General features: G+C 35.2%; 23 protein-coding genes and 1 non-coding gene across 35 annotated transcripts in view; 12 read left to right on the forward strand and 12 right to left on the reverse strand.

The window, feature by feature from the left end:
* The first annotated feature begins 2,488 nt into the window (after positions 1–2,488).
* On the forward strand, positions 2,489–4,005 carry LOC105972994 (mitogen-activated protein kinase kinase kinase 20). Its single transcript, XR_016033062.1, has one exon. It is a non-coding gene; the product is annotated as a mitogen-activated protein kinase kinase kinase 20 (transcript).
* Positions 4,006–7,261: 3,256 nt separating this feature from the next.
* On the forward strand, positions 7,262–10,366 carry LOC105975608 (PI-PLC X domain-containing protein At5g67130). 2 transcript variants are annotated; one of them, XM_013000809.2, is made up of 9 exons: positions 7,262–7,433; positions 7,560–7,631; positions 7,762–7,881; positions 7,969–8,106; positions 8,798–8,896; positions 9,003–9,306; positions 9,550–9,773; positions 9,874–9,960; positions 10,047–10,366. In XM_013000809.2, the coding sequence occupies exons 1-9, from the start codon at positions 7,428–7,430 to the stop codon at positions 10,209–10,211; spliced, it is 1,215 nt and encodes a 404-aa protein (XP_012856263.2). In that variant the 5' UTR covers positions 7,262–7,427; the 3' UTR covers positions 10,212–10,366. The 2 variants fall into 2 exon arrangements, with proteins under 2 accessions (XP_012856263.2, XP_088677752.1); XM_088821626.1 differs by having other exon boundaries at positions 7,294–7,433; positions 7,762–8,106.
* A 2,333-nt stretch (positions 10,367–12,699) lies between these two features.
* On the forward strand, positions 12,700–24,511 carry ICU2 (DNA-directed DNA polymerase). The gene is made up of 31 exons (XM_088821627.1): positions 12,700–14,364; positions 15,017–15,313; positions 15,391–15,474; positions 15,629–15,703; positions 15,891–15,955; positions 16,288–16,378; positions 16,464–16,652; positions 17,025–17,188; positions 17,321–17,435; positions 17,914–18,093; positions 18,172–18,285; positions 18,772–18,891; positions 18,992–19,306; positions 19,423–19,515; positions 20,219–20,337; positions 20,424–20,496; positions 20,583–20,639; positions 20,739–20,831; positions 21,174–21,296; positions 21,377–21,474; positions 21,591–21,636; positions 22,146–22,259; positions 22,350–22,433; positions 22,573–22,686; positions 22,786–22,875; positions 22,965–23,041; positions 23,241–23,451; positions 23,611–23,664; positions 23,758–23,877; positions 23,977–24,051; positions 24,169–24,511. The coding sequence occupies exons 1-31, from the start codon at positions 13,198–13,200 to the stop codon at positions 24,313–24,315; spliced, it is 4,764 nt and encodes a 1,587-aa protein (XP_088677753.1). The 5' UTR covers positions 12,700–13,197; the 3' UTR covers positions 24,316–24,511.
* Positions 24,512–24,632: 121 nt separating this feature from the next.
* Positions 24,633–30,119, reverse strand: LOC105973005 (nicotinate phosphoribosyltransferase 1). The gene is made up of 15 exons (XM_012997999.2): positions 29,503–30,119; positions 28,385–28,532; positions 27,994–28,113; positions 27,738–27,872; positions 27,591–27,652; positions 27,417–27,492; positions 27,154–27,255; positions 26,932–27,048; positions 26,471–26,529; positions 26,195–26,369; positions 25,962–26,096; positions 25,785–25,883; positions 25,593–25,701; positions 25,123–25,235; positions 24,633–25,040 (listed from the first exon to the last, which is right to left on the reverse strand). The coding sequence occupies exons 1-15, from the start codon at positions 29,688–29,690 to the stop codon at positions 24,963–24,965; spliced, it is 1,716 nt and encodes a 571-aa protein (XP_012853453.2). The 5' UTR covers positions 29,691–30,119; the 3' UTR covers positions 24,633–24,962.
* A 596-nt stretch (positions 30,120–30,715) lies between these two features.
* Positions 30,716–32,774, reverse strand: ALC (basic helix-loop-helix (bHLH) DNA-binding superfamily protein). Its single transcript, XM_013000816.2, has 7 exons — positions 32,211–32,774; positions 32,033–32,140; positions 31,852–31,917; positions 31,688–31,753; positions 31,291–31,560; positions 31,158–31,215; positions 30,716–31,072 (listed from the first exon to the last, which is right to left on the reverse strand). Exons 1-7 carry the CDS (start codon positions 32,592–32,594, stop codon positions 30,927–30,929), a joined length of 1,098 nt encoding a protein of 365 aa, XP_012856270.2. The 5' UTR covers positions 32,595–32,774; the 3' UTR covers positions 30,716–30,926.
* A 1,915-nt stretch (positions 32,775–34,689) lies between these two features.
* Positions 34,690–40,545, reverse strand: ABO1 (IKI3 family protein). 2 transcript variants are annotated; one of them, XM_012998010.2, is made up of 5 exons: positions 40,229–40,545; positions 39,541–39,874; positions 35,847–38,844; positions 35,286–35,378; positions 34,690–35,183 (listed from the first exon to the last, which is right to left on the reverse strand). In XM_012998010.2, the coding sequence occupies exons 1-5, from the start codon at positions 40,391–40,393 to the stop codon at positions 34,874–34,876; spliced, it is 3,900 nt and encodes a 1,299-aa protein (XP_012853464.2). In that variant the 5' UTR covers positions 40,394–40,545; the 3' UTR covers positions 34,690–34,873. The 2 variants fall into 2 exon arrangements, with proteins under 2 accessions (XP_012853464.2, XP_012853471.2); XM_012998017.2 differs by lacking the exon at positions 40,229–40,545 and having other exon boundaries at positions 39,545–39,686.
* Positions 40,546–40,681: 136 nt separating this feature from the next.
* LOC148768306 (uncharacterized) lies at positions 40,682–41,845 on the forward strand. Its single transcript, XM_088822628.1, has 2 exons — positions 40,682–40,746; positions 41,117–41,845. The coding sequence occupies exons 1-2, from the start codon at positions 40,720–40,722 to the stop codon at positions 41,843–41,845; spliced, it is 756 nt and encodes a 251-aa protein (XP_088678754.1). The 5' UTR covers positions 40,682–40,719.
* Positions 41,846–49,659: 7,814 nt separating this feature from the next.
* On the forward strand, positions 49,660–51,734 carry LOC105973050 (F-box/RNI-like superfamily protein). Its single transcript, XM_012998053.2, has 5 exons — positions 49,660–50,063; positions 50,157–50,303; positions 50,725–50,860; positions 50,968–51,066; positions 51,148–51,734. The coding sequence occupies exons 1-5, from the start codon at positions 49,966–49,968 to the stop codon at positions 51,358–51,360; spliced, it is 693 nt and encodes a 230-aa protein (XP_012853507.1). The 5' UTR covers positions 49,660–49,965; the 3' UTR covers positions 51,361–51,734.
* Positions 51,735–52,472: 738 nt separating this feature from the next.
* LOC105973032 (PLC-like phosphodiesterases superfamily protein) lies at positions 52,473–55,344 on the reverse strand. The gene is made up of 9 exons (XM_012998029.2): positions 55,263–55,344; positions 54,979–55,128; positions 54,771–54,896; positions 54,477–54,614; positions 54,302–54,400; positions 53,890–54,193; positions 53,559–53,782; positions 53,380–53,466; positions 52,473–52,842 (listed from the first exon to the last, which is right to left on the reverse strand). The coding sequence occupies exons 1-9, from the start codon at positions 55,332–55,334 to the stop codon at positions 52,648–52,650; spliced, it is 1,395 nt and encodes a 464-aa protein (XP_012853483.2). The 5' UTR covers positions 55,335–55,344; the 3' UTR covers positions 52,473–52,647.
* Positions 55,345–56,023: 679 nt separating this feature from the next.
* CLF (SET domain-containing protein) lies at positions 56,024–64,682 on the reverse strand. 2 transcript variants are annotated; one of them, XM_088821628.1, is made up of 17 exons: positions 63,988–64,682; positions 63,345–63,446; positions 62,924–63,249; positions 61,766–61,927; positions 61,097–61,181; positions 60,770–60,916; positions 60,593–60,640; positions 60,433–60,504; positions 59,646–60,313; positions 59,208–59,358; positions 58,899–59,119; positions 58,532–58,663; positions 57,705–57,795; positions 57,148–57,195; positions 56,939–57,067; positions 56,743–56,820; positions 56,024–56,563 (listed from the first exon to the last, which is right to left on the reverse strand). In XM_088821628.1, exons 1-17 carry the CDS (start codon positions 64,036–64,038, stop codon positions 56,372–56,374), a joined length of 2,703 nt encoding a protein of 900 aa, XP_088677754.1. In that variant the 5' UTR covers positions 64,039–64,682; the 3' UTR covers positions 56,024–56,371. The 2 variants fall into 2 exon arrangements, with proteins under 2 accessions (XP_088677754.1, XP_012853519.2); XM_012998065.2 differs by having other exon boundaries at positions 59,205–59,358; positions 63,988–64,634.
* A 427-nt stretch (positions 64,683–65,109) lies between these two features.
* On the forward strand, positions 65,110–67,337 carry LOC105973068 (protein IN CHLOROPLAST ATPASE BIOGENESIS, chloroplastic). The gene is made up of 11 exons (XM_012998076.2): positions 65,110–65,284; positions 65,420–65,503; positions 65,609–65,683; positions 65,789–65,831; positions 65,933–65,990; positions 66,085–66,252; positions 66,337–66,399; positions 66,502–66,596; positions 66,683–66,764; positions 66,869–66,979; positions 67,061–67,337. Exons 1-11 carry the CDS (start codon positions 65,173–65,175, stop codon positions 67,199–67,201), a joined length of 1,032 nt encoding a protein of 343 aa, XP_012853530.2. The 5' UTR covers positions 65,110–65,172; the 3' UTR covers positions 67,202–67,337.
* A 1,375-nt stretch (positions 67,338–68,712) lies between these two features.
* On the forward strand, positions 68,713–74,158 carry LOC105973079 (SEC-C motif-containing protein / OTU-like cysteine protease family protein). Of its 4 annotated transcripts, none has more exons than XM_012998096.2 (12): positions 68,713–68,910; positions 69,031–69,140; positions 69,276–69,351; positions 69,738–69,887; positions 69,976–70,037; positions 71,777–71,861; positions 71,954–72,103; positions 72,374–72,494; positions 72,722–72,849; positions 72,952–73,049; positions 73,517–73,672; positions 73,775–74,158. In XM_012998096.2, exons 1-11 carry the CDS (start codon positions 68,854–68,856, stop codon positions 73,641–73,643), a joined length of 1,164 nt encoding a protein of 387 aa, XP_012853550.2. In that variant the 5' UTR covers positions 68,713–68,853; the 3' UTR covers positions 73,644–73,672; positions 73,775–74,158. The 4 variants fall into 4 exon arrangements, with proteins under 4 accessions (XP_012853550.2, XP_012853542.2, XP_088677755.1 ...); XM_012998088.2 differs by having other exon boundaries at positions 73,780–74,158; XM_088821629.1 differs by having other exon boundaries at positions 72,952–73,040.
* A 5,356-nt stretch (positions 74,159–79,514) lies between these two features.
* LOC105973101 (AP2-like ethylene-responsive transcription factor TOE3) lies at positions 79,515–82,816 on the reverse strand. 6 transcript variants are annotated; one of them, XM_088821631.1, is made up of 11 exons: positions 82,517–82,816; positions 81,821–82,398; positions 81,626–81,651; positions 81,484–81,514; positions 81,275–81,362; positions 81,008–81,153; positions 80,845–80,889; positions 80,616–80,707; positions 80,354–80,520; positions 80,075–80,203; positions 79,515–79,988 (listed from the first exon to the last, which is right to left on the reverse strand). In XM_088821631.1, the coding sequence occupies exons 2-11, from the start codon at positions 82,351–82,353 to the stop codon at positions 79,713–79,715; spliced, it is 1,533 nt and encodes a 510-aa protein (XP_088677757.1). In that variant the 5' UTR covers positions 82,354–82,398; positions 82,517–82,816; the 3' UTR covers positions 79,515–79,712. The 6 variants fall into 6 exon arrangements, with proteins under 6 accessions (XP_088677757.1, XP_012853596.2, XP_012853594.2 ...); XM_012998142.2 differs by having other exon boundaries at positions 79,515–79,991; XM_012998140.2 differs by having other exon boundaries at positions 80,075–80,230.
* Positions 82,817–87,533: 4,717 nt separating this feature from the next.
* Positions 87,534–90,638, forward strand: LOC105975632 (CBS domain-containing protein CBSX1, chloroplastic). Its single transcript, XM_013000827.2, has 8 exons — positions 87,534–87,895; positions 87,977–88,064; positions 88,179–88,243; positions 88,670–88,718; positions 88,843–88,895; positions 90,011–90,126; positions 90,239–90,296; positions 90,380–90,638. The coding sequence occupies exons 1-8, from the start codon at positions 87,695–87,697 to the stop codon at positions 90,449–90,451; spliced, it is 702 nt and encodes a 233-aa protein (XP_012856281.1). The 5' UTR covers positions 87,534–87,694; the 3' UTR covers positions 90,452–90,638.
* Positions 90,639–91,818: 1,180 nt separating this feature from the next.
* Positions 91,819–92,826, reverse strand: LOC105975641 (ethylene-responsive transcription factor ERF011). The gene has a single exon (XM_013000837.2). It carries the CDS (start codon positions 92,465–92,467, stop codon positions 91,979–91,981), a length of 489 nt encoding a protein of 162 aa, XP_012856291.2. The 5' UTR covers positions 92,468–92,826; the 3' UTR covers positions 91,819–91,978.
* Positions 92,827–99,629: 6,803 nt separating this feature from the next.
* LOC105973126 (SUMO-conjugating enzyme SCE1) lies at positions 99,630–102,531 on the reverse strand. The gene is made up of 5 exons (XM_012998149.2): positions 102,142–102,531; positions 101,938–102,021; positions 100,253–100,405; positions 100,054–100,167; positions 99,630–99,927 (listed from the first exon to the last, which is right to left on the reverse strand). Exons 1-5 carry the CDS (start codon positions 102,208–102,210, stop codon positions 99,865–99,867), a joined length of 483 nt encoding a protein of 160 aa, XP_012853603.1. The 5' UTR covers positions 102,211–102,531; the 3' UTR covers positions 99,630–99,864.
* Positions 102,532–103,899: 1,368 nt separating this feature from the next.
* On the reverse strand, positions 103,900–107,138 carry LOC105974873 (Leucine-rich repeat protein kinase family protein). Its single transcript, XM_013000034.2, has 2 exons — positions 105,256–107,138; positions 103,900–104,586 (listed from the first exon to the last, which is right to left on the reverse strand). Exons 1-2 carry the CDS (start codon positions 106,757–106,759, stop codon positions 104,036–104,038), a joined length of 2,055 nt encoding a protein of 684 aa, XP_012855488.2. The 5' UTR covers positions 106,760–107,138; the 3' UTR covers positions 103,900–104,035.
* Positions 107,139–109,368: 2,230 nt separating this feature from the next.
* LOC105973137 (2-oxoglutarate (2OG) and Fe(II)-dependent oxygenase superfamily protein) lies at positions 109,369–112,070 on the forward strand. Its single transcript, XM_012998159.2, has 12 exons — positions 109,369–109,476; positions 109,648–109,763; positions 109,855–109,973; positions 110,068–110,131; positions 110,309–110,376; positions 110,690–110,748; positions 110,838–110,997; positions 111,126–111,145; positions 111,223–111,269; positions 111,403–111,483; positions 111,582–111,671; positions 111,793–112,070. Exons 1-12 carry the CDS (start codon positions 109,443–109,445, stop codon positions 111,919–111,921), a joined length of 987 nt encoding a protein of 328 aa, XP_012853613.2. The 5' UTR covers positions 109,369–109,442; the 3' UTR covers positions 111,922–112,070.
* Positions 112,071–113,149: 1,079 nt separating this feature from the next.
* On the reverse strand, positions 113,150–115,011 carry LOC105973147 (uncharacterized protein At4g06744). The gene has a single exon (XM_012998169.2). The coding sequence runs from the start codon at positions 114,866–114,868 to the stop codon at positions 113,369–113,371; it is 1,500 nt and encodes a 499-aa protein (XP_012853623.2). The 5' UTR covers positions 114,869–115,011; the 3' UTR covers positions 113,150–113,368.
* A 4,467-nt stretch (positions 115,012–119,478) lies between these two features.
* On the reverse strand, positions 119,479–120,818 carry LOC105973153 (putative WRKY transcription factor 15). The gene is made up of 3 exons (XM_012998177.2): positions 119,977–120,818; positions 119,738–119,863; positions 119,479–119,650 (listed from the first exon to the last, which is right to left on the reverse strand). The coding sequence occupies exons 1-3, from the start codon at positions 120,714–120,716 to the stop codon at positions 119,485–119,487; spliced, it is 1,032 nt and encodes a 343-aa protein (XP_012853631.2). The 5' UTR covers positions 120,717–120,818; the 3' UTR covers positions 119,479–119,484.
* A 4,152-nt stretch (positions 120,819–124,970) lies between these two features.
* On the forward strand, positions 124,971–127,694 carry LOC105973162 (putative beta-1,4-xylosyltransferase IRX14H). The gene is made up of 3 exons (XM_012998186.2): positions 124,971–126,037; positions 126,120–126,689; positions 127,234–127,694. The coding sequence occupies exons 1-3, from the start codon at positions 125,313–125,315 to the stop codon at positions 127,466–127,468; spliced, it is 1,530 nt and encodes a 509-aa protein (XP_012853640.2). The 5' UTR covers positions 124,971–125,312; the 3' UTR covers positions 127,469–127,694.
* Positions 127,695–128,586: 892 nt separating this feature from the next.
* On the forward strand, positions 128,587–130,439 carry LOC105973180 (transmembrane protein, putative (DUF247)). Its single transcript, XM_012998203.2, has one exon. The coding sequence runs from the start codon at positions 128,587–128,589 to the stop codon at positions 130,222–130,224; it is 1,638 nt and encodes a 545-aa protein (XP_012853657.1). The 3' UTR covers positions 130,225–130,439.
* Positions 130,440–130,456: 17 nt separating this feature from the next.
* Positions 130,457–132,019, reverse strand: LOC105973201 (protein RER1A). The gene is made up of 3 exons (XM_012998223.2): positions 131,469–132,019; positions 130,909–131,089; positions 130,457–130,805 (listed from the first exon to the last, which is right to left on the reverse strand). Exons 1-3 carry the CDS (start codon positions 131,885–131,887, stop codon positions 130,749–130,751), a joined length of 657 nt encoding a protein of 218 aa, XP_012853677.1. The 5' UTR covers positions 131,888–132,019; the 3' UTR covers positions 130,457–130,748.
* Positions 132,020–132,177: 158 nt separating this feature from the next.
* The window catches only part of LOC105973171 (phosphatidylinositol 3,4,5-trisphosphate 3-phosphatase and protein-tyrosine-phosphatase PTEN2A), a 6,042-nt gene continuing 2,721 nt past the window's right edge, over positions 132,178–135,498 (forward strand). Inside the window, exons 1-5 of the mRNA XM_012998195.2 lie at positions 132,178–132,454; positions 133,370–133,784; positions 134,475–134,576; positions 134,660–134,716; positions 135,480–135,498. The exon at positions 135,480–135,498 is cut by the window's right edge and continues 47 nt beyond it. Coding sequence (XP_012853649.2) covers positions 133,371–133,784; positions 134,475–134,576; positions 134,660–134,716; positions 135,480–135,498 — 592 coding nt within the window. The 5' untranslated portion in view covers positions 132,178–132,454; position 133,370. The remainder of the gene's footprint in view (positions 132,455–133,369; positions 133,785–134,474; positions 134,577–134,659; positions 134,717–135,479) is intronic.

Consider the following 135,498-nt stretch of genomic DNA (forward strand, 5'->3'; position numbering starts at 1 on the left):
AAAATGCTTGTCTACGGATACATCTACGTCTTCTAGGGCATCTGCTATCTTCTCGTAGTTGAATTGGTTTAGGGAGTTGATACGGGACTCCACTCGTCCAACCGGACGTTCCTGCAATCATTTATTTAGAAAACATATTAATTAATCAACTATAAAAATATTTTAATAGAAGATACAAAAATTATAATATTAAAATTAAAACAAGTAATTAACTTACTTCTCCCCTCCAAATATATGCCGCTACGTGCGACTTGAAACTCGGTATCAAAGACGGATCCCGCGGGCCACCGGGAAATGGACCATCTAGCACATCCGGATCCACTCGAGTATAAGGTCGACCTCCACGGGCCCGTCCTCGGCCTCCACGACCTCTACGACCTCCACGAGCTACAACCTCAGTCTCGTGAACGGGGGCCACATCTTCCTCCTCCTCCATAGCACGAGAAGACCCAACATCGGGATGTGGAACTGATGATCTGGCTGCACCAGCTCTCTCAGCCTCTCGCCTACGTCGTGTAGACATAGTCATGCGCTCGCGCTCGCGCTCTTGATGTTCAGCCTCTTCACGAACTGCTCGCATAATTGCACTTGATTTCCCTTTGCCTGCCATCTGTTAAATAAAACACTATTAACATCAGTCTAAATAATAATAATAAATAAAATAAATCTTGAAAAAAAAAAATATGAACTGTGCTGTTTCACTGTCATTTCGTGGACAAACACACGAAATTAGTGCCTCTATTTCGTGTAAGAACACACGAAATACAAGCACTGGTTTCGTGTGTTTGTCCACGAAATGACAGTGAAACAGACAAAGTACGTACGTTTCGTGTACAATTACACGAAATAGAAGCTTACATTTCGTGAGATTTCTTACGAAATGTAAGCTTTCATTTCGTGTAATTGTACACGAAACGTAATAAAAACTAACAAATACGTCTATTTCGTGTACAAACTCACGAAATTAACCCCTTCATTTCGTGCGTTTCTACACGAAATGTAAGTTTATTTCCGAAAACTTTCGAAAATAATCAAAATACTCAAAACGTATAGATTTTCGACGAAATTTGTTAATATACTACTATAAAAACATTGGGTCAATGATTTCGAGTTCGAATTTTACCTTAATCGTTGTTGAATTGCTCGTTTAATCCGCAAGAACTCGAAGAACCTTGGATAGGGTTTGAGAGAATTTTGAATTTTCTTAAGAAAAGTTACAAATGAAATAAAGTCGCACTGCAAGCCGGTAAAAGTTGTTCTATGAATAGCATTTCAGTTGACATATATATGTATTTATGGTACACCACTTTGAAGTGGCAAGTTGGCAAGTAGTGGTAGCTAGTGCAGCCAATTAATATCCCAAAACACCCTCTCAAATTTTAGTCTCTCAAATACACCCAAAGGGTTCCTACAAACAAACAACACGACCAAAACGGTCAATTTCTCCAATATATTTATACATATATAGTTGACTAATCAAATCAAAACTTTATGAAATTATCAAAAATAAAATAAATAATAATAAAATCAAACTTTACGCGGCACCACGCCTTTTCAGTTACAACTCGAGTCATGTTTCCACATGACAATTCATTCCTTAAACCACGACGTAATTAACACTAAACACACTGCTAACTAATTACATAATCAACCACAACCACAATTATTAATTAATTAATCCATCAGTATCGTTTTTGTCATCCTAATCAAGGACTAATCCACAAGTTCATCCATTAACGAATAAGTCATTCATTTTGACATCCAAATTTACTTCTATTTTTTTTTATTTTTGCCTATTTTAATTCCAAGACCCATGAAATTATTTCAACACTAATTAATTAGTAAAATTGTTGTTTTCCTTTAAATTATAATTTACTGATGTATTAATTGATTTTTCTTAATTTTCTATGTAATTATCACTCTTAATTTATAGATAATTACTTGAGAAAACAATTAAAGATTATTATTGCAGTCACTTTTTTCATTTATTAATTTTATTAAAATATGTATAGAGTCAATTGGATGAGACTTTATTTATATCCAACAAACTAAACCCACAAAAAGTATACTTTGAATCGGGTAATTAATATAAATTAGGTGGGATGAATGGTGGCTTAAGCATGAATTAATTAAGGATAATAACCCTTGCATAAAGTTGAAAAGCATGTATTAATAATTAGTTGATCATTTGGACCTTCAAAAGTCATGCCTAACAAATCACAATCTGGGCGGCGTGGTGTTTCTTAAATATCATAAATGGTCATCTTAATTAAACATTTTTTACTACACAATTAATAATTAATAATTAATAATTAATAATTAATAATTAATAATAATAAACCACGTTTTCATAACTCTACAGCAGATTCCCGCGAAATATCCTTCCAATCACGTGCTTTTTAATTTTAGCCACCAAAAAATCTTTCACACACGTTTGCGTCACCTATACATACACTGAATCCACACACACCAATCCTCCTATAAATACAATTCCCCCAATCTTCACACACTTCATTGTTTTTCTCTCTCTCTCTCTCTCTATTTTTTCTTTAAATTGAAATTAAATTATTCAAACAGAAATCGAAGAAAAGAGAAGAAAAAAAAAACCCAATTTTTGATTTGATAGATATGGATTGGGTGCGCGGTGAAAAATTGGGTCATGGGAGTTTCGCCACCGTGAGTCTGGCGGCGCGGAGGAGCTGCGGCGGCGGCGAGAGTGCTTCTCTGCCTCCATTAATGGCGGTCAAGTCTTGTGGGGTTTCTCACTCTTCGTCTCTTATGAGCGAGAAGCTTATTTTGGAGGAATTTGAAGGCTGCCCGGAAATAATAACTTGCTTCGGCGAGAGATTTTCGAACGAGAACGGCGAGAAATTGTATAACGTGCTGTTGGAGTACGCCGCCGGCGGCTCTCTGGCAGATAAGCTCGAGGGTTCCGACGGTCGGCGGTTGCCGGAATCCGAAGTCCGGCAGTACACCAAGGCTTTGCTTAAAGGGCTTCAATATATCCACAAGTATGGATACGTTCACTGCGATATCAAGCTTCAGAACATCCTCCTCTGCCGCGACGGCGGAGTCAAGATCGCCGATTTCGGACTCGCGAAGAGGGCCGCCGCCGTGGGAGGCGATTCTCGCCGGTGCGAGCTGCGGGGGACGCCGATGTACATGTCGCCGGAGATGGTCTCCGGCGGCGAACAGGGTGCTCCGGCGGATATTTGGGCTCTCGGGTGCGTGGTGTCGGAGATGGTCGCCGGATTTCCGGCGTGGAGATGCTCCGACGTGGCTGGGCTTCTGATGAGAATCGGCGTCGGCGAGGAGGTGCCGGAGATTCCAGGAATCTTATCAAAGGAAGGTAAAGATTTCCTCGGTAAGTGCTTCGCCAAAAACCCCACCGAAAGATGGACGGCTGAGATGCTCCTAAACCACCCGTTTGTCCAAGATCAATATTCCGATTTCGGCGGCGCCGCCGCCGAAGATAAGATTAAGACAACCTCAACTTCTCCGAGATGCCCATTCGATTTCCCGGAATGGGTTTCGTCAGCTGCGTGTTCAATTACGTCTTTGCCCTCGACGGTTGATTTTCCAGAATCTGGCCTATGGTTCACCGAGGAGTCAATTTTGAAGGAAGGGTCGTCGTGGTGGTCCTCCACCGCTTCCACGGCGGAGCGGCTGCTTGAGCTGGTCACCGAACAAGTACCTGATTGGTCTGTTTGCGACGATTGGGTCACCGTCAGGTGACGGTAACGGAGATACAAATATTTAGTCAATTTTTATTACTAGGAAACAGACAAGTCAGCATCAGATTTTTATTTTTTTTAAAGATCTTCTGATTTTCTGATTAGATTTTTCTTTTTTTACTTTATTCACTTTAATTTCAGTTATAAATTTGTGTAGATACATAGAATTTAAGCAGAAAAAGGCTCCAAAATCTGAGCCGCAGAGTGTACAGTGATATACTTTAGTTTTGTAGTAAAAGATTGCGGTATGAGATTAATTTATTTAATATAATTTATTCTATTTAATTTAATTTAATTTAATTTATGGTATAAAAAATTTAAATATGATGGAATTTGTTGTGATAAAAGAAGATTTGAAGTATGGTGGTTTAATTTGGATGTTTTAGGCAACTGACAAAGCAGGCCTGATATAATCCCCAATTCCCCACTGCTTTAGTTTCTGATTTTCTGGGCTTTCTTTTTGCTGCTATCTCTTTTGCAACTTGCTACTTGCAATTTCCATTTATATATATATACTTTAATGAAAATTTTATATTTTATTGTAATTGGCAAAAATATTTAGTTTCTTGCATACCAAAAAAAATAGCACTAAAAATATTAAATTGCATTTATTAACTTTAAAAAATAATTCAAGTTACATTATGCATGATTTGTTGTGTTTCGAGGGTACAAAAATACAATTAATGTTTTTGTGAACGTGCAAAGTGCCGGGACGGTGTATTTCAAGTGTGCAAAGTGGGATTGAGGTCTAGGGGTGGAAATGAGCCGAGGTCGCCTTATTTCGTGAGCTCGAGCTTGACGAGCCTATTAAGCTCGTGTGTTTCTAAGGAGCTCGAGCTCAGCACTACCAATTTTTTTCACACTTATAAGAGAAGTAATATTTTTTTTTATGTATTATTAATAATATCCATTATTATATATTATTATTATGTATTAAAAATTAAATATAGAAAAAAGGTAAAGCTCGCGAGCCGGCCCGTGAGCTGTCGAACAACTGAAATAAAGCTCAAGCTTAATTTTTCGAGCTCAAGTACGAGCTTTTTTCGAGTAAGCTCCGAAAGCTCACGAGCCGGTTCGACTCATTTACACCCCTACCGAGAACAACAAATCATAATATTTTAAAGAAGAGTTTGTGAAATTATTGAGCAGTTAATGAATTGAATTGAATTGCCGACTTGATCTTACTTATGGAGTAGGTAATATCAGATTCTGGTTAAACAATATTATATTATTTCAAAATTAAAATGTTCACCCCTTTGTTTCAGTATTTTTAGCAGATTAATATTGAAGAAATATATTAAAATATACATATATGTGACACTATATATAATAAATGCTGTGAATGCAAGTTGCCCCACTATATGGAATTGGGACAATAACATGTTGCAGTTCAGAAATCAATGACTGAAGCAAGTTCATGTTTTATTAATTGCAATTATTTGAGTAGGAATAATGTTTTCTTATTCATCCAACTTGATACTTATATTGGAAATAACAGATTATTTCCTTCAACTTATGTCTTCAATTCTGAAATATTATCTTATTACTCAATAAATAAATAAAAAATGAAGGCCCTTCACTTAATTAATAAAGCATGGGAAAATCTAGAGAGTACTTTCACCTCACCACAACAGCCGAAGCTACTTACCGTTCCACCCAAAGATCGAGGGAACAAGTATAACGACTGCAAAGTATGTAGCACCATGGCGTAAACGGACAACTCTAAATAAACCCAAACAAACTATAACCGCCACATACTTGCCCAGCATAGAATAAACGAGAACCTCCCTAGTATAAAATACTACTAAAATACACACTTCCGAAATATGTAAAAGCGTTAAAAAAAAACATGGTTCCTATATGGAAGAAACGACGAATTTTCGGGATGCATGGCCCACCTTGAGTGGATCACCAATGTTCCTAGTATACATATGTATATAAAGTTCTTCGTATTTAAACCAATTTTTATTTGATCATAATCTTATAAGCTTGATGAATATCTTCAATTGAAAGGAAACTTTGGTACTATTGCAACTTAAATAATCATGCCTTAACATTTAAGGCTGCGCCTACAAATTTACTTAATTACAAAGAGATAATAATTTTTATTTTATTTTGTCAAAAGGGGCTCTGAAAACAGAATATTTCTATTGGGCACCATTCTGGCCCAGAAAGACGAAAGTCCATTCCAATTTTACAACTTTTAATATTCTATACTAAATCCACATTGTCCATTTCCTGATTTAAATTTTCTTTTTCTTTTTCTTTTTTTTTTTCCTAAATAATATCTCTTATAGTTGGGCTTCATTTACTATACTAGCCCAATACATAACTATTGGCCCAACTATATGCTCTATTTTCAACTGTCATATTATCGGCTTTTAAGTTAATATATTATTTTTTTTTCTCTATTGGAATTAAATTTATTTAAAAGAAGAAAGAAAAAAGAAAAAACAGAATCTTTGTAGTAAGAATTCCTCAAACAAATTCATATTGACTTTGGGAGATTTTTATTTTCTTGAGAATTCGTAATTAAGAATGACTTGAAACATAAGTCAAGGGCCTTCGTTTTGAATGTTATGCAAAATTCAAAACCAAAAAAGATAAATAAATTAATGTCCACACTTGATAAAAATAACGAAATAAAAAATGGGCTTGGATCAAAAACGCCCACGTGCCCCTAGGAAACTTGCAAAAATGAGCGTCGGTGAAGGGTTTTCCAGTGCTGACACTATGACAGTTAAATCAGTAGTATAAGATTACAGTAAAAATAAGTGTGTATTAGAATACAAAAGAGAGTCTTTCCTGGTATCTCAAGATCGTATTTTGTCGTAGAGATGCCCCCATACTTTGTTCGTGGTCGGATCACACGTGGAAGTGATGACTATTTCGAGATGTGCTTGTCTATTGAGGGCGAGTTTGTTTTCGTTTCGTTTGTTGTGTGATTGCTTCCTTTTGAGCCACGAGTAGGCCGTACCTCGATCTATGTCATGTTGCAAGTTGTCCGTCCTTGGACCGAATGTGGTCACATATTAGGCAAAATGGGAGTGAGTCTGAACTTTATTTGTAGAATTCGAATTATTTTAACTTTTAGGTAAAATCACGTTTGAAGTTAAAACGGTATTCTTAAAATTGAAATGACATTTATCACATTCCTAAAATTATATTACTCTCTATGTTCCATAATATATGTCTCTTTTGTTCCATATTATCTGTCACTTCGCAATTCCAATGTTGTATTAATTGCTTATTTTTCAATTTTACCCTTATTAACTTTCTTCCTGCATTAATTAATAAGCAAGGATATTTTGGTCCATCAATATCTATTTTCTTAAAATCAAGACATATTTATCGAGATTTTTTAGATTTGTGACAAAGTGAAAAACGACACCTATTTAGGAACGGAGGGAATACGGTGGTATTTGAAATAAAAATGTTAAATACCTTTCAAACCTTAAAAAAAATAAAAATAACAAATAACAAATCGCCTACATGCATAAAATTCCGCATGTACCTGTGTTCTCATTGTCCGAGAAAAGACATCCTCTGTTATTCTAGAAGCTAATATGTTTCTTAAAATAAATAAATATATAATTATAAATTTGAAAAGAAATAAAGTTATATAAAAAGGCGTACGTCTCTCTCTTTCTCAATAACATCTCCCTGCAAATTAAATCGTTCAACCTTCTCCAAATGCAGGCACGCAAAAAACACCTTTTTTTCCTGGCAGCTTTTTTCGTCATAATTAAATTATTTATTACCTTTTCTGATTCTATTTCAATCATTTTAACGTTTATTTTTTAATTTAATTTAATTTAATTACAGGGTGTCAATTTTCTGCCCATAAAGTTGTTCTTCATCGCAACTTTCCTCTTAACCTATTCTTCTGCTCTCAAGGTAATTTTTTTTTATTTTTTTTATTCTTGCTCATATGTATCATCGGAAACACATTTATTAAATAAATTTTAAATTAATAAACAAATTAATTTTCCGTGATATATATACATATATATATATATATTGGCAGATTGGTGAAACATGTTCAGACAGTAATTGCGACGCCGGATTAAACTGTGGCACTTGCCTTGCAAACGGCAACACCAGACCCAGATGCACCCGCATCCAGCCAATTATTCCCACAACCAAGGCATTTTTCATTTTTTTTTTTCTTTTTTTTTTTTTTTTAATTTATGTTGAATTTTGGGGTGTTTTACGTATTGTATTTTGGGAACAGGTCAAAGGGCTGCCATTTAATAAGTATTCATGGCTGACGACCCACAACTCGTTTGCTCGAACCGGGTCAACATCTGGTACCGGGTCGGGTCTTCTCGCCCCGACCAATCAGGACGATTCAGTTTCCGATCAACTCAAGGTACACACACCGTACATGTACAATTTCATTTATTTTATTTTACGAAAATACCCCCTCTAGGGATGTTAAATTGGTAAAATTGAACCGAAATTTCGGTACGCCAATATTTCATACCGTTTAATATATGATTTTGTTCGGTAAATAACCGAATTACAGAAATTTTATGTGAAAATATTTTTAAAAAATGAGTGACTGTAATTATACAAACAATAGGGGTTTTTTCATAAATTAAAATTGTAATTTAATTTGAATTTATGGTGTTTTGAGTAGTAGTAGTTAATAATTGACTGGAAAAAAAGTGTACCTTGTGCTGCGGTAGTTGAAGTTTCAACTATTTCTACCTAATAAAGTGACATCAATAATTACATATATATATATATATATATATATATATATATATATATATATATATATATATATATATATATATATATATATATATATATATATTATAATACATATATATGTGTCTTTTTTCTGATAGTTATTATTACACATAAATTATAATTGGAAAATTGGACCGGTTGTTTGCTACAACTTTAATACAAAATAATTAGGTCTAGTCTAGTTAGCCACTTGCTACTCATTAAGTTTTTTCTTTGATTAGGAACTAATCAACGTGCTTAACGATATAAAAAAAAAATGCTAAATTAAAAAATTACGATAATTTAGTTTTTTTACATTTTCGTAGAACGGTGTTCGAGGATTAATGCTCGACATGTACGACTTCAACGACGACATTTGGCTGTGTCACTCATTCGGTGGCAAGTGTTTAAACGTGACTGCATTTGTAAGTATAAATTGTAATTGCTCTCGATTTCGCGCCCTAATTCGCTTAATTTTATTGCCATTAATTACTAATTCAATGTTTGGATTTATATTTTATATATTTCCAGCAACCTGCGATTAATGTATTGAGAGAAATCGAATCTTTCCTCAAAGACAATCCTTCGGAAATTGTGACCATATTCATCGAGGATTACGTGACATCGGAACAAGGATTGACAAAAGTGTTCAATTCATCCGGGCTCAATCAATATTTATTCCCAATTTCTCGAATGCCTCAAAATGGTGAAGATTGGCCGACGGTGGATGATATGGTTTCCAAGAATCAACGGTTGGTAGTTTTCACCTCGAAATCATCAAAGGAAGCTTCCGAAAATATCGCCTATGAATGGAAATACGTTGTCGAAAACCAGTGTGAGTAATGCGGGGCCCCACACAATTACTCGAAAAATATATAAAATACTATTATTTTTTAGAAGGGGGCCATGACCCCCCTGTCGGCCATGTGCTGGCTATGCCACTTTACAGTTTCTACATGAGATCAAATCTTGAAAACTTATCATGAGTGGTCATATTATCAAATGTTGAGGCTCGATAATTTTATTTTTTTAACGAATTAATTGTCGAAATGTAATGTTTTATAAATTCAATATGCAGATGGAAACGATGGAATGAAAGCTGGTTCTTGTCCGAATCGAGCGGAATCTTCCCCTATGAATACACTTTCGAGATCTCTTGTTCTCGTGAATTACTTTTCGACGAACCCTAATTTAACGGGAGTTTGTGTGGATAACTCTGCTGCGCTGATTAGTATGACGAAGACATGTTACGAAGCAGGCGGAAAACGCTGGCCCAATTTCATTGCAGTTGATTTTTATAAAGTACAAAATGAAATCTCTATGAATTCATATTTGACTATAAAGAGAAAAAAAAAAAAATTGAACTTAAAATAATTATATTGTTTTTTTTTTCTTTCCGCAGATGAGTGACGGAGGCGGAGCTCCGGAAGCTGTTGATCAAGCAAACGGGCATTTAACTTGCGGATGCGGCAACATTGCCTACTGCAGAGTAACTTTTTTACCTTATTGTATAATTCGAAAAATTTAATTTCCTATATATATATATATATAAAGATTTATATGAAAATATGGCAGGTAAATGCAACATTTGGTACGTGTGATGTACCTGTGCTTTCGCCTCCACCGCCAGCTCAGCTATCGCCTACCGACGAGATTGGAAACAATTCTCCAATAAGCAAACCTCTTTATCACCATTGGTTTATTTTGACAATCTTAGCCATTGTTCTTATCTGGCTCTAATAATATTATTTATGTAAATTAGTTAAACTGTAATTGATAAATAAATTGGTAATATTTATTTATATATTTATAAACCACATGTATACAAATTTCAGAGGGTATATATGAAAGATTTCGGCTGTGAATGTTATATATCGGAAAAAGCCTCGTCTGAATTTTTTGTCCGGTTGATGTATGTTTCTTCAACTTGTACATTTTACAGACGAAATCGAACCAATTTTATTTAATAAACAAAAAAAAAGATGAAAATATTTTAATTGATTCGTAAAATAAGTTTGTTTAAGGGAAAACAAACGTACAACGACACGTAAACAAGTTGTTCAATTCATGCTCTGCACATGAGATTTAAAACATCAATTTTTTTGGCTAAGTCCTTTTTGTCATGCTCTTGACGTGCATTGTTACTTTGGGTGTGTGCGCATGCGCGTGTGTGTATATATACACGTATGTAAGTAATTCAATATACAAACATACGAAGATCGGAGAAATTAAGTACTAGGATGGATCCAGCACGGGAGACGATAAACGAGAATCGGGTTTTGGTTCCGGCTAGGTTTTGCAGGAAAGTGTGGAAGCTTCTGCAGTTGCTGATTGTACGATGGGAGCTTCAAGGAATCGACCCTCAGTTTGTACTTCTTACATCCTCGGATCAGAATGCAGATCTCACTAGCTTAGTTGTATTGTGAGGCCGGCCCCACTTGTTATTAAAAAAATAATAAATAATATAATATATTGGCAAATATAGGAAGAATATTAGAAAAGGAGAAGAGAGAAATAATAATACGTAATAGAAACCCCCATTGTGTTATGGGTTGATTACATGGAATATATATATATAGAGAAATAGTCCAAGGTAATAGAGTTTGACTAGGTAACTAAATCCTAACTAATCTAGGTAACTGAATCATAATAGAATCCTAATATTAGGAGAGTTATTATAATATAATATACTCTAATACGCCCCCGCAGTCGAAACGTGACGAACGTGAAGACTGGACAATCCCTTGCTAACACGCTCCCGCAGTCGGAACGAATAAACTTCAAAACGAATAAACTTCAAACGTGAAGACTGGACAGAAACCGCGAAACACATTGCTAGAGAATTCCTCTGTGGAAATATCTGTCCAATTGATAAAAAAATAATAATAATAATAATAATAATAATAATAATAATAATAATAATAATAATAATAATAATAATAATAATAATAATAATAATAATAATAATAATAATAATAACGGCGGGTGAGAGAAAAATAAGAAAACTTTTTTTTTTTTTTTTTTTTTGATCGAGATAGAGAGAAAAGATGAGAGAGGGGAGAAGAAGATTGGGTGGTATTCGCCGGCCATGGAGAAGAGAAGAGGCGGCGGCTAGGTTGTAGACCATGGAGAAGAAAAGAGGAAGAAGAAGAAGAAAGAGATAGAGAAGATGCACCACCGGGGAAGAGAAGAGGTGGCGGCTAGGTTTTAGACCATGGAGAAGAAAAGAGGAAGAAGATAGAGAACCACCGGGGGGAGGGAGAAATATGGGTGGTCACCGCCATGGAGAAGAAAGGCGGCTAAGAGAAGAGGAAGAAAAAAAAGAAGAAAAAATATATAGAAGATGCACCACCGGGGGAGGGAGAAAATTCGGGTGGTCTTCATGGAAAAGATAGAAGAAAAAAGATATTAAGAGTACCACCACCGGGGAGGGAGAAATATGGGTGGTCGCCGCCATAGAGAAGAAAGGCGGCTAGGTTTTCACCGACATGGAGAAGAGAAGTTCCATGGCGGCTAGGTTAAAAAAAAAAAAACCTAAACCTGGTGCTCTGATACCATATAGGAAGAATATTAGAAAAGGAGAAGAGAGAAATAATAATACGTAATAGAAACCCCCATTGTGTTATGGGTTGATTACATGGAATATATATATATAGAGAAATAGTCCAAGGTAATAGAGTTTGACTAGGTAACTAAATCCTAACTAATCTAGGTAACTGAATCATAATAGAATCCTAATATTAGGAGAGTTATTATAATATAATATACTCTAATATGTATTGGTTGAATTGCTTATAGGATTAAAAATTTATTTTGCAAATACTTTAAGGGTGCATTTGGATGGAGGGATTTGAGGGAGGGATTTCAAATCCATAATAACAAATCCCTCGGACTTGTTTGGATTGAGGGATTTGGAGATGGATTTCAAATCCCCACCCCTCGTTTTTAGTTGATTTTGGAGCAATAGTGATGGATTTCAAATGACTCCAAAATTGGAGTCATTTCAAATCCATTCCCCAAATCAAATCCCTCCCCAAATCCCTCTATCCAAATGGACCCTAAAATAAATCATGAAGAAAAAAGTTCATTAAAAACTTTTCAAACACCATAATGATAATAAAAAAAAGGCAAATTACGGCCATCCCTGTCCCCTGACATATGGATAAATTACGAAAAAATCCTTCTTGTTTGGTTAATTGCAACCACCCCTCATTTTAAATATTTTTACATAAAATTTATGTAATTCGGTTATGTACCGAACCAAATCGTATATTTAGTTCGGTAAACGGTATGAAATGTTGGCGTATCAAAATTTCGGTTCGCTTTTGCTGATTTAACATCTCTAAATTTATCTTGGGATATGTTTCTTCGTAAGATAATACATGATTAAGAGAGCTGACTATAATTACCCAAACAAGAAGGGGGTTTCCGTAATTTAACAATAACTCAGGGGTAGTCGTAAAATTAATTAGTTTTAACATTTAACGAATGCACACGCTCAATGGGCCCAATCCTGGCCCGTTAAGATTGAAGATTTTTTGGCACATGGCCCAAAAGGGTTCCCAAATTGGGGGAAACGACGACAAATTTTGGCGCGAAAATGTAAAGTTCCCGCCATTTGTAACATTCGCACCTCCATTTTCATCCTTTCCATCTCGCAACACCGGATCTTGGGAGTGAAATACACATACAGATAGGAGAAAAAGAGTACAAAAAAAAATAAAAAATGTCCGACGAGCAGCAGGCTGTGGGAGGCAGGAAGCGGGCCCGGGGCGTCACTGCCACGCCGCGTACGGAGGCACTCGAGCGTCTCAGGGCAATCCGACGCGGCGGTCGCCGTGAGATCGACGGCGGAGGCTTCCAGATCAGGATGGAGCAGCCAATTTACGACACCGTGGATGAAGACGAGTACACAGCTTTGGTCGCCAAGCGCCGCGAAGAAAATGAGGGTTTTATCGTCGACGACGATGGCCTAGGGTACGGCGACCAAGGCCAGGAAGAGGATTGGTCTCTCGCCGGAGGCTCCTTATCCTCCGAAGAATCGGAGGGAGAATCTGGAAGGCTGAAGAAAAAGAAAAATAAATCCAATCCGGAAAAGGAGAAGCAAACCGTGAAAAAACCAACCGCTCTGGCGTCGGCAGCCGCCTTAATGGGTAAGCAGAGCATTTCGAATATGTTTACTTCGTCCGTGTTTAAGAAAGACAAGCAAATGAATTTGACGTGTGATAGCATCGTTGATGATGTGATTGCTGAGTTTGCACCTGATGAGAGTGATAGGGAGAGGAGGAGGAGAGCCAATTCGATTAATTTGGGATCGAGTAAATTGAACGGGGTTGCACCGCCTTCTTCGAGACTTTTACCTGTTAAAATCGAGAAGCCTGCTCTTAGTAGTGCTAATTTAGAGGTTAGGGATGAAATTAGTGAGATCAATGGCAGTTTTGATGGTGCGAATAGTGATTCGTCGAAGGATCAGTTGGAACACGGTGAAAGTATAATTGCCGGGGAAAATAGTTTGCCTGTCACTGAGAGAGGAAGTAATTCATCCGACGTAATAAAAAGTGAGGAAATAAAGGAGAACAGTGACACTACAGAATGTGAGGTTAAAGAGTGCTTGCTGGAAAAAAATGAAGTGAAGGAGGTGGAGAAAAAGGTATTTTCTCTCAATGCAAAAATGGAAGAGGCGAAAGATCCATCCTTAAGTGCAACTGTAGGGTGGCAAGCCATACTAAGCGCAGGGCAAAATGGATGTGGGCTGGAGGCGAAGCAAGGCACGAGTGACGAGGAGAAATTGGAATTTGAAGTGGATAGCAATGGATCATTGCCTTTCTACATACTTGATGCTCATGAGGAGATTTATGGTGCAAATGCTGGGAATGTTTATCTCTTTGGAAAGGTATACCGTGTTTTACATTGTTCCCGTTATGGCGTTATGCATATTCTTATGTATTTGTTTTCTCTACCAATTTACAGCTAATCTTTGAGTGCTTTCTGAGTTTCGAAGTGAAGTTGATTATGATCTATAATTCTATATACCCCCCTTTGTCTTGTAGAAAGCACTTTAGGGTGTTTGTAAGTTACGTAAACCTACTAAATACTATTTCTAGTTGCAGAACGGCATTTTGTACTTTCTAATTACAACTCTCGGGGAGGGGTCGGTCACTTGCTGCTTTACTAGGGATGTTTTTATTTTTTACGGGGGGGCTGCATTTTTTTTTTTTTTTTTTTTTTTTCCATCCTTTTGTTCAAGTGCACCATCTGGATAATTCTTGTTTACATGACCATTTTTGTGAACTTCCATTACACCATTATCTAATTTTGTGAAATTTGGTTAATTTCTCAATCGTTCTACATCACTATTATGTTTATACTTGTATTTTAATGAAACTCTTAAAAAAGAATCAAATAGCACTCTATTGCTTGTCCCCTTAAATAACTACATGTATCTTAGAAATCATCATATACGCATATAGGAATTATTCTGGCTCAAAAGGTACTGCAAGTGATAATTCTTTAATTTGACATCTGATTGGGTTATTGTGATTAAGGTCAAATCTGGAGGTACATACCACAGCTGCTGTGCGGTTGTAAAAAACATGGAGAGATGCGTGTATGCATTCCCAACTGTTTCTTTCATTGAAAATGACTCAATTATAGAGCTAGAGAAAAAGGTTGAAGAATCTCAAGCATCCCCCATGGATTCTAAGGACTTAAATATAAAGCAAGAGAGACTTGGTGAAAAGTCCAGAAAGCCATCCACGTCATCCACAGATCTCAAAGACACAAAATCAAAGTTAGAGAAACTTGTTGAAGAGTCTAAAACAGCTTTAAGGACTCAACTTCATGTAAGATTGTGCCATAGCATACTTTTATATTCACTCTATTTTTCTGCTCCTTTTAATGGATTAAATTTCTTTGTTAGGAGGTAGCATCAGAACTGAAGACTGAAATGAGAAAACAGTTAATAGACCGAAATATATCAAGTTTCAGCATGGCACTTGTTAAGGTTTGTAAAGTGGTATATTTTCTTAATTATATATCTGTAAGTTAAATAGTTGAAATCCACAACATTGACTTCTTGATTCGTGTCATTCCAATGAAGTCTTGTTGAGTTATAAGCTTGAAACCCCGACTCCTGTCCTTCTTTTCTTCTCTTGTAGAGAAATTATGCATTTGAGAGAACAGACATACCTCACGGGAAGAATTATGTCCTCAAGATCAGCTATCCTTTCAAGGTATACTGGAATTTCAGTTCATCAAATCCATTATGAATGTTCTCAACCGCTATATGTGGTAATTCAAGCAAGACTTTGATATTCATAGCCTGATTCTGAACACTACATGTTAGGGGAATGGTAACAAATTTGAAGTTTATTTGGCTCAATCACTTTCCATTTACTTCATTGTTCTTTGGCTTTATAGGATCCACCACTACCATCAGACCTCAAGGGAGAGCATTTCTCTGCTTTGCTTGGAACTCATAACAGGTATTAGTTAATGTCGTCTGCTGCTGGTCATGTTATTTGCTGAAGATCCCCTATGAATGGTGCCAAAAGATTGTAGGATTTGTTGGGTTCTTAAGTGATGACAAGCTTCTAATAGTAGTTATAGAGGAAAACATCCATGAATATTTTTTTATCAATGCACCACGTATTATGTGTACATCTGACATCCAGTGTCCGTACTTGTGATTTGCTCCTGGTTTAGGACTTTGATAATTTCTCAGCGAATTTAGATGTAGTTTTATGGTGGCAAATTTATGTACCCCGTGATACCCTATTATTTAAAAAAGGATTCTAATGATTGCTGTTTATTTCAGTGGCTTGGAGCTTTTTCTGATTAAAAGGAAAATAAAAGGACCATCATGGCTATCAATTTCAAAATTCTCCAGCTGTACAGCTTCTCAACGTGTGAGTCCTTTTATAGGTAACCTAGTTATGTATTTATACTGCTGTGTTCGTCATGTAATAGATGCTTCTTTCACATTCTGAACAGGTGAGCTGGTGCAAGTTTGAGGTTACTGTTGATTTCCCAAAGGATATTCAAGTTTCCACTTCCTCGACACATGTTGCAGTGATTCCTCCAGTAGTAGTTACGGCAATTAATTTAAAAACTATCATCAACGAGAAACAGAATGTAAACGAAATTGTCTCGGCATCTGTCATTTGCTGCCATAGGGCTAAGGTATAGCATATGAACTATCCTGATTTTCCTTTATCAAATTTCTTGTTGCTTCTGATTTTATGTTTAGCATGCCCTTCGTTTTTGTTTTAAAGATAGATGAATGATAAGCAACTGTTTGTCCATTTATTTTCTTATCTTGACCTTTTATTTTTCAATGTCCCTTTCCTGTTAAAACCATGATTCAGATATCATAAGTACCTATTTGAAGGGTATCAGTAACTGAGCTATCAATAAATTTCAACTGTTAGGGTAGTCCATGTTTGGTTAGTATTAGTTAATAATTGCACTCCAGGTTATCATGCCGGTCGAGTGGAATCTGCTTAAGTCTTAAGTCATAAATATAAGCCTATTAACTGGGCGATGAATCTTCAGATAGATACTCCCATGGCGGCCTCAGAATGGACTCGCCCAGGCATGCTAAGTCATTTTACTGCAGTGCGTAGACTTGAGGGAGGCATATTTCCGATGGGTTTTACGAAGGAGGCAGCTGAGAAAAATGCGAAGGCCGGGTCAAATGTTGTTTGCTATGAAAGCAGGCATGTTTTGTTACAACTGTGTCAATGCTTTGATTCATGTCCTCCTTTGTTGGCCAATTTTTGTTTTCTTAGACGCACTTCTTCCATTTTTTAACATATCTTCTACGTGTTAAATGCTTTTTGAAATTTCAGTGAAAGGGCTTTGTTAAATCGCTTGATGATCGAGTTGCACAAATTGGATAGTGATTTTCTAGTTGGGCACAATATATCTGGGTTTGACCTAGATGTACTTCTTCACAGAATTCAGGTATTTAACTACAAAACCTTTGTTCAAGACTTGGATATAAAGGCATGTTATTTTTTAGATTACAGTTTTGATTTTATTATTCGTCCATGGCCATCACTTTTGCTGTGTGTGAACAAGTTTATACTTTGGCACCAAATTTGCATTCTGGATGTTGTAAATGATAGTATAGTGCAGCACTTTTGTATCTCATAATGTAATGGTTTTTCTAGGCTTCTCATTTTACTAATATATATCAATTTGCACTAATGAAGCCGCATTGAAATGGCGTAAATCATCCGCTGTTTAGCACTCAACCAGCTAATTTTTTAAAGGATTTGCTGTTCCATGTTATTATTTATGTCAGCTTTTCAATACTCAACCAACTCCTTTTTGCAGTATTTACTATTTTCTTAACTCTTTTATTCAGTTGAATGGCATTTGAACCCTATTATATGCCTTTCGTCACTTGGTCTCTTTGGTCACATATTGCATCTCGTAGGCTTGCAGGGTGCCCAGCAGTATGTGGTCCAAAATAGGCCGACTCAAGCGGTCTACAATGCCCAAACTTAATAAAGGAAGCTCTGTGTTTGGTTCAGGAGCAAGTCCAGGAATCATGTCATGCATTGCCGGCCGTCTCCTATGTGATACTTATATTTGTTCTCGTGATCTACTAAAGGAGGTGGGTTAGTGTTTTAGTGTTGTATCATTTAGGAGTTCTAACTATTCCTTATTATTTGTTGCTTTCCGCTTCTTCCAGGTGAGCTATTCCTTGACAGAACTAGCAAAGAAACAGCTGAAAAAGGACCGTAAGGAGATCACTCCACACGATATTCCTCAAATGTTTCAAAGTTCTCAATCTCTTATGGAGCTTGTAAGTCCCCGCATTCTCTTTAAAATGTTGATTTTTCATTTTCAACTAATAGGATATATCATGAATTATTTATTTCTTTATTGAAATAATATTGACGGGGCAGGATATCTGAAATGAATTTGTCTTTGATCTCAGAGTTCACTGAAAGTCGATCAGTATTTCATGTATTCTGTTGTATGTCAAGTCCACTGTATCTTTATAATCTAAAATGGTGGAACTTAGATTACCTTAAAATTTAATGCATACTTTTTAAATCCAGACTCTAGGTTTCGCTGTTTCTTTTGAAAAGTATGGGTTACCAGTTTGCTTTGCAGATGAAATTTCTCCTTATGCTCCTGTTGCTAGCACCTTGACCACTTAATATTATTTTTTTCTTAGAGTAATGGTCAAGCCTATTTTCTGATTTTGCAGAGATCATCTGATATCTCAGCTTAAACTGTGTTACCTGATGACTTCATAAATGTTTAACAATTCCACTATTTGCAGATTGAATATGGTGAAACAGATGCATGGTTGTCTATGGAGCTCATGTTCCATTTGAGTGTTCTTCCACTCACACATCAACTGACTAATATTAGTGGCAATCTTTGGCATAAAACTCTCCAGGTGAAATTTTGTAAGAGATCTAGGTTGATGTATAATCTCATCAAATCATTGTAACAAAAAATTGCAAGCTCTAAAATTCTTTATTTCTGTCTAATTTCAGGGTGCTAGGGCTCAAAGAGTGGAATATCTTTTGTTACATGCATTCCATGCGAAGAAATTTATCGTCCCAGACAAATTTTTTGCCCAGTCCAAGGAGGCAAGGACAAAAAAGCATAAAATTAGTAGTGGTGTTGAGGGAAAAGAAACTGTCCCAGATGATATAAATTCTGTTGAAGAGCCAGCAGAAAATCACCATGGAAAAAACAAAAAGGGAGGTTCCTATGCTGGTGGATTGGTGTTGGAGCCAAAGAAAGGACTATATGACAAATATATATTACTACTGGATTTTAACAGTCTTTACCCCTCTATTATTCGGGTTATTTACTTATTTTTTCTTTTAACCTCTTCTAGCTCTTCCCTCCTGTCTCTAACTGTTTTCTTTCGAATATATTTTTTTTATGATGTTAATCTATCTACTCATCTTTTTTGCAGGAATATAATATTTGTTTTACTACTGTGGATAGATCTACGGATGAATTAGTTCCTCATTTGCCAACTAGTAAAAGGCCTGGAGTTCTACCAGAGGTAAATCATATCAATATGCATGCTTTTATGAGAATTGGCAATAAAAGCTGTTAACAAAGAATACTTAATAAGAACCTAAACAATATCAATTATTCCAAGCTTCAAAATAGATGAAATGAAGAGTATAATGCATTAATTGTGACATCAATCGCATTTTTACCTAATTAACCATAGTTAATCCATATTCTAACTTAGTGATAGTGGTATAATAGGGATACCGAAAAGGTTAAGAAACATAAAACCTTCGAATAGTGCTAGTTCCATTATGTCTTATTATTCCATAGAGTCATTTTATCGAATGTATAATACACTGAATAGTCCTGACCTGGCTTTTTTAATAATGCATCCACAAATTCATAGATCACTAGGTCCTGTGCATCAAGACACAACTATATCTGAACGCATGTGCTCTGAACCTCTTATCCTCAGCTTGTCAAATTTTCCATCAGTTGATTTGAACAAACAAATGGGGCAATTATCTATCAGCTCAAGGCCAACCTTTTTTAAATAGGCCCATAAAAAATAGAAGTATACCTAGTTTAATTAAGTTAGTGTGTCAGGGACCTCCACGCCATTACCCGCAAATAAAAAGGTGATAAATAACTGAATTAGTAGGTACATAAGCAATTTATTGATTAGACAAGGTTTTTATTCTTAGATATGCTTACACGTGATCTTGTATCATACAACTGCATTTCTGTAGTTGCTTAAGAATTTGGTGGAAAGAAGAAAAAAGGTGAAAGAAATGTTGAAAAATGCGTCCCCACACAATGTTCAGCAGCTTGACATACGACAACAAGCTTTAAAGCTAACGGCAAATAGGTGTGTGCTGTCTCTCCCGTAACCTCTATTGTGCTTCTTCCATTGGTTTCTTGTTGTTTATTAGTTTCAACAAATATCTCCTGCAGCATGTATGGATGCCTGGGATTCTCCAACTCCAGATTCTATGCAAAACCCCTTGCAGAACTTATAACACTACAAGTAAGAAGTCCATATGTTAAAAGGTGAATAATGGCCTTTAATTGGAGATGAAGATGCTATTGGCTAAACTTGCAAATTTTGTGCAGGGAAGAGAGATTTTACAGAGCACGGTTGATCTGGTTCAGAATACTCTAAACCTGGAGGTCAGTATATGCACATAATTGCTTTGTTTATGGTATTGGCATGTATTCCTCTCTTTCTACTGGGGGAACTCTGAAGCTAGTCTTCTCTTTTATGAACAGGTTATTTATGGTGACACAGATTCAATAATGATATATAGTGGACTTGATGATATCAAGGAAGTTAAAGAAATAGCGAGGAAGGTCATTCAAGAGGTCTGTTTTGAATCTATATTTTTCATTGTGGGGAATCATTGCATTTCGGTTTCAAGGGGTGAATTTGTATTTTTATCGTATCCTACTAAAATGCAGCTAAAATCATGGTGTTATAATGATTGGTTCATTGAAAAAACATTCAATTGATTTTGGCAGTTTATTATAATTGAAGTCCACTGAAAATTTAGTTTGGTATGAATGAAGACAAAAAAATTGATGTGCTAAACGCTTGTTCACATTTTTTTGCACTGAGATTAATATTTACGTCCTCTAATTAACATGTCCTATCAGAATGTGATATATCATAGGCTGACCTTTTTTTATAAATATTTTATCTGATAGGTTAACAAGAAATATAAGTGTCTGGAGATTGACCTCGATGGCTTGTACAAGAGAATGCTATTGCTCAAGAAGAAGAAATATGCAGCTGTCAAATTGCATTTTAAGGATCATACATCTTATGAGGTGGAGTCCTATGTTCTTTGCTTATTCTGTTGAACTCGAGTTCTATCTTCTGTGGCATTACCAAATTGAGTTCTCTGCAGGTTATTGAGCGGAAAGGTCTTGATATAGTTCGGCGTGACTGGAGCTTGCTGTCAAAGGAATTGGGAGATTTCTGCCTCAGTCAAATATTATCTGGCGGGTTAGTTTACTTACCTCAAGCATTCTCTAACAGGATTAAGTTAAGTTACTGACTTTGAATTTGCCTCTGTTTAATTGTCTTCTAAAGCTTCTCTGCATTTGCGTCAAATGAATCAGGTCCTGTGAGGATGTTGTTGAAGAAATACATAAGTCTCTCATGAAGGTAGATTTCTGAGCTAGATGTATTTCCTCACATGATGGCAGAATTTAAACTTTTTGTTATCGTTATTTAGTTTTTGGTGTATAATAAATTTAGTATTAGTAGCAGGTAGACATATGGTATTATAAATTGAATTGCTGCCTCTTCTGGTAACACATTTAATTTCTTCCCTAGAACATATATATTTATATTGGTGAATCATAAGATTTTCTGTTAGGAGCCGATACCTGGGTTTGCATTTGATGTCTACAAGAGTTGGCACTTACTTCTTTGGCTCTAGTAGATATGTCCACAGCAAATTTTCACCTTGACTTGTGTTTTTAAGACAAAAATGGTCCGAGGAAGAAGTTTATTGGATCTTCATTGCTTATTATTGATCGAGAAGGAAATTAAGTTTTTCCTTATTTTTATACCAATCAATTAACATACTAAGCTCCATTTCTGGGAGAACAATTTGGTAACGTTTATAACAGAATAGTCATCATCAGTAAATTGCATATATTCAATTGCAGGTTCAAGAAGAAATGAGGAATGGGCAAATACCGCTGGAAAAATATGTGATCACAAAGACGCTCACTAAACCACCTGAAGCATATCCTGATGCGAGATCTCAGCCTCACGTAGAAGTACATGACACAACACAACTCAACACATGATTCAAATATTTAGTATCATCCTTTCTTGTAATAAGTTAATTCTTCTTATGTGGTTCCTAGGTAGCACTTCGATTGAAGAGGAATGGCTACGTGACTGGTTGTTCTGCTGGAGATACAGTTCCTTATATCATTTGCTGTGAGCAGGTTTGGCGCATTTTTGTTTAATCTCTCTTTGCTTGCCTTTCTTGGTGATGTGGATGTAATTCATATCAGTCTCTTGCAACTCACAACTGTCCCGTAAGACTTATAGCACACATGACGATTTGTTGTGCATTATTTGTAGGGAAATGGTTCGTCTACATCAGTTGGAATTGCCCAACGGGCAAGACATCCCGATGAACTAAAAAAGGATAATGAGAACTGGATGATTGACATTGACTATTATCTCGCGCAGCAGGTTCGATTGTTTCTAGCCTTTAGTGTAGAAGCTGCTATATTGATTCTTTTATATTCTACTCTTTCCTCTTGTTCACTTAGCTCACTAAATGTTATGCAGATTCATCCCGTGATATCACGTCTATGTGCGTCAATTCAGGGTACAAGTCCAGCACGTCTGGCTGATTGTTTGGGGCTTGACTCATCAAAGGTAAATGGCTGATTGTTTCAGGGTTCATATGCATGTTTTTAATCCTGGTTATGCCATGCTTTACTGACAGTTGAATCTTAATTTCTCAGTTCCAGAATAAATCTAGTGATCCTGTCAACAATGATCCGTCCAGCTTGCTGGCGTTTACACTAGATGACGAGGAGAGGTATTTATGTCTTTGTTTGAAAATGGTTTGGAGATGCACAGACTATATCAGCAGACCATTTATGCATCATGAAAGTTCAATCCATAAAATACTTCCTTCCTATCCCAGTTAATGCTGCATTGTTTTGTGACTACTAGCATTTATTGTAATGCTTCACCGAATAAATGCATTATTATTTAATGTTATGTCTGAATTGCAGATATCGGGGTTGTGAAGCTTTGGTTTTATCATGCCCTGGTTGCTCTGAAACCTTCGAATGCTCGTCTATATTGAGCTCACTACACGCATTGATCAATACAGAAGATAAACAAGCTGGATCGACTAATAACTTCTGGCACAATTTGTGCTGTCCGAAATGTCCAGAGGAAGGAGATGGCGGGAAAATATCTCCTGCTATTATAGCCAATCAGGTACTTTCGCTTTTGGCATCTTGAAAGGGACTACATGTAAAATCGACGTTATCTTGCTCTTTAAACCTTTTCATCTGTCGGTGTATTAAGTTTTAGTCTGGCCAATATATGCAAACCTTCCAGTTGAGACTGCCTTTTTTTCCCTCCCTTTTTTATCAGGTAAAAAGACAGGCTGAAGGGTTTATGTCAAAATATTACAAGGGCCTGATGACGGTATTTTACTTCAAATACTAATTATATTGCTGCAACTGAATTACAACAAGGATGCAACATATTAATTCCTCACTAAACTTTATTTTCTTACAGTGTGATGACGAAACCTGCAATTACACTACCCGCAGTGTGAATCTTCGAGTACTTGGTGATTCCAAGAGAGGGACCACTTGTCCAAATTATCCCCGCTGTAATGGACATCTCGTAAGAAAGGTTTGTCTCATCCGAACTTTGACTATCCTCTTAACCACCGTGTATCAGTTGATAAATTGAAACAACTGAAAATTTTTGTATTTGATTTACTTCCATCAGTACACGGAAGGAGATCTATACAGGCAGCTTGCATATTTCTGCTACACCTTAGATACCGTGCGCTGCATTCCTAAGGTTATATAATTTTTACTTACCCTCAGCTCGTCTGTGCTATCGGCAGACATTACTGTTTGTAGTGCTTATATGAAAAATAGAGTCGCTGACTTGTATAAATTGCATTCGATTTTTCAGATTGAGGGTGATAAAAAATTGGCCTTGGAGAAAGAACTTGCTAGAATCAGGCCTCGGGTTGAATTGGCAGCATCGACGGTGCAGAAAATCCGCGACAGATGCGCTTATGGATGGGTGCAGCTGAAGGACCTGATTGTTGTAGTTTAGCCTGAAAAGGGGTGTTTTGTATTTTGTACAGAAAATAGATTGTGAGTTCATATTTGGTGTGTCAGCTTTTAAAGAAAAAAGGTTGCTTGTGTAAATATTGAGTGTATAATTTATGCACTGCTTACCCGACCGAACTCAATTAGTTCATTGTATTTGCCCGGACAGTTAATTTAATATAGAAGATATTTTGATGACAGTTATTGATTGGACGACGTCGTTTTGAGATCCAGTATATTATGAAAACTGTAATTTCTCTTTCGTTAATCAAATTTTATTCATCATTTCTCCATTAGTTATGATATTCACAACACAATCGATTACTTAACACTGCATGATTAAAAAAATTAAATAAATCATGTCTAATCCACAATCTCGAATGGACCCATAAGAAGGCCACGAGATTTTCAGTATCTTGGAAATATAAAGAGTTATAAACAAATTTTTGTTCCTGCACACATAAAACAAGAATGCAACAAACACATTCGGATGCGAACATGTTGTGCAAATTATGTCTATTAGACAAGTCGGAGCAAAAAAAGGAAAAAAAAACTAAAATCTAAGCCCTTTTGGCACAATTGTAAACTTGCACTACTAAAATGAACACTTATTTTGAGGATCATAAGTTCCGAAGTCTTGTTGCAATGTGCTCATTCCAACTCTCCAACAGGTGCTTCGTTGAGCCACAGGAAGTGTATGAAATCGTATAATTTTGCACTTACACTTACCTGTCCAGAAAATAAATGTCATAAAACACGTATAAAAGCAAATACAATAAGCTATAACTGCCTTCGATGAGGTTGAGTGTACCTTGTACGGTGTTGGGTTCAACCTCCTCATGTGGTCAGGTCGCATTAGGTCCAACTGGTTAATGCACCGTTCTCTGATCAATTTAATCGGTTGTAATTCTTCTCTAACTTTTCCTACATATTTGCATATATCCCCAAAAGAATTAAAAAGTAGGATTTGTACAACGTATATAAGATATAGATACTACCTTCAAAACCCCAAACTCGGAATTTGAGGCATGAAGTGTTTTGTATATGTAGAAGCAGGCTTTTACGAAATACTCAGATTATATTTCACAATATTGTTGTTTACGGAAATGAAATATTTAGGCGCTTGATTTTGAATTTTGAAAAATTACAAAAGAAGATCATCCCACCAATTTCCAAGTAGTTTCATAATTGTGTAACGAAAGCATCTGATTTAGACATAATGGGATTTGCTACGATTTAACTATCAAAACAGAGCAAAATTAGAGATAACAAAAGTTGTACCTGATTGACCAGGCCAAAAACACTTCATAAGCTCCTCTACACGTTGTGGCACCACATATGCTCTCTTCGATTCATTAAAAGGATGACGACATAATATTCTCTCACCTACCTATCAGAGAAAATATGAAATCAATTAAAGAAACAAATGATACGAGAATATACAACCAAGGGAAGTAGACAAATTAAATGTACCTTTGGTGGGGGTTCATTTTCGCCTGTCATAATGTCCACAAGAGGATAACCTTCCTTTCCATATAATCTGTAGCTTCTCTTTTTGCATGGAATAGAAACCTTAAAAAAGGAAAAAAAAACTCAATCAATCGCTTAATACAATCGTGATATAATATCTACTACAAGGATGAATCAGACCTTTGAAACATCTTCGGAAAGCTTAATACGAGGCTGCTTATTTATTTCGACCAATTTGAAGACGCCACCTAGTGCGGGTTGAGCGTAGCACGTAACCAAATGAGTTCCAATTCCAAATGCATCAACTTCGTGTCCCTAACCATACGAAGTTAACAATGCAAAGTATATATATGAGTCTTGAAAATCATAGCATCATTTACGATCGGTTTTTGACTAACTATAGACTTTTTTACCTGTTTGTTTAGAGCATCCAAAGTTTCTTCATTGAGGTCATTACTTGCTGTAATGCTCGTTTTTCCAAATCCGGCAATCTTAAATTCCTTCTCAATACCCTGGAAGAATTTTCGACTCTCGCACGAGAGATAGGCAAGATCACCTGAGTCAAGTCTAATACCTACTGCTTTATACCTGTAAAAAGAACATTTATAATAATAGGTATCAAAAGAAATATAAATATAAATGATTCAAACGTAAAGCAGTAATAGTTATGTAAAGCCTTTTTGACGCACCCTAAATCATTTAGAGCTAGAGCAACTGCACAAAAATTAGGAATACCGCTTCTCATAACCTGTTCACGTGAATTAAATAACTGATATCAGTGAGAATGGAAAATCAACAAAAATATGGAAATTGAATAATACAGAAGAAATAATTGAAATTTATATGATACATGGAACTCCAGTACTGTATCAAGATTGCAATGCATTAGAAGAGCAACAATTCGATGCTTGTGTTTTCTTTATGAAGCCAAATTATCAAGCATTTCTTGAAACTTTAAGGTTTATAGAAGTAGTTGAGGCGATTTCTCCAATAAAATGAGAAATCCTTGAGAAGCAATGAGTATTCCATACTTCTTGATCAAAATCATTTAGAAGCAATTATGTAGCTCCCGAAAATGAAGGGTTCTACTTAACATGAATATTATAATCAACGACAGAATCCAACAAGCAATTAGCTATTGTTCACTTACATCATATGTGTCGACGAGGGCCAAAAAGTTCTGGGGAAAGGCGAGTGCATATGAAACAAAAGCAGCTATTTCACTTTGATTTGTTTCCCCAAAAATTCCACCTAATAACTGTGACCGCTGAACATGTTAAAATTTTGAGTCAGTGAACATCATACTAATACTGAATCAGAGACAGATAAGATAAATGGTAAGTAAAATGGTAATGACGAAATTCATTCACACCTTTAATTTGCTTAACCATGACTGCACTGAACTAACAAAATCCTTGCAAACACTTGAGCCATCAGAACTCTTCAGCGACTTCTCAACGATCTCATCAGGGCTCTGCAAAATCACTTTATTGAATGAGATAATTGTTGAAATTATGTTCAGTGGGTAATGTTGATATGTAATTGTCATATATAAAGGCTGAAATTTGAGGGGAAATTAAGTAATATTAATTTCAGACAATTTTAACATACATAATGCATATGCATAATACCTACCATGAATGAGCTGACAAAGGCATGAGAATGTGTTCCACGAAGTGGTATTCCAAACAATTGTCCAGCAGCAACATTGCTGTCGGCACCAGATAAAAAAAACATATATGAGACTTATTTACGAAATATTAGGATTAACAATAAGTGAAAATTAAAGTAGAACAAAAAAAAATTCACCTTGTTGCATCAAATCCACCCATATAGCAATACTTTGATGCTCCTATACCCCCATCAGGTCCCTGCACGAATACGAGAGAGAACCATTTAGTATTTAATAAAAAAGAGCAATCCTTCAAATGAAATACAGTCGAGAATTTATATGACCTGCGCCCGTCGCAACCCAAATTCAAGAAGAAGTTTCGACTTCCCAGCAACAAAACGATGTCTCGCAGCATTTGTAGCAACCAATGATGCATAATTTACAAGATTTAGAAGTGGCGTTTCAAGCAATTGAACCACCTTAAAAGACAATGACAATTATTAATGAGTAAAAATAAACACTAAAATGAATAATAAATTAATGAAATCAACATGTGGAATGAATACTAGATTTGAGAAATAGTCATTAAAGAGTACTCACAGCTACCGGCCCTTCAACCCTCATCAATGGTATCTTCGGAAATACAACAAATCCTTCAGAAATGGCGTGTATCTCCACATCAGAGCAATCTATTCCCCGGAGGTAGTTATAGAAGCCAATCTAAGTTCAAGCATTGATAAGTTCCAACTTTTATGGATAGTTATAGTATGAAAATTGTAGCTTGGATTAAATAAAACTAAATATCTCTTCCAGCATTATGATTATCACATATAAAGGAAGTCTAAAAAGAATTTTGTTTGGATATAACTGACACGTAATCTTTACATACAGTTGGAGCCTTATAGGATTTGTTAGAATCTATGGTTCACGTTTTAATGTAGCTGACACGTAATATTTACATATATATATATAGTTAGAGGATTTGATATACCTCACATGAGGGTGGCAAAGAGGCTTGAATAAAAGCAATCTCATCTTCCGTGAATTTAAAGTTCGCTATCAACTTTATACACTCATCTAGACCGGCAAATACCGTATATTCTCCGCCGAAGGGGTTCTTCCGAAAATACAAGTCAAACCTGTAGGAACATAATATTACAAATAAGAAATTGTTCAAACATTGTTAATCTGTAATTGAGCAAACGATTTATCAAGCAATTTCCCTATTTCAAAACTATATCTATCTATCTTATCTAATGACCTATGACATCTCGAGTGAACTGGAAAGTATTTATCAAATCTTTTAAACCTATGAACAAAACAACTATCGACCCAAACAAGAATGAGGAAAGATCACCATCATAACTTCCCAAGATAAAACGACCAATAATTTTTGCAAAGTATGCAATCACAAGATTTATATATATTGAGTATTGATTTCTAAATTTATGGACTGTCCGTTTTTTTTCCATTGTGGCAGTATACTGTTGCATGTGATCCTGCATGTATCATACTACTTTGCTGAAACTCATTCAATCATTTAATCAATGAAGCAATTGAAACACTTAGTTACAAGAGATGTTGAACTTAGTGTGCTGCTTAGAACAAACATAGATTTCAATCGTAGCCGTTTAAATGCAACTGCTGGAAAAAGCAAAGATGCAGGACTCAAGTTGATGATAGTCCACTCAATTAAAGAAGTAATAAAGGGAGAGATACTCCAAATTGACAAAAATCTGTCTCAACCAACTCTCTAAAAAATATCGCATCCAACAAAATTAAAACAATTCGTCAATATGTTTGCTGATGATGAACTAGTCAGTCCAATTGCAAGTGATTTAATTCAAATAACATGCTGTGAAACAATGGACAAAAACCACTTAAAAAATAACAAATATTACATTAAAGCGGACGATTTACAAACAACTAGCCATAAATTAAAGTATCAAACCCCAGCTAGTGCACACCTCATCATATATTATATAAAACCGCAGATTTCAAACCAGTCAATAAAATCAGAGAAATCACTCAAATCTTACAAAACAACATGCAATTAATAAACCGATCAAAAAGGAAATTCAATCAAAGGATGGTAAAAAAGGCAGTTACACTGCGCGTTCGTTGTGCTTGCCGGCTTTCCAATAAGCATAGGCCATGGTGAACTGATAGAGATCCGTCAATAGAGGCGTCACCATTGGATTGGTGGGACGGCCGATGCTCCCGCCGCCGCCGCCGCCGCCGCCGCCGCCGCGATTCTCTTCCTTTCCAGGGCCATTCGCCACCACCGGCGCCGCCATTATTTTCTAATATATAAAATAAATACAATCGAATCCTACTCCAATAAAATCACTCCCTACAATTGTGTGCGCGCATCAAAACGACGAGGCCGGATGTGATTAAATCGTTCAAAAAAACGAAGCAATTAATAATTATATGATGTATAATTAATTGTATGTATATATTATATTAAATTCAAGCGAAACTGAAGAAGAAGAAGAAGAAGAAGAAGAAGAAGAAGAAGAGAGTAATGGAGTCCAATGAAAGCAGAGAGATATGGTGCAGAGGGCAAAAACAAAAACTCAGAAAAGTAAATATAACTTTCTGAAACTGAGGAGCCGCAAATAGAGAGAGAGAGAGAAAGAGGAGAGAGAGAGAGAGAGAGAAGAGAGAGAGAGTCCGTCCTGCTGGGGTCGCCAAATTTGGTGCACACAAAAAAAAAGGGAAATAAAACAAAAAGATTTTTTTTAAATATATTAAAAAATGTAAAAAAAATTATTTAACTAATTAATTCTTGAATTTAACGTTTAAATTTCAATAATTGACCTTAAAAACAAAAATGAAATAATTATCAATAGAGAGTTAGAGACTAATTTATAAACAATGAAAAAAAAATTAGGAATCTAAAAGTAATTTATAATTTGTTATAACATTAAAGAATTTAAAATAAAAGAAAAAAAATTACATATTTATTAAATATTTTGGTATTCGGTACGGCATACCGGACCGAGTTCCAACAAATATTTATCGAACGAATTACAGTTTGATATTTGGCACGTACCAAATTTTCAGTTCGATTTGCTTCGATCAATTTACCAGCCGAGTGAACAACCCTAAATAATCAAGTGTAAGCATATAATTAATTACCTCTCGAAGACTGCCAAGGGAGTCGCTTAATTAACACCGTCTATGAAAAACAACCATTGTTGGCATTTGGCTTAAGGTTTGCTAATGACAACATTAAACACTGCAATTACTAATTTTTTATTTTATTTTGTTAATACATTCTTTCAATAAATTTTGCATAAAACCACAAAGCAAAATATTTCATATAGCCTAGAAATTTTCATATCATCAGATTTGTACTACATACACATAATACACTACAAAATAACAACCATATATTTTATAGGCATATTTGGACAAAAACGGTTAGCTTTTAGCAACATAAATTTCCTAGGTGGTAGTAACAAAACATACGAGAAAATCGAACTTTCTCTTTGATGTCTTTTCATACGAAGAAGCTTCGTTTCGTTTCACATATTAAAATGTGACAAAAACATTGGATTATTGACAAAGTTCGATATAAGATTGTCTCCTCCAGCTAAGCACGCTTCGATAGTACTCTCCTTCAAACGGGATTTTCGTGTTTCGATAGGGATAGAAGATATTGCCTTGTGCCCTAAATAATAATCATAAAAATGCAATTCATTACTATATGAATATAATGAAGTTTGATTATATTATATACATATAATGAATCGTACCAATCAAACTCCTTTCAATATAATCCTGGTTCGGCCAACGACGAGGCATCGCCTTCTCCTGCGGAATTCATACATGTCCAACATTATTCATTTTTGAAAATTAAAAAAAAAAAAAAATAATAATAAAACTTACTATAGAAGATGTGGTGGAGATCAGATCCAAGGGTCCAAAATGATTCTGCTGGGAGGAATATTCCAGTTTAAACGAAGATTTCGGACCAATCGTAGCCGAGAAATCCTGCTTAACGCAATTTTCTTTCGATACATTTGTATTTAAGAATTTATCGCTCGTGTCGAAAATATCCATTCTCATGTGAGAAGTTTGGTTGTGCTGCTGCTGCTGCTGCAGCATCTCAGGCAGGCAAATTGGATATAGGCTTAATCCATTCCTCATAGTTAACATCTACAAATTAGTTTAATCATGATTAAGACATAATTAATATTTATTTAGGTTAATAAACCTTGCATTAAAAGCAAACAAATGTTCATTTAGCAATTGATTAATTAGAGTACAAAATTGTAATTATCACCTGCACTTGTAGCTGGAGTTGCTTGAGGTACTCGATTGCTTCGTCGAGCATCGAAGCCTTATCGGTCTAGCGAAAATTAAAATTAATTTATTATATATCACCCTAAATATAATTAGATATTTAGATACAATAAAAAAAAATCACAATATTTTTTTTTAATTTACCTTGTTTGAATTAGGGATAAGATTTTGCAAAGCCTTCATTTTCTCATTAATCCTGCTCCTCCTCCTCTGTGAAGAAGTATTTAAATTTAATTAAAGAGTAATTATTAAAGATAAAAATGCTTAAACCTAATTAGGACAAAGTGATTAAGGATTAATGAGGAGAGAGAAAAAAACAAAAAACCTTTTCAGAGAGGTTGTGAACTTCAGCTGCTCTGCTACGTTTGGAAGAAGTGCGTGATGAAGATGTTTGTTTTGGAATTGTTTCTTCAACCAATGCTTCTACATTTTCCTACACACACACACACACAATTATTTTAAATTAATAATAAAATAAAATTTAAGAAATTACAATCATGTACCTCGCTTTCATACTCGTACTCGTCTGGTTCGTTATCGAAGTTCCCGACGGAAGAAGAAGACACATTCGCCGCCGCCGCGAAGCTACAGCCTGAAGCCGGGTCGGTTGCATGGATCTGACCCGAATCCGGATCCGGATACGGCACCGGTGCGGGTGCTTGATTCTCCGTCAGAAGATGATCGTTATCCGCCGCGAAAAACTGGCGGCGCATGAGAGAAGAAGACGACGGCGACGAAGAAGAAGAAGAAGAGCGGAGGAGAATTTGCTGGAGGAAAAGAGAGATTTCATCGGGCTCCGGCGGAGGAGGAGGAGATGGAGAGTAGTTGGTGGCGGTGGTGGTGGTGGTGTTGTACAGATTCGCCATTGGGAATACTTTTGGGGGCATAAGAAAAAAGGGGGTTCTACTTTGTACTTTGGCGAAAAGAAAGAAGAGAGAAAACCCAATTCAACACTCTTTTCTGGTTTTTTTCTGGCAGAGCTGTCTGAATAATAAAGCTCGGCTTTTGAGGTACGGAGGCGCGTGTGTTTGGGTTTATTTGTTTTTATGACCACAAAAAAAGACTGCAAAAAGAAAATTGTGGGCGGGGGGAGAAAACGGAGTTTAAAACTGCCGATTATGACGTGGAATTTAATGCTCACCCGTAATATTATTATTATTACATTCTTTTCTTTTTTAATGAATTTTATTATTATTACATGATTTATTATGAAAAAGAAGAAGAAAGGAGAATGAGTAACGAGACATGGTTATGTCTGGGGAGTAATTAATTAGGGTTAGGATAAAGTGTTTGACTGGTCTTCTCTCTGTCAACTCAAAGAATGTACAGTGATGAAGCACTATCTACATTTATGTTGCTCTGCCTTTTTCCCCCTTTTATCATTTATTTCTGTTTTCTCCTTTTTTTCTAAAATAAATAGGGTAAATTACGGTTACCCAATATACAAGGTCAAAGTATGTAAAAATTATCTTAAGTTTATATAATTACAGTATATTTTTCAACTATGAATTTTCTTAAAAAAATATAGTTTATGATGCACCACAATTTGAGAGTTAGTTACTATTCAAGGAGCCATATCTTATGATCATTTTGTTTCAAATGAATAAAACGGGTACAAATTGGAGAATGTTCGATATAATCTAGAAGATTCCACTAAATTTGATCATCACATAAATGAACGTTTAAGAAAATATCATAGTTATGAAGTGATCCCAATTATCCAAATATAACGGTATTTTCGTAATTTCACACTATCTTAGGAGGGCGGCCGTAATATACACGATTCATTTCAAATTATCAACCTTGAGAGAAAAAATAAATCAAACATCTACCACCAAATTAAGAATCGAAGTTAGTTTATTATTATTATAAAAAAATAATAATAATTAATATTATTATTATTATTATTATTGAACATACAGTATGCTGTATACTGTAACAATAAGATAATTAATAGTAAATAGAGTCAGTCAGGCGTGCAAGTATACCACATTCTCATTGTCTTCAAAATCGTGCCATTAATTTTTTTTGATTAATATAATCTGCAGTCAGCAAAAAATAAAAAAGGAAAAAAAGACCACCTTTTCAACTCGGATCCAAACGTAGGATACGTCCACGTTTCGTATTGTGATTGGCTGATATGTAAATAAGCAGGGGACCACTGGATCGCGTCACACATCTACGAACACGGCAAGAAAACTAGGTAGAGTCTACGATTGTAATAATGGACGTGTTAGTAGGGTAACACAGCCTATATTGCGCGCTCGAGATGTGTGGCTTTGGACCACGCTATTATTTTGATCCGACGGCTTGGGATGAATTTGCTTGTCTATTTGATTTGTACTAGCTTGATTTGATTAAGTGGTAGGAAAATGAGGAAAAAACTTTTTTCATTTCCAATGATGGGTTGGGGTCCTTTTTGTGTAATAGAATAATAAATCAAAAAATCAAATATATATATATATATATACTTCTTATATTCCACAATATCTGTCTCTTTTAAGAATTTTTTTTGTTCTACATTATCTGTCACTTTATAATTTTAATGCTTTATTAATTACATATTTTTCAATTATACCCTTATTAATTCTCCAACATTCTTTCTGCATTAATTAGTAAACAAGGGTATTTTGGTCTATTTATATCTATATTCCTAAAATCAAGGCATATTTATTGAAATTCTTAAGACTCGTGCCAAGGTGAAAAACGACACATATTGAGGAACGGAGGGAGTATGTTGCATCAGCCATCAAGTATTAAAATGGTGAATTATTAATGCGGTATTTCTAATTATGTAAAATAAACTTATAAAAATAAAAATAAAATATAAGTTGACGTGTAATACAGTACATAATTGAAGAAGGTAATTATAATTATCCAAACAAAAGGGATGTTCTTCGTAATTTGACACAAAAGGGATATTCTTCGTAATTTGACATTATTTACGGAGGTGACCGTAATTTGCCTATTTAGTTATAAATATTGCAAGAAAAAAAATTTATCACTTGCCGAAAAATAAAATCCAAACTATTCTCTTACATAATGCAATTCCTGATGTGAAACATGATGCTTTATATAATTAGACCAAATAAATAAACCTTAAAAAAAAACAAGAGTGCAATAATACTGCATCTGAATTCTGCAGTTTGTTTTCCTACTGTTTCCATCAGAGCAACACTTTGGACTGCCAAGAGAATGCATCTGAATTCAGCACTTGCTTTCTTGCACTCTGAGTGTAATGATCCAAGGTCAATGCCTGTTCGTCGATGTTATCGGTGGACCCCGCATCCTCTGCCAACTTCACCGCTGCAATTTGGTGCAGTTGGAACTTCTCTGCAGTTCTTTGCAGTTTCCTAGCAGTGTCTTCCTCACCGAGCATCAGCAGAGAAATCAACAGAGATTTAAGCTCGATTTTGCCTCCTTCAGACAGAGACATACCCTTCAAATGATCTACTAGTGCCGCCTCCTCATCAGCACTGTGCTCACAAGAAAACGAATTGGGCGACACATCAGAATATAATAGTAAAGGGATTTTATATACATAATATATATTTAAGGTGACGGAATTAATAATATACCTTCCGGCTCTAATTTTCCCTCTGTTTCTTTGACGACCTCTACCCCTTGTGGACGTGCTTAAGGTGGTAGAAGCACTCGAACCTCTTCTTGTTCTGCTCATGAAAATAAGCAACACGAGACAGTTAATAAACAGTGAAATCAAACTAAACTCTCTGTAGCAGTTTCCTCACTAAAATCAGAGGCTATACACCTCAAAACGAAGGTCCAAGCAAAGGCTTAGAAGAAAAATAAAAACGGACTGAAGATATTATGGAGGCCAATGGTATTTCTTGAGCAATTGTTCAAGATATTGCTGAAAAAAGTAAATTTTAATCACATATTCGTAACATAGAATATGTGATTACAATTTAATCAACGTGGGAAGCAATCACTAACAGAAATTTCAATTAAAAAAGAGAGCCTACGGATGCGAAATATGGTGCCTAAAGATAGGAGGAGCATAGATATAAAAATTGAGGCCGCACAAAAGAAATGACAAACAATTCTACCAAAGGTCAATTACTAGAAGTAAGAGCAAGCATAAGTCAGAAGTTGTGTAACAAGAGCTAAGATAAACTTACCCTGTGGTGTATGCACTCATCCCACTAAAATTACTGCTGGCTTGTGAAGCAGTTTCATCATCAGGATAGCCCAAAGATAGCTCATCCGATTTCATTTTTGCAGCAAGTAATAATCTCCTTTGTCGAACTGCCAGATATCGGGTCAAGTACTTGCCAACTTTCTCCATCCCTTCATTGTACTCTCCAACAAGCAAGGTTGCACACTCTAACGAGGCGTTCTTCACCACTAAAATCAAATCATCTCTCCTGTGCAAGAAACCAACCCTCAGTGCCTCTTCCCAATTCCTTGCATCGACCAAAAGGCTAACTCCACCGTCCACATCACCACAATACTCCAAGAGTATCTTCGAAGCATCTCCTGGTTTACCGAGTGCCTGAAGTTCCTCGGATAGCTCACGCGCCAGCTGTAACACATCGTCCTTCCCAAGCTTCATAAATCCAGCAACTGTCAGAACGCCCATCCAATTACCACATGAACGGTAAGACTTTAATGCCTTGTCCAAACAGAAGCAGCACAGAAAAGTGGTAGCAGCATCTTCGAAGCATTTAGTGGCATCAAGATGATCTCCCCAAGCTTCAAGAACTTGTTGTCTCTTACGCGAATCACCACCGACCAACTGGAGCCCTAACGGATAAAGTTCCGGAACTTTCTTCATCAGGTTCGTAAAATCTTCGTAATAAGAGTCTCCAGCTGAAGCAATGTGCCTCAAAGCACTTTCATACCTTTCTAATTTGAGATCGATATTGTACTGCATTAAAAGTGGTGGCATGCGTTCCAGTTCTTGAAGAAGTGGCAGAAACTCTTTCGGATCACGTTGTGAATTTAATGCAACAATAGCGGCGAGGCTCAAATCATAAAGGCCTAGAGCCGCTTCGAAAACTGCCTCGGTATCAGAAAGCCATAACAGATGCTTCAAAGATTCCTCGGACGAAGGATACGACTTTCGCCGTGGATCTGTAGCTGCCGACAGCTCCATCTCTCGGATAACCTTAATTCTTTTCAAAGCGTCTTCGAGAACTGGTGGGCTACTTTTGGCTAAGGTTGTCAGGATGCAAAGCTCCCTTGCAGGAGTTTCCTCAATTTGCTCCTCGAGAGCCTTTCGTATAGACAAGAGTACAGAGTATACTTTCTTATCACCGTCAATAATAGTCTTTGAACTTTTATCGCCGTTTATGCAAGGCAAAGACACGTAGTTTTTATAAAGTGTCTCCATAATATCTTCGTGTTTAATGGCGCAAATAAACTCGGTTATGTAGCTCAGATTGTTGACCTGTCTGACAAAGTCTGCAGCTGACTCCACAAAGGCTTCCCAACCACGATGATCAATGATGACATTGAAATCAATCCTATGTCTCCGTACCATAAGCAAGGCATCTCTAAATCGCCCTTGAGCCAGAGCATTGAAGATCGAAGCAAGGACTAATTTTCTCGGATAGACACATTCGAGGTTTCCACGAGGTGTTTGTAGTATTACAGCAGACTCGTCTCCATGGAGAACACCAATAATCTGTGCCCCTTTTTCCCACAAATGAACGAAAACATTTTCGTTCTCCCCCGTTTTTTTCCTTACTACAACAGGAAGGAAATTCCCGTACTTCTGTTCCAGTTGTCCATGCACAATGTCACCAACATCAACAATAAACAGGTAATCTTGTTTGGTGGTAATAACCAAATGTGTCATCATCCCTTCACCAGAATTTGAGTAGAACGAAAAAGTACTGCAGTTGTTGCACAATACCCTTCTCTCAAAATGCAGTCTCCCATTATCGTCAAGCCCAAAAAGCAACGGTTTCTCTCCAACTAGGGCAGCATCCATCCATGGGCAAGATGATAGGAAAGCCAAGTCATCACATCTCTGAAGACCACCCAACTTTGACGTGTACTCGAACATTTTTCCACCGTCAAACTGAACAAATGCAGAACGACTTATAAGTTGGTTAGGAGCTATACCAATAACCACTCCTTCAAGAGAAATCTGATGAGAAGTTTCCGCATGCCACCCTGCGCATATCACTGAACCTGGGCTGCGATTGTCAGAACAACTTATTTCAATTTCATGGAGGTAATATCCTGTGCGCACATCCTCGTCAAAATGAGAAACACCAAGAATCACTTGTGAGTCCAACCAAGAAAGATGTAACAAAGGCCCGTACTCTGTACCAGAATATGAAGCCTCGATTTTAAACGTCTGACCTTCGAGATCATCCCATTGGTCAAGAGGAGGAAGCTCCACTATACACAAACTACCGTCTGAAAGAGATGCAGCTAAATGATTTTGGGAGATTTTAGAAGAGAAAGCCATATCCCGAACCGCACTGGGAAATTCTAATTTTAAAAAGTACATTGGAGGTGGCATCAAGGATAAGGAAAAAGGGGTAACGAGCACTTTCGAGGCATCAACGACAAATGCTATTGAGTTGTCGGTGACAGCTGTCACCCAGACAAACTTGTAAGATACAACTCGACCATCAAGAGTCCAACACATCAACTTTAAGGGGTTTGTCAGGTCCCACATAAATTTTATTCCATCCTCTTTTAAATATCTGATCTCTTGCTTTAAGTACCAATGGTTATTACTGAAGTACCATATCTTAAGGGTGTCGAATGTCTCGCCTCTGACAACAGCAGCAAGAAGATCCGAGTTACAATTGAACTTGAGAACTTCTATTGTCACATCTATTGCCTCGTTGATACTGAATGAGCTTCGCTCTAGGCCATTTTTCTCAAATAAAGCTACAGATGGACATTGCTTAACTTCCTTTCGATCATAGACAAGAGCAATTTTAGCTCCGCTTTGAGTCCAGTCCAGAACTGATCCCATGAAGGGCTTCGATTCTGAGACGGAGTGGAGTGCGCCGGAATCACGCTCCCAAACTTTAAGCTTCTTGTGCAAGGGAAAGGAAGCATTCACCATGCTTAATGATGCAAAGAATTTTCCATCACCTCTCCATGAAATGGAGGCATCTGAGGAATGATCACCAGAAAGTGCTGATTCATCTGAAACACGGTGGAATAGAACATTTTTATTGAAGTAAACAAAAAGGACATAATTCATTTTCTATTATAACATCGAAACATATGAACATTGAAATTATATTTCTTCAGGAAAGATTTCAATTATTTTACGGAAAGGAACAATTCGTTATATGTATCCAGTCCCAATTAATGCTAATACTTGTCTACCATACAATGTGGGAAGGCAGAAAATCGTCATATAAGCCAAAAATCATTGCATTTGCTACTGTTGGAAGCCAAGTAAGAAAAGATTGAAGACTGTAATTACAGAAACCTGGTGAACTATAAGTTTTCAGCCCTTTGAAGTACGTGGCCGCTTTCTCATTCAAGTAAATGTGGTGTTACAGCTCACTCTCATCATCTCAAACTTCTTCTACTCTAGTCCATTCCCAGGTCAAATCACCAGTTTTTTTGCCACTACAAACTCATCATATATTGTACTTTTAGTGAGTGAATCATGCAGTATTTACTAAAACCAATTCAAGTCACAATTTCTTATTATCGTTAGACGTAAGCATGCAACACTGAACTTCAAACAAGTGAGTTTAGAATCTACGTATCGATAATTTTCTTTCAGGGTCATGTAAAGAGCAAAAGTAGAACACAAGTCATCAAGTAAAACATCAAAGGCAACCTAAAGAAATTTATAAATGGACGAATATGGCAACAAGTCCTTACGTACGTCTACATCTTCAGGCAAATCATCAAGCGGCATCTCGTATAATAGATCCCAATCAAGATTCATAACTAGTATCTGCCCAAAACCAGTGATCAAAGCAAGCAGGTCTCCATCGGGACTTGGTGCAATGAACCTAACGCCACCTTCAACCCGACCCACAATCTCTGTTGCATTATCGTCCACAGAATAAAGTAAGAGAAGTCCATTCGAAGTTCCAATGATCAAGGCCTCCTTTTCCATAATATATTCCAAACAAGTAATGGAATCTCCATCCTCTAAATCAATCAGCTGAGCTGTAGCAGGCAACAAACCCTTATTCCATGCTCCTTCAATCTGGTAATAAAAGGAGATTTCTCAAACTAAATAAAGCAGTAGATGAAGAACATAAAACGAGCACGTTGTAGAAAAACATATCGACATTTTGCGAGTTCAATCCGATATTTTCATCGTGCAATCAAATTCATCAAGCACCAAATCTTGCATTTTTCAACAGTTGCTTTCTCTATAATCTTCCATCAAGCAAAAACAACGCATTACCACCCATCAGGTAAATGATTAGATACGACATATTTTATTAACGAAATTAATACTGCCAAATTATGATAAAATTAAACAAATAAAATAAAACAAAAAACATGAGATAATTGGACGCGGAAATGGCAAAGGAGAAGAGTAGAAATGTTTTACTTGAGGCGAAGAAAGTTGAGCGGCGTATACAAAGCCGGCGGAGGAAGCAAAGAAGAGGCGGCTGCGCTCAATGTCCACCGCACACAATCGGAGGACTTCTTCTCCCTTGTGCGCTTGCAACTCCAACCTCGACCAAACTTCCGACGACAACTTCAGGTTGTTCATTTTGGACCGCCGAGAATGAAATTGGATGGGTTTTCCGTCGTGGTTTCCTTAAAAAAAGGGCAGCCGAACGGTTGCCGGAAAGAGAGAGAGTGAGGCGGGAGCAGAGTAGGTTTCTTATAATTAGGGTTTGTTTTTCAAAATACTCCCCATATAGAAAAGGGAGTTGATATACGCAGGCCAAATTAAACATTCAGGTATTTTTTTTACCATTATTTTTTACCTTTTTACCATAATTATTTACTTTTTGTACTATTTTTACCAAATCCTATAAAATATAAAATTCAACATTCAAAGTGAAAAATTTCAGATATTCAACAATTTTTGCGATGGATCCAAACAACTTAGACCCGAATGTAAGTTTTTCGTTTTTTTCCCGAAAATTCATCTACTCGTGTGAATTTACGCGAGCACTTGCCAAGTGCTCGTGTAAATTCACACGAGTAGATGAATTTTATTTTTTATTCATGTGCTCGTGTGAATTTACGCGAGCACTTGGCAAGTGCTCGCGTAAATTCACACGAGCTCAAGAACAATTTTTTTTTTTTTTTTAATTAGCTCGTGTGATTTCACACGAGCAGAGGAGGTTTGCTCGTGTGAAATCACACGAGCAGAACTTCTCTGTTCGTGTGAAATCACACGAGCAACACAATTTTGTTTTTTTTTTTTTTTTTGAGTTTTATTCTTTAGTTTTATAATTTGCTAACTACATTAATATAAAAACAGGAAGTATACATAGATGTGGATGAAGATATTGAAACATTCGAGCTACATGATTTCAGTGAATTTTTCACAATTTCGACTGCATTTGATAGTAAAGATGCACTAGTCGAGTGGGCGATGAATATGGCCATAAGTCATGGACATGAGATTAGGCGACAGTCTTACCACGAGGGCCGACAATATTTGACTTGTAAAAGAGCCTATAAGAGTCGAGGAAAAAATGCAGAGGTCAAAACAAGCCGGAAGTCCGGTACAATAAAGTGTAAATGCCCTTTTGCGCTATGGGGTAAAGAGGGTCGTGATGGATTATGGCGCCTTACCATAAAAAATGGCAATCACAATCATAATCCTCATAAATATCCACAAGGACTACGTTCGCTAAGTCGCCTGACTGAAGAGCAACGAGAAGTGACAAAGATACTGAAAAAGAGCCATGTGAAGCCGAAGGAAATTTTGCATCATCTGAGACAGATGAATCCGGATACGGCTGCGTCCTTGAGAGATGTGTACAATGAATCACAGAAAATTAGACGAGAGGAAATGAAAGGAAAAATAGTTATACAACATCTGTGGCACGAACTAAGTGAGAGTGGATACAGCAAATGGCATCGAACAAATCCAGCTGGTGATACAGTGCAAGACGTTATGTTTGCGCACCCTGATTCAATAAAGCTTTTGCAGTTATTTCCATACGTCATCCTGATGGATTGCACGTACAAGACTAACATGTAATAATTATTTAAATGTGAATTACATTTATTATATATATATATATATATATATATATATATATATATATATATATATATATATATATATATATATATATATATATATATATATATATATATATATATATATATATATATATATATATGCAAGAGTTGACTAAATTATAATTACCTTCATGTAGATATGAAATGCCTCTTTTGGAGATCATTGGGGTTACTCCCGTGGGAAGGAACTTCACTATTGCCGTTGCTTTTATGTCACGTGAAGATGGGGACACTTATGCATGGACATTGCGATGTTTGCGAGACATATTACCAATCGGGATAGAACAAGAAGTGATACTGACAGATCGTGAGCTGGGCCTACTGAAAGCATTGCCAAACGTGTTTCCACATTCGCATCACATGTTATGTTTATATCACATAAACAGAAACGTTGAGGCAAACGCGTCAAAATTCTTGGGTAACACCAAGTTGGGTGTACTGTTCCGGAGGACGGTGTGGGCAAAGTTAGTCGAATCTGAGACTGAGGAAGAATACGAATGCAACTATAGAGAGATAGTTAGTTTGTACGGGCAATATCCGAAGCTGATAACTTACATCAATGAAACGTGGTTGATTTATAAGGAGAGATTTGTTAAGTGTTGGACCAACAACATCGTTCATTTCGGTAACACGACGACTAACAGGTATATAAATTGATTTTACTATAAACTCGTTACGTACAATCTTTTATACACATGTTACATTTATTCATTATTTGAGTGTTTTCTCGAAACAGAGTAGAGAGTGCACATCGTGCATCGAAGCGTTGGATCCAAACATCGACTGGAGCTATGGATACAGTTCAAAATGCACTAGATGCGCAAGTTGACCTTCAAATTAATGAATTGAAGGTGGAAAATGAAAGCAGTAGAACAGTCAGGATGTACAGTTCGAGAAGTTATCAAACAAAGATTACATGTCCCAAAAAAATGCGGCCGACTATTTACGGGACCTAAATAATCCTTCTTCAACGCATTTACAAGAGCCGTCATTTGTGAAGGCCAATGGACGACCTAAGAATAACTCGATGAAGAGCAACTTGTCCGGATATGAGCACATGATGAATCGGAAATCCGAAGTTAAATCTTCTTCCGGCTCTAAGGGTCGCAAAATCCCGACCGAAAGGACGCCAGAGTCAAAATTTAAAGCTGGTACGCCAGAGTCAAGACTCTATGAGCACTCTTCTACCGGGCGAATTTCAGACACTGCTGGTCCGTCCAGCCGCAACGCCAGGATGAAAGCGACATCGTGGAGCGTGATCGTCATCTCGCCCCATGGCATGTGGAAACTGCTCGTCTCCGGCTGCCACCTCTCCACGAAAGCTAGCATGAGGTTCTTGTTCATCCTCTTCAGAAAACAGTCTCGTAAGTGGTAAAGACTTGTTGCCTCCAACCTCGCAATCATCGTGTTATCCTGCGGGCCGCGGTAGTCCTCGAGTGCTTTGGTCCTCGACTCGCACCGTGTAGTTTCACGGCGCTCCTGAAAAATATTGCATGTATTGTTAGCTAAAAAAAATGAATAATGTAAGAATTATGTAAAGCACGTGTTGACAGAAAAACTTACATATCCTTCCCAAATGTACATCGATATATGCGACTTGAACCATCGCATAAACTCTAAATTTTGCGGCCCTCCCTCGCACGGACCCTCCAAGTACGCAGGACCAGGCAGCTGCGGAAAGGGTAAGGGACGACCACCTCTACGATCCTGAAATGCATATGCTGGCCCATCATCTTCCTCCATCTCCTCGTCAGTATCCATATTATCGTCGTCGGCATGTGGCAATGTACAGGGTCCGGCTCCAGCTGCAACAGCTTCTCGTCTCAGTCTCTCTTCTTCCCGCTGTAACGCTGCTTCTCGAGCTAACTGCTTTCTTCTACGCGCGGAAGCAAGGACATCTCGGTCTCCAATGCGATCCGGATCTTCCGGATTGTCCCCTTCCCGCTCAAGGCTTTCATTAAGCTCTTGCCTTTACCGGCAACTTGACTCATAAGACTTTTCCCCCGACCTCCTGCCATCTACATTTTAAATAAGCACTTTATTAATATTTCATATAATAAAAAAAAAGAATTTAAATAATGAAAAAAAAAAGAAAAATTTGTTGTGCTCGTGCAAAAACATGCGAGCACTTTTGAAGTGCTCGCATGTTTTTGCACGAGCACACCTTCTAATTAAACTAATTAATTTATTAAAAAAAAATATTATAAAAAAAATAAAAAATAAAAAAATTTAAACACTCGTGTGAATTTACACGAGCGCATTGGATGCGCTCGTGTAAATTCACACGAGTAAAAATCCAACTCCCATTTTTTACGAAATAAATTTAAATATATATATATATATATATATATATATATATATATATATATATATATATATATATATATATATATATATATATATATATTTAAATTCACACTCGTGTGAATTTACACGAGCGAAGTGGTTGCGCTCGTGTAAATTCACACGAGTGTTGCTAAGCTCGATTTTTTTCGTTTTTTTTTTCGGATTCGTAATCTACATAACAAGAGGATCGTAAAAACGTAAAAATTACCTCCGATCTGTTGACGATTTGCACGGGCTTTGCGAAAGAAAATCGAGAGGGTAGAGAGAGTTTTTTGAGTTTTTTACCTTTTGTTTTTTGAGAAATGGTAAAAAATGTGCCCGAATGTTTAATTTATGCCTGCACAAATCATTTCAATATAGAAAATAGGTTAAATTTCACTTTCCATTCGTACTTTAGCTCGGTATCACTTTATCCTCTTCTACTCTCGATTATATCGATTTGCCCCCTTGCACTTAAAAAATAGTCACAATATGACCCTCGTTGTTAGTTATCAATTAGTGAAATGCTTTTTGGGGTCTGAAAATTGCTATTTGCAACTCATACTCCAAAAAGCTTTCTCTCTCTTAAAAAAAAGAAAAAAAAAGCAAAAAATTCAAAAAATTCGAATTGAAGCCAAATCAAGCGAAATTCATCGAAATTTTGAGAAATTTTCAACTCCTAACCGTTTCAATTGTATTGGGTAGGAAATTTAGATTGTAATTGCATGTTAAATAGCCCTAAAAATTGAATTTATGGTTGTTTTTTGGGAAAGTTAGCGCATAGTGAACGCCCAAACCGGGCGTTCACCAGCATTTTTCACGCCCGGTATAGGCGTGCAAAATACTGGTGAACGCCCGGTTTGGGCGTTCGGTTACTGTATGGGCGCCCGGTCTGGGCGTGGGCGTTCAATAGTGGTTTTTTTTGTTTTTTTTTAATAATTTCAATTTTACTTATTTAATATCTTTTTTTTATAATTTCAATTTTACTTATTTCAATATTTTTTTATAATTTCAATTTTACTTATTTCAATATCTTTTTTATATAATTTCAATTTTACTTATTTCAATAATTTTTTATAATTTCAATTTTACTTATTTAAATATCTCTTATATTTGAATTTGTCAATACAATAAAAATACGAAGTTCGACATGATAAAATATTAAGTTCGACATAATAAAGTAATTAGTTGGACATAATAAAGTACTAAGTTGGACATAAGAAAGTACTAAGTTCGACATAATAAAGTACTAAATTTGACATAATAAAATATTATATACATTAAATCCGATAAAACTAAACTAAATCAAATACTATTTAGAATATTCCACGCTTGACGTCTACATCGCATTGTGTTGATTTCCCTGAAAAAGTCGTAAAAAAATTAATAAAAAATAAAAAGCAAAAAAACCGGGGGAGAGGGGCCGAACGCCCAAGCCGGGCGCCTTGGGCGTGCAAAACAGCTTTGGGCGCCCGGGTTGGGCTTTTGCCCTTTATGTCCAGATTTTTCGAACGAAATGACGATTTTTTTACCTCTTTGTGATGTGTATCACGATCTTCATCCGATGAGCTCATTTGTGTTCATATATCACTTCAACATAGATGATTTTAGGCCAAATTAGTGACGAGAGTATTTTTTTCTAGAGGGAGAAACAAAAATAAATATGAGTTGCAAATAGCAATTTTAGGAACCCAAAAAGTAAGTCCCTATCAATTATCATATATTTGACTTGATCTAAACTCTAAAATTACAAAAACGTCACATCTCCCATTTTATTATTAAAAAAATAGAATTTTTTTTAATAATAATAAAAAATTCAAGACAACGAGAAAACATAGTCGACGACGTCAGTCACCATTTTTTTTTAATTATTATTTAAACTGGGAGGGGTGGGCTTTTTTTTATTTTCAGACTTAGATCAAATGGTGTTAAGGTCAAATGTTTGAAAGCTAACATTAAGGCCACATTAAGACATTTTTTTAAGTACATGAGACTAATCGATACAATCGAGAGTAAAATAGTTTAAAGTAATATCGAATCAAATTAAAGGGGGGAAATTGAATTTACCCTTAAAAATTAAAACAGAGAAAGGATTAAAAATATAAATTAGGAAATATGCAAAGAGATGAAAGAAAAAAAAAATATCCTCATAAATTAAATTTAATTCACTTTTTTTTTTTTTTTTGATAATTAAAATTTAATCGTGGACAGGAGCTCACACTTGCCAAATAGCAGCTCCGTGGGACAAGTAAGCAACTGATTGTTAAGATTACAAAACCTATGGGGCATCTTTGGTTGCGGTATTACAAGGGATGGGATGGGATGTATCGACAACGTTCGGTTTGGTTGATTTTACCATCCTTGACAGTTGGGCCCACTGATTTAATCCCTCAATTGAATTATTGTTAGTCAAGCCAAAATTGGCTTGACTAATTATCACATACTCAATCCCATACAGCAACCTATGTAAAATATCAAAAATATCCTTCCAAAATACCACAGTTACGAAATTAATAGGTATAAATAGTGAATAATCTTCATCTTCCCCCTTTCAGCTCTTGTACCCTAGGATTTTACCAGGTAAAAACATACCTTTCAATGGCGTTCCAATCTTCCAATTTTTTCGTATTTCTGGTGCTTAATCCCTTCAATTTTATTATTAAACCCTAAATAAATCTTTTATTTTCACATATTTTCCCTACGTATGTTGTTTATATATATATATATATATATATATATATATATATATATATATATATATATATATATATAAAAGAAGTAACGTTGGTTATTTTTTGGAGAAACCCTAGATTTTTTTGGGAATAAAATATTACACGTTGTAATTTCTCCTAAATTCATTCGCACAGTTTCATTCGTTGTAATTTGCTCAACAGCGGGCAGCCCCTTTTGATCCCTCTCGCTGCTTTTTTTTTTTTTTTTTTTTTTTTTTTTTTTTTTTTTTTTTCCTTTTATTCTTTTTTCTTTGGGTGGGTTTTTTAACTGACGTTATAACTTCTCTCTCCCACCCACTTCTCAACTTTCTAAAGATCGTTTTTGATTTTTATCCATCTCCATTATTTTAAAAATCATTTTTTTGTTCTATTTAAACGATCAGCCTCTTCGGTTTATTTCCCTCTTTTCCTCCGAATATATTGGTTGGATAGATATTTTTTATTTATTCTCTGTTTTTCTGTTTCAGCGTGTTTTTGCTGGATTGGTGCTTATTTTTGTGCGATTAGATTAGTGTTCTATGTGTTAGTTGTGCGATAGTGAGTGTAGCATCCTGCGTGTGTGTTTTAATTTTGTTTTAATTTTTGGATGATGAATAAGATGGGAGATTAATCCGCTTAGACTGGTTCTTGAGTCCGCCATTAATGGTGCTTTTGATTAGCTTTTTTTGATTTTTTGATGGAGTTGCAGTGGGCTTAATGAGTTTAGTTTTGTTCTTGATTGAGAAAGCTTTTTTTTCTATTGAAGAAGAAGAAGAAGTGGGTTTTTTTTTAATAGTGATTGGCTGATTACTTTCACCATCATTTTCTGAATCTAACAACATTCTTAAATTTTTTGTGGCTATTGTTGGTTTTGATTGGCAGAAGAAATGAATATTGAAGTGAAGAAAAGTGGCAAGATTAGATAGAGAAAAAATACCTTATTTGGAGAGGAGTACACAACTACAAGTGGAGCCATTTTTTTTTTATTCTTGAAAATGTGGTAATGAACATATGAAAATCCAATCTATGTCTGTTTGTTTGTATTTTTTGAAGATCTAAGAGATGCCCTTTCTATGAAATTTGTATGGGATTTTTTAGTATCTCCATCGTATATAACATTTTGTGTGAGTCTTTTTAATGTGATTGTAGCTATAATTTTGTATTTGCAAACAAAGTCTATTATTTTTTGTGTTTGCAATATTTATCAACATCAAATATATTTTAAGGGCAATACAGAAATTTTGCCAATAAACACGCATAAAACAGTTTGATCAAGCAAAGAAAACATGATATTGTTAGTGCATAGATTATTAGTTTAAGTCATATAACTCCAACCAAATGAGGTATTAATTATTCTGAATCAACAATTTAGTCCATGTATTACATATCCCATCCATAACTATCTATTCAAACTACCCAACCAAAAAGGCCCATTGAGTCGAGGCAAACGTATATTCATCCAAATTTATTTGAATTTTTCATAAAGTTTTTAAAATTGTTTGAGAGCTTGGTTTATAAACAATTGGACTTTAACAAACTTGGATCGAGCCAAATATGAATCGAGACCGACTAATTTAACTTTTCTACATAATTTATAAATTTTTAATCAAAAAAATAAAATTCGAACTTTCTTCATTATATTAATAAATTAGTGAATAACCTCAAATCGAATATAAAGAAAATTGATTTAATTTCCGATCTTACCCTCGGAATGATAGCCAACAAACCTAGACTACTTACAAAGAAACCAAAAATCATTTATTTATTATTAATTGATCTTAATTAATCAAAATTTTGTGCCAGCTATTATAAATAATGGTTGTTAGAAACTCAAATCAACTTGTATTCATCACGCAATAAATTGATCCAGAATGTGGAAAAATTGCTATTATATATATATATATATATATATATATATATATATATATATATATATATATATATATATATATATATATATATATATATATATCACTAGTTCACTAGCCTTAAAATAAAAAGATTTAGAATTTTTCAATCCTAGTCAACCATGAATGACAACAGATTATTTTGTCAAGTGAATAGGTAATAATATAAGATTGGGTAATTGGCGCTTTGCACCCTCCAAATATAGCCACTTGGCACATTGCACCCTTAGAATTATAAAAATGACATTTTACGCCCTCCAATTACCACTAGCTTGGGCACAACAATGCATATATGTTTGGGTTTTGATTATTTACTTTCCAAGTGACCTTTCATTTATTGGAAAAATCTGCACCAACACAAGTTACCATCGATTATAACTATTATACGAGCTATCTCGAACTTTTGCTTTCAAAATGCAGTCTAAGTACCCAACATAACCCAAAGATTACAAAGTCTTAAAGTTGTCAAATTTACCAAGATTACGTTTTTATTGTTTTTCTTCAACTTATCGCACTCAAGCTGACTATGAATTTTACTCTTTTAATCAACTAGTTGAGAATCGATACTTGTAGAAAAAAAGGGCTAAAAATAAATCTTGCAAAGTAGGTAGAAGAATCGATTATTTTGTGATAAGCGGTAAAAGAATAGACAAACGATGGCAATCAATCCGCCAATGTAGTTGTGATTGGAGGGTGCAAATTGTCATTTTTTATAATTTAAGGGTGAAATGTGCCAAATGTGGTATATTCGAAGGGTGTAAAGTGTCAATTACCCGCATAAGATTCTCCATAAAATGGATAAGAAAAAAAAAAAGAAAAAAGAAAATAGTTTTAGATTCAAGAAAAAAAAGCAGAGAAATGGCAAAAGAATGACGACAGTATGACCACACTTACAATTCTCCAATTATTAATGACTTTCTCTTGTCTTTATCTGCATTTTCCTCTGTTTGAAAGCGCCATAACCACGCCCCCGCCCCCGCCCCCCCCCCCACCCCCACCCCCACCCCCACCCCCGGTTCAAATAAATACCAGGAAAAAAATCTAGAGAAATCTTCTTCTTCTTGTTCTTGTTCTTCCCCCTTTTACTTTGCGAATTTCCATCTAAAAATTGTTGTGTACGGATTCTTGAAATTATGAGGGAAGGAGATGAAGAAGCCGATATTGGTCGGCTGCCAATTGATTTGTTGGCCCATATTTTCTCTCTCTTTGCTTCTTTCAAAGACTTGGCTCAGTCAGTTTCATCAATTCTTTTTTTATTTTATTTTTTCATTTTATGGGTTCGATTCTTGTATGTATGTATTTATATGTGTGTGTGTGTTTGCAGGGCGAGCAGTGTGTGTAGAAAATGGAGGCAAGGAGTGAAGGAGTCTCTTGCTCGGAGAGAAAGCCTCAGTTTTTCTGGTTGGAAAATGGATGACGAGTCCACTGCACGCCTCGTCCTATTGGCTTACAGCCTCAAAGACCTCGACATGTAATTTTTTCCCTTTTTTTAATTATATATATATATATGTGTGTGTGTGTGTGTGTGTGTGTGTGTGTGTGTGTGTGTGTGAATATTTAGGAGGTTTAGATAGTTGACAATTGATGTTCTTGACTTTCTCTTTATATAGTTTCCAATGGTCGAAATCTGAAATTAGTTCTAAAAACGAGGTTTCGAATTCGATGTTGCTAAATGAACGAAAAGTTTGGACTAAAGATACTATGATTCATTCATTCATTAATTACCAAGGTTTCGAAATCTCGTAATCCGTTCATTAATACTAATATATTGAGAAGACAAAGTAGAGAGAACGAGCATATACGGGGAACGCCTCGAGATTTATTGATTTATCGATCTTATTGTCTAGTTTATGTGATATTGATTTTGCCATATATATATATGTAACATACAGATCAAGAAGCCGTTGGGGCTGCCAAATAACCGATAATGGATTGAACCAATTATCCACTGCCAAATGTATTGCGAACTTGTCTTCCGTTTCTATGTGGGGTTCCACCGGAATCACAGACAAAGGTGTTATTCAACTGGTATGTACGTCTCTATATCAAAAAAAAAAAGAAAAAAAAATCGTGTCAAACTATAGTTTTGCCTTATCAATCTCGATTTTTACGCATCGAACTTTCTCCTAACACAGATTTCGAGAGCGACTTCACTTCAACACCTGAACATTGGCGGTACGTTTATCACGGACGCATCACTCTTTGCAATTGCAGATAGTTGCCCTCATCTCAAGGTAATGAATGATGCATTTTTTTTTTCTTTCGATCAATGATCGTTGCGTATTTTTTAATTATTATTTTTTTTTCTTCTGCAGAATATAATTTTATGGGGTTGTAGACATGTGACGGATAAAGGGCTACTAATGCTCGTAAAAAAATGCGGGAAACTGAAGTCTATAAACGTGTGGGGAATGAGGGTACCTTTGGACAGTATAATCGGACTTCTTACGATAAGTCCAGCTCTTCAAATACAGCCTAAAGGCATGCTTTTGCCTGATCATGCTTACCAAGGTTGGCCGATTTATTGACAACCTTTATTATTTATTTATTTCGATGGAAATCAAGATTATATTGCTTCTCTAAATTCATTTATTGGTGAAAAAATGGCGGAGATTTATTATATATAAATAAATAAGTACGAATCTTCGAGGAGGACAAGGGAGGTGTTCGTGTTCGTGTTCGTTTTTTTTTTTTTAATAATTAGATTTGTATATATGTATTGTTTGGTCTTTGTAAATTTCCAAATTCTGGTGACTGTTATTTTCCAAACCTAAATTCAAGAAATTGGTGAAGGATTTGTATATGTAAGAGAAGCTATGTGAGCACATGTTTCCATGTGATGTACCTTTGGCTCTATCTGTAATACCTTGCTCTCAACTCAAAGGATGATATTTTCTTTCAATTCTTTTTTTTAAAGCCTTCATTTGGGTTGATGGATTTAGGAGCAAATTATTTTTAATTCATTTCGATGAATTTTAAACTAATTCTTCATTTATCATCGGAAACTTAGAATTCAATTTATTTAAAATTATTCTCTTTAAAATAATTATAATTGATATAGTTGACCTCGAAAAGTTGGCTTTTACGTTTTTAAAAAAAAGTAGATTTATTGTAGAGAGAGGCGAAATCCCTCGTAGATCTGGAATTAAAATTCTCACATTACGACTTTCAGTATTCGATCCTACGACTTTGTACCAACTTACTACCTCCGGAACTATTTGAGCTACCCATGCAGCAAAAAAAAAAAAAAAAGATTAATTGGATACACAAAACATCCTCGATAATTAAAATACATGTGGCCGTTATGAATTCTGATGTATTCAAATCCAAATTAACAAGTTTAATTAAATTTAATGAAAATGAAAATCGATCAAGGGGATTAGTCACACCATCTGTAATTTAATTTTGACAAGTTAGTGGTGCCAATTTGTTCATTTCATGACTCAGTTAATCTCAATTCTTCATGGAAAAGAAAAAAACAGTTACATTTAATTAAACGAGCCATAATGTACGAAAAAAATCGACAAGGAGAGAAACATCTTTCGAGATACCAATGATCCTGGAAACCAAACATTAATTAAACGAAATATCAAACGAGAAAACATTAAATAAAATACGAAACGAAACGAAGATCAAGATATAGCAATTATACCTGCATTGCACAAGAATTGGCTTCTTTCTCTTTAGTCAATCTCTGTTTTAAGATAGTAACTTGTTACATATAGCAAATATACGCAGAAACCTATTCTAAATCCAAAACTTTAGAGACTGCAAACATTACAAGGGCTGATTGGATGTTTACATAATATCAATTCTCATTGCAACATAGTATAAAAGGTGACGAAAAAAGATAATAATAACAGAGCAAAAATGGCGGGAAAATTATTGAGTCTTGAAGCATCTCCGGTTAACTGAACGGACCCGGAGAAGCTTCCGGAATTTCCGGGAGTTGTGGTGGAAGTCATGTTATATACTGTGATTGCCTTGCATTTTCCAAAGGGTTCTCCTGCCTGCAAAGTTCATTCAAATAACTAAGTCACTTGCATCTATCAGTAAGTCGAATGCACTTCTATATATGTTAGCTTTGCATTTTCGTCTTTGAGGGTGGAAATGGAAATTGGAACGGAATTTCTGAATTCCGCGATTTCGATCCGAATGTTTCCAATTTTGGAACAACATTTGTTGTTCCGATTTCCGATTTCTATCGATTTTTAAATGGAATTGGAATACATATTAGATTCCGATTTCCGATTTTATGTATTTTATATTATAGGTGACTAAAATTTTGGAAATTCCGCCGATTCTGATCCGGAAATTTCTGATTTTGGAACAAGTTTTTTGTTCCAATTTCCGAAATTCCGATGTTTTTCTTTATATGAACGGAATTGGAATTAGTTTTTCACTTCCGAAACAAATTTGAATTTTACCGAAAGTGCTAATTCCGATCGGATCGTTCAGATTTCTACCCTTACTCTTTTCTTAATTTTTCGTGATTCTGAGTGAACCAAGAAAAACACTTATGTCGGTACAAAATATGGACAACAAACCTGGCAAGCAGAGACAGTACTACACCCACACAGTCGCTGCCCATTCATTCGATCCAACACATCAAAAACACCTCCTCCATCACTTCTCTGCAAATCCATATCAATAATTAAAAATAAAATAAAATAATTACCGAAAATAATCATTATTTGTTTACCAAGTTTAAAAGCTTCAACAATACCATGTAAAAATTCACTGCTAGAAAATTCGGTATCAAATTTCCGGCAGATTTATAACACGTGGCCACCATATCACCAAGCGGCACAGAATGCTCTTTGCAAGCTTCGCTTTGAACTGGAATTGTCGGAAAATAATTCATCATAAATAAAGATGCACTTCTTGAATTAAGCGCCTTCGATTCCTTTCTATTCGGACATGAACCGGGCACCACCCCTGGATCTCCAGCTGAAAAAGTCGACACATCAATTATACAAATGAGGATTTTCGTCTGCAATAGCCACCAAAAATCATTTGTTTTAGTATTATATACATATACATATACATATACATACACTCATTTTCCACCATGTACTTCCACTGATACGCAATGCCTTCGGCCGCTTCTTTCGAAGAATCGGAAGTGAAAACGAGTAATCGATAATTATTCTGCACCATCTTGTTAATGGTGGGCCAGTCTTCGCCTTTCTTCGGCATTTTGGCAAGTGGATACATGTACTTGTCTAAGCCAGCATCGGTGAAGACTCTCGTCAGTCCTTTTGGTGTGTGGACATAATCCTCGATTATGATTGTGATAATTTCCGAGGGGTTTTGAGCCAAGAACGCTTCCACTTCTCTCAGTGTGTTAATTACAGGCTCCTGTTTGTTTTTTAATTCCATTTGTAGCAAAAACGAAACTATCGGCCACGGAATTATTTCGAATTATTCGAATAAACGAGATAAAAAACAGGGTAAATATTTACATACGAATGCGGTGTAGTTGTAGCATTGGCCGCGAAACGAATGGCAGAGCCATATGTCGTTCTCGAAATCGTACATATCCAGCATCAATCCCCGCACTCCATTCTATACCAAAAAAATTAAAAATTAAAAATAAAATTAGAAGCAATCATATACTGTGTGCGTGATGAAAATGTGTTACCCTCAATTGATTTGTGACGGAGTCTTCTTGGTTGTAGAAAGTGATTCTCTGAGCGCCGGTGAGCAGCGGCGCGTCGACAATGGAGAAGGCGTTGTGAGTCACGAGCCATGTGTACTTGTTAAAAGGCATCCCGCTAATCTATTGTTGCATCACAAGCACAAAACACGCACAAACACACACATAAACACACACAGTAGTTAAAATCATCGACATTCGGAAATTAAAAAAAAAAAAAGAAAAAAAGGGGGCAAAATTGCAGGGTGGGGGATTAGAGAATTTCGAAGAGTAAATTACGATTGAAGATGGAATTGTAGCTTGGCCTCTGATGCAGAAAGGCTGATTTTTCCCGATAGCAGGGCAATTCCCACAGTACAGACCGGGACCACAGTCGGTGGCGGCGGAGCACGGCGATTCGAGAAGCTGCGACAAAGGAGGAGCGAAAAATTGTAGGGGATTCGAGCAGAAAAACAGAGAGAATTTCATTCAGCAGAGAGTGATTTACCTGAGAATCGCCATTGAAGAAGAAGAAGAGGGGAAAGAGGAAAAAGAGGCGCACAATAGCGAGAGTGGCGGTGGTGCATGTGTTCTTCATAGTAGCGTGGGCTGCTGCGCCTCCCTCCGAAGAATACGCCAACATGGGGAGTAGTGTCAGCTGCAGAGGGAGCCAGCCAGGAATATTAATTATACTTAATTAATTAAACCCAGTGTTTTTAAGTGTTTAATTATGAGATTAATTAATGTTTAATAATATAAAAAGAAAAGAAAGCTAAAGTTTAATATTACGACGACAGAGATTGTGTTTTGCGTTGCGTTTGCTGAATTCTGTCTTCTTCCTCCACCCCCACCCCCACCCAACATTAAAGAAAAAGGTCAAAGAAAAAAGAAATAAAGAAAAAATTGACTCATCTTATCACTTCACTTGTCTTCAACATTAACATTATTATTATTATTATTATTATTATTATTATTATTATTATTATTATTATTTGGTCACGGAAAATACAGAAATTAAAAAAAAAAAAAAAAAAAGGACATTTTTGAAAAGATAGTTTTTTTTAACGAATGTACTGGGTAAACCTACACTCTTATATTTGAACTTGGGTCAATTAATACAGAATCACTTGCTCCAACCGATATATCATATCTCTATTGCTGAAACTGTTGAAAAGATGGTAGTTGATTAATATTGTTGTAGTAGGTAATTATTTTCAGAGGTGTTCACGTGGTGGGGACTCCCTTTTTAATTTAGGCCTTAATTTCCAAATGTTGGGCATTCACCATAAATGTTGTTCACATTAATTCTTTTTTTTTTTTTTAAATAAAAAAATCAAGATTATTTAACAGTAGAAACGTGTAAGAAAAACCTGGGACAAGATGAATGGTAAGGTAATGAAAATAGTAAATGATTTAGGGATTAGTCGGACCTAATTGTATAATTAGACAATGAGAGGTCCAACACAACAACCCTCAACAAAATAAAAACCTAATTATTCAGTTAATCACAGTTAATCTTACCAACCAAATAAAACAGTAATTGCTAAACACAGTTGAAGTAAACTGTCTTAAAATTTTGCTTATGCTGAAAGAATTTGTCCAAAAACAGTAAACAGATTGATTTTACACAAGAATTGTGATCGAAAACATGGGACTACTGTATTTTTTTTTTTTCCGGCTTTCGGTGAGTATACTCAGCAGTAAATGTAGTCACGAGCAAAAAGAATCAGTTTTTAGGTTACCCTGGAGATGCCTGCCTTTACCTTTATCTCCAGCAACTAAATTGATTAGGAAATTCGAGCCAGAAATGTTTTCGATGATGTTTTTTTTCTTTTTTATCAGAAACGGAGAAAAAATAAAATAAAAATCTATCTTCATTCTTCAGACATGAATATCGAGTTTTAAGTGTGCTTTTTGGCACGGCCGTTTGATGGAGCACCGTCTTCTCTTTTTGTACCCGATGATTCGGGTTTTTTGGCCCAAGCTGGAGCTCTATCGGCTTCATAGCGATAATCGTAAAACAGTTCTTCACCAGCACTAATTCGTTCTTTGGCAAATATACCTACCCTGTGATCTCCAGCCACCATAATCACCTGCCAAACGAAATCCTAATGAGTAATTGTGACAAGAGAATAATTTATTCCATCAAGACGCAATATTCACATGTAACATATGGCCACTTTTGTGAAAACTAGGTATATTGCAACTAGAGTGTATTTTAATCATTACCAATGTGTATATTCATGTAAGTAAAATATTTTGCAGCAGTTACCTTAGCGTAGCAGTTGGGATCAGGAGAATGGTTGGCGAATTTTAGTTTGTCGCCCTTACGGTAAGCATCAAGCACAAACTGAACATGGTTAAAGAATCGTCATTTATGTTCTTCTCCTCTTTGGATAAGGTCGGGTTTTAGGGGGGTGGGGGTAATAAAGGAATTTTGACAGAATAAAAAGTTAAGAATATCATGCCTGATCATTTAGATTAAAGAGAAACGATGAATTTTCTCGATCGTAGATCTTGCCGCGCTTGTCAGCTTCACGGTGTGAGATTAGTTCACCGGTGTACTCTCCAAGGTATTCGTGCTTGCCAACGCTATTCTGCAGTTGAAGGCTGACTGATGAAACAGAAAGAGGAAAAGAAAAGGAAAAAATAAAGATAACAATAATTGTAAAATTACCTTCAAGAAAGCTCCCCAGCCAGATATATCAGATCTACCAAGCAAAACCTACAAATGTACTCAACAAGCATTATTATTAACATTCGCTATTCATTATCCACTATTACTCGAGAACTCAATTGAATTCTTCGATTAGATGTCAACATAGGACTCAATGAAAATTTACGGGGTGAGTAAAATAAAATAAATGAGAATTAGTATAATGTTTAAATAAAAGAACTCTTGGTGCAGAATAAACATATAGTAATTGAGAATCAGGAAACAAAGAATTCAATCTCTAATTGAAGACAATCTCAAAGTATTACATATGTATTATCTGAGGCAAACAAAACAAGCTATATAGAGTTTCCTCCAGATCAATTTGTCATTCAAGATAGAGATCAAACAACACAGAAACTGTGGTTAACTGGATTATTAACAGTGTAACAATGCAAAATACTTGAATAGCATCACTTCGTCACTGTGCAACTAATAGGCCTTGCACAAAATAGAACTCGCCCAACTGTCATGCAGTATAGAAAATATAATGCAAAGAAGATAATGTCAGACATAATTACCCTCTGTTGTTGTTTTAGAAGAAGCTTCATATTCCTGCATTCGTAATTATCGCCTCTCTGGGAAGGTGTCCCAAGAGTGCCATCACCACAACTGTCAAGCCAAATCAAATAGTATAACTAATTGGAGAAAGGAAAACAATCTTCTATGAGAAACACATGTTCTTGATTATGACAATCCACCAGAAATTTGAACAGAAGAACATTGCAACGGATTGCAAAACTGATCGGTGAATAAATTTGATACAACCATGTAGATAAAAAAATTATTGCTTCTCATAATAATTCCACCGAGAAATTATATAAGGCCTAGTTTCTGAAAATCAATTAAGTTGAATTTACAGTAGAATCAGCATTCCATTTAATGCCAATGAAACTTTCACCAATTTCATAATCCAAAACAAATTTTGTTCACTTTCATTTATCAGCAGGACAGCATTTAACTTTTAATGAGATATAGTGAGTGGTCCAAGTGTCGCTAAACCATCCCAGATCAAACACAGAATTTTGACCACTATACCAATTGCTTGGTGTCGACCTCACAACAAAAATTCTCAGCAAATTACAATGATTCAAAATTTACCTACCAGACACAACATACTTTGGGCTCTTAAATCAAAGGTTTATGCTCTAATCTGCTACACACACATGCACCAGCCTTTGAATCTAATACCAAATTAGTTAGCTTTATACTAGAGGTCGTATGGGTTAAGTGGATGGTGGTTTAAGAGTTTACCCACCCATATTGAACGATTTAATAGAGGTGTTGAATGGGGTGATCAATTTTAATATGCTCGTCAATGAAAGAGGGGGGCTATAATGTGTCTCACCTTATCCAGCAATTTCGGCAGACATCTGGATCACACTCCCTATCAGCAGCAAAGCATGGGCATTGTCGACTTCGACACTGACTCTTGGCACAATGACAGCCTCTGAATCGATTCTTGCAACTCTTTGGACATCTGACATAGAATATTGTAGACTTAATGGTTAACTTGCATTTGGGCCCGAAAGAAAAGGAATATTCAACTTGTTGGGATATCATAGAGTATCAAATTGAAAAAAAATAAGAGAGAAAGAAAACTCAATACACAAAAAAGAAGAGGAAGGTGGAAATATAATTGGAAATCTCAGCAAAAGAACTCCAATTTAAAGTTCAAATATTCAAACCAATAACAGGAATCATAGATAGCTCACCCGCAGTATTTCTCACAGCAGGTGCCATTAACAAGACATGGGCAAGTTTTGCCACATGCCGATTGGCATCCACATGGACTGAACTGCCGACAAGGCTGGTCCTTCCTTTCAGTAATCCTTTTCTTGAATGATTGGTACCCTGCAGATTTCCATGTGTACTTCAGACGACGAACTCTTCCTTTTCTACGTAAAAATCTCGATCTTCTTCGTACACCAGTACCCTAGTTTTTGCACAAAAAGTACATGTAAGATCTGTTTCATGAGGTCAAATTCAAATTATCTAAGAACAAATAGAAAAGGACTCACCACAGTTTCATTAATATCTTCTTCTAGACAGCCATCAGCAAGGGTCATTCCTTCACCATCTTGAGAAAACATTTTATTCTCAGAATGGTGCATGTATTTGAAGATTTCTGAACAACTCTTTAAGCCACTCATAAGGTTCCTAGCAATTAAACAGCTGCATACAATACATAGCCCCACCTTAGAGCATAACATTAAAATTTTAGGCCATTCAGCCAGTATGTAGTGTACAAGGAAGTTTGTTTGAGCTCCAGAACAATCTTGACTCTAAGATTGCTATACTGTAGTTATTTTATTTTACTGATATGGAGCTAAAAAAAATAATTGCGTGCTAATTAGATACGAGAGTTGGGATACGGATATTGTATGATTGATAAAAGTCAGCTTCAGGTATAGAACATATGTAATGGATAAAACACGAGTAAACCTTATATGGAGTCTAACCTGTTGCGGCCAAAAATCTGAATACCCTTCTCATACAGTGCCTTCTCAAATGGTTTCCAACATTTATTGTCAATTATTTCTTGTTTAAACATATTTTCATCAACAAATTCTTCTTTCTTTAAGGTGTCACCGCTGCTAGTCAGGGGTTGATTACTCTCACTCTCATTTGACGCATCACTGACAGCCTCTTCCTGCAAAGATTTTTCAAAGTCTAGAACTAACGACTCTTTCCTTCTGGACTTTCTAGAACTTGTAGATTTCACTTTCTGAGAAGAACTACTATCTTCATTCTCTCGGCATGAATTAGTATGTAGTTTTAAATCTTTCAAACTAAGACCACCACCAGCAACAGAATCAGAATCCGATGTTGGCATTTTCTTGTGTCTTTTCTTTTTGGCATCTATAACATTTTCAGCTATTCTCTTGCTACTCCTTTTGTCACCACCGGATTTTCCAGCAGATGTACTCTTTACTGATGAAGATACATCATTAATAGGTTTGATCTCTGAGGAAGAAGAACTATCACTTTGGCAAGACTTTGACTTTTTCTTGAGAGATGTACCTCCCTTCTTTCTCTTTTGCATTTGCATTGCAGCAGCATTAGATGCAGGGGAAGCTTTTTCTTCAAAATTTGCCTGCCTGGAGTTCATACCCTCTGACTCGAGAACCTGATGCAATGTAAATTATCATAAAAATGTTGGGCATTACAAGAAAAGTGTGAGATACATAAACCTGGTTAATGACTACTACTCAAAAGGAAACTTAAAAGAAAACAAAGACAGTATACCAGTCGATGGCAATTTCGGCCACATGGTTCCTTCTCCACATCCGGACTTGACCATGATACTTGCTTCTCCACCTAAAGGAACAAAAGAACAAATATTGCAATGAACCCTTTCACCACTGATAACAACTTAGACATATATATCCTGAGATAATCGACTTACAGAAATGGCAAGATCCTGGGAACAGCCATGCAGTTTACAGTCAAAAATCTGCCACATAAAAAGTAGTAATTTTCAATGAGCGAAAATTATGCGGAATCATATGAAATAAATAAAATTATATAAAAAGAAGTGCTTCCACAAAAGAGAAAAATGAAAGAGGTTATATCATATACTTACTAGACACCGGCGACAAAATAAAGTGTCAAATGAATCCAGAGCAGCATCAAGATCTTTATCAATATAAGGATTCACAAAGCCTTCAGCATTTCCATTGTTCACACGGCACATAGCATTGTTACTCTTGATAAGATCTTCATATCTTCCCTGTATAAGATGTTCGATGGTGGTTTATCTCTGTAAAGCCAGCAAAACAAAAATGGGAAACAGCTGGACCAAAGTTGTTACAGTGACCAGTTCTTTTTTTTTTTCTTTCAGATAATAGCAGAGAGAAAATGATGAAAGAAAATATCAGCACACATATATGTCTACAGTTAAAGTGCATACCTTGATTTCACCAGATTTTCTAGATAGACACTGGGCCAACAAATCCAATGTCATATCCGAAAAACCAACTTCTTTGATGGTTGTTCTGAAAAAAGAAGTACCAAACACACAAAAAAGGATCATATTAGTTCCATAAATGATGTGTCATATCTAAAAAAAAGAAATCAGTCAAACAGGAATTCATATTAGGCACCATTCACAGAAAATATATTAAAAGGACTCTTCTTATGCAAAATTTTAAAGAGTAAAAGTAAACTTCATATTCAGATGTAAAAGGAAAATCACAGATAAAACGCTAAACAACTTTTATCTGTAAGCTCCAAGTAACTTCTACTCTCTAAGAAATAAAATGGAGAACACAAACATTCTCTCACAGGCTCCAACCAATCAGTCCTATGGCTGATAAACTATTCAGTGACGCCTAACCTGGAAGACTTATATCGACCAAGATAACAACAACCAAACACAGAAAACAAAAAAATCAAAAACGAGTATAATATACATCTCTGAAATTTATTTTGGCCAATGCGGAATCAGCAAAAGAAGATGATCAAAACATCAATGCAACTGAATATAGAATGTTATTTTGAGCATAAAAGATTTTTTAGCACAATAAGGATACAGTAGAAAGGCCAAAAGAGACTACAAAGTCCGAGCAAATATACCAACCGCAGAATGTAATCTTCGTATTCTAAAAATTCTTTCTTTTCTTCTTCATCATCAGCAGCTTCTTCTTCACTGTCACTACAAATTAAAGCTTCACCGCCAGTCTGGTCATAATAGATTCGCCTTCTACCAACCACTGACTGATCCTCTGTCATTCTCTGATTTCTGCACAAACAATATATTAGTATACTACATCAAAAGAACTAAACAATAAAACTCTACGGTTGATAGCTATAAGATGCCAGAAATGAGTATGAACTGAGGCAATTACAGCAACACTATGGTATGTGGCTGATTGCCACAAGTCAGTACCAGAATGAAGAATGATGCAACCTCATTCCCAAATAAAATGTATCACTTTGCCATCTAGTTTAACAAGATTTGGGGATTTTTTGACCAGATTTGATCACATGACGGTGATCATTTTGAAGAGTTAGTGTGTCAGTTTTGGGCCATTTGGCATGGGACAATTTGTAAAGTGGTAAGGTCTCCTAGCGAAATAAGCTAAGTTTTCATGCCAACATGCCTAGAAATTGCTATTTTGTATATATATATATATATTAAAAGGACTAGTGTTCGGACATGAATCGAATTTCAACGGGTAATGCCCAAATTTCAACGACCTAGATGGCAAAGTAAGAAAATGTTTACATGGCCAACAGCCAATTATTATTATGCACAAGAAATATTATTATGTAAAATACGCAGAAACACTTCATCAGTTCATGGTTGTTTGAAATTAAAGTGATAACTGATAACTTCCCCGCAACAAATACTGCCTAGCTGACAAATTAATCTTGATTTGACTCGAATGATTATTCAAATAACAGATTAACAGAAAGTACAGAATCCAAGTAGTAGCAAACAATCTCATGATTATTTTGGTAAGTCTCAAACTCTGTAACTAAACCTTTAACAGCCAGACTACCATTTATACTATTATGCTCTCCAGACTACAATCTACATATAGGACAATTGTTATTAGAGAATGAGTCCATCAAATTTTCAATTTCCACTATACAAAAGTAAGAAAAACAATCATTTTGTTTTTTTTATATATGGGTCACTAGAACAGAAATAGACACTAGTTTGGTGTAAAGAATCATAAATATGTAATAAAGTACCATTTCATACACCATGCGAATTGGAATCTTGACTTACCTATCCAAAAAGATCCATGTAGTATAGGGTGGCAACTTTTTCACCTCCGGCAGCTTAATAGGACGGACAGCATTCTTGACTGCAATACTTGATCCCAAGAGAATCGCTGAAGGGGCATATCCATCTTCTTGGGAGCTAGTACTTTCATTATCTCCATTACTTGTGCCAATACCATTATGCATATCAATTGCATCTTTCTGCCTCTTTGCCAGTAAATCGATACCTCCATCACCAGAAATAATCTTCAAATTTCTTCTTTCCATGGATAGCTTATAAATACCTTTTGTAACTTCAAGCACTTTCTCAGAATTTTCTTCCATCCGTTTCTGGGAGGCCAAACAAAAAGCAACCAAGAGTTTATGAAATCATCATGAATTCGACAACCATCATTTGTTAAAGATTATGAACGGCAAATGTGCACCTTTATATAGACAGAGCGGTCATAAACAACTTGTTTCTTTAGAGAATCAATGACGGTTAAGGTATCCTGTGCTGTCTGACTTGTTTCTTGATTCCCAGAAACCTGTCCAGGTTAGAACAAATTCGATAAAGAGTTATAAGCTGTATGTTCTCAGTATCTGACAGATCAGCAGGTAGCTTAGAATCTATCATTAAATGATATGGGCATAAGGTCATTAATTCTTTCTTCCCAATAGGATTTCAAATAACTTTAGTTTCCCTAATTGAGCCTACTTCCCCTTTTTGTTTTATGTTCTCTTTTTTTCCCGAAAATTGGCCTTATAAATGACCATTACAACACACACACACACAAACACACAATCAAAGGGGTTCAAATGTAAAGTGATGCCCAAACATTATATTAGACTCTTTATGATTAACAATTAACATAATCGCCAAAAAGTCCAATTCACCATACCTTAAGACACGTGTAACAACAAAAAAAAACCACCACAATGTACCTTCATATTCAATTCCCCATCATCATAAAACGCCACAGCAGACAGATAAGAAAACAAAAACATACAGGCATAATCGGAACATCACAGACAACACTTCCAATCAAAATGCAGCTGAAAAGGGGGAAGAGCGAATCGAGGAATTACATGAGTGTCGTCGGATCCGGATGCGGAGGGGGAGGCTTCGGGCGCCGACATTGCCGGTGGGGGAGCCGATAAGGCCGCGCAGCGCTCGATCCGGCAATGGAGCTCCGATTGCAGATCCGGCTCATGCAAAGCAGAGCCGTAACTTCGATTTGGCGGTATGAATTTTGAAAACCCTAAGAATGGATATTGAGGAGGTGGCGGATGTGGGGGGCCTAGAGGGGGGCGCTTTTGCAGTGCTTTGCCCTCTTAATCATGTACCTGTTCAACTTTCCACCTTTGCTGGTGAATATACCATTACCATATTCTATAGCATATACATCAAAGTGTTTATGTTTAATGAAACTTTTTAGGGTAAATTTTTCTTTTTTGGTCTTGTTAAATGTGGTAGGGGCCTCGAATTTAACGACCCCATTAGCTAATGGAACGTGTACGGATTTGAAAATTTTATATTTTACGGACACGAACCTGACATAATCGAGCTGGCTGCTACGATTTTCAGACCCAACTAAATTTAATTCGAGCGTCCGAGCGAAACGTGTCTAAGTTTGAATTACCTCGATCGATACGCACATAAGCCTTTATGAGTTAAGAGTACGTTACAACTTACATCCTAATTTTGTTTGAATAATTAGAGTGTGTGAAGATTTTCGTGTTGATTTGGCCCCAACACTCTAGCTCGTGCAATGGAGTGACATGCGTAATATACTTAGGTCTCGTTCGGTTACATGTATTGAATTAATTTGGGTAATAATGTTTGGCTAACATGTTACTAGATATATAACTAATAATTTAGTTAATAAGATTCAATTCCTTGTGAGCGTTATATTGTATCTATATTAAAATTGTTACATTTTATATTAATTATAGTTATTAATAACACCCATAATATAAACGAAATTATATTTTAATTTGTAATATTAACATTATTTTTCAAATATAGTTTAATTATAAATCTATATGACTTCAAACTCGAAGTATTTTGATTAACTAATTCAGGTGGAGTCGAGCTGAAAGATCAGTCCACGTGACTAAGGAAGAAGGAGTTGACTTTAGTCGGCTGATAGCCCGTGGGCTTCTAAATGGGCCCAAACTCGTTAGCTCGGCCCATAAAATGTAGTACCCATTTACTATTTTGTCGCAAAATAACATCCACAAACCGGACCGAGCCAATTTTGACAATCGGATATGAAAGCAGGCGGTGGAGTTGTGTTCAGTGTTCCACGCGCCGCCGCGTTTCCCGCAGTCCTCTTCGGCTACCGCCGACCCACTTTCCGCTGCTACTCATCATCGTTTCCCGGTATATATATACAAACTTCGCTTCTCCATTATATTATATCTGCAGTATATCACAATTTATGCTATTTCACCTCACCCAAACACACCACGACACGCGCGCAAAATGTGTGTAAAATTACTGGTTGTTTGATTGCAGAGCACGCGTCATTTATAAAAGATGTAGCCGCCACACAACCACCGGAGCATTTGAATCATCTCCTCAAAATGCTTCAGATTAAAGGTCTGTATTTTTTCGTCATTATTTCTATTTTATTTTATTATTATTTCATTATTTATTTATTTATTGAAATTAAGTATGCCGGCGGCATTTTCGTAATTGTAACAGGTGATCAAATCATTTCTCCGGGAGCAAAGCAAGGGCTGATTCCTCTTGTTGTTCCTCTATCCAAAAATAAATCAGGTATATATATTATTACCTATATAAATCTATTTTAATTTAATTATTAATTTTTTTTGGGTACTGGTTTCAATTTTCTAACATTGATTGTGATTTTATTGATGATAGGTTCGGTAACGGCATTGTTACGATGGCCAACAGCTCCGGCTGGGTAATCGATCTCTGACATACTATATCAAATATACACCGAGTTAAATGTGAATTTCGTGTTAATTAATTTTAATAGTTAATCCCTATCCCGAATGCACGTAGGATGGAGATGCCAGTGGTAGAAGTTCGTAAATACGGAGTGTGGCTTTTGTCAAAGAATGTGAGTTACTCTGCATTTTGTTCACACAATCAAAATTACAAAATCGAAATTGTTGTAAGTACGAAACGAGCTATTCTCTCTGAAAAAAAAATAGGTCGAGCAGTACATCAACAGAATCTTAGTGGAAGAAGACATTAAAAACTCTCAAGAAAGAAACGAAGAGTTATTTCACGCCTCATCCAGCACAGAAAATAAGTTTTACGAAAAGGGCGATTTTGCTTCGTCTCAGATTTCGAGCTTAGAAACCTATCTTTTAAAGAAGGTAATATTGCAGTAGGAAACTGTCTCTTTAAGAGTCAACTTAAGCTTATATAACACCAAAAGCGCTTTTTTCTTTAAATAACAGGTAGGTTTGTTTCCGGACATACTAGAACGGAAAGTCGAGCAGCATTTTGGCAAAGGAGACAATGTAAGATTAATTTCGACAAAGCAAACCTCTTCATAAATAAAAAGTGTCGTTTTATTTATTATTTATTATTACATTGTTGTGATATGCACATGATGGTGTAAGGTTTCAGCCTTGGTGACTGGGGAATTCTACATTAAAAGGGACCATTTTCCGGGATTCGGCCGCCCCTTCGTCTTTAATGCAGAAGTTTTACTAAAGTTTGTAATATTTTTTTTAGAGTATTTTATGACAATAATTCGTGCCTCGACTTAAGTTGCGCTTAATGTCTTTCCTTTTGATATAGAGTTGGACGAAGTATAGAATCCAAAGATTCTGCGAGGGTGGCTCTGAAATCGCCGTGGTGGACACTGGGCTGTGAGTATCAGGTATTCCATCGTTGAGCAGTGCTCGTAATTCGTCTATTTATTTCGTTTTTCAAACTCGTTTTTTTTTTCTTCCATGTAACTATTTTGATTTATACGATAATTAGAAAGCTGCTGATTTAGCTCAGTGGGAGGACGAGCAAATTGAGTACATCAAAGAGAGAGTGACGGATGAGGGAAGACAAGACGACTTGAAAAAGGGAAAGGAACCTGCTCAGGTTCCGACTCTTGTAGATTACGATTCTATTCATTGTTTTATTAATTTTTAATTATTTGTTTACCGATCGATTTGAATGCAGATTGCATTGGATGAAGCTGCATTTCTTTTGGATTTAGCTTCAGTTGAAGGAACATGGGATGCATCTGTCGACAGGGTTGCTGAATGTTACAGAGAAGCTGGGCTTCATGATATCGCCACGTTTATTCTTTACAGAGGCTAAATTTCTGCAGACGTCCTATTTTCGGCATTTGTGTTTTGCATTGAGTTTTGTTTCGACTGTAAATCGATAATTTTTCGAAATATTTATAAAGGAATTCTTTAGATACTTAATGTACGACCACGATCTTGACCGTTCATAGGGAGTAGGTCTTAGTAACCAAGATCTTACGTAGATCGTTCGTGCAGTGAAGCCTAACTTCTTCAATACAAACTAACAGATCTATAGTCTTACAAACTATGCACTCGAGACGAGTACTTACAACAGACTCTAAAAGAGATATACAAATTCACTTATATCTATTTTCTTCTAAATCCACAATGAAAACTGGCAATGCGGACTTGTATTTAATAGACTTCAGCACGCGTCCACTAGCTGCACATGTTACACGTGGACTAATACACGTACGATTCATTGCCGAACAAGTTGTATTTATCGAATCCAATATTCACATTTATAAAAGTAAACATGGTTGTACTCTTTGTGACATATCTTTTTATTTATTTATTTAAAAAAAATTGCATCTACAAATTAAAATGAATATCTGTTAATTAGGTAGATTAATTGTATTATAATATAGGCTCATATAGTGGGCCAAGAGAGATTACAAAAATGCCCAAAGGCCCAATGTATCATAGTTAATAAGGGCCGGGCCGTCTTAGTTCAATGCGTCTAATTTGTGATCGAAAGCCCGATTCAATTCTTGAAGGCGGGAAAATTGACCAATTTTGATGTAGTTATTGTATGAAATTGGCCCTCGTCAACTATACGGTATTTATTTATTTATTATTTTACTTTTACTTTATTTTTAAAATTACTATAACATATATTTACATACGAGATTACGTTATATCTCGAGTATTAGAAGGGTTTCCCTCGATTCTAAAAATTCCGATAGTCTTTTGCAAGATTACATAAAAAGTGTCGGATCTTATGAATCGTATGATATAATCTCGAAAAAGGATGAATGCCGATAAACATTAAAATAATATGGACACAAAGACTAAACATTTATGATTTTTGTCTAAAAATATGAATGGATTATAGTAATAAATAATAGTGTTTCGAAAAGGTTTGTGCATTTATTGAAAATCGGGTCTTATATAGGAAAAAAAACTCAATCCGACAATTTTCGATTTGTATAAATTTGTGGTGGTATTGTAATTCAGAATTTCGAAATAAGTTATATAAAATAAAAAATCGCAACATATCAAAAGATTTCCGAATCACCGTCGACAAAATAATTCAGAATGATTGGATCTTGGGGCGCGAAAAAGAAGAGACTTCAACGACCAAATAGTAGTAATAATAGTAATAAGAGCAGTAGTAATAAACGCATAAAGGTTAAGTTTCGATCATTGTTATTATTATGATTATTATTTTTATTATTTTTAAACATTTGTTCCTTAATTGTTCATTGATGTTTGTTTAGCAACAAATCGGACTTTTTTTTTTAATTTTTTAATTTTTATTTTTTAATTAATAAAAATAATAAGAAATAATTTTAATTTCAATTAGCGGAGAAATAGGGGAAGGAAGTAAGAGAAAATTGGAAAGGAGATAGCAAAAATCCCTTTTTGCCTAACTTCCAAACCCTAATTTTGAATATAATAATTGTATGAAAAAAATCGTTAATGGCTGGAGAAGGAAAATAAATGGCTAAAGCAAAGCAGCAAAAGCCCAAACCTAGCAGACAAGCCAAACAACCCCATGTAATATCGGGGAGCTCGTGTTTTTGCTACTAGCATTTTTTTTTAATTTTTTTTTTTATAAATTTATAATCTTTTTATTTTTGGGGTTTAGGGTTTTGATTTTGTTTTAGTTGTGAACAGAGTAAACGGCGCGGCGGAAAGCAAAACGATGTATCTGAATTGCGAGGTCAGCTCGATGTTTTAGGATTGAAAATAATTCAGGTTACTGCAGATGGTAATTGTTTTTTCAGGTGCGTCTGCTTTGTGATTTCATCTTTTTTTCACGCAATTAGAAATATGTATTTTGTGTGTATATGTGTTTGTGTGTGTCTGTGGATGTAAGCAATTAATTTGATCAGGTTTATTATTTTTTTTTCTTGTGGCAGAGCATTGGCAGATCAATTGGAAGGGGATGAAGACGAGCACGAGAAGTATCGGAGTATGGTGGTTCGATTTATTAAGGTGAACTTATCGAAGAAAAATGGAAATTTGCTGATTTAGAACAAATTTTGGTTAAGTGTCGTAGAACATAATTTCTTGTTACCATTTGGCAGTTGCTTGTGCTTTACGTTAATCGATGATATAACGACGATTATGTTTCTTATACGAGATGCTATTATGGGATACTTAAGTTCGTAAATTGAGTTTGTATTCCTTGCTTCCATTTGCGGAATTGATTGGGAGTCTTCATTCGTATCTAGGGTTTTACGTAGGAAATATAAATGAGATGCAAAACCTAGATAATTACTAAATATAGTTCAGTATGGTCGTAAAAACGATTTCGTAGTTCATAATTTGCTATTCTTGGAGCAAGATATAGCTGACTAATGAGTTATTACATTTGACAGAATAATCGTGAAATGTTCGAGCCCTTTGTTGAAGACGAAGTTCCGTTTGATGAATACTGTCGATCCATGGGAGAGGATGGCACTTGGGCAGGGAATATGGAATTACAAGCAGCTTCTCTTGTCACTCGCTGTAACATATGCATTCACAGAGTATGTTACAAACAATTTAACTTTGTGCTCGGTCATGCTGTAACATTTTCTTAGATTGATTTGGGTTTTTAATCATTTGTTTGTACAGCATATGTCTCCGCGATGGTATATACAGAATTTCAATAAACATGAAGTTACGATGATTCATCTGTAAGTACTCCCAAAATTCTACACTCTAGTATATATCCTTCGTTTTTGCGCAACTACCATCCTCAAACTGATAGTTATTTATTTTGTTTAATATGCCGATACTAAAAGTTATTATGTGAGGTATACACTTGTGAAAAAATGGCTGTCAAATATTTGGATAGAGATTCTTTGAGTTCGTGTTAGCGAGCTTTCTTTTTGTGCATGGGTCTTTTACTGCATTATGACTGAACGAGGGAATTCTCCTGTAGCGATGATCACATTTATCCTATTTTTAGTGTCTTAAATTTGATATGTATGACCTCTGTACGTAAAATGTGACATCCAATCAAAGAAATAATCCAAACAAATTCCTAATTTATGCTCATATTGCACGTCACTTGATCCCATTGCAACTCATAAAATAGGGAATTAGGGTCCTTATCTATTGATTAACTGGTTTTGTAGGAAATTGACAAGCTCTCCAGCTATATTCTAAGTTATGTGAACTTTAATCAATTGCATATAACCTTGAAATTACGCAATTAAGCTAAAAAACATGGTCTTAAGCATTTAAACGAAGACATTTCATGATTTTTGCTCTATCCTTTTGCATCTGTTCATTAAATTCTCTTTTAAGTTAGTGGAGCCATAAGAAGAGGTCATATTTTTATTTCCGTCGAAATTGGCATATAATGTGAATGTAAAATGGTTTAGTTACTTTATGATTAATAGACTTGCTTCTACTAAGCAGCAAGTCTCCTCTCAACTAATTTTACCTTTATAGTTGCTTTTATCCAAACAACCCGGGAGGTAAACAAAATTCGTACTTACTACGCAAGTATAGAAATATCTATTTATTGCTTTTCATTGCCATTAACAATAGTATGTTAGGTCTTATTTTGAGACACTATGTCTGGCTTTTAATGGCTACCCTCATATTAGATGAAATCGTGAAGATGCATTAATTGAAGTACACCATCCGTTTTAAATTAATTTTTGTTTTAAGGTTTCCGCACATATAGTAAGAAAACTAATAAACATGAACGGATTTAGGGAAAAAAAACAAACACATAATAGGACCAATATACCCTTCCCGCCAACTATTTCTCCTTGAATGCGTGAGAGAGTTTAGGAGTAGTAAGGGAAAAAGTGGAAATAAGGTAATCAATGCATCATTGGAATACTAAAGTGATAGATTTAAATATAATATGGAACACACACAAAAAAAAAAAAGAATCTCGTGTCAGTTAATTGAAACAGATGGAGAATTTGTTTTCTTATAGTTCATGCCTTTTTTCCGATCTTGGCATTTGTTTCAGTTCATTTAAGTTCTCAGTTTGGATTTAGTTGATGATTCTCTAAAAATCAGCAGTAGATTGTTCGAAGTACTTTATAAGCTCATAGGAAATATATTTACTTGACGTAAGAACATTTAACTTGTCAATTCTCATTTTTAGTGTATGCTTAGTGAGGTAAAATATCACTTTTATGCTTTTGACTGCGCATTTTTCCCGCTGTGCACTTTCGGCGCATGTGTTAATTTTGTGAGTTGTAGGTGCAGAATTTCTTCCATTTCTTGAACATTTGATGTCAGTTTCTATTTCTTCGAAAGTACGGATTCATATTATTGACGAATCCATATAGTTTGAGTTGAAGTGCACTTATTTTGCTCTCTCCTTGACATTATAAAGAACTTGAACAAGTTCTACTTTTTGCGGACATTTCATTTTAGATCTCTGAACTTGCTTATTACTTTGCAGTTCTTATCACGATGGAGAGCATTATAACAGTGTGCGCTCGAAGGAGGACACTTGCTCTGGACCAGCTAGGCCGATCGTTATAAAGGTTTTTGTTTTTTGACGAACTTCTGAATCAGTTTTAGCTGAAATATTTATCCGTGCTATCAAGAATCTGACAGTTTCTATCTATGTAAAAAGGGCGATGCTGATCTTTCTACGAAATCCAGTCAACCAAAAGCAGCTGCTTCGAAGTCCAAAGAAGAAGGTGGACGGAACGCTGTTCACGACGACTCCCTTAAATTGGTTAAGGCAGGAAGTGGATGCGAAGATGTAAGAAAGATTGAACAGGTGATTAACTTTTTTACCATTTGTTGTACTTTTTTTTTTTTTTTTTTTTTTTTTTTTACTTTTTTGTAGTAATTATCTCTTACCAGTTGAGAAGTCTGATTATTAGACCTAAAGTGTACCCCCGAAATCTCCCCCAGGGTGCACGAAACTTGCACTAATATTGAAAATCTAATAAGCTATATTAAGAGTACTCATTTTTTCTTCAATTGTGTTGTGATGCGTAAAATGGATACATTTTTAAGTTGATTTTCTATTTCTCTTAATTTCTAGGCTTTGCAGCAAGTGGGCGGTGATGTTGACGCTGCAATAGAAGTCCTTGTGGCTGAACAAGGATCTATTGATCAGATAGTTGCCGAATATGAATTTTCTCATCCGGCAGAGACTGCACATGGTAATGGTTGGCTATTTTTCTTTAATTTCCCATCGTGATTTCTTTTAACCCGTTCTTAGATATCGCTTTTTTAATCGAATGCAATGAACTAATAAATTTATAAAGGATCCGAGTTTTCGGTAACATCATGAAACTGAGAAACTCTTGTATCTCTTTCTTGGGCAGTTAGAATTTAGTATCTTATTTCTTTCTTGGGCTTCATGTGATAATTTTCTAAACCCTGTCAGATGAACTTCATGATGAGATCTCTGAGAAGCACGACTTAAAAGTCGAAGACACGACATGCAAGCTGGAGTTATCTGGCAGTGATGTTGAAACAAAACGCACAAAGAAAAACCCGCGTCCTGATGACAAGGTTCTTTACATAAATACCCAAGAACCGGAATTTGATTTTTGAATTATTTTATTTTTTAGCATTTTATTATTCGTCCGGCTGATTGTTATGTAATTGCTGCAGAAAATATCAAGAAACAAGGCTTGCCCATGTGGCTCGAAAAAGAAGCACAAGTCTTGCTGCGGCTCAGTTGCTGGAAAATCTTCTGCCAGGTTTCCGGTGTATGATTCTTAATGACTACTCCTTTTGATAGTTCGTTCGTAAATCTGAAAATCAATTTGGTGCATCGTTAGTGTGAATCCACTTGACTGATAAAATTGCACATATCTCGCTCCTGCATTTTTGGACTTTCATCCTATGTATCGATTTCAGTTTCATTTTATTTCCACTGTGCATTAGATTCAAAATAAAAATGACAAAATGATGCACAATTCTTGATCTCGATCATTCATAAATCTGAAAAATCAATTTGGTGCATCGTTAGTGTGATTCCACTTGACTGATAAAATTGCACATATCTTGCTCCTGCACTTTCGGACTTTCATCCTATGTATCGATTTCAGTTTCCTTTTATTTCCGTTGCGCATTAGATCCAAAGAAAAAATGAAAATGTTGTTCCTCAATCTTGATCTGGATCATTAGATTCTTCGATTGTCTCTGAAATGACACAATCTTATTACATCTGCAGTAACCAAACGGTTGACTATGGAAAGACTCGGAAAGAAAGAAAGCAAGCTCGGAAAGGCGGCTCGACTGGTACGAGTTCTACTCAATCAGACGGAGGGCCACCCGATATGGGTTCGCTATGTATCTAATCACATATATATAGATATATACATTATAGGTACCCTTTGCATCAAATTCCACTTGGTGATTTAAATGTATCTATTATTTCGATTTCTTGATGACTAAATCTGTCTGAATCTAATTATGTATCTATCGTTAGTGCAGTTGAGGAGCACTTCTTGCGTTTTGAAGACGATATTTTTGTGAAAGAAAAGGGAAAATTTCAACGCCAAGTAAAGTACTCGTTTCTGCGCCAAAATTCGACCTCGCCAGTGTGTATTTTTACAAAGTGTTGAGATTTTCTTTAGAATAGCAAACTACAAAGTTTTGAGTTTTGACCCATTTGCAGGGTGACATATAGAGGTTGCAGTATATATATAGTGTGTATAAACACAAAATCCACCATTGGCAAGGGGAAAGGACAATAATAATCATTATTTTTTATTTGGGTTTTGCAGAAAAGGAAATTATATATTATGTATTAATATTTTTTTTGGGGCTTGTAATGAACAATTATAAATTTATTATCATATTTTTGGTCCTATAATGCCCATTTAATAGAAATTATAAATTGTATGGTGACGATGAATGGCTAATTACTCAATTACCTTTCTTAGCAAAACTAATTAACATTATTGCCATTTTCATTCATTCAATTCCACGTCACCCCACCCCCACCCTAATGTTTCAACTTCATTGCCAAAAAGAGTTTTTCCAAAATAAAAACATTACAAAGGAAAAACCCCATGAATAGGGGTGAAAGTCGGATGGATCGGATCGGAATTAGCCTTTTCGGAAATTTTCCAAAAAGTTTCGGAAGTACAAAATCAATTCCAATTCCAATTCCAAAATTTTCGGAATCTAAGAATTCATTCCAATTCCAAAAGGCCCGGAAAAAAATCGGAAATCACATAAGTTTAAAAATTTCAAAACTTAGCGAAAATTTTCTAAAATGTTCGTAATTTTCCAAAAATAAGAACATTCATGTCGATAAAAGTAAAACTAATAACTACTAAATTTCAGTTCAAAAAATAAATAAAAATAAACACAACATAATATCTAATAAAACTTCTAACAACAATTCATTATGTCAAAATCCTAAAAAAAATTATAGGTATATTTTTCGGAAAAAAAAATATTATATAATATTTATTATTTATAGGTGTATTTTCAGAAAAAAAATCGGAAATTTTCGGAATTAATTTCGGAAATCAAATCGGATCGGAAATCGGAAATTCCAAATTTATTTTATACAATTCCAATTCCAATCCAAAAAAATCGGAAAAATTCGGAAATCGGAATTTCGGAAGTCGGAATGAAAAAAGTTGTTCCAAAATCGGAACTTTTCGGATCGGAACCGGCGGAAATTGGAATTTCCGTTCCAGCTTGCACCCCTACCCATGAATAAGGCATATCTCTTTTTTAATTTAAAATGTTAAAACAAAGGGCCAACCCATCGTTTCGGCCCTCGAATTCGAACCATTGGGCCATCATTCGAAAATTCTTTGACACAATGAATCGACCCGTTAACCATGGACCGGTTCATATCCAAGTCCGACCCGGGCCATAACCATATATAAGTTGAGTGCTAAAAATTATACATTATAGACTTTTACTAATTATTTTGATATTTGATAATATGATGAAGCTTCTAGCAAATCTCTAATTTACAATTCACTCTTGATGAATATATATATATATATATATATATATATATATATATATATATATATATGTCCATTTTCAAGAATAGTGAAAAAAAGTAAAAGTGAACAAAAGAAGGAAGAGTATCAAGGAAAGAAGCAATATAGTAATATATATAGTATATGGTCGATGCTTAATTCCAAGTATATATGAATGATGTGACTGCAGTACTTGACTAAGCAATTGAAGCATGTTCCATTACATTCCAAATTGGGCCCCACTGAAATAGTATTGTGGGCATAAGACAAAGATTGATTTGATGTTACGATAATTTATCCTACAAATAGCCACCAAGTAATTAAGTGGCATCTAGACTTTGTCAAATATGTTCAATTCTTACAAGATTTCCTCTTCCACGTGTCATTCTAGAAAGTCATATGGTCTGAAAAGTTTATCCCATGAGATTTGTTGGTTTATGTGTTGGGGGATTGATTAAATTAAAGTTGATTGAGTTTGAATTGAATTAATTTTAGTATTATTATTAAGAAAAGAGGATTAGGTGATTGGCGTTGTCTCATGAAGAGAGAGAGAGAGAGAGAGAGAGAGAGAGAGAGAGTGTGAGCCAACCAAAAGTTGACACGACAGCAGGTGAAATTAAATGAGATTGATGATAAAAAAAATGGTTTTTCCGAGAATGGAAAGTGTTTTAGAGGAGTCGTTTCATCTTTCACTTTCCTCTTTTTGCTTCTGATAATGACTATTCCTTATTATCGTTTGTTTGAAACAAAACCACTCTTTCCCAATATTTATTTTCTTTTTATAACTATTAGTTTTAGACATGGTAGTTAATTTCGCGATATATCGCGATATATTTCGTGATACGGTACGGTTCCAATTAAAATAATACAACTCAAGTTATGTATCGCTTATTGATAAATACCGCGAGATATTGTATCGTATTGTCATATCGCGATACGATATTTACGATATTAGTCGACAGTTAAAAAAAAACGAAAAGAAAGAAGAAACGCAATCAGCTGCTCTAAAAAATGAATTTGAACAAATTTCTTCAATATCCCAACCTTAATTCACATTTTTCTCTTCAATCTCTTCACCAATCCTTACAATATCATTGACCTAATTCAATTTCTATAGATTCTTGCAATTTTAATTTTGCGATTCAATACCGATTCAAGGCGTTTTTTTTATTGGATTTTGCGATTGATAATGATGAAGGCAATCCTTTAAAATTGGTGGATGAGGATGATTTAGGTGACATTGATCTTTAAATTTATGAGTGATCGAATAATTTTACAAAATAAGTATTCCAATTTGAACTTAAGGCCCATTTCGCTAAAGTTTATTTTAAACTGCTCATAAACTCTTACATACTCTTACATCTGATAAGTTGTTTTAAGAGTTGATAAGCTGTTACATTTTATTTTTATAATTAATTTTTTCAATTATTTAGATAATAATCTTACAAGATATTTTTACTCATTATAAGATCTTAACTAAATAGACGAGGTAAATGTACTTTTTAAAAAACTTCAACAATTTATATTTTGAATTTTAAAGATCTTTAAAAAAAATTACCTACACATTGAAAGAGCTTATAAGCCTAGACAAACACCACCTTAGATGATGTTATTTAATGAGCAATTTTATTTTTTGTCATATTTTATAATAAGATGTTAAAACTTGAATTTATATCTATTTTGAAATGAGCTAGTAATTTAACTTAAAATTTAAAAGTAATAAATTTTATGTGTTCATAATATTTTTTTAATGTAGATATATATTTTTTACTATTTTAATAGTTGGTCAAATATCTTACGATACGATACGATAACGATACGTACGGTACGAGATGTGGAGCAAAACGATACGAGATATTTTTACGATCCGATAACCATGGTTTTAGCCCATAAGTCTTTAGCCAATGTATTACATCAATATTTAAAATTCACTATTTTTTAAATATAAAATACTAAATTATTTTACAAGAAACTATTGGGAGCCATGACCATCTCCAATGCTATGCTTGTCTTATATAAGTAATTTAAAAAAAAAGAAGCATTTGTATAATAAAATTCAGTAATTAAAAGCATTGTCTATTGGTCCAAAGTACTATATATACAGTGTGAAAGTGAAAAAGAAGAGCAGAAAATAAGAGACGATGCATGCATAACTTGTCCTCTATATATTTCCAGCATCTTTTACCCCCAAGCTGGCATGCACTGATGACATAAAGAAAGAAAAGCAACTCCCTTATATATATATATTTATTTATTTATTTATTTTAAATTTGTTTTTGGTAATATTTGTTTTATTAATAATAATGATAATTAATCAAAGTCCAAAAAAAGGGGTTGTTGCTTTGAGTAGTGATGACATCTCATCTGATAAGGCATGCATTAACTGTCCAAAAAAAGGGGTTGTTGTTAGATTTTTTGGATTAAAAGAAAAGTTAAATATTTAATTTAAATTAATTGTCCCAGCTTTATGAGTGTTACTGTTAGTTAAGCAGCAATTTCCTTTTTTTATTTAATTTGTTGACTGTAATTAAATGAATGAATGAATGAATGAATGAAGACAGTGATGTATTTCTAACAGTACTAAATTGGCAGTACTACAAATTAATAAATAAAGCAAAAATTAACAAAAAAAAGCATACGGAATATATAAATGAGGTTGAAGAAGAAAAACAGTAAAAAGAGACACAAAAACAGTTTTGCAATTCACAGACGAAATACCTATTTTGGAAAGGGCCAAAGCCACTTGTTTTATACTTCGTCTCTCAATATCTGTGTACCTTTTCTCCATTTTTTTTTCTCCATTTTTTTTTAAATTAAATTTTCACTAATTTCTCCTCACCTAATTATACAAATTAATTAAACCATTTCCCTTTGTGGATGTGAGTGAGTTCATAAATTTATTAGAAGGTGAACTTAAATTTTCGGGAGTTCAAAGTCAGCGCCAAGCTGCCCACAACAAATAAAATTAGACATTTTTTTTTTATTAATTAGGAAGAGGAAAAAAATTAGGATTTTTTTTTCTCGCATAATTTAGTTTTGGAAGGGCTAAATAATAATAATAATAAAAAAGGATATTTTTTTCTTCTACCGGCCACCAATTGATTCTAAGATAAATGATAGTATAATACTGTTACATAGTCCAAAATAAATTAACATTTAAAACCCTCGCATCCTTTATGCAGCTCTTCTCATAAATACAAGAATTTGCATTTCAACCTACCAACTTTAATTTATTACGAAACATTTCAATAATTTTAATTTTTGTACAATAACAAAACGTTGGAAGTTATAGCATGGCCAAATCGGTGTAGGGTAAGTACAAAAATTATATATATTCTATTTAACTTTTCGTACAAGTTCATTTTTTTTTTCATTAAATCTATTTTTGAAACATTTTGTAACCGTAGCTAGATGTGAATGTGGATATCCAAAAATTAACAATTATTGGGATTACTATTGTTTAATTTTTTACTCGCTCTGTTCCATAATATCTGTCTCTTTTGAGATTTTTTTTGTTCCATATTATCTGTCACTTTACAATTTCAATGCTGCATTAATTGCTTATTTTTCAATTTTACCCTTATTAACTGTATAACACTATTTCTGCATTAATTAATAAACAAGGGTATTTTGGTAAATCAATATCTATTTTTCTAAAATCAAGACATATTTATTGAGATTCTTAAGATTTGTGCCAAGATGAAAAAGACACTTATTTAGGAACGGAGGAAGTAGTTTTTTTAAAGGAGTAAGATTCTTGGACCTCTAAAAGCCATTAATATTCTTAAATTTTAATCTTTGCAGTAATACGATGAATAAGTACTAAACTGACCTTAATACAAAATGGAAATAGTAATAAAAAAATGCAACATGAACAAAAATAGAAAGTAAGCATCGCATAAGATAATCAATGCATGATGACGTCCCAGATGACGCAATTCCACAAATATAATATATAATATGCAGCAAATAATTATTTTTATTAATATTATAACCCCCCACTACACAATTTTTAATTGTGGTTTGATTATCCATACTAATTAGATATCTGCATAACAGTCTACTTAGTTCTTTATTCAGATTTAAAAAAAAGTCAAGATTTAGGTCAAGTCCCTCTCGTCATATATAATAGCTTTTTTTCATGAGAGAGAAACTGATAATGCCAGATGAGAGAGAGAGAGAGAGAGAGAGAGAGAGAGAGAGAGAGAGAGAGAGAAGTATAAATAATGTAATCTAAGGTAAGATCTTGTATGTGGATTAGGACAAGTACTAAAAAAAGGAATCTTTCTTACAGATTAGAGAAAATGAATTTTTGCTTTTCTTCTGAGTCTGATAATGGAGCTGAGGTGGCAGGGGTGAAAACAGAAAGTAAAAAAATGGCGTGCTTACGTAATAAGAAGAAGGAGGAAAATAAAATCATGAGGGTCTGATGAGATCAGGGTGGGTCCCACAATTCTGGAGCCAGTTTGTTGTTGACGGTGGTGGTGGTGGTGGTTGTCTGAATATAATCTGCTGGAATCCTGATGATGCTGCAGCATTGTTAGCAAACGACGTCGTCTCCTTGTTATTTGTTTGCCAATATTGCTCTTCATTATTATTATTATTATTAATACTTCTTCTTGTAGTTGTTACTAATGATGAATTAGCCTTCTTTCCTCCTTCAGTACTGTAATTGCTTCTTCCCCCACCAACCTGCTGACGTCATTATTATTATTATTATTATTTTAATTAATTTTTAATTTTTTTTTTGTATTTTTAATACACACATAAACACGTACCTGATGGTGTTGTGCGTTTAACAATGGAAGCTGCACGTGTGGTAATTCACCCAATTTACCAAATCTTAGCTCCAAATTTTCTGTCTCACTACTGTAATAATTCCCTTCTCTTCTCCCTCCACCATGCTTCTGGTAATTATTATTATTATTATTATGCTGCATTTTTATTACATATTTAAAAAAAAAACAATATTAGTTTTTGTTTAATTAATCAATTAACATAAAATAATAAAAAAATCAAGGACAATTAGGAACTCATTTCAATTCATATATACATACATATTCGCCAGGCCTTAATCCTCGGTTCGATCTCGAATCGAAATCGAATTGCGAATGCCGCTCGTTTGTGATTAATTCCTTACCTCCTCCTCCCGCCGCCGCCTTTCGTGATGAATTTCCCAAACTCAGGTCAAGATTGTGATTTTCTGCATTGCTGCTCGAACAATCTGATCATACAATTAATTAATTTTCTGAATACTATATATAAATTACAATTTTCATTTAAAAAAAAAAATAATTATTGTAAAAATATATACATTACCAGCAGATTTAAGTTCTTCTTGATAAATACTGGGATCGAAGTTGGTAACGGCGTCTTTTCCGTTCGATTTGATCGCTGCTTTGTCATAAGCCCTATTATATATATATATTACATATATAATTGCATGTAATTAAATTGAAAACACTTTAACCTAAAGAAAAATTGATACAAACATAATGCATATATATATATATGTATATATATATATAAATACAAAAGTATAACCCACCTAGCAGCTTCAATTTCTGTATCAAAAAGACCCAGATAAACGTACCTGTTTGAATACAATCACAATGCATGAAAGTGAGATAATAATATAGGGCATAATATCAACTGATTATAAGTAAATTAAATTAAATTAATTTATAATAATTAAAGAATAATTAAATTACTTTTTGCCCAAGAATTGGCCCATTCGAGATTCCCATCTACCACATTTGTGCAGGGTAACACCTCTATATTTCGAACTCCCTCTCGGATAACCGGTACTTTGTCGACGCAGTACATGCACAAATTCGTCCTTCGTCAAATTTCTCATCTGTAAATTAAATTATTTCAATTTCAACTTCTTTTAATTATTATTTATTTCACATTTAATAAGTATTAAAAAAAATTAGGAATATAATCAAGATTAGTACAAGTTAATTTTTTTTGATTACCTGTTTTAAGTCTTCCTGGTAATCCTCTAAACTGAAGTTTATGTCTGCTTCAACTCCCCGGAACTTAATAGCTGCCCTATCATATGCACTGCAAAAATAAAATAAAAAAATATTTATGTAGATTAAATTAAATTTATTGCAATATTTTTTTTTAGGTTAGAATATAATTAAAGAAAGTGTAAATTAAAGTGTTGTGACAGGTTAATTACCAGGCTGCTGCATGTGCTGTATCAAATCCACCTATAGATATATAAAATTGAAATTTGCAGAGAAATAAGATTTAATTGACCAATCAGATCAATTTGAATAAATTTAATTATATATACTTTTTGGAGAAAAAGAAAAACAAACCTAAGTAGACTTGTTTTCCACAGTCCCTGAATCAGAAAACAAATTTAAGAAGAAGTTGAATTTATTACATGTTCAGGGGGCAGAAAATAAATAAATATGTTTTTTGGAAAAATGCGAAAATAATAAATGAAAAAAAAAACAGCCTTTGCAGATATTTTTTTTTTGTATTAATAATAATTTAATTTAATTTAATACCATATGTGTGACTCCCACCGGCCAGTTCGCCGGTAAAACGTGACCCCTCTATATTGGGAGCTTCTCGATCTAGGGCCTCGCCGGCTCTTCTTCGGCGGCTGGGCAACCTCCGCCGCCGACATCCCCGTGGCAGCGCCGCCGTGAGGCTCCGACGGCCGGCAGAATTTAACTCCCAGCCAGTGAGCCGATGGGAAATTGGGCTGTCCTCCTCCTCCGCCGCCGCCGCCCACCGTAATCCCCGACCCATCCACCGGAAAAAACTGCCGGGTCACCGGCGAAGAGGAGGAGCCCGACCCGGTCTCACCGTGAGCAACGGAAAACCCAAAGATTTTGCTGCTCGATCTCTTCCTTCCACCACCACCACCAACTGCAGATCTCTCAGCATCTTCCTCCTCTGAGCCGTCCTCAATAACCACCGCCGACGAGCTTGAATTGGAAACGGATCCGACCCGTTTTCCTTTGTCATCGGAAAACCCATCGGATTCTTCATAATCATCCCTCCTCCGATCCGGCGAATCATTGAGATTCCACATTTCTCCACTCCCCAAAAAAAAAGGGTTTTCTGCTAATCAATCTATCTGTTCGAGAAGAGAGAGAGAAAGAAGAGAGAGAAAGATAAGTTTTTCCTCCTGAATACTGATCAACACAGTCTCATCAAGAAACAGAAAGAAAAAAGTAAAGGGGCGGGGGTCGTACGTTGTAATAGTGGGGCGCACAGTAGTATATAGATATGGCTACATAAACAATAATGCTTCAACAATGGAACTCTTCTGTACTTTCTTCTTAATCTAATCTAGAAACAACATAAATAACCTACCCCCATACCCTTATATCAAAACAAGAATTTCTTCAACACCACAAAAGATAATATCCACCCTTTTTTTCTACATATATTCTCTATCTCGTTTTACAAGCGATTGCCCCAAACCAGAAATCTCTCTCTCTCTCTCTCTCTCTCTCTCTCTCTCTCTCTCTCTCTCTCTCTCTCTCTCTCTCTCTCTCTCTCTCTCTCTCTCTCTCTCTCTCTCTCTCTCTCTCTCTCTCTCTCTCTCTCTCTCTCTCTCTCTCTCTCTCTCTCTCTCTATCTCTCTCTCTCTCTCTCTCTCTCTCTCTCTCTCTCTCTCTCTCTCTCTCTCTCTCTCTCTCTCTCTCTCTCTCTCTCTCTCTCTCTCTCTCTCTCTCTCTCTCTCTCTCTCTCTCTCTCTCTCTCTCTCTCTCTCTCTCTCTCTCTCTCTCTCTCTCTCTCTCTCTCTCTCTCTCTCTCTCTCTCTCTCTCTCTCTCTCTCTCTCTCTCTCTCTCTCTCTCTCTCTCTCTCTCTCTCTCTCTCTCTCTCTCTCTCGTACGAGGATTACTAAATATAATACCGAATTAATAAACAGCTTCTCTTATTGTGTTTAAATGGAGCAGGGTTTTTAAACCTAGACGAGGGAGTCCCTCCTTTTAGCTGCCATGTTCAATCAATATATATACATACATGATACATGTATATATATATAAGGGTTTGGTTTTATAAAACTCTTTCTACTTATATATGTCTGAGCGTGGGAGTTCCGTTTAAGTTTTAACTATCTTCTTTTTCCTTGAAATCTGTGAATATTTATGTATGGATATACCGGATATATATATGTCATAATTTTGTATCTATATATATGCAAATTTATTTAAAAAAAATAAAATTATTTGTCCTTAAAAAATGTCTTTATTACTGTCAATTAAAAATGGGGTATTCAGATATTTATATTCCATGAGATATGGGGCAATTTGGGAAAAAATGAATGAAATATATTATTTTTCTCGATTGAAAATTCTTCGTGATGTCTTTATTACAAATATTATTACAATTTTTTTTTGTTAAAAAAGTTAAAAGTTCATCTCAAACGCTATAGTTCAAGCGTTGAACGTCGAGTCCGCTCTTTTCTCCTTGTCAATTGGCTCAACTGATTTACAATTATTTGAGTCGAGATGTGGGCGATAACCGATTCAAATAAGTTGACAAACTCGATTTTAAATGATACATCGGGCGAAAGCTAATTAAATGATACATGAAGGAGCTTAGCTCAATTGCAAATATACTCTTAAGGAGCTTAATTGAAGAAAAAAAAAGTACAGGTCCTCATCTCTAATTTGTGCAACCTCGTGCGGGGATTTCTTTTTTAATTATATAAAATATATTTTAAATACACTAATATACTAGTAACATCCATAATGATTTTGCAATTGCACTTTTGTGCACGTATTTGCCTTGTCATCGTTAATTAGTAGTTCCTCCATTCAACAAAATATGTCATTTTAAAGAAACCTTGTTATTTAATATTAACTGTCACTTTTAGAATTTTAATACTGCATTAGTTATATATTTTTCAGTTTTGCCATTATTAGCTCCCCAAGACTCTCCCGATAATAATTTGTAAATAAATGTATTTTGTTCTAAAATTAAAAAATATTTAAAGACTTGTGCAAATATAAAAAATGACACATATTTAAAAACGAATGGAGTATTTATTCGTGTATGAAATTAATAAAAAATATATATATATTAAAGAGAGAACTAGTGGGAACGAAAATCCATCTCTTTCTTTCATTTTTTCCTTGTTACGCAACTTTCCAATGTTTTAACCAAATCGAAAAGCAATCCCTCTATCTCTCTCTCTCTCTCTCTCTCTCTCTCACACACAAACACACATATTAATTTCTCCCCACTTTACCCCTAATGGAAATAGACAACACAGACACTCGATGAATGGCTTATTACTCAATTACCTTTCTTAGCAAAACTAATTAACTTTATTGTCATTTTCATTCATTCAATTCCACGTCACCCCACATACCCCACCCAATTGAAGAGAAAATGAATAAATACAAAGGGTTAAGTTTGTTATTTTTTCTATGTTACACCCACCGAAAACTGCACCAATGTGGGTGGGATGTTTACGTGTATATGAATAGTAAAGATCTACTCATTGCACCGATCGGGAAAGATTGTCAAAATTAGGAGATTTTTCCCAAAATTATTAAAGTTAATTTAATAACTTACTTAGTCAGTGCGGAACAACCTTAAACGAGACTTAATATGAAACTAATTTAGTATTTCAAAGGAGCACTTTTCACTTTTATGTGAATTATATGGAGTTATATTTTACTCCATATATATTTAATATTTTACACAAAATATAAGATAGAAATGTGTAAATAAATAAGTAAATAAATAAATAAGAAAAGGGAAATAGGAGGGTGGGCATTGAATTGCGAGTCGGGGCCACGGCAGAAGGGAAAAGAGTTTCGGTCTCCAAAAAGGAAATGGGAATAAATGCAATAAAAGGAAACTAAATATCCACGTAAGCCCAATCTAACACTAATGGGCCGGGCCCACCGTTTCCATCTAATCTCCCTCATGTACCTCGTATTTACCACCGTGGTTATTTCTCAATTTTGACGGAATCAAATAATAAATTACCTTTGACTCTTATTTTGCGGCGTAAATTACAATAATGCCACTATTACTTGACTATTAAAAGTAGGGCTGGAAAGGACTGGGACGGTGGGACCCATCCGTCAAACCATTTTTGCGCAAATTTGAAAACCGTTGCCGACCCAATTTTTGTGGGTCGGTTGATGGTTGGTAACTGAATATTTGGTTCCGGAATGGGTCGGTTGATGGTTTATACCCATCACCTAATTCACTTTTAAAAAATCCAAATTTTAGAGTAAAAATATCCATATTCTGCGTAATGTCACGATGCGATCATTATTTATCATAACAAAATAATTGATAACAATTTATCGAAAAAAATTTAATTAGGAAATTCAAAGTTATTTAGGGTCTCAAAAAACCCTAAATAACATTAATTATGTGATTTATCTTAGGTAATAATGTAGATAACACAACGCTTTAAATAATTAATGTGGATGTATGTTCCATGTTACACTCGACGTCCAATGACGTCCAATTGTGTATGGATATATAGTGTAAATTCTTCTGATGACATGAGTTTAGTTCTTCTAAGGAGTTATGAGAATGACTTGATCGCGATGTAAGAGAAAGAAAAATGAAAGGTAGAAAAATCCAACGGGCGTGCCAAATTTGTGAACGCAAATTTCGAATTCATAAATAAATGTACAAATAAATCTATTAACCGTCATATCTTGCACCAAGTTTGGCCGGTGTTGCCTAATAAATTTGCATTTTCTCTCTCAAAATAATGTATAAAAAAAAAAGGAAGGTAACATAAATAGTCACGTTTATTGAAATCGTGGCCCTCTAGAAATAAGAAATGAGGGGATGGTCCCGAAAACATAGAAAAAGGTACAAATATACCATTCTTGGAATACAGGCCCACCACTTATACCCACAAACCCACTCGTGTTTGGGCTTTTTCTGATGAAATATGTACTTTTTGGGGCAATTAATTGAATGGCCAAAAAATACAAAATTGCTACTAATAAACATGGAGATAACAACCTCACAAGAGAAAATTAAATAAATAAATAAATAAATTGAAAGATGTAACCTAAAAGTTGCATGTTTTCCAATCTAATTTATAGTACTAAAAACCAAACCTTTAGTTTTTGTCAACTTTTCCAGAAAATTGGGTAAACAAGTACACGAGGGGAGGGACCATTATTATTATATTATCAAAACATTTAATCCCATGACACACATATATACCTATTTTTATCATCTAGGGGGGTGGGGGCCCCCCTCCCAAATACTTCCCTAGATTTTATTTTTTTCAATTTTTCTCACCTTAAAATTATTATAGGCACATGCTTCTTATTTCATTTTAATGGAACACCTTTTTTTTTTTGTTTTAGGACCACGGTTTTGTGATAGTGGAGAATAAAATATTAGATTTTTTTATGAATTTTTATTTTTATTTTTATACAGAGGCCGGCCGATCTAAAATAATACATTTGTCGCGGTCCTGACGTTAGTATTTTGCTAAATTAATAGAATTTATTTTATCCCAATTATATTGATTTATAAAGATTTAACTGCGTGCTTGCAAATTTTCGAACACTAGTATAGTAATGATATAAGTGTGTGAGAAATGTGGGCATGTGTGTCATGAATGAATTTGTTTGGGCCATATGGTTTAATGTTGACATTATTATATATATGGAGTTAGATTGATTGATACGAGGATGTATATATTATATATGTATATAATTTGGTTAAAAAGCCGAGTTTGGATATGGGGTCCATTTTCTTTCCTCGCCCGAGTTTCTGTTTTGATATATTTATAATTGGAAATAGAAAATTGACCAAAACCCCCTTTTAATTTCCTCACAATCGATCTGATTTTTATTTATTTTTCATTTTTTATTTACTGATTTTTTTTTTCTTTTTTATGATAAATAGTTACGTCGAGTTGCAACTTCATCGATAGGGCCCGGCCAATATATTTCTAGGAAATTTTCTAAAAAGGGGGAGAATAATAAATAACATGATGTTAAATTACAAATGTGTGTCATTACATAATAAATAGATTAACAAATAAATGCTCCCTTCATTTCTTTTTAAGATTAACAATAATGCACCATAATTAAAAAGGGTATTAAATTAATTTCATATGGAGTAATGGGTATTTTGGTTTGTTAAAAATAAGTCCAGCCCAATTTTTTGTTGAAGAAAAATTTAGTTGGGAAAAAAGAATGGGCCGACCCAATATAAATATAATAATATTCAATTTCTACCCAAACGGCCAAACCCAATCATCCAAATTCCGTTTCCGTTATTTATCAAAACGAAAAACATTCCGTTACCGTTAACTCCCAACCAGGCTTCGAAATCTCCGTCGGAGCCCCACCCATTACCCCACCGCCCTCCACCACTTCCCGCTGCCACCATCAACTTCGCAAAACTTTTTACCAAAATGTCCTCAATCTCGACCCCAGAACTTCTCCCATTCTCTCTCCTCCACCGCACCTCCGCCGCACGAGGCCTACACCAGCTGCCCTGCCTCTTCTTATGCCGGCCCGGCCCGAAACTCCATCCTATTTCCAATCTTCCATATCCGCCCACCAGGCCCGTATTTATCGCCGCCATCTCTTCGTTAGCTGCCAACTCCGTTCCTGTAATCCCCACTTTAAATCACACCATTTTATATGTTAATGATCCTCTTTTCCCCTATTGATTTCCGTCTTCTGTTCGGCAGCCCAGAAATGGACTTTACACGGTCGGTGATTTTATGACAAGGAGAGAAGATTTGCATGTTGTCAAGCCCACCACCACTGTGGATCAAGGTTTCGTACTTTCTTAATTTTTATGTTTTTTTTTTTTTAATTTAAGCAGTGATTAGTACCAGATTGTTCCGATGCACAGTAGATGTTTGTTAATTTGCCGCCCCCACCCCGCAGCGTTGGAAATGCTTGTTGAAAACAGAATAACTGGTTTTCCTGTGATTGATGATGACTGGAAATTGGTATGTTTTTCTTTTACCGTTTTTAGAACAATTTATTTATAGTCAGTAATTTGAATAAATATGAAAATCCTAAAAGGATGAAACATCGAATTCTTCCGCTATCAGTTTTCTCGTCGGAGGAAAACGGAAGTACATTGGGGTGGGTAGGGTGGGAAGTGTTAGGCCTATATTGCGCGAATCGACATATTTCGACAGTTTCAATTTCATATAGTAACTGGGCTTGGGTGATACAGTACAGAATGAGCGAAAGCAAGAAACGAAAAGGATATTGCCTGATGTACTAAATGAACGAGTGAGCCAAAAAAAATGTTCAATATTATGTAAACGAGGAAGATGAAATGAATTTGATATCAAAGAAAGATATTGATACGAAATTTATGAGCATATTATTCTGAAGCACTATTATTATGCCGGTGTACCCTGCAGGTTGGTCTTGTGTCGGACTATGATTTATTAGCACTGGACTCTGTCTCAGGTTTGGCCCAATTTTTTCGATCCTAATTAATAGGGTCCAAATATGTTTTTTCGTTCCGTCATTTTGGAGAATTTTGAGATTCTTTCTCCGTTTTATTTGTTGGTTGTTAAAAATTCCCGGTTAGGTACTGGAAGGGCTGATACAGACATGTTTCCTGAAGCTGACAGCACTTGGAAAGTATGTTCGTAAAATCTCTTCTTGAAGTGATTATCTTTCCTTTATATATGTGTGCTTGTGTGTATATTTATGATAGTTTTACGTTTACTTGTCATTTACCATTTTCAAATTTTTTTTTTTTAACATTACTAATTTGGGATTCTCGGCTTCTAGTGAAGAAAGTTCATTATTGGAGTATGGAATTGGAAAATTAAAAACCGGTTGTTTCCGGGCATTCATCTGATATAGTATTCTATACCTCGGCAAAAGTTGCATATGTTGAGAGTATAATTGAGGACTAGATTTTTTAAATGTTGGCATAAAGTTTTTCTCGACGTTTTTGACTGTGGCATCCCTTTCGTGCTAAAATATTTGTCTTTTTTGAGAACCTTTTTGTTTCGTAATATTTGTGACTTTCGAATTCTACTGATGAAATAATTGCACTTTTCTTTATTTTGCCCTTCTCGCGTTCTTAATTACTTGTGAGAAGATTAGCGGAGAGACAATCAATGAGAAGGGTATTTCAGTCACTTTCACATATTTTTCCTTGTAATCCGTACATATGTGTTAAGTTTTTTTAATACATGTGCACCAACCCAAAATGTCAAATATATTGGTACGAATGGAGAAAATGTTCTGCCACATCTGAAAATTGGACTGTATTTGATTGCATCTGTGTGTGTGTGTATTTGTTGATCGACATAATCTTTTTTGCCTCGCTTGGTTGGGGAGATTAACCATGATTAATTAAATAGTTGGACTTTGTTCTAAATTTGATAAACCCAGCCGGAAATATTATTTTATCATGGCGTATCTTGCCTTTTAGGGAGATTATTTAATCGTCCAATTATATAATTGGGTTTTCATTAGATTATTTAATCCTATCTTGGATAATCTTTTATCTTTGGAACCAAACGAGGCCTTAGTACGTGATATACGTGTCTGGTTCCGAGTGGCTGTTTCCTCTCTCTCATACTCGTTCCCACGCGGTGCCCACGCGCGTGCACACACACCCACTTGCATGCATACATCATTGCCCACGACAAAAAAAACGACGACAGCATGTTTTTAGGATTTCCCTTTTCCCGTTATATTGTCGTTTTTCTTCGCCTGATAATTACGAGTGACATATGCAGACATTCAACGAAGTACAAAAATTGCTTAGCAAAACCAACGGCCAAGTGGTCGGTGATTTAATGACACCGGCTCCCGTAGTGGTTAGAGAATCCACCAATCTCGAAGATGCTGCAAGGTGCATTCCAACCTTTTCTTAATTTCCGGCTCTTCGGCTATTTCATTGTCGTGTTCGTCAATAAAAGTAATAAATTAAATATAGTTTTTCGTTGCTTATATGATTATATCAGATTGCTGCTCGAGACAAAATACCGCCGCCTTCCCGTTGTCGACGATGACGGCAAGCTGGTGAGGGCCCGCCACGTCATTTCTTTATACAGACGTCATTTTATTTTTGGTTGACATTTATATTGAATATTTTCTCTTTGAAGGTTGGAATAATCACTAGAGGAAACGTCGTAAGAGCTGCTCTTCAAATCAAACGAGACGTCGAATCGGCTTAAGCTCTGCAAAAAAAGTGTATATTATCTTGAACCTACAATAAATATTTGCATGCTAATTAATAAATGTGATTCAGTTAATTTTGATCTTAAGTTTGGTGAATCTATGATTTAAAGTAGAACTAGATTTTAATACTAGGTTGTTTTTTTTTTTTTTTTTTTTTTTAATAATGAGTTACTAATTATTTTATTAAGTTGGTACTTATGATTTTATGTTGAGAAAAAATTATTGAATTTTTATGTTTTTCATGCATCATCGGATAAGTCGGTTGTATTATAGTATTAATGATGATTGTTTGTGTCCTAAACTAGGTAATACTTTGTGTTGTTGTACTAAACATTATATTAATCCGTGATTAGGATAATGTAATACTGGTGCGCCACAATGTATTCTCTAATCTGCGTTGACTATTAAGTACCAATAATAGAGTGTAGATTAATTAATAGTCAATTTATTTAATTATTTTTTTATATTTACTTCCAATCAATTCATTAAGTTTTTTAATGTCTGATATTTCATTTAAAAAAAAGTGAAAATGGAATTCATCTGATAAATAAATACTCTATGTCAAAGCAGTTATTATTAAAAATAGTAATGGGGGCCAATATGGAGCTGGATTTAGCTTTATTATGATATTTTTTTATTTTAAATTTAATATAAATAAAACAGGTAAATTCAGTAACCTCGAATTCATCATCATGCAATTCACATCAAACAAATTATGTTTGTACACACAAACAAATGGTGACGTCATATATATTTATAAATAATATTATTATTATTATTATTATTATTATTATTATATATAAATAAGTGAAATTGTAGAGTGGGTAATTGACACGCGAGTTTAGACAGTGATTTGACATGGAATTTCTCCGCCCTGTCTGCCGCTGGCGGGCCGATCAGCGCGGTGGTGCCCCACCGGATTATCTGCAAATTACAGTACTGGAGAGAGAACAATAAAAAAAAAAAAAAAAAAAAAAAAACTCCATTTTCGTTTTTATAATATCATAGTTGAGATGGATCGGAGTTATAACAACCACTTGCACGAAATTCGAGAAATGGGTAGGGCCACGGGTTGGGTTTGTTCCCACGCCCCACCCACCACCACAAAACGGGGCCCCACTTTACTCTCAATCATCATCTACACTTTAACCATCACATGCACACATATTTCTTTATATATATATATATATATATCTCATCAAACTAATTAATTAATTAGTTACAACAAATTACAATTTCAATAAATTAATAACCTTGTTTGAACAATATTTTTTAGAATTTTGTATGTGAGATTAACGGTAATTAATAAAAATATTCACATTGATTAACATAGTAGCGAAGCAAAGTAAAAATTACAGAGCTACAAACAGAAGAAAATAAAATGAAATAAAATTACAGGAGTAGTACAGTATGGATACTATCTATTAGAAAAGAGTGATTGTAATTAAGAAAAGTATTTATGGGTTCGGATCCTTTTGGCGGGTCGGGTCGGGTACGCGGGGTTCTTGGTTCTAATACTTAATTCATCGACGACAATACTCGACAGCGGCCGGGTCATCTTCGGGTTCGGGTTTCTTGTTGAGGTCAATCTGGTACCCTCGGAACCAAGACCGCTGGTTCATTGCATGGCCGCCGTTAGCCGCGGCGGAGGTGTTGGCCTGGAGGGCGTCCACCCTGGAGCCCACCTCCACCGCCTTCTCCCTAATGGCGGCGGCGGAGAGCTCCTCCACCTCGCCGACGACGGAGGCGGAGACGTCCTCGGGGAAGTTGAGCTTGGCGGTGGGGCCGCGGAGGTAGTAGACGGCGGTGTCGTAGGCCCTGGCGGCGGCGACGGCGGTGGAGTAGGAGCCGAGCCAGATTCTAGTCCGCTTGTTGGGCTCCCTAATCTCCGCCACCCACTTCCCCCACTTGCGCATCCTTATCCCTTTGTATGGCTTCCCTGACCGGATCACATCGAGATGACGGCCTCTACCTGAACCACCCGACGAAGCGCCGCCGCCGCCGACCTCCATTACAGCGCAGTAGAATAGAATATAGGAATTAAGAGAATAAAAAAAAGATGAAGGGTAGAAAGGGTATAAATAGAAGAGAAGGATCGGAAAAATGACAAAAGAAGAGAAACGAGAGTGGCATGCGATGGTGGTACGGTGCTGCGGCTTCAAACCTAAGGTTCTTTGTCATCCGGCCAAGAAGCCACGTTTTTTTCTTTTCTTTTTCTCTTTTTTTTTTTTTTTTGTTTCTCTGATGAATTAATTTAAAAAAAAAAAAACTAACTTACAAATTGCACCGACACACCTCACCGCAATCGCCCTTTTTCTCTCTCTTTCATCATCACACTACCGGTGTTTCTCTCTCTCTCTCTCTCTCTCTCTAACAACACTTACATATATAGAGACACACCTCTTGGAGCTGTATATGTATGTATCTATATTCTTTATTTATTTATTTTTTTCAGTTCCATTGTTTTAATATTATTTTTTTTGGCGTTATTTTATATTGTTATTGATTTATTTTAGTATGTTCGGACCTCGTTGATTCCACATTATATCCACACTTAAATTATTTGAGTTCGATTTCTTTTAACAACGACTTTCATGTTGAATTTATCCACAGTTAATATACCGTTACCGGTTGTCATAAAATCAACGAGTATCAGGTGATGAGCATAGAGCATTCAATATACACAAACGCCTACTGTATTCGATTACCCGAGCCTCTCATACAACCCAGTCTCCCATACAACAATGAATTTGAAGTCTCTCTCTCTCTCTCGTCAAACAAAACCACTAATTAGCTTGAGGGGCTTAATAATTGAAAATTAAATAAAATAATTGGAAGTAGTTGTCATTAGTTGTGTGGTGGGGAGAGACAAATTAAATTCTTAAATCAATACGGAGAAAGTGATTATTGCTATCATTATCTGTTACTTATTAAACGAATTTTAGGGGTTGGTCGGTGGCCTAGTAGACGCTTCTTATTTACTTTTCTCTCTCCCTTTTTTTTTTAAATAAATAAATAATAATAATAATAATAATAATAATAATAATTATTATTATTATTATTATTATTATTATTATTATTATTATTATTATTATTATTATTATTGGGAATACACACACATAAGTTAAGATTAAGGTATCCATGGAGTTGGAATAATCGTGATTAGGGGTGGGCATTCGGGTCGGGTCGGGTTATTCGGGTTATTCGGGTCGGGTTATTCGGGTTTTTTGCAAAAAAAAAATTACCCGAACCCGACCCGAAAAAACCGGGTACCCGGCAACCGGGTACCCGGTTATCTCGGGTCGGGTTCGGGTCGGGTTCGGGTTTTGCTATTTTCCTCTTTTTTTTTTTTTTTTTTTTTTTTAAATAAACAATAACTAAATTTACTTAAGATATATATATATATATATATATATATATATATATATATATATATATATATATATATATATATATATATATATATATATATATAGACATATACATAGTAACATATACTGTCACTGATATACATATATATATATATATATATATATATATATATATATATATATATATATATCTTTATATATATTAAAAAAAAAAAAAAAAAAAAAAAAAATTCAACCGGGTACCCGATCGGGTACCCGGGTAGGATTTCCAATACCCGGACCCGACCCGGTTTGGGAGCACCGGGTACCCGAACCCGGGAAAAACCCGGTTACGTAAAAAATTACCCGACCCGGTCGGGTAATACCCGACCGGGTCGGGTTATACCCGAATAACCCGACCCGAATGCCCACCCCTAATCGTGATACTAATAAAAAAGCGACTTTTATTAATTGGTTCCAACGTGTACGATGCATTATTTAATAGTATGGGGAATCCAATTCTGCCAAAATTAATTATGTGACACCAACTTTCATTTTATTGCAATTTTAACCAACCTGAAACCCACTATGTCGGCCCGGTCTAGGTCGTCGGGCCATGGTCTTCTCCATTCTCCACTAACTAACTAATTCTCAGGGGTATAATCGTAATTTCAGAACTATAACAAACTCTAGTTTCTCTCTTTACTAATTTTATTTATATTTTTGCAGAATTTTAATTATGTATTAATTAATTATATTTTTCGTTTCTAAATTTATCCTTATTACTCAAGACCTTGCACCATTGTGGTTGGTTGTGCAAGATAACTTCAGAACAAACACCACCGAATACCGAAACTGCAGAACATCGATAAATTACTAAAAGTTTTTTTAGGTCTAGATTCAGTAAAATGTATTAAATCATTAATTCGATAAATTACTAAAAGTTTTTTTAGGTCTAGATTCAGTAAAATGTATTAAATCATTAATTCGATAATTTAATATTTCGCTATATTAATAGTGTTTTGCTAGTTCCGATTCTATCAATTTATAGAGGTTTATCTATAGTCATTTTTATTTGATTTTATTTTCTATATTTTTGTTTTTATATATATATATAGATGTATGTAAAATATTATGTGTACTTTAATTTGTATTTTAAAGACTACTGTTTGGCACGTATAAACTGCGCGAATTAAAGTAATATGTATGAATTATTCAAAAATAATTAATTTCATATAGTTATATTTATATATTCTTCATCGTGAATTATTAAGAAATGAAGTTGACCCTCTCATATAATTCGTTCATCAGTATAACAGCCATGTTTGACACTAATTATGATGTTTCATTTCAATCATATATAATAATTATATCCAACACCACCTAATTAATGTTTAATTTATTCAAAATCTTCATATCAAAAAAAAAAAATTAAAATATAAGCCAAAATTATTTAATTTTAAGGTTTAAAAAGAAAAATCTCACTCTTGTCTCGGTTTTTTATTTGCGGCTAATATTGTTTTATAAATTCGCTACTCGAAATGCACCGTGTGTGAAGTACTCCATTCTCGTATAACATCTTGCAAACCACACGAAAGATAAAAAAAAAATATTAAACTAAGTAGAGTGTAACGATATTGATTTATAGATTATATATTAAGAAAAAAATAAATAAATAAAAGTAAAAAAATATTAAAAGTATAGTGACATTATCAATAAATATGGTGGTATAAATAGTACAGACAAGAAACACTGTTAGATCTTATAGGTACAGAGGAAGACATGCTTCTCTAGGATTGATAAAATCTAAATCAAATCTTTACATTTATTTAGTCATACAGCCCACCGGCACTACTTAGGTTAATTCTAAACTCAACATAAATAACAGTTTTATTTGGGCTTCAAAAGTACTGAAATGATACATACACGACGACTTTTAGTAAATGCAGGTCATTTTTTTTTTTTTTTTTAATCTTTATTCTCTTTCCATCTAGGGGTGGTAAACGAGTCGAGCCGGCTCGACAAAGGCTCGAACTCGAGCTCGGGTTTTTCGAGCTCGGGCCCAGATTTAGTTGTTCGACAGCTCGCGAGCTGCCTTCTTCTTCTTTTTTTTATTTTTTTATTTTTTATTTTATATATTATTATTATTATTATTATTATTATTATTATTATTATTATTATTAACTATATAGTAAATAGTCTATAATAATAAATATTTCTAGTATTTAAATAGAAACAAATCTATATTACTTAAATAATTCATAATAATATAAAATATTATAATAATAATAATAGAAAATATATATATATATATATATATATATATATATATATATATATATATATATATATATATATATAAAACTAGAGTTCATTATTTATTTTATAATTTTTTTTATTTTCCTATAAATAATTTTTAATAAAAAATTAAATGATTTAAAAAAAAATTAAATAATAAAAAAAAAATAAAAAAAAAATAGATGAGCCCGACCTCGAGCTCGCCAGAATTGGCTCGAGCTCTAGCTCGAGCCAAAAGAAATTGGCTCGATGAGCTTGAGCTCGAGCTCGGCAACATGGACTCGAGCTCGAGCTCGAGCTGGCCAAAAGAGCCGAGCTCGGCTCGTTCCCACCCCTAGTCCCATCTATCTATCATCTCTTTAATTTTATCCTTCTAAATAAAATTCCTAAATTTCACTATTATATTTACATTTAAGTTTATTACGTTCAGTGTTGAATTTCCAAATTTAACCTATGTTTTTAACTTTTAGAAAATTGGGAAAAATCAAAATACCAAACTTGAAATTTGTCCTTAGATTATTTGTAAAATTGAAAAAAATAGAGGTTTCTATTTAGAGTGATGAGTTTTTGTGGATTAAACATAAGAAATATGGTGGAAAAATCGGTCTAGGAAAGCTTTAGAAATCCAGAAAAACAAGCGTTTACGGTGATAAGTGCTCCTAAAAAATGGGCCATTTTTTTTTAAAATATTTCGAGATTTTTTTTGAAAATTGGGGTTATTTTATAATTAATTTCATAAATACAATAAAGCGTCATTTAAAACGACGCTCTTTAAGAACCGTTGGATTGTGTCTGGATCAATGGCCATCTTTTCAATTATGTCTCCTTAATCTGACGGTCCGAGATTAATCTGGACGATCGGACGGCCCTTAAAAGGCGTCATTCAAAACGACGCCCTTTGACATGCCACACTGGATTACAACATCATTCACATGTACCCCTTTTAACAGCCGTTGGATTGTGTTTATATCAACGGCTGGATTTGAGCTGAGGTTTTTTAAATTTTACTTAATTCATTTTATTGTTAAATTCTAATACTTAGTTGAATTTTAATTTTAAATTAATTATATGTTGTATTTTAAATTTTTTTTCTTCATTTATTTATGCAATTTATTTTATAATTCACTATAAAATAATACAAAGTTAATTAATTAATACCTAACAAAAATTAAGAAATAAAGAACTCTTTTATCAATTATATTACTTTTTTGTGAAATAAAAAGTTTTTTTGCATAAATTATAAATAAAGAACTATTTTGTCAATTATATTATTTTATTGTTATTATTATTATTATTATTATTATTATTATTATTATTATTATTATTATTATTATTATTATTATTATTATTATTATTATTATTATTATTATTATTATTATTATTATTATTATTATTATTATTATTATTATTATTATTATTATTATTATTAATATTATTATTATTATTATTATTATTATTATTATTATTATTATTATTATTATTATTATTATTATTATTATTATTATTATTATTATTATTATTATTATTGTTATTATTATTGTTATTATTATTGTTATTATTATTATTATTATTATTATTATTATTATTATTATTATTATTATTATTATTATTATTATTATTATTATTATTATTATTATTATTATTATTATTATTATTATAATTGGTATTAATAATAATAACAACAACAATAATAATAATAATAATAATAATAATAATAATAATAATAATAATAATAATAATAATAATAATAATAATAATAATAATAATAATAATAATAATAATAATAATAATAATAATAATAATAATAATAATAATAATAATAATAATAATAATAATAATAATAATAATAATAACAATAATAATAATAACAATAAAATAATATAATTGAAAAAATAGTTCAATTTATGCAAAAAAAGCTTTTTATTTCACAAAAAAGTAATATAATTGATAAAAGAGTTCTTTATTTCTTAATTTTTGTTAGGTATTAATTAATTAACTTTGTATTATTTTATAGTGAATTATAAAATAAATTGCATAAATAAATGAAGAAATGTTTTTTAAAATACAACATATAATTAATTTAAAATTAAAATTCAACTAAGTATTAGAATTTAACAATAAAATGAATTAAGTAAAATTTAAAAAACCTCAGCTCAAATCCAGCCGTTGATATAAACACAATCCAACGGCTGTTAAAAGGGGTACATGTGAATGATGCTATAATCCAGTGTGGCATGTCAAAGGGCGTCGTTTTGAATGACGCCTTTTAAGGGCCGTCCGATCGTCCAGATCAATCTCGGACCGTCAGATTAAGGAGACAAAATTGAAGAGATGGCCATTGATCCAGACACAATCCAACGGTTCTTAAAGAGCGTCGTTTTAAATGACGCTTTATTGTATTTATGAAATTAATTATAAAATCACCCCAGTTTTCAAAAAAAAATCCCGAAATATTGTAAAAAAAAAAAATGGCCCCCTAAAAAATGTATAAAACTAATTTTCTTCATGCATTATTTTATTGTGTAAAGTCGAAAAGAAAAGTAGTAGGTTGAAATCGCCGGCGAGTTGATTATATATAGAAAGATGAAAGAAAAAGTCAAAGAGTGGGTGAAGAAAACAAGAATGGCCGCATTAGTTAAATTTTCACAGTCCTCTCTTTCTCTTCCAACATTTGACGAATTCGAGGCATATATATACTATTTAATAATCATAGGATTGTATATATATATATATTATGTAATAGAGAGAGAGAGATGTTGACAAAGACACGTGTCGTTATCAGTAGCGATGTGGTACAACAAATGTTGTGATATGAGTATGAATGGCTGAGTATGGAGAGTAACAAGAGACAAATTTTGCTTTCAACTCCACAGTGATGGTATCGTTTCTTCTACCGCAAAATAAAAACCACATTACAATAGTAAAACCATTACACTTTGATCTTATTCTCGTTTGGTTGTCATGATAAGATTACAAAGATAATATTTATTATTAGACTTTCAAATAAAAAAATATGCCTAGAAGTTGGACAAGTTATTTGGAATACCAAATAACGAATAAAATCCAATTATTTATTTCACCATCGTTAATCTACCCAACCAAACAAGGCTCTGATAAATTTTCAAAAAAATAGAAGAAAGAAAAGGAAATCGACAACGTTGACTTTCGAGGATCCCAAAAGATATTGAAAATCAAATTTAAAAATTGAGATGAAAAAAAAATTATACATATATTTTTAAAAGTTAAGAGAAAAATAAAATCAAAATCCGAATAATTCAAAAATTCCTCTCCAATTTTCGCCTATAATAAAGGGACAAAGGATAAAAAAGAAGTAGAACTTTGTCTCAATCTTAGGTTAGGTTCACATGGTTTATGCAAATGCATTCCCTGTAAAAGCAAACAATATTTATACATTTAAAAGCAGATAATTCCAGCATTTACCATAATAAGTGTCACTGCATATTTAAAAGGTTGTCCAAACTAATAAAAAAAAAAAACAGAAGAAATTCATCTATGTCCTTAGATGTGTGCAAACAAGATCAACGAGCATAAAGTTAGCGAAAACGTCATATTACAACTTAAAAGGATCCAACACGAAACACGCAGAGCACACACTAACAAAGAAAACATCGACTTGCAAATCCTCACTATGGGTTTGGGTATTAACAACAGAGCCTTTAGTGTTCAAATAGAGAATATTACTTGGGACCCATAAAACTAAAATAATGAAATCTCCATAACATAACAAACTTCGCCTACTTTTAGACAAGAGGCGGATACTGCTTGGCTTGGCTCCGTACTCTCTTTTTGTATTCAACCGAATCCTGCATTCATTTCATAAACACGTAGATAACGCAGTTACCATGTAACGCTTTTGACAGTAAATTTCTACCCACCATATCAAGAATCTGATGGGGCCCGCTTTTTTATTTATTTATTTATATATATACCTGGATAAAAAGATGGTATCCCTCAGTTTGTGCTGGATCGGAAGGATTTGGCTGATCCAACAAATCTTGAATGCCCACCAAAATCTGCTTCACTGTAATTGCTGGGCGCCACCCCTAAATTAAAAAAAAAAAAAGAGACGAATATATAAATAAATAAATATATAAATTACGAATAAGCAGTAAAATGAATGGGACTTACGCTATCTTCGTTGAGGATCGAGAGACAAACAGTTCCAGATGGGTAAACATTCGGGTGGAAAAAGCCCTGTGGGAATTTACACTTTGGAGGTTTGCTTGGATAGTCTTCACTGAATTGCATACTCAGTGGGTAACAACCACCTTCCCAATCAGTCTGCATTTATTTGCAACGCCGTTCAGAAATCAAACATAAGTAAAGATTGCCCGCCATTATTTGTAATAAATGTCACAAGAAAAGTAGAAAAGAGGAAGGAAAAAAAAGTCAGACTGATATCCTGTAAACGACAGGCAGTGGACAATTACGCAAACAAACACCCGAACTGATATAACTTGAAGATTTTTCTCAACAAACAAACGCTTTCGCGTTTATACAAATAAAAATAAATAGATCAGATATATAAAAAATTAGAAAAATATAAAAAAATAAATATCATGCTAGAACCGATATATTGGGCGTTAAATAGGCATTTTTTTTCATGCACTTGTGATCTCGTATCATGATACATTACATTCATACACAATTAAACAAATAGACTAATACATAGGCAGTATAACAAAGCAATTCAGTGATGACAATTTTATTTCTCTCAGGGTCCATTTGGATAGAGGGATTTGGGGAGGGATTTGATTTGGAGAATGGATTTGAAATGACTCCAATTTTGGAGTCATTTGAAATCCATCATTATTGCTCCAAAATCAACTAAAAATGAGGGGTGGGGATTTGAAATCCATCTCCAAATCCCTCAATCCAAACAAGTTCGAGGGATTTGTTATTATGGGTTTGAAATCCCTCCCCCAAATCCCTCCATCCAAATGCACCCTCAATATAGTGGTGAAGTAACACTGAGGTGGAGGGCTGAATACCATTTCGGTCAACCTACTAACTTTGAACTAGTTACAAGAAACGAGAGAAGTTGCGTCAATCCCCAATGCAATTCATACCAGAAAAAATCTAGCTTCCGGTTCTTGGCAAGAACTCTAGTGAGAGAGTTTGCATTGCCAAAGAAAGACAAAAAGTTATTCGGAAGAATTCCGACTATAACGAAAGTTTTCAAACGCCCATTAATCAAATATCAAGGTTACCTAAAACCACACTGGTAATTGCAGCAGATTATGTCGCATAAATATAAAAGCCAACAAGACGACTGCTTAAGAAAGTAAATAAAGACCACACATGCAATTCATTGTCTATATTCGAACTAGAAACTTGTTTATCCAACTTACTCGATACAACCAAGTAATTACTTACATACAACACCCCACAAGTCTACAACTAGTCTAACTAACAAGAAAATGTAAGATCGAGTATAACCAATATCTAACAGTCCGACACCACAACGTGAACAAAACGCTTACTTCAAATTGGATTGAGTATTATACAACAAATACATCATACGAGCAAAAAGCAAACCCAAACTAACAACAGTGATAATTACAAACAAGCATCTACTTGGAGTCTACCCAACTGTCACTTAATCAATCAGTGAAACATATTCCAAGAAAATTGCTAATAATTAAGCTACATATATCTATCAGATCAAATTCAAAAACAATAAAAAAAAATAATAATAAAATAAAATCTGAGGAATGTTCTAGACCAACACAAAATTATTTCCCACGATTAAAACAAGTAATTTACAGAGCAACAAAAAAACAAGGTTCAAAGGAGGATTGAGAAATACTTACATTGGTTTTGCCAGGGATGGTGCAGTGCCACACCATCAAATTCACTGTACCATCAGGTAGGGTTTCTGGTTTAGCCACAAAACCCTACACAGAAAAGCCCAAACATAAATTAACTCAAAATAACCGAAACAAAAGCAAAAATTAAACCACAACAAAATAAAAATTAAAAAAAAAATTGAAATTGGTAAGGAAACGTGATCGAACATGGGGATGGTTCTTCCGCCAGGCTTTTCGTTCCTCCGCAAGTCGTCCGCGCGCAATTCCTCCAGACATTTTTAACCTAGAATTTCTCTCTCTCTCTATCTTTCTCTCTCTCTATAAGATGAGCAGCAACCCCCCTTTTGAAGGTTTCGATTTTGGGTTTTAAAGAGAGAGAGAGAGAGAGGGGGGTGGGGTACAATTTTTCTCTTTTTTATTATCCGACGGCTGGTGATGGAAGATCGACGGCTGGTATTTAATGAAGTGATAATAATAAAAATAATCTCAAGGTAGGAGATTATTTTGAATCTTTTCTTTTTCTAGTGGCCATTTTTTACTTTGTAGAGGGAAAGAAACAAAAAAGTCAAAGTTCAATTGCGATATCTTCTATTTCCTAATTCTAGCGTGAAAACCACGCCATTATATGTGGTTTGTGGTGGGTGCCCTCACGTGGAACGCGCGTGGGTTGTTCAACCTATACAAAAGTTTTAGGAAATATCAAATTACGAAAAAAGAAAAAAATCTCAAGTCGATGTTTGGAATCGTTTTGGATCTTATTTTAATTTCATTTTGAGGAAATATGTTTTGTGGGAAGAATGTGAGACTGAAAGTAATGTTTGTTTATATTTTATAAGGAGACAAAATACACTGTAGCAGTCACATTATGTTTAAAAGTGTTAGAAAAAGGTATTTTAGAAGAAAAAAATTGAACAATGAAGTGATATTTATTTGTTTTTTAGTGAAGACTTTTTTAGTGTAGCAGTCAAATCATTTTATTGTAGCAGTCACATCATGTCTGAAGGAGAGAGAAACGTTTTAGATTGTTTTGTGAAAATTATTTGAGAAGTGTAATAAATATAATTTTGTTTTGATGAAACAATGGAAACAAAATAAAAACAATACCAAACATTGCCTAAATGTTTTGGTAATTACAATCACCCATCAACTATAAATCTTCTTATACATTTGTTTATATTGTGTCAAATTAAATATAATTTCTAGATTTCGTGTAATGATCTCTAGTTTGTACCCATTTTATGCAAAAATGCAGTTTGTGATGCACCACAATCTGATATTTGCAAGTCAAAGACACATCTTATGATCATCTTTTTTTTAAATGTGGAGTTCGAATGTGGTAAAACGGGTACAAACTGAAGAATATTCAGCACAATTTAGAAGATTACATTAAATATGAAAGCACAAGGGTGGACGTGCAAGAAGATTCATAATTGATGAGTGATTGTAATTACCTAAATATGAGGGTAGATTTCGCAATTTGACATTATCTTAAGGGTTACCGTAATTTACCCAAAATTTTATGAACAAAAATTAAAATTAAGTTTAAAAAGTATCAACCTCCTGTAGTTTGAACTTGATGCATATGACCCTCTATACTGATAAATGTTGGAGCTGTTTTTGGATCGATTCTATATTGCATGTGTATCATAACTAAAAGAGTAAATTACAACATCAGCTTAAACTAAGGTCTACTTACGAAAAAAACCCTAAATTTTCCATGATTACACGCCCCCCAAAAGTTTGTAGATTTCCTACATTGACATTCTTTTGTTCAGGGGTAGATGTAATAAATTTACAAATTGCAGGAGATTAAATGTAATTTCTCAAAACGAAGGGATTTTGATGTGGTTACACTCTACTTCAGGGAGGTGGTTGTAATTTACCCAACCACTATAATTAAGTCATAATTAAGTCAACTGCAGTTTAATCTAATTCAAAGAACCAAAAGAACACTAATGCAGAACATAATCAAAATGCTCAAAAACTTGGAGCACCATATAAAAAAGCCATATTCAAATATAAACCTTAAGCACAATCACATCCCAAAAACCAAAACTAAAAAGAATTTAATCCTGTGATCAAGACTACTCTTTTAACCATATCAAGAAGGACTATCATCCTCCATAAACTCCTTAATATTAGTAATCATCTTCAAAACCTGCCACATCGTCGGCCTTTGCTCCGGCGAACTCAAGCTACAGAAACTCGCCACCTCAACCAGCATCCTCAGCCTCATGTCATCCTCGCTGTCGTCATCCCTCATCGCCCGCACCCAGTCCGGCATGTCCGGCGGGGCCAGGCAAGGGTGCTGACGTGGCGGCTTGCCTGTCAGCAGCTCCAAAACAAGAACCCCAAAAGCGTACACGTCGGACTTCGCGGTGGCTCTCTTAGCAGACTTTCGTATTTCGGGTGCTCTGTAGTGGCTCGCGTTATCGGGGTCGTCTTCTGATGACGTGTCGATTGCCAGCATGGCGAGGCAATAGTCGGTTATGCATGCTTCGAAATCGGAACCGAGCAGCACGTTCGAGGATTTTAGGTTTCCGTGTACGGTTTTCGACGCTTGGTGGATGTAGGCTAGGCCTTGAGCTACGTCTTCCGCGATTTTCAGACATGAAGTCCAGTGGAGTGGCTTCGCCCGAGTGGATCTTGAACCTTAATTTAGTTTTTTTTGCAGAGGTTTAGTTAAGAATTGATTAGTGGTTCAAGATTAGCGATAACTATAGAATTATGTAAAAAATAAATCAAGAATGGTTAGAAAAATTGGATCTTTATGTTATACACATCTGAATTAGAAGCAAACCCACCATGTTATATACATCTGAATTTAATTTTCAGCCAAGGTTACAGGATTACAGGATTAATGAGTGATTCAATATTAGTGATAACTATAGTCATGCAAAAATCAAGATGGTGATAACTATAGTTATTTAAAAAAAAATCAAGAATGGCGGAAAAATTGAATCTTTATTTGGACATTATATCAGAAATCAGAAGCAAACCCACCATGTTATATATATCTGACTTTAATTTCAGCAAGGTTTAAGGATTAATTAGTGATTCAAGATTAGTGATAACTCTAGTTATGTAAAAAAAATCAAGAATGGTGTAAAAATTGAATCTTTATGTGGACATTATATCAGAAACCAGAAGCAAACCCCACAAGAGCAAAACACCCATGTTATATATCTGACTTTAATTTCAGCACAACAATTGTCGGTAGCAATAAAGGAAAGTGGGAGCCCATTTACTACAGCACTGGTTAATATGGGATTAACTTAAAAACAAACAGTAGAGAAATCGAGATTAAGGAAATTAGTTTACCGTGGATAAGATTGAAGAGGCTGCCATTGGGCTGGTAATCAAGAACGATCAACCTTTCTTGTTTGGCCTGAAAATAAGCTCTAACAGGGACTAAATTGGGATGCCTGAGCACGCCAACACTCTCCATATGCTGCTCGAATTCCTCGCCGCTTGTAACGGCGGTTTTGCACGCGTCCAATCTTTTTACAGTCACGATTAACTGATTCGCCATTACCGCTTTGTACGTCGTACCGATCGTGCCCCTACCGAGAAGCTCGGCCGATGCCCTCATCAGCTGCTCCAATGTGTACAGCTCTTCCTCCCCGGAGCAAAAGACTAAATTCCCACTTTTCATCAGTCTTTTCTGTAGAGGGGATTTTGATTTCTTCGACTCGGAGATTTTAAAATCGGAATCTTGGTTTTCGGATTGGAGTGAGAAGAGGGTTGTTGTGGTTCCTGTTGTTGTTAATGTTGTGTCCATTGTAGCTTTGTTTGTGTTTGTGTTAATGGGTTCGTCTGTAATAAGATTGGTTTCTAGTTTTGCTTCAATCTGTTCATCTCTTTCATCTCTTTCCTCTCTTCTTTTTCTGATCAGTGCGAATAAGCTGAGAACCGCCGCCGCTAGAATCAGAGCACCGGTTATCGAACCTAGAATCAAACCCACGTTTTTACGGTGGGGTTTGTTGGATAAGCCGGAAGTATCGCTTAGTCCCTGCTGTGACTGCGCGTTCTGCAGGAGCGGCGTCGGCGGTGATGGGGCGGCGGCGCCGCCGTCGCCGCCGCCGGAGTTGAAGAAAGGAGAACCGTGGCAGGGCTTGTGGATAATCTCTCCGCAGAGATTAGGGTTGTGCAGAAATGAAGAAATCTTGAACTTTTTGAGAGTTGGGGTGACCGGGATCGGACCGGTGAGGTTATTCTCCGACACGTCGAAGGCTTCCAAGGTTGTCTGGTTCAGCTGAGGAATCGGACCGTTGAACCGGTTCGAGTCGAGGCGGAGGGAACCCAACCGGTCCAGAACGGTTAGATTTTCCGGCAGCAAACCGGTGAAGTTGTTGTGGGACAAATCGAGAACGAGGAGACGGTGGAGGAGCAGTAGGGAGAGGGGGAATTCGCCGGAGAAGTAGTTGTGGTCAAAGAAGAGGGTTTTGAGGTTGACCAGAGCGGAGAAATCGGGGAGTGGGCCGAAGAGGGAGTTGTTTCTGAGACTGAGTACACGGAGCTGGTCGAGGCGGCTGAGGCTGGCCGGGGCGACGGCGCCGCGGAGGCCGGAGCTCTGGACCACGTACCGCACGACGCGGCCCTGCGCGCATTTCACGCCCTGCCACGTGCAGTGGTCGAAGCGCTCGTTCGTCGTGTAGTGGAGCTTGTTGTCCAAGTCCGCCTTCGATTTAAAAGCGAGCAGCGCAACGGCGTCGTTTGGGAGAGATGTTGGGCCGGCGCCGCCGCCGCCGGCGGAAATGGTGGCGGCCGGGAATCTGAGAATGAGTAGTACCGCGAAGAGAAGGTAGAAGTGTTTATTTAACATGGTGGAGTATTGATTCTAAAGAAGTGGGTTTGATTTGAAGAATGTGCGGCTGGCTGGTTGGTGGTAAGGCATTGATTTGGTGCTCCGGCACGGCGGCGGGTGGTGGTGGAGGGCGGAGAGAAATTATAGTGGGAAATTGCGGAGCAGCTGGCGGAGACAGAGAATAAGTGAGTAACAGTAGTGGGTCAAAATGGTCACGTGAAAGTGGGAAATTAACAACAAAAAATAAAAACATATGTAGTGGGTTTTTGTTTGGGTAAACGTGCGGTCTTCACAAAATCTGATTTTCTCATGTTCTAAATCGGATTATAATCAGATTTAACAAAACCAATTTTGGGTTTGGATTCAAATTAATTGGTTCGATATTCCATTTTTGTTTATTTGAGAAATTACAACCACTCCCCTGAGGTATAGTTAAATTACGAAAAAAACAACTCATATTTGGATAATTACATATATCCCTTTCAACTATGGATCTTCTTACACGTACACCCTTATGGTGTCAAATTCATAATAATCCTCTAGATTCCGTGAAATATTCTCTAGTTTGTACTCGTTTTGCGCAAAAATGCAATTTATGATGCACCATAATCTGATATTTACAAGCCAAGAGACACATCTTATGATCGATCATCTTGCTTAAATATGTGGAGTTCGAATGGGATTAAACGGGTACAAACTTGAGAATATTCTATATAATCTACACGATTACACTAAATTTGACACCGCATGAGTGGACGTGTAAGAAGATTTATAGTTAAAGGGATGATTGTAATTACACAAACATAATGGGTTTATTGGTAATTTAACCATACCTCAGGGGTTGGTTGTAATTTACCCTTTATTTATTATTTTGCCATGATGAAAAATTGAAAAAATGGATAAAAGTAGTAAACAAAAATCAAAGGTGGTCGTTTTCGTTTCCCCTCATTACTGGATTTTGACTCAATTTTTTTCTTTATAGGGGTCTATACTCTAAATACTATAGTTTCTGTATTTAATTCAAATTTCAATTACTAATTGGCCAATTTGATTGGCTGGTGGAATCAGAATTCAGACATGTGAAGTCTGTGGTGTAGCTGATTTCAGTCCCTACATTCTTTTCTTTTTCCCAATTTCACTATTTTTTTTTAGTACCAATAAAACATTTTAATTTAGTAATGCCCAATTTTGAACTTTGAAATGAAGAGAAAGGACTAAAGTAGAATTAGTAAAACATAACCAAAAAAGACTTCCTGTGAAATTCACTCAGCTCAAACATTAGATTCCCCTATAGGCATAGGCATATAATTTGAATATATTAATTATTATTGTGATTATTCATTGGGAGATGACAAATGAAGGAAAACTTCTTAGTGAAGGCAATTGAAGTGGTTGTCCTCTATTATACGGTGTTCGGTCCAGAAATCCAAATAGGTGGCGACTTCAATCGGAAACCAGCATCAAGCCACAATCACACAAAACTAAGAAAACCTCGATCTACTCCAATACTCATACCGAGTTAACTCACCCAACGCATGCACACCAACCAGTCAAAAGGAGCACTCTCACACTCAATAAATCCTAATTTTCTCATTCGAAGACTCAATCATTCACAAAAATTCGAGATTAATTGAAAGAAGAAAACTCATGTATGAGTATAAGATAAGTGTTACATTTGTCCATCTTTCTAAGGACAATATAAATAGGCACAAAACCAATAATAACAGACATCGAAGCAGCTTGTAAGTCAAAGTCAACTATGTACGGCGTCGAAGACGCTTATAGTTATAATTAATCAAAATGGTGTTCTTAATCTTTTATATAAGGGAGAAAAAAGGCAAGAAGTAGTAATTCTTATTCTACTTTTATAAATTTATTGCATCACTTTGGAATTAAGCAATTGGAAATGTGAGTAAAGTTGCTGCCTTTATTTCGGTTAAAGACTATTTCTGAAAACTACTTTTGGAAAAATGGGTCTTATCCCTTTGACAAATTTCACACTTTTAATTTCAGTATTTTTCTTTTATTTTAAAGTTTTATTAAAAAAAATGAAATTAAAAAAGAAAACTTTCTTTTTGTCATGATTTTTTTCATTATATCATTTGGGCCTTTTCAATTTTATTTTACTGGGACTGTGTGACAAATTTATCTCACAAATCAAATGTTTTATTACTCGGACCGAAGTGTTGGTTTATTAAATGGGCTCACAGCTCAATCACCATCTTAATTGATCAACATTAATTTATTTTATAGTATTCATATTTGGCAAAATTATATTTTTCACTCCTCAAATTTGCATCGATTTCACATTTGATTTTCATATTCATAAAGAAAACATTTAATCCCTCGTGATTCAATAATTTAACATTTTATCGTTAGTTCATCATCAGTTAAGACAGTCATCGGCGCACGCGTTCGTCAGTTAAGACAGTCATCGGCACACACGCTTGATTTCGTTAGTACTCACGAACAGCTGACGAGAAGGACTAAAAATGTTGATTTTTTGAAAAATGAAAGACTTAACGTGTTTCTTATGAACATGAGGGGTTAAATATGAAATTGATGCACACTTGAGGGGTGAAAACTGTAGTTTTCCCATTTATATTTATATATAAAATAAATATATATGGAATCATTTCCGGCATCTTTCGCCAGATACAGCGGTGGTCAACCAGTAGAGTGAGCTCACAACTGAACAGCCATGGCTACCGACTTCAAATCCATCCCTTTAATCGGTAATTCCCCAACCTTTCTTCCATCGCAATTGCTTACTATTTCTTTCAATTTCCCCTTTTTGTTTCGAAATTCAAAAACAAATTGAAGAGTTTCCACTACGGTGAAGATACACACTGCTTAAAACCCTTATTAAATATTGTTTTTCCGTTTCCTCATCAAATTTTAAACAGATATCAGTGAATTAGTGGAAAAGTGCGATAATCCAATTTCGACACAGGATAAAGGCGTTGCCGAAGTAGTTCGTCAATTGGATCAGGCTTGCAGAGAAGCTGGCTTCTTTTATGTGGTAATTTATTCATTTTTATTATTATTATTAATTATTTTTTATTATTGTTTATTCATACTCGTTATGAATAATGAATCAATTTGATCTGCAGAAGGGCCACGGTATCCCCGATTCCCTTGTTAAAGAAATTAGAACAATATCTCGCCGTTTTTTCGATTCGCCGTACGAGGAGAAGCTCAAAATCAAGCTCTCTTCCGCATCTGGATACAGGTTTGCACTTCGCGCAATTTAGTAAAATTGAATAAATGCTGAGTTTCTTATAAGTTATATACCATTTCTCATTGCGAATGCCGTTGAATCTCAGAGGTTATCAACGAGTCGGTGAGAACATTACTAAAGGCGTGCCCGACATGCACGAAGCTATTGATGTAGGTCGAGATTCCATTACATCGTAATTAATTAACGGTGATTTTTTTTCAATGCTGGTTGATTGTTTTTCAGTTGGTGGTATCGAGTAAATTCAGAATGATTTAACGGATTTAAAATGTATGACTGTGTTGTGTTTGTTCTTGTATGATTTTTTAATTACTATTTATGCAAAACAGTGCTACAAAGAAGTAAACCCCGGAATGTATGGAGATCTCGGTAAAGCTATGGAAGGCTGTAACGTATGGTACGCTCTTCAACATGATCTTGCCAATTGAGAATCTTCGGTATCAATGCCATATTATTTCAGCGTGCCAAACAAGCGATTTCATTTATTTTTTAATTTAAATATTTGATGAAAGATGGTTTCAGTATGTCAATGATGTATACTTTTTCACGGCAAAATTCCAACACTCACGTATTAGTATGCATATTTTAAAGCAGGCGAGCTTCTAATTTGCCTGTTCGATGTAATAATAACAGGATTCATTGACGTGAAATGAAGTTTATTTTCTGTGTGCTTACTGATTTTTTTTATAATTTTTTTCCTCTATTTGTAGGCCGAGCGAACCTCCAAATTTTAAATATCTAATGGAGGACTACGTTGATCGTTGCACAGGTGTTTTTCTGATAAATTTTGACGCTTGTTAAAATCTGCGCTGTATCGATCTATGATGTATAACTATGCAATATATTACATGATTATAGAACTTTCTAGAAAGATCATGAGAGGGATAGCATTAGCACTGGGTGGACCCATAGACGCATTCGAAGGAAATAGAGCCGGAGATCCATTTTGGGTGCTTCGTGTGATCGGATATCCTGTTTTATGCCATGAAATGCCTAACCCGGAAAACGATGTCGGATGGTCTGTCTGCATTTTTTTTTTTTTATTTTTTAATTTGTTTTTCACTCTTATTTTCACAATTTCTGATTTGTAATTTATTTTATGTGCTTTTCTACATGGTCGTCTCTATCGCTTTACTAAATATCCAGTGGAGCCCACACCGACTATGGTACCGTTTTTTGGTCATTAAATATCTATTTGTCGATTTTGTAAATTCATATATGATCTTTTACTATTGTTTTGCAGGTTTATTGACCTTAGTTAATCAAGATGATGATATAACCGCACTGCAGGTATTTGATCTTCCTTATTCTTGTTTACTTTGTTTATTAGATAAGTTCTATTGGTCGAATATAATTCATTGGGGGCATTAATTAGTTATTCGTCACCGAATTGTTTAATTTTTTTTATATAAATTAAATGAAGGTGAGAAACAGTAACGGTGAATGGATATCAGCAGTACCCGTTCCTGGTACATTTGTTTGCAATATCGGTGACATGCTAAAGGTATGTTCAGTAGTTTTTGCTAATCGTTTTTCCGGCAATTTCTTACATTATATTCAATCAAATCAAAATACATATTATGTATATTTGGAGAATTGCAGATTTTAACGAACGGTCTATACGAGTCGACTCTGCATCGGGTCATAAACAACTCTTCGAAATATCGTGTTTGCGTTGCCTACTTTTATGAGGTAATATATTACTCTCGATTACACCTGCTCTTTTTTTTTTTTTTTTTTTATTATGACATATAATCAAATTTATAATATATTTTCATTATATTCGATTTTTTTTTTCTTGTCGCGTGATCAGCCAAACTTTGATGCTGCTATAGAACCACTGGATAAATGTGTGGAGAAGAGTGGTGGAACAAAGAAGTTCGAAAGAGCTGTTTACGGAAAGCATTTGGTCAGTAAAGTGTTGACCAATTTCGTAATTTAATTTCATAATTAATAATGGTGATTTCCTTTTCTTCACTTCAATAAATTGTGCATTTGCAAAGTGGTTTATTATAACTTTATATGATTATATATCCTGACTTTTCGGAATGTAAATTTTCAGTAACTCCTATATTTATTTTCTTTTCCTTTCCTTTTTTTTTTAAATTTCTTATCCACTAAAAAATACACTTGTATTCAATTCTCAGTTAGCTTTTCATAATCCTTTTCGAAATCAAACAATTGCTTCAAACAATCAATTATTAAAAACTTTGTGTATATGTGTCCCCAAATGCATAGTTAAATTTTAATCGTCGAACATCAGAGATGCTCGTGTGTAATGAATGTACTATAATATTCGCATAATCTGCGAGTATAGAACAACGTTTAACTCGTATGGGTCTCGGCGTTTTTTATTTGATGTTATAGGGGGTCATTTTCTAATTTATATAATACGAGTTTTTTTTATTTGTATTTTCTTTTTTATGGGTAGGTCAAGTTGTATTGGTCGGGTCAATTTAGTGTCCTTTTATTGCATGTAATGTAATAAGAGCTGTGAATTTAAAGCACATTATTCTGAAGTAATGGGCTTCAACATGGCAATTATTATTGTGCGGGGTGGGGTATATAGTGTTTGTGGTTATTGTTCTACAGTGGACTTTTGTGGGCCCATCTCGCTATTTGTATTAATCCAATAATATCTTACAATTGATTTGGCTTGAGTTCGATCTCAAGCGAGCCGAGGTTGTCGAGTTTGAGCCTGAACTATTTTGCCCAATTTTTTTATATAAGAACTATTAGAATTTTTTATTATAAATTATAATAAAAATATTTACAATAAAAGAATGACCTATAATTTAATTTTTTTTAATTATTATTTATGTTATATTAATTATATTAAAAATTAAAAAAATAATAAAGAAAAAGTTTGCAAGCTCATTAATAAAAAAGAATGAGCTCAAGCTAAAAAAAATCGTATTTGAGATCGAGCTTTTGTAGGGTCGGCTTAAACCCAAAATTAGATGTAGATCAATCATTATTGATGACGCACACATTTCTAAACGACAAATATGTAATTAGCATATCATTCTTAATAAATAATAATAATAATAATAATAATAATAATAATAATAATAATAATAATAATAATAATAATAATAATTATTATAGTAATAATAATAATTATTATTATTATAATAAAAAAATAAAAAAAATAGATGTTCCCGCGCTAATTATTACATGAAACGAAATGATTGTTGATTAATCTTCAGTTCAATTGTACAACTGCCCGGTCCCGTATTGATTCTATACAACCAGCTTTGCTCTAATTAAATGAGACTTCAAACAATTATTCAAATAATTCCCTGAAAATTATATATATTACATTTATATATGACAGTAATTGATTATTATTATTATTATTAATAATTAATTGCACCACCCACCACCAGCTAGCCAGGGACCCCCGGCCTCTGCAGAGCAGCGTAAGTGCGCGGCGCCGCCCCCAGTTTCCGGCCCAAACCCGGCTCCGACACCGGCTCATCGGAGTAGTCAATTTTACACGGCACGATATTCATCGACTCTCGATTCGGGCAATACTGCTGCTTCAAAAAGAAAGCTTCACACTCCGCCGCACTCCTCTGCGACGGTAGATCGAGAACGCAGTTGACTCGGATATCCAATTTCCCGCTCTTTATCAGCTTCCGGCACGCGGGCCCCACCTGCGTGAAGTAATTGTGGTTCAGCGTGAGCTCATCCAGATCCCTCAGCCGGCACAGACTCTCCGGCACCTCGCCGGAGAGATGGTTGTACGACACGTTCAGATACCTCAGCTTCTCCATGCACCCGAACGAATGGGGTATCGGGCCGGTCAGCCGGTTCGCGCTGGCGTCGAAGAGCGTTGACTTTTTCAGCTTCCCGATCTCGTACGGGAGGCAGCCGGAGAGCTGGTTGTTCAGGAGGAGTGATTCGATCAGCGTGTTCGCGGCGTCGCCGATGGAGTGCGGGATGGTGCCGGTGAACTTGTTGTTCGCTAGTGTGAGGTACAGGACCGGGGTTTTGCCGAGGGTTTCGGGGATGTTTCCGGTGAACTGGTTGTTGTTCAGGAAGAGTACGTCGAGGTCGAGGGTGAACACCGCCGGCGGGAGTTTTCCGGTGAGTTGGTTGAACCTGAGGTCGAGGAATGTGAGATTTGTGGCGGCGAGGACTGGCTTGGGGAATTCTCCGGCGAGTTTGTTGTTGCTGAGGTCGAGCTCGTAGAGGGTGGGGAGTTTGGATATTCCGGCGGGGACTTGGCCGGCGAAGTTGTTGGTGTTGACGTGGAAGACGATGAGGTCGGTGAGTCCGTCGATGAAGTTGGTGAGGGCGAGTGGGTTGCCGCTGAAGTTGAAGCCGTTGAAGTTGACCAGGGCGACTCTGACTTTTCCGTCGGAGATGGTGGTGTCGCAGGTGAAACCCCTGTAGGCGGATTTGTCGGCGCATATTCTTCCTTTCCAGGTTTTCGTTACCCCCAGCGGGTCTTTCGTTATTGTTTGTCTGAATTTTTCGATTACTTTCACTGCCACCAGGAGCTCCGGTGTGAGAGGGGGGAATGTTGGCGGCGGCGGCGGCGGAGGGTATTTCTTTGGTGGTGGAGGCGGAGGTGACGGCGGCGGTGGTGAGGGTGGCGGTGGAGGATGACGCTTTGGTGGTGGAGGCGGCGGGGGTGAGGGTGGCGGTGGTGGTGGAGGACATTTTGGTGGCGGCGGTGGTGGTGGTGGAACGGGTTCCGGGCAAACAGGGAGTTCCGGTGGGGGAGAACAATCAGGGCAATCTCCGTAATCAGGTGGGCTGTAGGGAGAAGGAGCTTCTCCACCAATTATAATTTCGATATTACCCTCCACGCCATTACTTTGGTACACTATTGAATATGAGATTAATAATAACAATATTGAGACAATAAAATTTGCCATTTTCAAAATGGCAAAATTTGTTAGTGGGGATGAAATTTTATATACTAGTGGGCAAAGTTATATGTTTCCCCACACTTTTGGATTTGTACTATAACATAATGGAGATACATCACTTTATATTATTATTTATTTTAATATTTACAATTTCTTTAATTTTAATATTTACAAATTTATCTATCAATATAACCGTCGTGCAAGGAATGACCTAGCAGTTGAAGGAAGTGAGCGCGTGTCAACTCACTCAGGTTTGAATATCCTTGTCAACGACTGCTATGTCAAGTTTGTCACACATGGTTAGCCCATTATAATTTACGTCTCTCGTATGATTTGCAAGCTGTTATACATGAGTGTAGATTTACCGATTGCAAACAGAATTAAACATAGCCTATTATTCACATAATTAATGAGCTGCATGAATTTTTAAGGTGGACTATTAGTAAACTTGTTGACCGAAAAATTGACTACAAAGTTACAGTAAACTAGTTGACTGAAAAATGGACTATAAAGTTGTTAAATTGAAATATTAAATGATGATTATGAGAAATTATGTGTCATCTAAAATTTAATTTTGGGATAAAATTGGGAACCAATAAATATTATTAGGGTGTCAAGTTGCAGGGGTTTTGGTGAGGTGTATTAAGACTCATAAATTGCATGTGGACGCATTACTGTACAATACTTAATGCATAAGGTCCAACTCCATCTTCTTTTTATTTTTTTTAGACCTGTCGGTGAGTGAGTCCTTTAACTATGAAAAATTACATTCAAACCCAAATTAATAAACTCAATTAATCAAAAGATAATAAATATTATTTCAAATTAATAGCCAATTTGATTTTTTTGGAACGCACTTAAACGACAATAATTATGCAAATGATGGAATATAATATTATTATTACATATGCAAATACATCATTGGGTTACGTAATGCAACTTTAGGGCAATGCTTTGTATTATACCTTGGGCCTCCCACCTAGTTTTTTCTTTTTCGTTGTCGGCAGATGTGATCTCTTGCTTTGAATTTTCTAATAAGGATATTTTTTTAATTGTTAATTTCGAATAATTTGATAAAAATATTTATATAAAAACAAATAACTTCATACAAGAATTAACAAGTTGATGGTCCAAATATTTAAATCAACTATTACAAGTTGATCCATGTTTATGAAGCCCAAATTCTACCTAATCCCAATTAGCCAAAACCCAAAAAGTATGTGTTCGGGTGTTACATTAGAAGAAAGGGTAAGTACGTGCAACCTCGGAGGTTAGGTCAAATTACGAAAAACCCTCTCATATTTGGGTAATTACAATTACGTCTTTAACTATAAATCTTTTCTTACATGTTCACCATTCAGGTGTCAAATTCAACAGAATTTTCTAGATTTTGTAGAATGTTTTTTTAGTTTGTACTCATCTTGCTGAAAAAAGTCAGATACATCATAATCTTCTTACATTTCATGGATCTTCTATGAATCTTCTTTCACGTCAACCCTTATGGTGTCAAATTCAACATAATCTTCTACATTCCATGGAATATACACTAGTTTGTACTCGTTTTGTGCAAAAATGCAACTTCTAGTGCACCACAATCTGATATTTACAAGCCAAAAGACACATCTTATGATCATATTGTTTCAAATGTGGAGTTCGAATAGGATAAAATTGGTACAAACTGGAGAATATTACACATAATCTAGAAGATTCCATTAAATTTCACACCGCAATGGTGAACGTGTAAGAAGATTCGAGGGATGATTGTAATTAACCAAACATAAGGGGGTTTTTTATAATTTGACCCCACTCAGGGTTGCCGAAATTTACCATAGAAGAAAATAATTTTTTTTTTAATTGTAACTAATAAAAGAGATTTTGTTTTTCAATTTTAAATGCCTTGTCAATAATTACATTATTATAATAGGCCAATTATTCTCCTTTTTTTTTTCTTTTCTTTTTTTTCTTTTGAAGTACGACCCTACATTCTTCACATGAGGCTAAGAACTAAAATAGGTGGGCGAAACGTCTTTCCAAAAATTGGGCCTCACTGAAAAATTGTAAAAGACAAAAATATTTCTCTCTTATTATCAATCACTTTTATTTTTATGATTAAAAATAAAAGTAAAAATAAAAGTAAAATTAAAATAAATAAATAAGTAGCCCTTATCTTCAATTTTGAGTGGCTGAATAAAATACCCCTTCAAGCGCTTCATCTCTCTACCAAACAACAAGTCCTGCCAAATGGACTAGAGAAAGAATGCCAATTTAATAATACAATACATGCGAGTGCGATTTAAAGTAAGAATACTTAAAATAATCTAAAGAGAAGGAAACAAAAAAAAGTTGAAATATTTTCTTAAAAGAAATAGGAACCAAGATTCCAAATTTATTGGCAAGTGTTCAAAGTTAAGGTAATAGTTTCATAGAAAAATTCCCCTTTGTCGGCTTTTTGAGACATTACATATGGTGAACTTCGCTACACAGTGTATCTCGGTAAATCTACACACAATCACACTTATTAACCATTATAAACCCCACCGAGAAGCATGTGTAATGAACTTTCAAGTATTAATTTGATCGACTAATTTAGGTGGAGTTGAGCTGGAATGTAGACCATTCTTCAAGGCTGAAGCACGTAATCATTTTTCTTATTTCATGCATTCATCTTCATGAGTTTTAGGATTTTCCGTGCATGGTCATACTTGATCTAAATTGCTTGGTGAAATCTTCGGTTGGATTTGGTAGACTGTACGACAAACTCGATCTAGCTAACAAGTATTGGCAATAGAAATCGAACTTTCAAATAGTTAAACATCGTATTCTCTTCACTCCACAAAGTTAGGTGATTAGTAAGTATTTAGTTTGCAGTTCTAACAACTTTTTTTTTTAAGTCACATTCTACTATGAAGCCACTTCTTATGATAAGTAAAGACCGGCCCAAGTTCATTATAATGATAAAGTCTTGGACCCTTTGTTACATTTTCTTCTAAATTTGGGCCAAAGCCCAAAAGTAAGAAAGTGATGAAAATAACATGTAACTAACTTTTATTACTTGCAAAATTGGGTTCGTTGTTTGTATTATCTTTTTTCTTTTTTCTTGAACTATATATATTCTAAAATTTGTAATTTTAGATTAATGTTAACAATTATTTTATTAAATATAGAATATGTTTTCCTTTTCTACATAGATATGTTATTGAAATTATCGATTTTTAAATAAAAAAAAAATCATCAAACACTTTCAAAGATTAAACTTTTATTAATAGATTATAACTTATAAGCTTAGCCAGTCATCTTCTAAACTAAAAATTTGGATGGCATTTAGAATTTAAGAGTAAAAAAAAAGGGTCAATTATCCAATAAAATAGAATTAATTAATACTTACGTGTTCGACTAGTCTATTTATTAAGAGTCCCCAACCAAATTTGTCAACATTCGCACACTATGACAGCAATTGTTGAGCAGAACAAATTAAATTGAATTAAATTAAATTAAATTAAATAACTGGCAAAGAGTAATGTAGGGTCTTCTTTGTGAGCTATGACTTATCAATCAAACCAGCTGCATATCTTTGACTTTTGCTATTTTCTTTCTCCACATAAAAAAAATAAAAAAAATAATATTTATTTTATTCGCCAAAAATTCCAAAAACAAACCAACAAAATTAATAATAGTATACTATTGCATTGAAATAGCATACACAAATATAAATATATATATGTATATCTAACTTTGTAGTAGTAAATATTAAATAAGCCGTCCTCTCCAACTGCCACTTTTAATTTTATTGGTCAACCGTCCTAAGTTTTCATCATTTATTTTGACAATCTCCTTTTCCTTTATTCCTCTTTAATAGGTCACTCCTACTTTTTTTTTTTTTTTTTTTTTTCAAGTTTTATTTAATATAAACAAAAGAAAATGATATAAACTTGCTTACGTTGTCTCGTTCCCATTCTTAAATTTATTTTATTAAAATAAATTAACATTTAGTGGAATAATATACTCACAAATTTATAGAAACTCGAAACATACTCCATTTATTTCTGAAGAATAGTCGTTTTTCAGTTTTGATGATATGATAAGAGAGCGTTAATAGTTGGAAGATGAATTGATTAGATCATATCACGAAAAATACGTTTAATGCAGTATGAGAAGTTTAAAGTCACGGATAATATGGATCAAAATCAACGAACTTAAATAATTATCAATACATTATAGCAAATCTATAGAGATTTGTGCGTATGCAAATCCCAAAATAATTAAGTAGTGAGGAATCAAAGAGACATAGATCTAAAAGCAAAAAAGCAAGAAAGAAAAAAGAAATATTACAAAAATAAGCCCAACTCATCTACTCCACCATGCCCTTTTCTTTTTGCCATATATCATATTTCATATTATATATATATAAATATACTAACACAATTTAATTCCAAAATTCACACTGATTTAGACATAATTTAACAAAAAAGAAAATAAAAAATAAAAATAACATCTCATAAATCAACGCAAACTAACTAAAATCTCCTTCGAGATTATTAGATGCTCTTAACCAAATTAGTATTTTATATCTAGTATATATATATATATATATATATATATATATATATATATATATAATATAACTAGGAAGATTCTAGAATCATGGTAGTGGGGGTATCAGGTAATACAGAGAGGGAGTGATTGTGGTCGCCCTCATAGGTAACAATGAGCATAGTCGGATTATCCACGGCCCGCTCCACGTGTTTTCGGGCCGGGCAGCCTCTCACACTACTGCATTTGTAATAACCCCTGTTTTGAGTTCCCAAATATTAATTAGGGTTTGTTTAATTTGTTGTTAATCAAAAAATGTAGATAATTAATTAATATTTAATTTACCTAGGGTGTGGTGAACCTTTGATCGGCTTCTGTCCGTACTTTCTCCACGAGTAATCGTCCGGGGGTATATCCGACATTTTCATGCTTATCGCCGGCACCATTATTACTCTCTTCAGTCTCAATTTCCTTTTATTTAATTTAAATTAAATTAAATTAAATATTAATACTTTAATTATAATTATAATTATATATATATATTAATAATTGGTTGAAGAAGTATTAATTAATTGAATTTGTACCTTCTCTTGGTACAGTGGCAGCGGCTGGAGGATCCGCTGCACTGGCCGGAGAAGGCGTTTTCCGACGAAGTGCACTTCCTCTTGAAGGAGGAGGAAGAAGATAGTGGCGGCTTTGCGGCGGAGTTGTTATTATTATTACTACTGCTGATGATCTGAAAAGCCGACGAAGAAGACGGATGTACCTGTAGCTGTAGCTTGTTTTCCGAATCGGCGCCGGTCAGGGAGGAAACGAACGAGTTGACTCGGGAAATCGCCGGCGAGTAGGAGAAGCTGATTGTTTTGGAGCCGGAATATTCCTTGTTGTTGAGATGGTAATCCGGAGGTGGGATTTGCTGAATTGGAGTTGGGCAGTAGATTTTAGTGTTATTATTACAGTAGCCGTGAGTTTCCGGTTCGTCGGAGTTAGGTGAAGAGGAAGAAGAAGCCGGCGGAGAAGTTGCAGCAGCAGCAGCAGATACAGGGGCTCTCCTGAACCGGGCGTGGCCGGTTCGGGCCGGTCCGAGGAGAGAGATCGCTCTCTTGAACTTGCTCACCGCCGCGTCGGCAACCGCCGCGTAATCCGTCTCCGCCGCCTCAACGGTTTGGTGGTGGGAGGAGGAGGAAGAAGAAGAGAACAATCTGATGAGCTTCTCGACACTCTGGAGGCCAGAAGAAGCTTCTGCGGCGGCGGCTTTTTCTTCCGACGACGACTGTGAAACAAAGGTGCTGTTTCTGTAGTTCATCATCAGCTCCACGGCCATGGCCGCCGCCGGAGTTTATATTTATTATTAATTAATTTATTTATTTTTTTGGAAAAATTAAAAGGAGAAAGGAGTAAGGGAAGATGGAGAGTGGTGATATATAATATAATGAAATTAAAATGGTGGTGAAGCCATTGGAGAAGAGGAGAGAGAAAGAGAAAAGTGGTAAACAGTTAGGTCACTGACCGGTCACTTTAATCTTAACGTCTCTCTGCCTCCTCATTTTTAGGTGCAATTAACCTTCCAAAATTACAAAAAGACCCCTTATGTTTACATAATTACAATTATTCCCACTAAACTAATTTCATGGAATCTTCTAGATTATGTGGAATATTCTCCAGTTTGTAGCCGTTTTATCCCATTCGAGTTCCACATTTTTAAACAAGATGATCGTAAATTTAAAGATGTGTCACTTGACTCGTAAATATCAGATTCTGGTGAATTATAAACTGCATTTTTGCACAAAACGAGTACAAACTATTTCACGGAATCTGGAAGATTTATATTGAATTTGACACTTTGATTGGAATGTGTAAGAAGATTCATAGTGATGGATGGAGGGTGATTGGAATTATGCAAAAAAGAGGGGGAGTTTTGTAATTTGATATTACCTCTAGGGATTAAAATATAAGATGGGGTTTGTCACAATTTTACCTATGTTGTCCTTTCAAAGATTAATATGCGGTGGGGAAGGAAGAAAGTCTATGAATCAGTTTGACCTTTTGTGGTGTTGGGTGGGGGGCCCTACTTGTATTGCTCATGTAAAACCAAACACTGCAAATGCAATAGGGCTAAAAGAGTTGGGGGCATTTCAAATTTCAGAGAAGATGAGGTCAAAGATGTGGGCCCCACTTCTTCCTTCATATTTGATCCCAATGTTTATAAACAATACATTTAGTCCCTCAAAATTTAAAAATTCAACACTTTTAGTCATTTTTGTTAATTTCTCGTTCAAGTTAAAGGAATCAAACATGTGTCCATCACTAACGTATCTGACGAACTAACGGTAAATAACGAAAATGACCAAAAATGTCAAATTATTTAAACATAAGGGACCAAATGTATTTTTTTTGTGAACATGGATGACCAAATATAAAATTATTGCAAACTTCATAGATGAAAACAGTAAATTTCTCATTAATAATTCGCAGTTGTATGGTCAAATATTTTTTTGCAAATTTAAAATCTGATTAATTAATAATCTCGCTTGATTGATCGATCACAACTTAGGGACATTACTGTAAACAAAATTCAATATTTTTGTAAAATAATATATTTATAAGAACTAGGGCTGAAAGTCGGAAGGATCGGATCGGAATTAGCCTTTTCGGAATATTTCCAAAAAAAATCGGAAGTACAAAATCAATTCCAATTCCAATTCCAAAATTTTCGGAATCTAAAAATTCATTCCAATTCCAAAAGGCCCGGAAATTTCGGAATTTCGGAAATTTTTCGGAAATGACATAAGTATTAAAATTTCGAAACTTCGCTGAAAATTTCATAATTTGCTAAAAATAAAAACATCCACGTCGATCAAAATAACTACTAAATTTCAATTCAAAAAATAAATAAAAATAAACCACATCATAATATCCAATAAAACTTCTAGCAAAAATTAACTCTTTGGCTTTGTTCAAGAAATAATAAACGTAAAACTAGGGTTTTACATAAAATAAACTAGGGCTTTTTTAGGTGACATGGCCCGTAAAGAATAAATACAACGAAATAATGTAAAATAAGTATATAATATATATATATATATATATATATATATATATATATATATATATATATATATATATATATATATATATATATATATATATATATATACTCAAAGATGTATTTTTCGGAAAAAAATCGGAATTTTTTCGGAATTAATTTCGGAAATAATCGGATCGGAAATCGGAAATTCCAATTTTTTTTTTATATAATTCCAATTCCAATCCAAAAAAATCGGAAAAAATTGGAAATCGGAATTTCGGAAATCGGAATGAAAAAAGTTGTTCCAAAATCGGAACTTTTCGGATCGGAACCGGTGGAAATCGGAATTTCCGTTCCAACTTGCACCCCTAATAAGAACCCATATAGGTCCCATTAAATGTATTCATATTTATTAAATAAATAATTGGTTCAGATAATATATATTTCCAAAATAATAAACTAAGTAATTGACAAAAAAGTCCAATTATCATACATTATATATCATGGGCTACAATTTTCTTTTTTCCAAATTAGCATGAGAAGAAATTCCATGACACGTAATCACTTTGGAAAAGTCCGACCATTAGTCAACAAAAGTAACGTAATTCACTTTGCTTTGTCAAAATTCAATTTCTGGCCCAGCTTCGACATTGTGCTGTTGAATAATTGTTGGAATAAAACAAGATTCCTAATTACACTTTACCCACTAATCCAAAAACTTTGATTGCTAATTATTTATTATATTTTTTTATAATTGACTTTATTGACTTGACGATGATGTTTTGTCTTATAAAGTATTGGATATGTATTAAAGCTATTAAGATTTAAAGCCCATCTTACGCTACAATCTCAGTGGGCTATATATATATATATTGTCTGGAACAATAGTTTTGGGCCTAACTTCAAATTTTCATGTGTTTATTAATAATAGGGTAAATTGCGTTTTGCACCCCAGAATTAACATGTTTTGGCGTTGTGCACCCTCACATCTTAAAATTTGCAAAGTCTACCCTTACCATATACATCTCATGGCAAAATGCACCATACCTGAATTTCTTATAATATTTTAGCCAGAAAAAAAAATCAATATATCAATATTTTACAATTTGAAGCAATTTTCATTGTTCTTTATGTTTTTTTCTTACATAATATTATTATATTACTTGTATATACATAACTGATGATTTATTTTATATGTTTTGCATCAAAGTAAAAAATATTTATTAAAAAAATAAAAATAGAATGAGAAGTGAGGGACATTATTATTATTTTTAAATTGGTAGTTGATAGAAATTAAATGGATTATTTAGAACATGGCTTTAAAATATTTATTTTCAGAAGTTAAAATATCGTGATATATTGATTCTTTGGGATAAAATCCCGTAACAGATTGATGTAGGGTGTATTGTGCAATGAGAAATATAATTTAAGTGTAGGCTTTGCCAGTTTTGAAATGTGAGGGTGGAAAGCGCCAATTAAGGTTAATTATAGGACGCAAAACACAATTCACCCTTAGTAACAACGTAGGGTTTCTTTTAGAATTATAGGGAACGTTTAATTAAACTATAATAACTAGCATTTTTCCCCGTGCGATGTACGGAAATATATTTAAATAGTAAAAGAAAATTAATCAATTTAATAAATAATAAGAAAATATAGTACACTGATAAAGTAATATTATTCGTAATTTATATACCATTAGATTATTTAAAATTTACATATTAAGATTTATAATCCAAATAAATAGATTAAGAATTAACATATCGAATTTCTAGCTCTATCTCTTAAGATTTGAGATATATCGATCAAAAATAGGAGATTAATAATTGTTCAAAACTATAGTTAAAAAATTAGTACAGAAAAAATATTAAAAATAAATAATTACATAAGTAACAATAAGGTAGGATACTTCACGGGTTAGTTTTAATTTTCATAATTGTTAAAAAATATAGTTAGAAATTAGTAGAGAAAAAAAATTAAAAATAAATAATTACAGAAATAACTTTAGGTTTTTTATGGTTGGCAAACGTTTCTTTCTTTTATATATAAATATATAAGATAATTGATTAACCCATTGGGTGAAATGTGAATCTTTTAAGTTTTAGCTTTTGATCAAATAGTAATCAACATTTGATTTACATCACACACATATATATAATTTATGTATATATAAGTAATAATATATGTGTATATGCTTATTAGGAAAATATTTAGGGTTTCCAGCAATTAAAATCTGGTTCTTCCCTTTTGGGATGATTATTTCCTAATACTTTGATTGAAAATTAATTTCAGGTATGAAATCAAATAAGTAATTTATTTCTTTAATTCTAATCAAAATTTGCAAATAAAAACACAATTCAAGATTTTAAAAGCCCATCTGACAACTGATTAGTGACCAAAACTTAAAACAAAAACACAGGTCATAATTAACCACAAAACATCATTAACATCTACTAAGTACTAATTACAGCAAAACCTACATATGAAATACCAAAAATACCCTTCACCACAGCTCATGGTTACTTGACAAGTGTAGTTCAATTACCAACCGACCCCTAGATCTCCTCCTATTATCATCTTCCCTTGTCCGAAATTTCACTTATTTTAGAATTTATTATTTAATCATCCAATTTAACATATTTCTATTTTCGCACCCCCGATTTCCATGGCAGCTTTGATCCATTGTAGAAGAAAGCAGAAAGAAGGCGATGGAAATGGTAATGGAAGCTGACAGTAAAAGCTAACAATCGGAATCGTGAACTCAAAGGAATCTTCGCCATTAAATTAAAACCCCCAATTTCTTCAAACCCAAATAATAATAATAATTGCAGTTGTTGGGGTTTGTTGGCGGAGGAGGAAGGGCGCTGAAAACCTAGCTACCGGCAACTGAAAATGAAGCAGCTCACGGCGTTGCAGCAGCAAGGCCGCCGGAGCACCAGCTACCGTAGCAGCGCGCCGTCGCCGTTGGACGCCACGGTGGATGGGGCAATCAAATCGCCGGCGACGATTTTCTGGCTAATCGTCCACGGCCTCTGCTGCTTGATCAGCTTACTCCTCGGATTCCGATTTTCCCGGCTCCTCTTCTTCCTCCTCCTCTCCACTTCTCCCTCCTCCTCCCCTTCCACCACCGTATACACCGCTCTCCAAACAACATTGCCGTCGTCCTCCGCCGCCAAACCCCCGCCCGATAGCAACATCTCCGGCGGTGCCGCCGCCGGAAGCAGAGTGGTGGTGGGGAGGCACGGGATACTGATACGGCCGTGGCCGCATCCGGATCCGGCGGAGGTGATGAAGGCTCACGGGATAATCGAGAGGGTTCAGGCGGAGCAGAGATCTCAGTACGGGGTTAAGAATCACAGAACTGTAATCGCCGTCACCCCAACTTATGTACGGACTTTTCAAACCCTGCATCTCACCGGAGTTATGCATTCTCTGATGAACGTTCCCTACGATCTCATCTGGATCGTAGTCGAAGCGGGCTCCACCACCAACGAAACCGCCTCTCTGATTTCCAAGTCCGGATTGAAAACCATCCACATAGGATTCGATGCAAAAATACCTCTTCTGTGGGATGATCGCCATAAACTGGAATCAAGAATGAGATTCCATGCTCTAAGGTATTATTATTACAACTATATATTTTCTTGATTTTTTTTTGAAGTAAAATGCTCTCAAATTCAATGTGTTTGAAATGTACAGAGAGATTAGGGAGAAAAGATTAGACGGGATTGTCGTATTTGCCGACGATAGTAACATGCATAGTTTGGAGTTGTTTGACGAGATCCAAAATGTGAAATGGGTAGGTGCGTTTTTGATCGGAATTATTGCTCAATATTCAGGGGATTCCGAGGAAGGAGAATACACAATAGTACAAAGAGAGGACAATAGTGAAAAGAAACCATCACGATTGCCAATTCAAGGACCGGTGTGTAATTCTTCGAACCATTTTGTGGGGTGGCACGCATTTGATAAGGCGGCGTTTGTGGAGAGGAGTGCGAGGTATGTCGATGATAGGGCGGTTGTGCTTCCGAGGGAGGTGGAGTGGGCGGGGTTTGTGTTGAATTCGAGATTGGTGTGGGAGGAAGAAATGGATAAGCCCGTTTGGGCTAAGGAGTGGGAAGAGGTCGCTAGGGAAGTGGAGGAAGTTGAAAGCCCGTTGGCGTTGTTGAAGGATGGTTCGGTGGTGGAGCCGCTTGGTGGTTGTGGTCGGAAAGTTTTGCTGTGGTGGCTGCGCGTGGAGGCGAGGGCAGACAGCAAATTTCCTCCTAGGTTAGTTTTTTTTAATAGATTTGGATTTTAATATTTTGTTTAAATTTTGTTTTCTCTTATGTCTGAATTTGTTGCGTGTTTCTGCCAGTGATGTTTCTTCAAGATTCGTAATCTGTGTAAGACTAACGAGGCAATTTAGGGGTGTAATAATTCTTGTTTTTGCGTATATTAGGTGTTCTTTTAGACGGTAGAAATAACTTATAAGGCGACGTAGTGATCCATTTTCGAGGTGGTATACTATATAACTGCGAAACTTGCTTTTCGACTCAAAGAGGTAGTGATCTTAGGCGTCACCTCTCCAAGCAATTTGCTAGCTAGTTCTTTCATGCCACTGGGGGCCATAACCCCCTTTCCACGTCTCAACATTCTAATATTTTATGTAAAAGTTCATCATTTTTCGAGTAGTGTGCTGAGGTAGATGTATATTCACTTGGCAATGCTAATTTAAGTTCTAGTTCAATTTCTTGGAATATGATTCGTTACATGTAAAATTGTTTATTACGGGCTTTGTAGGAATAAATCTTGTTTTTCCATTTGATTTCAGATGGATAATCGACCCTCCGTTAGAAATCACCGTCCCGGCAAAACGCACTCCATGGCCGGATGCTCCGCCCGAGCTCCCATCTTCAAGTGAAAAAGTAGTCACTATACCGGAGATAACAGAGAGGCGCCCAACGAAAAATGGGTCTAAAAGAAAACGCAGTTCTCGAAGCAAGAAAAAACAACGCGCCAAAGTTATAGACGAGCATGTTTCTACACAGAATTCTCGAGATAATTAATTTTATTTTATTTTATTTTGCATCAGTGATATATATATATATACCACTCTGTGCCAAAGATCAGATGCTCAGAGAGAGCCATAAAAGACAAGAAGACCCTCTGATCTGGGTAGGTGAATGAATATATATACAGGAAAAAGGGCATTGTGTTTACATATATACAAATACCCAGTTTATAATACATACATATTTCCGCTTCATTTAATTTCAATTTTCCTGGTTCATATATTTTTTTTCCCTTCACTAGTTTTGTGGTGGTGTTGGTAAAGGTTTTTTTTTTTTTGTCAAATCAAAATATATTTTATTTAATGTCATTTTCTTGGTGTGATGTAAGTTTGATGATTCCAGCATTTGTTTTTCCCCATTAGTAGTAGATTAGTCGTTTTGGTGTGCAAGAATTAAGTAATCTCTACTTATGCAGTTGACTTTTGACCATTCCTGCACCAACTACTTCAACACCAAAATGACAAGTTCACCCTTTTCTTGACAATGTGAAATCTTTTATTTCTATTTTCGACCTTAAATTATTGTCTGATATCATATGTCAAAAAAAAAAAATTATATTTTTAATGTAATTGACTTCACACGTCTATGAGACTTCATCTATTAAATTTGAAACATAATAATATGTATTTTATAGGTTTCCCATTTACCAGCTAATATTGATTTGGCAATATTCGAATACCAGCAATTTTTGCATGTGCGCATTTCCATTCTTCTAATATTTTTTCAAGCAACCTATCAAAGGGGCCCAAAACATTTGTTGTCATTAAATTTAAACCTAATTTATCATAATTAAAATTAAATATAATTGATCATGTGTAGAAATGACCCACTCGCTTGCCTTAATGCAGAAAACATGTTGTATTTCTTTATTACATCATCAATCATCATACCCCACACAGACACCTCTGTTGGATTAGGTCAAGCTCAACATCTTGTTAATTATATTGTTTATCTTAAACAACTCTTCTAATAATGATTTCTTGCCTTCAAATATAAAGTTAGCAGCCCTCAACCAATAAGCATTTCAAAAAAGTTTTCTTCTTTAATTTTATTTTTTCTGAGAATATATTCTCCAAAAACTCAGAACAAAGGTTCACCAGATCACCCAAAAAATGGTGGCAGTATTCAACAAAGAGCTTCTCAGCTGGTACTTGATCACCGTCAAGCTCAACCAAGCTGTCGAAAGCGGGATCCAAAACGCGCAAACTCCGACGGCATCTACTTCAAGATCCATCGACCTACCAGAATCATCATCGGCACGAGAAATACAGCCATCAAACACAGACACCCTCCAAATCCCAATCAAAGAAGACGAATCGGCTCAAGAACCGGACGCCGGTCAGGTCAAACCCGTCGAATCCGAATGGGTGATCAGCATCAAAGACAAGCTCCAACAAGCCGATCAAGAAGACGGGGCCGGGTCGTGGGCCAAAGTATCCATTTACCGTATACCGCAGTGCCTCCGCGAAGGCGACGACAACAAGGCCTACATTCCACAAACCGTCTCGTTGGGCCCGTATCACCACGGCAGGAAGCGCCTCCGCAACATGGACCGCCACAAGTGGCGGGCCCTACACCACATCCTCAAACGGACCAATCAGAAGATAGAGCTCTACCTCGACGCAGTTAAGGAGCTCGAGGACAGGGCCCGCGCATGCTACGAGGGCCAGGTCCACCACAACAGCAACGAGTTTGTCGAGATGATGGTTCTCGACGCCTGCTTCGTGCTGGAGCTTCTGCGTGGGGCCGCCGGGGGGTTCACTCATCTAGGATACTCGAGAAACGACCCCATCTTCGCCATGCGCGGGTCCATGCACTCCATCCAGCGTGACATGATCATGCTCGAGAATCAGATCCCTCTCTTCATCCTCGAACGCCTCTTCGCCATCCAAGCTGGCGGGCCGTCCGATCAGGTCGGCTGGCCCGCCGGCAGCCAGACCGGCGTGGTCGCCAGGCTGGCGCTGAGGTTCTTCGACCCTTTGATGCCGACAGACGAGCCGCTCTCGAAGAGCGACCGGAGCAAGCTCGAGTCGTCGATCGGGACCACATTCGACCCGCTGACAGAGCAGGGCGGGCTCCATTGCCTCGAGGTCTTCAGAAGAAGCCTCCTGGCAATACGGGCTGGCCCGAAACCGACGCCCCGAGTATGGATCAAGAAGTGGTCCCACACCAATCGGGTGGCGGACAAGCGGCGGCAACAGCTCATCCACTGCGTCACCGAGCTGAAGGACTCGGGGATCAAGTTCAAGAGGAGGAGGACTGACAGAATATGGGACATCAAATTCAAGAACGGAATCTTAAAGATCCCCCGTCTATTGATCCACGACGGTACTAAATCGCTGTTCCTTAATCTGATAGCATACGAGCAATGCCACCTGGACTGCACCAACGATATCACCTCGTACGTGATATTCATGGACAATTTGATCGACTCGCCCGCTGATGTCAGCTACTTGCACTACTGTGGGATAATCGAGAATTGGTTGGGGAGCGATGCTGAGGTGGCTGATATGTTCAATCGGTTATGTCAGGAAGTGGTTTTCGATATAAACGACAGCTCGCTTTCGAGGCTGTCGGAGCAGGTGAATAGGTACTATGAGCACAGGTGGAATGCTTGGAGGGCTAGTTTGAAGCACAGATACTTCAATACTCCATGGACCATAATCTCATTCTTTGCTGCTGTGGTGTTGCTGTGGTTGACCTTAGCACAGACTTTTTACAGTGTGTATGGTTATTACAAGCCTCATTGATCTTCACTACAGTTCGTCCCATTCTTTCGATTTTAGTTAACAACGTTTTTCCGTTTGTTTGGTGAGCTTTTCGCGTTGATTTTCTTCTGATGCATTTTGTGGTAAAGATGAGTTGACAGCAGTTGTAAGCATTGAAATTTTCTTCTGATGCATTTTTGTATTTATTTCAGCACGTAAACAAGTTAGCCTAATAAAGCTTCAAAGAAATTCATAAATCCTACCACAAAAAAGCTCAAAGAAAAGTGTACTATTGAAATTTAAATGTTTACATAATCCAGTTCTACAGAAAGAAAAAAAAAAGCAAACAATACCCTCTTTGTAGTGTATATAACAACTTCGTTTCGCTCGTAAAACTGAGGATTCACTTGCTAGTATACAACGATTTCCGACTTTAACTTAAGACCTCCAAAAAGTTGCTCATAAAACGAGAAGAAAGATTACAAGATAAAGTTAAGGTGATAAAAAGAGAGAAATCCCTGCTGCTTACTGTAAACAGAAATTGTTCTAGAAACTGTGAATTCAAATTAAGGGAGCAAACTTTCATTCTCACTTGTTGAAGCTTTCCTCTTTCCATCGTACCGCTGAAAAGAGTAAAACGTAAAAATCGAAATGCTTAGGATTGTATCGTCTCAAGAGTGTATATGCAACAAATATATGAACGGTGACGGTGCATTCGAAACATACCTGCTTCCCGAAGGAGAAGGGAACATATTTATATTTAATCATATGCTCGATCTGCCTCCTTAGAGTCAACATACACAGCATAATCCAGTAGAAAAGGAGAATCGGCCAAAAAACAGGTACATCGAATACGCTGAAGAACGTCAAAACGAACGCAATGCAGAAGGCCTTGGTGATTGAGTACCTTTTACAGGCATAAATTAAGTGATTAATGGCAATGCATTATATCAAAAAACTAACAAAATGTAAGGATACACTACCTCAATCGACAATGTCGTTTAAATCAGCACATAATCTGAAGATTGAATTTTTAGAAACATTTCGATTTTTTCCATATGCAAAAGTTGAACTTCCCTTTGAAATGGAATGCTGTTATTTATCTCAGTGTTCATTTGAAATTAGATTTGAGATTGTAATGCCCTATTGCGTTAATTCTAACTCTAAATCTCTAATTATCTTCCGCTAATTCTAACTATCTGCCTAGAACCAAATCTAATTGCATTACAGGTGAGATTCGTGCTTGCAAATCAATTTATTGATTAATTCATATAAAAAAAACGCACCATAATTTGAACTCGGGGAGGCGGCGGACGAAGGGGCGAAACTCGTCGGAGCCCCGGGTAGGCAGGGTCGGGCCACCGGAAAGCTCGGGGTCCACCTGCGGCGAGAGAAATCCGATGAGGAGGCTGAGGATGTATATGCCGAGGGCGTACGACACCACGTAGAATCCTTCGACGAGGTACACTCGCACCACGTACAGGAACGCGATGCAGGCGAACGCGATCCACCGGTATAAAACGTGCGGCGTCGATTTGTCCAGGAGGTGCTGGAACCGCTGCGAGATCGGGAAGGTCCACCGCGAGAAATCGGCGGCGGAGGCGGTCGTCGAGGACAAATCGGCGGCGGATGCGGCCGCCGTCGTGGCGATTGGGACGTCCATGGCGCCGGTGGCGGGAGTAGAGCCGCCTGCCGTGGGGTCCATCGGGATTCCGGTGAGGGTAATTGGGGTAATTGGAGTTTAGTTTTGACGCCGTTTGATAGCGAGTGTTTGGATTGTACCATCAAGTATAAACAGAGGGAGGAAAGTTAGATTTCAATCAAGTCCTTCTTATTTAAGAAAATACTGAATTGTTCCCCCCTTATTTTAGAAACGGCAAATTCATCCTCAAAGATATTTTGTTTAGGGCTCAAAATGAAATTTCCCCAAGAAATATTAAATTTGCCGTTGACCGTTGGAATGGTATTTGGATCTTTGATCATTCTACGAACCGTGAAGCCGGCCGCAGAGAATCTGAGCCCACAACTAATAAATACGTTGAATTCAATCAGATCACAAAATGTAAATAATAAACAAAGAGCTCAGAACATCTCCATCTCACTCCATAAATTTGCCCAAATTGAAAAACCTAAATGTCAGATTGTTAATCCACTCTTAATTCCACATTTTCTCTGTGATAATTTGAACTTACATAACTGCCATTGCAGAGAGAGAGAGAGATTCAGGAGCATTCGACGATTCAAAGTGGAGGTCTCGGAATCTTCAATCAAGGTGATTTACGACGAAATTATCAAGCGAATTGTAGCCATTTGTGAACAGATCTTAATTTTTATTTACAGTTTTCGATTTTTTCCTGCTGTATTTTGCTTGTAGCTGTGAATTTTAGCCAGATTTCACTAGAATTTTTTAATCTCATCAAAGGTATTTGGTCTGCGCATTTAGTTGTTAGCATATAATGCAGTAGTTAATGACGTAAGTTAAGATTAATCCGAGTTGACCGGTTGTGTGTTATGCTAATTGCATTCGCTGGATGTTCTTAGTATTTAGTAGCAAATTGTTATGTGGGCACAAGTAATGGCAATTTAGTGATTGTGTTTCAAACAAAGATGTCCAGGAAAGGTAATATTTTAAGTAATTGTACAAGCAATATCAAGAAAGGATATGTTTTAAAATTCATTGTTTAATTTGGATGATGCAGTTTGTGACATGCATTAGTGAGTTTGAAGTTGCATAAAGTTGAACCAAAAATTGAGAAGGTAAATTCATTTTACAATGATTTATAGGTAAGCAGCACGATGGCTGCTCCTTTTGTTGACAAAGAAAAGTTGCAAATTTATAATGCATTTCAAAGTTGTTTCGAATTTAGTATTTCATGTATTATGATACTGTGAGAGGGAAAAATAACTTTGATATCAAGGTAAACCAGTCGTAAGAGTGGGTATGTTGTTCATTGAACATATCTAGAAAGGGATGCATCTTTGCTATTAGGAGAAGATAGACATTTCTTCAGTGATTTCACATGTGTGCCATTAATTGCAATCCGCATTTGATGTTTGATTTAATGACATCCTTCTTTGAAATAGTTGCAAGGTTGTATTGGATTTATATTATTTCAGATCTGCGTTAAAATCGAAAGTTGAACCTGACATCTGTTCGTGTTATGCTTTATCTTATCTTGGATATCAGAATGGATTCTGAAACAACTGAACCATCTCAATCGAGGCCCGATAAAGGTTCTAATGTTGGATCTTCACCTTCCGTGGTCTCTGAGAAAGAAAGCTCGGTGCAGGATTCATCTTCCATGCTGTCTACATCTGCCATATCTTCTTGGGCCAAAAGTTTGAAACTTCCACAAATGCAACAGGACTCACAGTCTGCGAATGCTGGGACTTCCACCTTTTCACGTCTGGCTAGTGGGCTTCGAATGCAGATTCCTTCAAAAACATCTGTACCAACTGAAAGCTCTAACAACAACTCTGTAACTGCACAGTCAGTTATCGGATCATTCACGAAAGGAATAGTCGACTCTTCGTTAACTGCCGTGAAGGCTGTGCAAGTAAAGGCAAGACACATGGTCTCACAAAATAAGCGAAGATACCAGGTTAGTAAACTGTTCTTCTATGTAATCTCTGGCTGAATGAGTCCGAGACTTGTTTCAGTTTCTTGTCGCTTCCGTTTAATCAGATCATTTCTTTACTTTTACATGCATGTAGCTGTTCCTGTGCTTCTTCTTCTGTTTGCTATTGTTGGTGGCTAACTTTGCCGATGTTAAGTATATATTTATCCTAAAATACAAAATTTGGAACTTGTCCTAACTAATCATAATCACGAGGTTTGCCATGTAATACTAGTTTATCACTGTATATAATGCATGCGGTTAGACAGAGAACAAGACTGCCGAATTAGAGTGGATAGATTCTCTTTCCTCTTCTTAACATCATTAGAGTTTAAACTGCTAGTGTGTAAGTGAAAATATTTCATATAGAGTACTTTTTCAAATGGTGTACAACGTAAATGTGAGCATCGACTATGAGAAAAAATTTCATACAGACAATTATATTTGTGACACCCCTCCTTATTTCTATCATGCGTCTCATAAAATGAAAATAGTAGTCTGCGTTCAGATTGTGCCATTGGTCATCTTCCGCTCTATAAGGCCTCTTTAGCAGTTAAATAAGCAATCAATTCATTTTTTGCACTTCATCCTTAGGATCGCTTTGTTTCTGAATTTATATGTTCAATAATGATGAAGGTGATTCATAGACATATTTTTCCATTTCATATGTTTCAGAAAGGAGGATTTGACCTAGATATGACATATATAACCGAGAATATAATTGCTATGGGGTTCCCTGCTGGTGACCTAAGTTCTGGCTTGTTTGGATATTTTGAGGTAAGGCTCCATTAAAGTCTTCATGTCCTCTCATTTAATTATTTTCAATCTCTTTTGAAGAATGTCCTTTAAAAATGGTGCAGGGATTCTATCGGAATCATATGGAGGAAGTGATCAAGTTTTTTGAGACCCATCACAAGGTATCTTTACTCTAGCACTTTATGCATACAGTGACAAAAAAATACTTTTGCATGATCATCCACTTCAATAAAGACCTTGCTATATCACGTATGGGTTGTTTACATTGGTTCTCTTTTCCCATTCAGCTCCTTCAGCCAAAACTGGAAAACTAATTTTGTTGACAGTTCTGAGAGCAACTTTTGTACATTGATATAAGAATCTTAACTATAAGTAGGAATGCTAATGTGTATGAAAAATGAGCATTTGACAGTTTCATAAAGAGTTGTGTTAGCAGTTAGCACACACCAGATAACTATATATTTCTTCACTTATCATAACTCGGAAGAGTTCTCCATGACAAGCCTGATGTGGACTCGATTTTTAAAAAATCTCCCCGTAATTATTTAAGTCTGATTAAATTTTTAATTTGCCTGTTGTGTGTGATTATGACGCTTGAGTGATGATAGGTATGTGATCTGGGGAAAGAATGACGCTAGGATGTTGTAGTTCATATTTGTAGTCTTGCAGCTGCTCATAGTTTTTTAGTCTAGTTCACTAATAATTCCTGTGAACAATTTTTTTATCTCCACTGTTTTCTAACATATTTTAGGAATAACGATAACACTTCAGTTGGCGACTAAGGGTGATTGGGTTGATTTGACTATTGTATACTTCCATTATAGGCCCTATGCCGTTATATGTAAATACTATATCTGGTGGCCATCTGTCACGTGAACGTATTGATAACATTTTTTTTAATCTAAAACAGTTTTATTTGTGCAGGGAAAATACAAGGTGTACA

Source organism: Erythranthe guttata, chromosome 8, assembly GCF_056151865.1.
Source record: "Erythranthe guttata isolate IM_541 chromosome 8, IM_541, whole genome shotgun sequence".
Classification (NCBI taxonomy): domain Eukaryota; kingdom Viridiplantae; phylum Streptophyta; class Magnoliopsida; order Lamiales; family Phrymaceae; genus Erythranthe; species Erythranthe guttata.

Bases quoted from the DNA above. Each gene is read 5' to 3' on its own strand.
- LOC105975608 (XM_088821626.1), top strand. The intron at 8,897-9,002 runs GTAAGTATAAAT...ATATATTTCCAG, and splicing joins GTTTAAACGTGACTGCATTT to CAACCTGCGATTAATGTATT. The intron at 9,774-9,873 runs GTACAAAATGAA...TTCTTTCCGCAG, and splicing joins TTGCAGTTGATTTTTATAAA to ATGAGTGACGGAGGCGGAGC.
- ICU2 (XM_088821627.1), top strand. From the start codon at position 13,198: ATGTCCGACGAGCAGCAGGCTGTGGGAGGCAGGAAGCGGGCCCGGGGC. The intron at 22,434-22,572 runs GTTTGGCGCATT...CATTATTTGTAG, and splicing joins ATATCATTTGCTGTGAGCAG to GGAAATGGTTCGTCTACATC. The intron at 23,665-23,757 runs GTATTTTACTTC...ATTTTCTTACAG, and splicing joins ATTACAAGGGCCTGATGACG to TGTGATGACGAAACCTGCAA.
- LOC105973005 (XM_012997999.2), bottom strand. From the start codon at position 29,690: ATGGCGGCGCCGGTGGTGGCGAATGGCCCTGGAAAGGAAGAGAATCGC. The intron at 28,533-29,502 runs GTAACTGCCTTT...ATGTTCCTACAG, and splicing joins AAGCACAACGAACGCGCAGT to GTTTGACTTGTATTTTCGGA. The intron at 27,049-27,153 runs GTGTGAATGAAT...TAACATGTTCAG, and splicing joins CATGGTTAAGCAAATTAAAG to CGGTCACAGTTATTAGGTGG.
- ALC (XM_013000816.2), bottom strand. From the start codon at position 32,594: ATGCCCCCAAAAGTATTCCCAATGGCGAATCTGTACAACACCACCACC. The intron at 31,918-32,032 runs GTTTTTTGTTTT...ACTTCTTCACAG, and splicing joins TTCACAACCTCTCTGAAAAG to AGGAGGAGGAGCAGGATTAA. The intron at 31,073-31,157 runs GTACGATTCATT...ATTATTATTTAG, and splicing joins TATTGAAAGGAGTTTGATTG to GGCACAAGGCAATATCTTCT.
- ABO1 (XM_012998010.2), bottom strand. From the start codon at position 40,393: ATGAACAACCTGAAGTTGTCGTCGGAAGTTTGGTCGAGGTTGGAGTTG. The intron at 39,875-40,228 runs GTAAAACATTTC...TTTTATTACCAG, and splicing joins CTCAACTTTCTTCGCCTCAA to ATTGAAGGAGCATGGAATAA. The intron at 38,845-39,540 runs GTAAGGACTTGT...ACCGTGTTTCAG, and splicing joins GCCTGAAGATGTAGACGTAC to ATGAATCAGCACTTTCTGGT.
- LOC148768306 (XM_088822628.1), top strand. From the start codon at position 40,720: ATGGATCCAAACAACTTAGACCCGAAT. The intron at 40,747-41,116 runs GTAAGTTTTTCG...ATATAAAAACAG, and splicing joins CAAACAACTTAGACCCGAAT to GAAGTATACATAGATGTGGA.
- LOC105973050 (XM_012998053.2), top strand. From the start codon at position 49,966: ATGAGGGAAGGAGATGAAGAAGCCGATATTGGTCGGCTGCCAATTGAT. The intron at 50,304-50,724 runs GTAATTTTTTCC...TGTAACATACAG, and splicing joins AGCCTCAAAGACCTCGACAT to ATCAAGAAGCCGTTGGGGCT. The intron at 50,861-50,967 runs GTATGTACGTCT...CTCCTAACACAG, and splicing joins ACAAAGGTGTTATTCAACTG to ATTTCGAGAGCGACTTCACT.
- LOC105973032 (XM_012998029.2), bottom strand. From the start codon at position 55,334: ATGTTGGGTGGGGGTGGGGGTGGAGGAAGAAGACAGAATTCAGCAAAC. The intron at 54,615-54,770 runs GTAATTTACTCT...ATGCAACAATAG, and splicing joins CTACAATTCCATCTTCAATC to ATTAGCGGGATGCCTTTTAA. The intron at 54,401-54,476 runs GTAACACATTTT...TTTTTGGTATAG, and splicing joins CCGTCACAAATCAATTGAGG to AATGGAGTGCGGGGATTGAT.
- CLF (XM_012998065.2), bottom strand. From the start codon at position 64,038: ATGTCGGCGCCCGAAGCCTCCCCCTCCGCATCCGGATCCGACGACACT. The intron at 61,182-61,765 runs GTTGGTATATTT...TTCTTTTTTCAG, and splicing joins TACGAAGATTACATTCTGCG to AACAACCATCAAAGAAGTTG. The intron at 57,196-57,704 runs GTAATTATGTCT...GTACATTTGTAG, and splicing joins TTCTAAAACAACAACAGAGG to GTTTTGCTTGGTAGATCTGA.
- LOC105973068 (XM_012998076.2), top strand. From the start codon at position 65,173: ATGAAAGCAGGCGGTGGAGTTGTGTTCAGTGTTCCACGCGCCGCCGCG. The intron at 65,991-66,084 runs GTGAGTTACTCT...AAAAAAAAATAG, and splicing joins TGTGGCTTTTGTCAAAGAAT to GTCGAGCAGTACATCAACAG. The intron at 66,980-67,060 runs GTTCCGACTCTT...ATTTGAATGCAG, and splicing joins AGGGAAAGGAACCTGCTCAG to ATTGCATTGGATGAAGCTGC.
- LOC105973079 (XM_012998096.2), top strand. From the start codon at position 68,854: ATGGCTAAAGCAAAGCAGCAAAAGCCCAAACCTAGCAGACAAGCCAAA. The intron at 71,862-71,953 runs GTTTTTGTTTTT...CTATGTAAAAAG, and splicing joins CTAGGCCGATCGTTATAAAG to GGCGATGCTGATCTTTCTAC. The intron at 72,495-72,721 runs GTAATGGTTGGC...AAACCCTGTCAG, and splicing joins TCCGGCAGAGACTGCACATG to ATGAACTTCATGATGAGATC.
- LOC105973101 (XM_012998117.2), bottom strand. From the start codon at position 82,353: ATGTGGAATCTCAATGATTCGCCGGATCGGAGGAGGGATGATTATGAA. The intron at 81,363-81,483 runs GTAATTAACCTG...TTATTTTTGCAG, and splicing joins ACAGCACATGCAGCAGCCTG to TGCATATGATAGGGCAGCTA. The intron at 81,154-81,274 runs GTAATCAAAAAA...TTTAATTTACAG, and splicing joins ACCAGGAAGACTTAAAACAG to ATGAGAAATTTGACGAAGGA.
- LOC105975632 (XM_013000827.2), top strand. From the start codon at position 87,695: ATGTCCTCAATCTCGACCCCAGAACTTCTCCCATTCTCTCTCCTCCAC. The intron at 88,244-88,669 runs GTATGTTTTTCT...TGTACCCTGCAG, and splicing joins TTGATGATGACTGGAAATTG to GTTGGTCTTGTGTCGGACTA. The intron at 90,127-90,238 runs GTGCATTCCAAC...TGATTATATCAG, and splicing joins AATCTCGAAGATGCTGCAAG to ATTGCTGCTCGAGACAAAAT.
- LOC105975641 (XM_013000837.2), bottom strand. From the start codon at position 92,467: ATGGAGGTCGGCGGCGGCGGCGCTTCGTCGGGTGGTTCAGGTAGAGGC.
- LOC105973126 (XM_012998149.2), bottom strand. From the start codon at position 102,210: ATGTCTGGAGGAATTGCGCGCGGACGACTTGCGGAGGAACGAAAAGCC. The intron at 102,022-102,141 runs GTTCGATCACGT...TTTTCTGTGTAG, and splicing joins GGCGGAAGAACCATCCCCAT to GGTTTTGTGGCTAAACCAGA. The intron at 100,168-100,252 runs GTAAGTCCCATT...TTTTTAATTTAG, and splicing joins CGATCCTCAACGAAGATAGC to GGGTGGCGCCCAGCAATTAC.
- LOC105974873 (XM_013000034.2), bottom strand. From the start codon at position 106,759: ATGTTAAATAAACACTTCTACCTTCTCTTCGCGGTACTACTCATTCTC. The intron at 104,587-105,255 runs GTAAACTAATTT...AACTAAATTAAG, and splicing joins CCTCTTCAATCTTATCCACG to GTTCAAGATCCACTCGGGCG.
- LOC105973137 (XM_012998159.2), top strand. From the start codon at position 109,443: ATGGCTACCGACTTCAAATCCATCCCTTTAATCG. The intron at 110,749-110,837 runs GTGTTTTTCTGA...ACATGATTATAG, and splicing joins CTACGTTGATCGTTGCACAG to AACTTTCTAGAAAGATCATG. The intron at 111,672-111,792 runs GTAATATATTAC...TCGCGTGATCAG, and splicing joins GCGTTGCCTACTTTTATGAG to CCAAACTTTGATGCTGCTAT.
- LOC105973147 (XM_012998169.2), bottom strand. From the start codon at position 114,868: ATGGCAAATTTTATTGTCTCAATATTGTTATTATTAATCTCATATTCA.
- LOC105973153 (XM_012998177.2), bottom strand. From the start codon at position 120,716: ATGGCCGTGGAGCTGATGATGAACTACAGAAACAGCACCTTTGTTTCA. The intron at 119,864-119,976 runs GTACAAATTCAA...ATTAAATAAAAG, and splicing joins TGCCACTGTACCAAGAGAAG to GAAATTGAGACTGAAGAGAG. The intron at 119,651-119,737 runs GTAAATTAAATA...AACTCAAAACAG, and splicing joins AAAGGTTCACCACACCCTAG to GGGTTATTACAAATGCAGTA.
- LOC105973162 (XM_012998186.2), top strand. From the start codon at position 125,313: ATGAAGCAGCTCACGGCGTTGCAGCAGCAAGGCCGCCGGAGCACCAGC. The intron at 126,038-126,119 runs GTATTATTATTA...TGAAATGTACAG, and splicing joins ATGAGATTCCATGCTCTAAG to AGAGATTAGGGAGAAAAGAT. The intron at 126,690-127,233 runs GTTAGTTTTTTT...ATTTGATTTCAG, and splicing joins GACAGCAAATTTCCTCCTAG to ATGGATAATCGACCCTCCGT.
- LOC105973180 (XM_012998203.2), top strand. From the start codon at position 128,587: ATGGTGGCAGTATTCAACAAAGAGCTTCTCAGCTGGTACTTGATCACC.
- LOC105973201 (XM_012998223.2), bottom strand. From the start codon at position 131,887: ATGGACCCCACGGCAGGCGGCTCTACTCCCGCCACCGGCGCCATGGAC. The intron at 131,090-131,468 runs GTGCGTTTTTTT...TGCCTGTAAAAG, and splicing joins CTCCCCGAGTTCAAATTATG to GTACTCAATCACCAAGGCCT. The intron at 130,806-130,908 runs GTATGTTTCGAA...TACTCTTTTCAG, and splicing joins CCTTCTCCTTCGGGAAGCAG to CGGTACGATGGAAAGAGGAA.